This window comes from Gymnoscopelus braueri (genome assembly GCF_963280865.1).
Source record: "Gymnoscopelus braueri genome assembly, chromosome: 24".
NCBI lineage: Eukaryota > Metazoa > Chordata > Actinopteri > Myctophiformes > Myctophidae > Gymnoscopelus > Gymnoscopelus braueri.
Genome location: NC_137626.1, coordinates 27,316,728 through 27,460,906, shown reverse-complemented (window position 1 = coordinate 27,460,906; position 144,179 = coordinate 27,316,728). Strand labels below are relative to the sequence as shown.

Here is a 144,179-nt window from a genome sequence, read left to right as displayed (position 1 = left end):
TGAGCAAATACAAGTTCAGCCACTCAACCCTGGAACTGCCTCCAGTGCAGTTCCTTAACACTTGCATGACTAAGCCATCAATATGACCGATTTTGAGAATTTAAAGTGGATTATCTTCTCTCATGAAGCTCTGAGAAAGTTCCCCTTTCATGACTTTTCCTAAATATTTGTTTCAAATCATCTCATTTTTTTTTTCTTTTCTGAAACGTATTATAAATATGAAATATATACTATATATACCATCAAGTATAACGAGTAGGAGTACTTGTTTGTGGTTTGTAAACACACAATTAAAAGTTGCCCCCCGGCTAAATGACACCAACAGCATGCACCAACCTGCTTAAAACGCACATCGATGTACTGAACAAAGTAAGTAAATAATGAGAGAAGGATCTGCACATACACACACCTTCTCACTTCTAGTGGATCACAATACATTTTCTTTTGTATGAGTCACAGTTGTAAGACCCTGATGAACACTTAGATGGCTGTGCATCATTCATTTTCAATTAAAATCAAATAATGAGTGGGCCACATGTGTGTGACCTCTTAGGCCTGTGGGCGGTGGTGAACAACGCCGGCGTGGCCCTTCCCTCCGCCCCCTGCGATTGGCTAACCATCGACGACTACAAGTCCATGTTGGATGTCAACCTGAACGGGGTGATTGCCGTGACACTGAGCGTCCTGCCCCTGATCAAGAAGGCAAGAGGCAGGGTGGTCAACGTGGCCAGCGTCTTCGGAAGGATCAGCGTAGTCGGTGGCCCGTATACCATCTCCAAATATGGCGTGGAGGCCTTCAATGACAGCCTCAGGTGAGTCACAGTTTCCCTTGGACATCTGTTGAGCGCAGGGACTTTTACACAGACACCGTTTGTTTAAAGTCACACAAACCGACGATTGTTGCCTCAGATACACCACCCCTTTGTATTGGTAAATGTCACCCGTTTGTAAGTCAGATTAGACGCTGATCAGGTATTTCAGTACACAGCCGACTCTGTTCATGTGCAGTTTAGGGCTGCAACAGTTAATCAAACTAATCTATTTAATCGACTATAAAATAATAATACAAATGTTAATAAAAATAATCGATTTGGGGGGGAAATTAAATGTCCCTTTTCCCCAAGTTGTACGATTTTTGTGCGACACTGTTATACAACGAAGTATAAAATAGGTCTTAACTGGTTAATCATACTAATTGATTTAGTGATAATAGAATATTATATAAATTATTATTGCATCGATTCGTTGATATATAACAAATAAAATAAACGATATTAAAAAACTTGCTTCTCAATTATTCGATTCATCGAAAAAGTAATCGATAGAATAATTGCTAATTCCAATAATGGATTGTTACAGCCCTAGTCCAGTTGATCCCAAAAAAATAGCCTTTCATTTTGATTTGGCATAGCTTTGTCTTTTTTCTGGTAGGTTGAACATGACACCGTTCGGTGTCAAAGTCCTCTGCATTGAGCCAGGCTTCTTCAAGACCAACGTGACAGATCCGGCAATCCTGAGCAAAGATATCAAAAGGCTGTGGGACAAAATGCCCCAGGAGGTCAGAGATGCTTATGGGCCAGATTATTTGGATAAGGGTAAGTTTGTAATACAGTTTGTCCACAATTACTAAGATATGTTTTCTGAATCCCATTGCCATTTTTATCAAAACCACACAGACAAAACAATCATCCTCATTTGTACAACCAGCTAACTTTCTAAATCAGACTTTGCCCTCAGAGAACACACACAAGCTGTCAAAAACACAGACTGCATGACTAACTGGCAGTGTTGTAAAGTACATTTTATCCAAGTACTGTATTTAAGTGCACTTAAAAAATATTGAACTGTTTACGCCACTACAATTATTTGAAAACTTTTGTTACTAGTTACTTTGTAAATTTGTATTATTATTACAAAACATACATTAACCACTTCAGCCCTATGTATACTTAGGCTATTTGAATATAAGCTTGTAGAGTACTTTCAGTAATGTGAATACTTTTGTACTTTTACTCAAGTACATGTTTAATACCGGACTATTATTTGTAACAGAGTATTTCTTCATTGTGCTATTGGTACTTTTACTTAAGTAAAAATACCCTATATCCAAAAGCTTCACAGTATTTCCAAATGTAGCAAATGTACAGGTCACTCAGCATCAATATTACCATCACCTCGTCTCAGGTCTGGGTCATAGCTAGACAATGTCACACATTATGTTTGCTCTTGCCAGGCAGCATCGGAAAATGGCCTTATCCAACCCTGGATAGATTCCACAGACTTATCACCACAGGTGTCCACCATTGTCTCCAGGAGATTTTGCTATGCGTAGGGATTGAAACCCCCCACCAACAAGCTTAGAAGAATGCCAAAGAACACTGAACCTGTGGTAGTCATTGAGTCAGGCACGAAACAAGGCAGCCGGATGGAAAATCATGTTATCCCAAAGGACATGATAGAGTGTTGGGCTTGCTCTGGTTGCCCTGGCTCCCCTGTTGAAGGACTTGTGCCATGTTGTATGGACCCACTTTGACATGGCAGCTTTGGCATTGTTAGGATTCATTGTTGGTTCCAAAGCACAAGGACATGGCTATTTATGGACCCTGTAATTCTTAGTGGTGTGTAACAATTTCAAGGCTTAGTGAAGTTTGTGGTCTTTAGGTTGTGATGACTTGAGTTAATTAAATTAAAACCATGTTTTTGCTGAATTATCCAATTCAGCATTATATTTTATGCAAATAATGATTTAATTGACTACTTTTGTGTAGGGTGTTGAAGAAAAAGATTTGAATATTAAAAAGGTTAACAGTGTTTATGGTGACGGGAAATGTGTTTTTATGCTTAGGTAATCGAGAAAAACTTCAATGAATACTTACCGCTGTTGTGGTAAAGTGGTGCACATGCATTGGTCATGCCTAATGTCAGTGTTCCAACTGGAAGAGAATAAGCTTTGAGAACAGCTGCACTGGAACGTTATTAGCTCAGAGGGGGTATTTTTGCTGGATTTGTGCATTCACATCCTCATTGAAAAAAACACATTTCACAGCAGATACACACATCCTAAACAGAACCTACCCAATACAATCATCACGTTTGGACATTCTGCTCTTCAATTGTTTTATTCAACATTTGCATAAATACAGCTTCTTTTTTTTCCTTTTTCATAACAAACTTAAGTAAACAAAGTATAACTAAGTATTTTTTTACTAAATTTTTATTGGAAAAAAGGATCTAAAAAGACAAAGGATACAAAAAAAAAAAAAAAGATAAAAGTACAAGACAAAACAATATCAAGGCTGCATTCTACAATTGTTAGTTATTACTTTTTTTTGATACATTATCCATGGACTGAAAGACACTTTTCCCAATTTCTGTGTAACTTCTTATAGCCTGAGTATGAATGTTAGTTTTTCCATAGTGTAGATTTCCCCTATAATGTCCATCCAATTGTCTTTGGTTGGAGGATCCTGTTGGTACCAGCGAGTCGCGACGCGTGATCGCTTTCTTGCTTGCTGCTAGAAAGATCTTGATTAAGAACTAAGTCTTTTTTTAACGTAATTGTGTCACTGTATTAGCACTTAGTTTTCCCCATGTTTCATAAGCTAAGCACAATCTCATCCCTTTCCCTGCCAGTGGAAGTGGTGATGATGGAGAAAGTCGCCCAGATATCTGACGGGGACCTGATGAAGGTGGTCAGCTGCATGGAACACGCCGTGTCGGCGGTCCGCCCGCGCACACGCTACTCTCCCGGCTGGGATGCCAAGCTGTTCTGGTTGCCCCTGTCCTACATGCCCAGCTGTGTCTCAGACTACCTAATGCTGAAACAAGCCGTTCCCCTGGCTGTGTCTGACCAATAAAGACCTAATGTACTATAGTCTATACTATATTATTATAGTCAGTGATGAGCTGTGGATTTTTTAACTAGGGGGGCTATATTTTCTGACGTCACTGCTGCACGTGCACGCATGTGCACATTTTTAATGTAATTATATCTTATTATTTAGTTGCATTGTTAATTTTTTGTTTTTATTTTTGTTTCAATTAATTAATTATTTTATTTTCCTTTTAGTTTTATATAAAAGCCCTTTACATAGACTCACCCACACATAAGTACTTAAAATAATCAGACAACTTGTCTTTGTCTTGTCTCAGAGAACTGGGTCCTCTTCTAAGCGATCCCCTTCACACTCTGAAGTGCAGAGACTGTTGTCTGTCATTGTGATTGTGAGAGGAATGTAACACATTCAATTCAAGTCCATGGCTTTTCTCCAGTAGCCTAATGTTATGCAAAGCAGCCAGGTAGACGCTATTGAGAACGGCTCGCCGCTGACGGCGCGAACCTTGAGAGGCTATTGTTTAAACTTTAAGGTGTTAAAGACCGCAGCTGACGGTGCGTGCTCGCGCGTGCATGTGGAGCTCCCAGCCCCCCAGCCCCATAGCGCCAGAACTAAGGGGTCGCCGACCCCCCGTAGCACCCCCTACAGCTCATCCCTGATTATAGTATCAGCTACTTTATACCACTGGTAATTTTTTTGCCTCTGTTTTACGTTCTAAGGGCATGGTCACACCAAACTATGGCTTGAGGCTGATAAACTCAGGTTGTGCGCGGCCGACTGTTTTTTGCAGCCAACGCATTCTAACAACTAGTGACGCACCTGTCACTCACTTTCAGGAACCTCCCCGTAGCCCGTAGTTGCTCAATTGCAAGCACCATGTCGCTTCCTGAGTCTTGGGCCGGTCCGCCTTCGACTCACCCGATTGGACAGAGGAGGAAAAGCAGCATCTATCTTGAGCATTTTCTGCTGAAAATAGACATGGCCTATAGAACGCATAAACGCAAGGTGTGCGCGACACACGGAAAGATGCGTAAGACCATCAAACCACGCTATTCCCATTGAAAAGCATTGGCAGAATCTACCGCCATAGGTAGAATAAAAGTGTGGTGTGACCGTGCCCTAAGGGCACACCGAATTGGAATTTTACCTGAGGGCTGATTCTGCCAATGCTTTTCAATGGAAATGGAGTGGTTTGTTGCCATTTGAGGATTTCTGCCAAAAAACGCTCTGTTCCCATTGAAAAGCATTGGCAGAATCCCTCAAAGGCAGAATTAAAGTTCGGTGTGACCGCACCCTAAAGGCCTTGCAACTGATCGACATATTTTTGATACTTTCCTTCTTTCCTTACCAAAGCCAAATGCACTTTTATAGAGCCAGGCAGCCAGCATTTGCTGGGGTGCACAATAATGCATTAAAACTGAGTAATGTGACACATTGTCTGTGATTTGCTTCCATCAAGATTGAAACTCTTGAGTTTCAGTGTTACACATAGTATTGTGCAACTAGTTTTCTCTCTTTGAGCAAAACTAAAAGAGCAGTTGTCAAGGTTATCTTATGTGGGCTGGGTGTCTCAGCCTTGGGATGGTGATAGGATGGTGTGAAAGGTCAAGGATGATGCTTAACTAATGCACAATAAATAGCAAATCTACAATGCCATGCTACCAGTAGGGCAGTCACAATCATGACATTTTAGTTGACGATTAATTGTCATACAAATAAGTGCAATTAATTATTTCAACAGGTTCAATTGTTGGACAGGCAACAGCCAAGGTTTTGGGTCAAAAGTTAATTCCATGTGACCACACACTGCTTGCCATACCTAGGTGTAATAATGTGGTAGATACCTGTAGCCACACAGGTGTAATAATGTGGTAGATACCTGTAGCCACACAGACGAATAACAGACACTAGACCTGTCATGACAAGAGGCTCCGTCTCTCTGAATGGTTGTGGGGATGACATATTTATCCTGTTGTGCACTGATTAACTCTGTGCACTGGTTAATCCACAGGTGTGATTCCTGGACCACAGGATAGGTCAGGATGTTTATCCAGATGAATTTCAACTCAAGAACTGATTAACAAATACACAATTAGCATGATAAAGTTCCTGCATTACTTGTACTGAATATATATAGGAATGAAGAAAATTATGTACACATTATAGAACGTTAGAAGATAAATGTACATTATGCCACAAATAGCAACTTGATGCATTTTAAACATGAAGCCTTGTACAGGGTTTCCATGATATACTGCAATACCATCAAACTCACTACTCTGGCAGGAAGGGTCTGTCAGTGTATCGTTTTTAGATGGCTTCTGTTCCTGACCCTTCCCTTCCTGTCCGAGCCAATGTTAAGATTACAGCAAGTCAGCAACCCATCAGTCACTGAACTGTTGCTTTTGTACAGGATTGAAAAATTTGTTCTGGCTATAAACCGATAAGCAATGAGTGTTAACTTACATGTAACAATGTGCAGCATTTACAAAATAAAGCGGCAAGTCATGTCCAAAATAGTTCCACAACAGGATATTTTTGTCACGCACTTGTAACACTTGTCCTATTGACCTTTGCCCGGTTGATAGGGTTTGGCTGCTACCACAGATAAGTCAAAGACATGCAGCAAAATGTTAACAGCTACAAATATTTGCGACCACCAAGGTTTCAAAAGTGAACTGCAGTTTTTGCAAAGAAATATAACTAGGTCCTTTTTATGACCTTGTTGTGGGGTCATTTGATGGGTACAGTTTAAGTGAATCTTTCTTGTATGCTGAACATGGAGTCAGATATTGTGATCCTGTAGGAAACACTGGATAAGTAACTTACATATTACATTTAATACTCCTTTGTACCTTTACAAGAAATGACACATCGTACATCTTTAATTGCAGTTTTATTTCATCACTTCATTGTGACAATCAAGCTGCAACACAGTACAGGTAGTTGAACATACGCAAGCGCCATCTTGTGGTCAAAAGTGGATGAGCACATTAACAGCCATTTCACGAGAAAGCCCATTATGAACAAGGAACAAGACTTTTCTTCGCTACAATGGCTCTATAAAGCCTAGGAAATATACAGTTGAGTCGTTGTAGTAAAGAGACGTTATTCCATCTAGGAAACATTAAATATCTTTTTTCTTTAAGTTGACAATAAAATGTTCGGCATTGGGACATGTTTTAAACCAAGTGCTAACGGGACATTTCTGTTCCTTAACCTTTCCAAGAATTCCTCAACCCCCGAAAAATGATTTGGTGTGGCCATTTATGCGAGCTCCTCTGCCATCCTCACACTTTTCTCAACAACTTCCTCGATGGTGCCCACCATGTAGAAGGCCTGCTCGGGGAGGGCATCGTACTCGCCTGTAGGGAGGGAAAGGACGTCAAAATTCAAAATAATGCTTAAGAGTGCTACAGGTATTACTGCATGTTTATCCATTGACCAGAGTTCATTAGTCATGTTGCCATGACATTTAAACTTCATTCCACCCTCGCAAAGTTTAAAACCACTCAAAACCAACCTTTTTAGACTCTCATTCCTTCCAAAGTCTTTTAATTTTTAAGATTTGTGTTGCCTAGTTTATTAACACGCAGAAAAGGGCAATTCGCCTTTTAAACTGCTTTACCACGTAGCGATAATATAACTGACAAAAGAAACAAAGCCGACGTGATTTATATGGTCTTGGATTACCCATATCAAGCAAGTTGGTTTTCATACTGTACTGTGAAAGGTAGGAAAACAAACTGCAGCATGCTTTGAAAAATTATTTTTTTAAATACCATCGTTATCTCATGCCTTCTTTTAGATAAACGCATGACATGGTATTCAAAACAATGAAGCCATGCACTGCTCAGGGCAGAACGAGGACACAGTCTAAATACACACCATTGAGAATAGCCTTGAATCCACTGATGGTCTCCTTGAGTGGTACAAGCTTGCCAGCGTGGCCAGTGAAAACCTCGGCCACCTGGAAGGGCTGGGACAGGAAACGCTGGATCTTGCGGGCACGGGACACGGTCAGCTTGTCCTCCTCAGACAACTCATCCATACCCAGGATGGCAATGATATCCTGCAGAGACTTGTAGTCCTAGAAAAAAGGGTAGAGGTACATGTTTTTTTACACACATATATCGATAGCTTTAAGGAGACGCAGGCTGAGAGACCAAGTTCAATCCAGATGGTCTTGAGTCACATTTGTGCCACAACGCATTGGTTCTTTAAGTCCTGGAACTTGCAGGGGTCCTTGGGTGGGGGCAGATCTACAAGCTCACAGCACGTCACATCCTGCAAGCTTGTACATATGCATGGCATAATTTTGAATTTTGCAAAAATACTTTTCAGATGGGCATCCTTGGCAAAATGCATGTCAGTTTGGGGGTCCTTGAGATTAAAAAGTTTGGGAACCACTGCCATAACCAACCTGGAGGATCTTCTGTACACCACGGGCGACATCGTAGTGCTCGGCTCCGACAATGTTGGGGTCCATGATACGGGAGGTGGAATCCAGGGGATCCACAGCAGGGTAGATACCCAGCTCAGCGATGGCGCGGGACAACACAGTGGTGGCGTCCAAGTGAGCGAAGGTGGTGGCGGGGGCAGGGTCAGTCAGATCGTCAGCTGGCACATAGATGGCCTGTGAGGAAGCGATGAGAACATTTTAAATATAAAGCTACGACAGTGAATGCGATAGCTGTCTCAACTGCGCTACCGATTTCCATGGGATTGCATAAGTAAACTGGACTGCTATTGATTGCAATTTTAATTTCAACGATTGCCAATGTTACAGATTTTTTTAAATAATTATGTGTACTTGAAATGAAAATATAGAAAAAGTATCAGGGTAACTTAATTTTAAGAGCCATTTTGTGCAGACATGGATTTGAGTTTCTTAAGATCATTTTAGACAGTGAGAAAAATTAACTTAATACACATTTTCCATCCATTAATAAATGTATTGTGTAATTTCCTATAAAACCATTACACTTTATTCAAACAGGACAATGAACAATAATGAACATTCAATAAATGAACATTAAGTCTATCAGCTAAATTCATTATGAAAAGTATGTCATGTTTACCTGCACAGATGTGATGGACCCCTTCTTGGTGGTGGTAATCCTCTCCTGCATGGTACCCATGTCAGTGGCCAGTGTGGGCTGGTAACCCACAGCGGAGGGGATACGACCCAGCAAGGCAGACACCTGAGGGCAGGAGTTCAACGTCTCAGTACCAAGCATAGCATTTGGTTCCATTTCTTAAGGCATACTGCATGATTCTTTGGCTTCTACGTGCATTGAACACTCATTTCAGATTACAAGTTTGATATGACACATTGAGATCCATGGTGAGTGACACCAGCTAATATGCAAGTGTTACAATACTGGCAACATTATAGATAAGCTTCTTTCATGAGGCTTGTGATTCGCACAAGGCTCCACGTACCTCAGAGCCGGCCTGTGTGAAGCGGAAAATGTTGTCAATGAAGAGCAACACATCCTGACCCTCCTGATCACGGAAGTACTCTGCCACAGATAGTCCAGTCAGAGCCACTCTGGCACGGGCGCCAGGGGGCTCGTTCATTTGTCCGTACACCAGCGCCACCTAGTGAGAGAGAAAAGACAGGATTGAGTTAATCAAAAGCGCATTCAACATCCTTAATGTACAAACGAGAGATTTTCCAAAATGTTTTAACATTTTCAAATATCTTCAAGATCACTACACGTCATGCTACGATTAGCCAAATGACTAGGGCATAAGTGGTTCAAACTAACTGTGATTTGATAACAAATATTCTTAAGGAGACTTTTACCAATCCTAACCTTGGAGGTGTCGTCCTTCAGGTTGATGACTCCAGACTCAATCATCTCATGGTACAAGTCGTTTCCCTCACGGGTACGTTCTCCCACTCCGGCGAACACAGAGTAACCACCATGGGCCTTGGCCACGTTGTTGATCAGCTCCATGATCAATACGGTCTTACCCACACCAGCACCACCGAACAGACCTGTTGTGATAATAGTTTAGCGTTACACAGGGCAGCGTTTACACAAATGGAATGCTTTTTTACATCAGGGGGTACAATTCTTAACAGAGTAAATGGTAATTAATTACACCACATTACAACCTTGTTTTTGACTGCTGGATAAACAACTAATTTTAAGTCAAATAATCAGTCACTGCCCGATATACAAAAGTGCTGCAAGAGCCCAATGTAGTCTCACATACCGATCTTTCCTCCCTTGGCGTAGGGGGCCAGCAGATCTACAACCTTGATTCCAGTAACCAGAATCTCCTGCTCCACGCTCATGTCAGTGAATTCTGGGGCCTCAGCGTGGATGGGGGCAGTCCTATGACGGAGTAATTATGCAGTTATTTTGAAGGATTATGACAAATTACTAGTCAGTCAATTCAGCTATACATAGTTTGTGCCTCTCCCCCTGTTCATTACAGCCGTGTATTATTGGATGCATTATTAGGCAAGTATCCAATAGACTTACTGCTTGGTTAAGATGGGGCCTCTCTCATCAATGGGCTCACCAATGACATTCATAATTCTGCCCAGCGTCTCAGGTCCCACAGGGATTCTGATGGGGGCACCAGTGTCCACAACTGACTGTCCGCGGACCAGACCCTCAGTACCATCCATAGCGATGGTACGCACTGTGCTCTCTCCTGAAGACCCAAAATACATAACAAGTTTTAGGACGTTCTCAAAAGGCTTTGTAGCCCATGAAATGCACAAAGTAAAGTTATAATCCAAGAGCCTCACCGAGATGCTGAGCCACTTCCAGGACAAGTCTGGATTCCCTGCCACCTACTTCCAGGGCGTTGAGGATGGGAGGAAGGCCCTCGTCGAACTGGACGTCCACGACGGCACCGATGACAGCCACGATGCGCCCGGAGGGGAGTGGAGCAGCGGCAGGTGCGACATAGTCCCTACCTGTAAACCAGCACCCAGACAGACAGTTTAGATTGATAAAAATTAAACAGCACATTGTACAGTCAGACATTAAGGAGTAGTTCACCCAAAAAAAAACAAAAATACATCAATTACACCCCATGAAGCCTTGAATTGGAACATTGATATTTTTGTTTTGGTTGCATTTCTATGCCAATAATTTGATGACAGGAGACTCATGGAGACTCTGCCAGCCATCAAATGCTTGACTTAGAATGCAACAAAAACAAAATAGCCATGAATTCAAGGGGTGTGTAATTAATAGAAAATACGTTTTTGGGTGAACTACTCCTTTTAAGTCTAAAAGGATTACAAAAAGTCCTGGGGACTTGTTTTCATTTTCAGTGTATATCATTTAAAAAAATGACCCAATATCTTCCTACAATCTTGACCTTGCAGTCATTGGCGATTCCCTCTTTTCTCTTTAAAATCACAGTCAAGTGTAAAGGTTCGACCTTAATCCCAGACAACTGTCTGGCTGCCCGACGTGCAAAACACATGCATGTTATGGACATGCACTGTCGGTGCCCTTGACTGTCTAAGGCCCTAGCCTTCACTGGACCCCCGTCCTTGGGGTAGCACCCAGCGACTGCCCACTGCTCCTAAAAGTTATGATGGGTTAAATGCAGAATCATTTCCCTAAGGGGAGAAGGGGGGCCAACAAAATATAAACTCAATGTCAAGTGTTTATTCTGCAACGTCATGAATCTGCAGAGACACGAGGATGTTTAATATCCCGTGTTGATGTTAAAACAGCCCCTTCTCTTAAGTCAAGTATCAAGTAAGTATTAGGTAACTTAAACTCAAGGTGTGCGACAATGAATGGGATTTTAAGAACAGGCTAATGTCAGTTAGCCACCAAGCGGCACATCAATGACACAAGATGGGGGCGTGTGTAAGTCAAGGTTAGCAATTAGCATCCATGTCCACTGGGTTAAAACAAAATGCATCCAATGGCGATAGCAGCACAAGAAAAAGCAGACTTCTAGTTAATGCAACATTCATTCTGTCCCCTGAACTTGGTTGGCACTATAGCTGACACACTGATATTAGCCTTTTTAGCTTAGCCTGCTGTCGCAGCCAGGGCCTTATCCTCATGTCATTACTACACAGAGGTCATTACAGTGTAGCACACAACAACACACGGCAGTCACAGCATTCCAAATGACAAGGAGTAGATATGAGACAAATCAACATTTAAACCATAAGGGGATGCATTATCAACATAAACCCGGATTTATTTCACTCTGCGGCCTTGCAGGGCCAAACACTAGCACGTTAGCCCGGCATGTTGCTAACGCGAGTTAGCATCGGCTGCTGACAGCGGCCAACCCCCATTAAGCGAGCGACTCTTCGGTCAGGCATAAAAAATGCTCCATGCATGCGTGGGGGGAAACATCAACTTACGTGCGAGGACGGCTGGGGATCCAGCGAGGGCTTTGAGAGGCTGGACCCCAGGCTTGAGAGCCTGCAGAGCCCCGGTACAGCAGCGTCCTACAGCGCCTAACATGTTTATTAAGATGGCTGAAGGTGGAAAGAGACGTTTGATGGAAGAGGCTTTATAATGACTGGCCGGGGGAGGAGAGACTGAGCATGCGCCGGACACGTCACGGGTGGCGGTGTCGGTCGCGCGCGCAAAATAGCCGATCTACAAGCCCACAACCAGTCGCATCATCGACGCGCTGTGAGCTTGTAGATCGGCTATTTTGGCTACACATGCGTGCTCTTGCCTGCTTGCCCCCCAGCGTTGCCAGATTATGCGAGAGAAACAAGCAACCAGGTGAATGATTGATTGAATACTTTATTAACAGTTTTCAAAGACAAGCACCAGGGAAGTACAGTTCAATACAAGGTCTGTAAGGAGGATTTTAAACCCAAGAAAGCACTATGGCTTGTTTCCATTGGGGTCCTTTGTACTCAATTCATCAAAACATTTAATGACAGACAAATATATATACACTACTATACAAAAACATAAAATAAAAACCGAAAATAAAAATATATACAATAAACACATCGGGGGTTGGTTTTGACTTTTTACAGGGGCCAGTTCCAAATTGCATCCACCTGTAAGTGCTCGGTTTTGAAGGAGAGTAAGGATTCACATTTTTGTATTTCTGTTGGTAGGGCATTCCACATCTTTTTGGCATAGCAGTAGAACAAATGTAATCCCTTGTTAGAGCCAAATCTGGGTTGAACGTGATCAGTGGAGCTCCCTCTGGTGTTGTGATTGTGGACATTAGCATTAGCGTTTTTGAAGTAGTTTGACAGGTACATGAGTGACTTTGTGGTGTTGTGTATCTTAGACCAGGCCCATTGCAAGTTGTTGTACTCTGTCCTCTACCCTGAGCCATCCCACCCTAGCAAAATGAGCAGGGGTTAGCTGAGTTGTAGATGTAAGGCCAAGCAGTAGCCTGACCAGTTTGTTTTGGGATGTCTGGAGCCTTGTTTTTAAGGCCTTTGTGGTGCTATGGTACCATGAGGTGCATGCATAATCGAAGTGACCTTGGATGAGTGCTCCTGTTAGAGTCCTCAATGTATTGAAGTGACCAGAGAGGAGATCCTGTACAAAAATCTTGTTCTTTGGTTGACTTTTTTGATTACTTTTGTTGCCATTTTTTCCCTGGAAAGATTTGCCTCTAAAATGCAACCCAGGAAGGTAATTTCCTCTTTTCTTGTGATCACATTGTCACCCACTTTTACTGTGAAGCCGTTGGCCTTGCAGAGGTTTATTTTGGACGCAAAGAGAATGGATTCACTTTAACCCAGGTGTAATGGTAGTTTGTTATCAGCGAGCCAGGTGCAGATTCTACATAGTTCAGAGCTAAGGGCATTTTCATCCCGCAATCTCTATGAAAACAAGCCCAAAATAAGCAACTAGGGCAACTCAGTCAAACTTTATTGTCTAATGTTATTTTAGAGCAGTGGTTCCCAAACATTTTCATGTCAAGGACCCCAAAATGTATATGTTTCTTTGCCCACAGACCCCCATCTGAAAATATTTCATGCCAGTGACCCACATACAAGAGAAGACTTGTGTTTTTTAGAACGGCTTTTGAGCCTGAGCAACTCGCAACTTCCAATATGTATAACAATATTAATATTATAACAAGCAACTTTACAGAAAAACAAGCCCAATGTCGCTTATAATAAGCGGATATGGCAACACTGCTTGCCCTCCGCCCCCTGAGGTAAGGTTGTGTTGTGCGCATGCTCCGCGCAGCACAGCTGACATTCTGTCCTCTGGTGAATGATTTGTACTATTTTTGACAACAGATTTGTGTGTGTTTGTTGAACCACTGAAAATGTGTTGGTCGAACTGACACAAAGTTTACACGTTTCATCTGTGTAATTTTGTATCTATCAGGAAGGATATTGCTGTGTGAGTGAGTGGACAGTGGAGTGGCCCAAAAGTTGCCCAAAAGAAAGTGCACAATGAGAACACTGTGTTCCATTTGGTGGTGTGTGAGGCTCTCAATGGTCATTTAAGTCTGGCAGAATGTCATTTCTTAATTGGCTCAGCAAGCAAAGATGTACTGAGATTGAATCCCTTATCCCACACACCAGCTGCAGAACTACTAAATTGGTGCCTTTGCCTTAAGGTATGATGACACTAAGTATTCACCAACCATCATATGGACAACTGTCTCATAGGCCTATGTATTGTTGTTATAGCTCTATCATGCTGAAGATTTGAACTGCTATGAACCCCTTAAGCTTATAACTCAGTGTGCGTACACACATACACATACACACACACACACACACACACACACACACACACACACACAGACAGACAGACAGACAGACAGACAGACAGACAGACAGACAGACAGACAGACAGACAGACAGACAGACAGACAGACAGACAGACAGATAGATTAGATAGACACATTAGAGACAACTAGCCATTTTCATCTGGGTTTTAATACCCCCCCACCCGCAATCTGACTACTGTGGTGTTCAGACCTTGGCTGAACACACCCTGTATGTTCTATGTGTGCAGCTCAAAGGCTAAAGCAGGGCACTAAAACTGCTCAGGTTAGGGGTTCCATTCCTACCAGTTCTCGCCCGCCCCTCACGTTTTTATGCGAGAGCTTCTGGGGGACTTAGATTAGATTAGCTGTGTCGCGTAATATCAGGCCTGATCGAGGTAACTGGAAAATGTTTCCTTTTAATTCATAGACATTTACAGGGAACTGGCAATTGTCAAACTACCCCCCCCCCCACCCCTAAATTTAGAGTAGCCAAATAGTTTCTACCCCCTTTTTCTACCCAATTTAGTCGTTATGCCAAATGATTCCTCCCCACACACATTTCTGTGTTGTCACTGTTGTTGTATCCTTCTGACTCACCTGCCAGTGAGGAGCCCCCACCGGGAAGACGTAGTCGTAGGGCCTTGGTCCTACTCCTCCCGCCCAACACTCCCCCCTGACAGGTGCCACCCCAGCCCGTAGGAGTAATGACCAGTATCAACCTCATCAATTACACACCCCATGAAGCCTTGAATTCATGGAAATGTTTTTGTTTTTGTCGCATTCCTAAGCCAATAATTTGATTACCGTCTCCTACCGGTTAATGTATCCGGTATGAGACACAAAGGAGACTCTTTGTGTCTCCTACCGGAAATAGAATCAAATTACTGGCTTAGGAATGCGACAGAAACAAAAAAAAATCTCATGAATTTAAGGCTTCATGGGGTGGGGTGTGTAATTGATTGAAAATAAGTATTTTTTGGGGGTGAACTATTTCATTAAGCACAGCCCCTTAAAGACTGCTTTATTGCCTTATGGGCACCAAAGCGTATTAAAGTGCCTTTGTTTTTTCCTTCATTTTATTATTCAATGTTAATTTGTGCAGACTCATAATAAATAATAAACTGTAGTACATCTGTTAAAGATACAGTTGACGACTTGACAAACTCACTCCTGCAAGTTGAACAAATCTGAAATACTGCAAAACTAATATATTACCCCACCGTCATCAGTGTGCTTAATAAAAAAAAGAAGTCATCATCAGAGTTAGGGAAGTTACTTTCAAAATGTAATATGCTACATATTACATTTAAAAAAAAAGTTATTTTATTAAAATGTTATGTTTAATACAATATTACTTTCAGTCTCAACTAATGTTACTTTTGCATACTTTTGTGTTACTTTCACAAACACCCTCAAATAAAGTGCAAAAGGACTAGGCATAATATGGAAGAGGTTAGGCTACATGGAATAGAATAGAATAGAGTACCAAAATAATTATATTTTAGCAGGCTGAATTCTAAAGCAGCACTATGTAACTTTCCTCTTCTACCCCAGATTTGAACCCGTTTTCCTGCACAAGTGCTGACATTTTATTTTACCATTGAGCTAATAAAGCCTGCCTGCTTGCTCAGGGGATAAATTGAATCTTGACCATCAGGTCAAAATTAGTGTCAGATCCTGTGTCTAAGTGAGACATGACCTTTGACACAATCTAAATGTCTCAATAGAAGAGCAGGGAGGCCAAATACAACCACCCCAATTGTATAAGTTATATTGTATTAACATACTCTACCATACAGATTGGACAAAATAAAATAAAAAGTTACATTGTGCTGCTTTAATGTCATGATGAAACACAAACAGCTCAAAAGCAGCAGCAAGGTATTCATTTTGCCAGAAAGATTAAAATAAAATAAATTATAAACAGTCTCTGAAAGTAATAAGTTAGCCTACTTACTTGACAAATATTGCACAATTTATAAAAGTAATGTTTTATATTAATTCATTTTTCATTAAAGTAATATTACTACTTTAACTGGAGGGTGTGTGCACTAGATAATAGTGGCCTAATAATGGGCAGTGGGCTTACTTTCTCTGTCCACAACACACTAACACCCATACTTGTATTACCATGTCCTACAGACGTCGGTCCACCATGTTGCCACTAGAGTGCGCTGCTGCTACACTAAAAAGAGTGTTCCATTGGAAGATGCCGGGTAAGTTTATTTGCATAGCACATTTCATGATACTATACAAAGGCTAATCGCAAGTGCTTTTAATACATAAAGCATACAATTTAAGGACATAATTAGACATTTTAAAAGACGTGGAAAATAGAATACAGACATTACGTGCTATTATGGTTTTACTTATTCTCACACTGTCAGAATTAAACTCCTATCATCAGGCGTGTGTGTCATAGTGCGTAGGAGCACATACCTAACCTATGTCTGGTTTCAATAGGCGCCTCTATATAAAACCGTTTCTACTGTACAACACAATACTCTATCCTAGTGGTTCTCAACCTTTTCAGGCTGTGACCCCCAAAAGAATCCTATTTGAACTGGGGACCCCCCACCCTGACAAGCACTTGGAATTGTAGGAGTTGAGGCATGACATTTAGTTTGACTCATAAATATTGTGAAAATAGCAGATCTACAAGCTCACAACGCCTCGCGTTGCGGGCGTTGTGAGCTTGTAGATCGGTTATTTTCAAAATCTTTGCCTCTTTCTTATATTATTTGACAATTTGGCCAATGTTTGACCAGTTTTAATAGTATACTTTGTTGACCTTTGATGCAGTAATGGTATTTTTTTCAATTCAATAATTTTAAGGTATTAAAAAGGTCTTAAAGTTCCTTATATTGTCACTTTACTGTCATCTGGGGACCTCCCCAAAAAAAATCCTGTGGGGACCCCCCCTGGGGGTCTGACCCACAGGTTGAGAACCACTGCTCTATCTGAAAGTAGTAAAATCACCATTTTGCCTTAGAGGAAAAAGGGGCAACGGCAGAAGTGTATCAGAACAAAAAAGGATAAACAAACGTTTTGAACGTAGATTTAAAAGGAGTCTGAGTTGCCGCAAGTCTCGTATCCTCTGAAAGTTTGTTCCAACTGTGTGGCATAATAACTAAAAGCTGCCCCACCATGATTTGTTTTAGCTCTGGGAACAGTTAGTACTGTGAATGGTCCGGATGACCTGAGCTTTCTTGAGGGTTCATAAGGTAAAAGTAAGTCAGAGGTGTATTTTGGCCCTAAACCACTGAGTGATTTAAGGCCACCACCAATATTCTTTAATCAATTCTATGACTTACTGGTAGCCTGTACAAAGACCTGCGAATTTGTGTCATGTGTTCAGCTTTCTTAGTTCTAGATATAACTCTAGCAGCTGCGTTCTGAATGAGCTGTAGCTGTCTCTTGGATATTTGGGCAGACCTACTGTAGCTGATAGAGTCTTGTTTGGACATGAATCCTCCCATTGCTATATTTTAAAGATAGCAATCCGCTGACTTTGGTATTGACTTAATGTGGATATTAACTTTTTTATCTGAATCCATAATTACATCAATAATTCTGGTTTGGCCTTTAGCATTCCTAAACCTTGGAGTCAAGGTGAGCTCTCTAACTTATAGCCATTCTTCCCTGGCACCAATCACACTTACCTCAGTTTTGCCGTTGGACCATTGGACCATAGTCACTCGATGAGAGTTATGTAAATTAGAGTGTTGACCGTATAATTATGGTATTTTGGAATAATTTGCCCTAATGGTAGCATGTAAAAAGTATAGGCATATTAAGGAAATATATCTTATGTACTGAACGAGCAGCTGAAACATGCAGTACTACTGTCGATAGCAACATCTATGACAGATTTACTGATAGGAAGTTGTGAATTTGTGTTCGGTTCTTATGTCAGGAGGCACCCAAAAGAGTTCAGTGACTGGGCGAAATGAGACCATACAATTTGGGGTGCAACAATGGTAACTTATATCATCTTCTTGAGTATAGGGTAACAGTAGTAGTCATACACTGTCCTTAGCTTGTATGATTTTGCAACGTTAGGTTTATCGTTTGCTGATGTGACTCCGAGTCCTGAGTAGGCTAAGACTGCTGCATCAGCTGTCCCATTAGAGATGAATCATGTCAAAGTTAATAGGTGTTAGGTGGATGCTTGTTGAGCTAGTGTGTATACTAAAGTGTAGGTGAAGATACGGCCTGATCCGTGTTCAGAGCGCGTGCAGAGCATGGTTTTGAGCATTCAGGGCAGTATCACTGACCTAACATTAATTAAACAAAGCCTCTTCACTGGGAAGTGTCCACTTCATATCACTGATGAAAAATGTAATCTCACCATAGCCTCTACCTTCCTCTGACATTTTAATTAGATTTTCACATAGCGGCTCCTCCTAAATAGCACAAAGAGAGATTGATTCCACATCACTTTTATTTGTACGTGACCAAAAACAACAACAACACAAAACCTAATATGTGACTTGAATATGAAGTACAAATAAGTGACTATTTTCTGACAGAGGATGTATGTTCTTTACAGACATGTTTAGTTTTCTGGGTAGAATAGCCTATTGTCTAATTTACATTTTGGACCAAAATGAGTTCCATGCTTTGGATGCTCCAGGCTGCATGGTACTGTAGATTGCTTCCATATTAAAAATTCCAGGGATGGTTTTGTCTAGTAGTCGATAAAACGTATTCTCTGAAGTTTTGTTTTATTTAATCTCAGAGGCATAGCACTCTTGCACCTTACCTCAAAAGCTTCAGGCATTTTGCTCTCTCAGTAGAATAATTGCTTTTATCTCATTAATCAATACCAAAGTAAAATCACTGAATGTAAACTAAACCTTTATAAGCATAACAGTTAATAGGTACTTTTTTATAAGTGTATGCATTTTTGTATTGATGTTTTTGTGTGTCCATCCTTCTCAATTGAAAATCTGTCCTGTATTCTAAACAGCACAGCCTCTGTAGAGTTTGTTTCAAAACCGGCTGCTTATTTTGTTTGGAAGACACTGTATTTGATTTAACAAGCCGTGGCTTCTCTATTACCCGCAGATGGCAATCTGCATGCATGCATAGTACATCTTTGCTAGTCTGTATTTGTCTGGGAAAACATTGCACACATAGTTCAGCTGAGCATCATTAACATGTCAGAAATGTAGGGTCTTGACGAATGAGTCCCATGACACTGGTTAGTGCTGTTTGGTGCTTTGTGGTATCCATTGTTGTGTGTCGGTATAAGGGTGGTGAAGTTTTGGGCAAAGCACAAGATGATCAATGCAACAAGACAACACAGAATGAGTCCCAGATCTTGCTGCTTCTTTTAGCTCTTGTCTTGTCATGCTGATGCTTATGAGAGTTTTCGGATCACAGGAAAACTGTGCAATAGGGCTCTGGTCCTTGCATTCTACTCTTGTTTGCTCATTTTACAGTATATGGAATCTAAAACACGACCGATGGGACTAAAAAGCAAGGAGTTTTAAAAAAGAGCCGGTAAATGATGAAACGTAGAATAAGTTTGATCTTTCATTCATTTTAACGGCTGGTTCGAAGCAAAGGAAATATTTAACTCAGAACTCAGAATATTTTTTATTGTAGTAGAACATTGCAGGAATTGGTTATGATGCCAGATGAAACATGAGGAAATAACAATTTACAACACAACGGACATGACAGATTGCCACTACAAGACAAACTGCAATGTTTATTTGTTTATTTGTTAGGATCCCCATTAGCTGTGACCTAAAGCACCGCTAGTCTTCCTGGGGTCCACATATAAAACATTTAAAAACATACATTTAAGAAACAAAACATAAAGAAAAAAGAAAATGTGCAAATGATTAACATTGTGCAAATGACAATGTCAACCTTCAGTGTCAGTCATGGAAATCAGTATTTCTGTTCAAAATGTGTGCATAATCCATTTAAATCATTTAACTCACTTTGTTATTCCTTTTTGTATTCAGTTCTACTTTTGATTCATATGACTAGAACTTCGGCCGCGCTGCGCGCGGCCTCAGCTCTATCGCCCGCGCCCACATAGCACCTGCGCCCACACAGCGATCTGTGCGCCCGCCCTGCACCCCTCCTCCTCCCCCAATGTGCAGTATTGAGAGCCCTGACGTCACAACATTTGGAGTGATGGCCACTGCACTCTGGTTGATTGGAATACACCTAGGGCCCGGGTACTGCTGAGATGAGAGAGGAGATGTGTATGTTAGACACAATATGACTCTGAGCAGGCATCACAGTGTTTAAATTGCATCTGGTGAAGAAGAGACTTTATTTTCCTATGTAGGTAGTATTGTGTAAATACTGTATGTACAGTACAGTAGAGTACGTACTGTACTGTACCTGTACCTGTACCTGTACCTGTACCTGTACCTGTACCTGTACCTGTACCTGTACTGTACTGTACTGTACTGTACTTGTACTGTACTGTACTGTACTGTACTGTACTTGTACTGTACTGTACTGTACTGTACTGTACTGTACTGTACTGTACTGTACTGTACTGTACGTACTGTACGTACTGTACTTGTACTGTACCTGTACCTGTACCTGCACTGTACTGTACTGTACGTACTGCACTGTACTGTACGTACTGTACTGTACGTACTGTACTGTACGTACTGTACTGTACGTACTGTACTGTACCTGTACCTGTACTGTACGTACTGTACTGTACTGTACTGTACTGTACTGTACTGTACTGTACTGTACTGTACTGTACTTGTACTGTGCTGTACCTGTACTGTACGTACTGTACTTGTACTGTACTGTACTGTACCTGTACCTGCACTGTACTGTACTGTACTGTACTGTACTGTACGTACTGCACTGTACTGTACGTACTGTACTGTACTGTACTGTACGTACTGTACTGTACCTGTAATGTACGTACTGTACTGTACGTACTGCACTGTACTGTACGTACTGTACTGTACTGTACTGTACTGTACCTGTACTGCACTGTACTGTACTGTACGTACTGTACTGTACTGTACCTGTACTGCACTGTACTGTACTGTACTGTACTGTACTGTACTGTACTTGCACTGTACTGTACTGTACCTGTAATGTACGTACTGTACTGTACATGCACTGTACTCTACGTACTGTACCTGTACTGTACGTACTGTACTGTACTGTACTGTACTGTACTGTACTGTACTGTACTGTACTGTACTGTACTGTACTGTACTTTACCTGCACTGTACTGTACTGTACTGTACTGTACTGTACTGTACTGTACTGTACTGTACTGTACTGTACGTACTGTACTGTACTGTACCTGTACTGTACCTACTGTACTGTACGTACTGTTCTGTACTGTACCTGTACTGTACCTGCACGTACTGCACTGTACTGTACTGTACGTACTGTATCTGTACTGTACCTGTACTGTACCTGTACTGTACCTGTACTGTACTGTACTGTACTGTACTGTACTGTACGTACGTAATGTACTGTACTGTACTGTACCTGCACGTACTGCACTGTACTGTACCTGTACTGTACCTGTACTGTACTGTACTGTACTGTACTGTACTGTACTGTACTGTACTGTACTGTACTGTACGTACTGTACTTTACCTGTACTGTACTGTACTGTACTGTACTGTACTGTACTGTACTGTACTTTACTGTACAGTACGGTCTGTACTGTACTGGGGGGGAGGGGGGAGCTGTATAGACCAAGGCAGCGCTTGTTTCTGTGTGCTCTGCAGGGGAACGAAGGTGCTGAGGTTTTCTGACAGATGATGATGATTGGCTGTTAAAAGAACCCTCAGGAAGTAAATTGCAGCTGGCGAAGTGATTTGCATAAGTATTGGGGCATAATGCGTTTGTTATTGATTGTACATCCTGCAAGTACAGTAACGGTATGGGAAGCAGCTGTAAACACAGGCAGAATATTGAGGAATTTTGGGGGAAAATGTGGAGTTATTTGGGCCATGTGTCTGCTCGGCCATGAGCCTCATACACTCGTGTACACTCCATGAGTGTGGCCGCCAATTATGGTAGCAGGATATAGCCTATTATTAGTTACATGTGTTGTCTCATGTGTAGTTAGCCTATTGGTTCATGAGGAGCTGAAGTCTTATCTTCAATAACTTGATGTGGAGAAGAAGAGCTTTGATTAAATGCCAAAAAGTCAAGTCCCCTGTATGTCTCCATTTGCACCATAGGTCAGTGGTTCTCGTTCTCTACCTGTTTTTGGGGGGCCCCAGATGACAGTGAAGTGACAATTCAAGGACTTTTAAGACCTTTTTAATAACTAAAAAAAAATAAGAAAAAGAAAAAATACCATTATTGCGTCAAGAGTAATCAACAAACTATACTGTAAAAAAAACCAAAAAACTGTAAAAAAATATATATATAAGGAAGCGGCAAAAATGTTGAAAATAGCCGTTCTACAAGAGCGTGTAGATCTGCTATTTTCACAATATATATCTGTGGAACCGAGTCAAACTAAATGGAATGCCTCAACTTCAAATATGATTATTTTGGGGGGTCGCTGCCTAAAAATGTTGAGAACCACTGCCTTAGGTAATAGCATGGTTCAAAAGGTGTATCACTGCTTCAAGCACATGTTATAAAGTACATGTGTAGAAGCTGGTCTCTATTATTATGCCCAGTGAGTTAAGCTGGATCGGTTTCATACTTTGTTGTATGACAGTGTCGCTTGCCGAAAATTTTCGATCTACCAGCTCACAATGCAGTGCGTCACAACACGTTGTGAGCTTGTAGATTTACTATTTTCAGTGAGCGACGAAATTAAGCCTTCGAGAAAGAGGCATACGATAATATTGCTCAAGCAGTCAAATTAACTTTGCAGTCATCTCCACTAGGCCGAAGGCCAGGGGCAGACATTATGTTTTCACCCCTGTCAGTGTGTCTGTTTGTGTGTGTCTCGCGAATTACTAGACTGATCAGCACCAGATTCTTAGTGTAATGCTGTAATGAAATGCTGCCAGCAGGCCAAGGTCACTCGGACTTGTCGAGTCCCCATACACATACGCCTACGCCCTATGCCTATACAGTTTACGCAATGCTACACATCATCCCTGCGATGTCAAATTCGGACTCTTAGGGTGGATTCAGACTGGGTCCGATTGTTTCGAACCGTTCCCGAGTACGATTGGCCTCTCCCAGCTGGCCAGCATTCACATTGGCCAAAATGCTTCCGTACTCGAGTACACTTCATTCAACAGTAATGGTAAATATGTGCCTCATGGGGGCGCTGTTGACTATGGGGCTTTTTGAGATAGAGAATGTCATTCACAGAAGAAGAGTCACTTGTCAGAGTTTAAAGTGAATAATAAAGTTTGACTGTGTTCCTGACGTTGTCTTGAGTTATAATAATAACAGAACAACAATACACAAAGCAGTGTGTGCATTGGTCTTTGAAACCTCAAAATGTAACGTTGTCTCTCGCGTCTCTGTTATTATCAATATGATAGTCACGTCACTGATGCATCCTTGGTATTTTAGCAGTGACGTCCCGGACTAATCCTTGGTATATTTATCCTTATATACACGTTCGCTACACATGTGTTTTTTGTTTATTATTTTTCACGGCTCGCGCTACTCAAACACTAGCGGGATTATTATTTCTTGTCAACATTCAAGTAGAACTATGAGAAGGTATAACCCAGCTAAAATAATGCGTCATTATAAAAATATATAAATGATGATATGATTAGCAGTCCACTTCCTCCTGTCGGTACGGATGGATTCACATTGCAGCGTACCGTACCCGAGGACGCATCAATCGCACCCGAGACTACCTCGGGAGGCAGTCCCAGGTACGGTACGGTGATCCGCTTCGGGGAACGGTACGCTACATTCACACTATCACAACATCTGCCATGTGGTCCGGGGTGCGCACCCGGTACCATAGTCTGAATCCGAGATTTTTATGACTAAAACATTATTTGAACCAATCTGTTAATTCTGCCCAGAGCTCTTAAGCCCAATATCACCCCTGGACAATCAGAGATTCCCTCATACCTGAATGGTAGATATTTGATCATAGTCCAAGTTCGAATCCCGGGTGTTAAAATTGCATTTACCTCTCTCTGTCAGCAGAGGACATTAAACTAATGGATTGCAGCTTCAACAGGGTGCAACACAGTAGAAGTCACAAACAATTGCTATTTTCAAACATGCACATGTTTTCACCCTAAAAGCATCGGCTTAAAAGAAGTGTTATGTAGGAAGGCATTTCAACTCTCTAACCCACAACAAACACCCTGCCTCTATAATACGCTCACAAATGTTTTCCACTCCAAAGAAAATACCACATGTGCTTGTGCACCACTATGTTGCCTATTATTGTCCTAGATACATTATATTTCAGCAGCTTTTTCAGAATCTCCTGGGACAGCTTGTCAGCAGACAACCTTTAACCTTCCACAGACACTCCATTCAGGAAACACAGTTTTCCTCCAGCGAAACATGTTCTTGGCAAGCACTTCAAAGGTGAATATATATAGAACCTGTTAATTAGCGAGAGATTGCAAGTCTTGGCATGGGCTGTTAGTGAAGGCTCACAGCACAATACGGGAAAGACATTAAGTGGTACCAGGTCAAATACTGTAGTGGCCATGGAGTTGTAAATAATGTTGGTGTATATTATACAGTAGATGCCACTGGGCACAGCTCACTTCTGGCTTCATGGCTTTCAAAAGAAAAATGACAAGGCATTTCAGTTAGCAAATGAAAGAGTCCTTTGTTGCCAACTTAGCGTGCATGTTGTGGCACACACAGGTCATCATAAGGTTTTCAGGGTTTTCTTTGGCCTCACAGGGTGCCAGTTAGGCAAGGTTTGTTTGCCATGAAGGAGAATTTAATGAATGCCTGAAAGTTTAAAGATATTCACGGAAATGATTCGTCCAGAAGCTCTAAACCCCATCTGTTACACCCTGTACACAGCGTGCCGGTTAAACACTTCAAGATTATTTGCACATTTATTTGTTAATTTAAGTCTGAGTTACAAATGGATAAATGAACGCTGATAATTTGACTGTGTACTGCAACTGTCAGTTCTCCTTTAGATCAGACTGTTATGGAAACTTGTCGGGACACAGATAAGCTACAGCTTGCTAGGGGTAATCTTATGGAATTACAAGAGCATGATGGAAGAAGTGGATAATGGAGATGGTTAGTCATTCACCCCAGTCGCTCATGTCGCTCACGTCTGCAGAGCTGTAACTTCATATTCAAGGAACATGCATTATCTTGTGAAAACAGTGTTTAGGCTTAATTTCACAGGAAAGGTACCAGGAAGGGTGTGGGGGTCCAGGGTGGGAGGGGGGTATCAAATGGGTAAGTGATGGCTTCCACGATGCCATAAAATGAAGAGTATTTCCGTGGGATTTCTTTGTGTACTTTGTTTTATGACACCCATCTGTTGGCAAGACCACTATTAAAGAAATTACACCTCAGGGTGCAAACCATGCCCACATCAACAACATCGCTTGTTCTACGTCTCTCCATTCCTGAGAAATGACCAATCATGACCTTGACCTTGACCTTTGACACTTCTCACCCAAAGGTTACTCATCTCTTCAGGGCAGCACACTGATCATTCATACCAAGTTTCAGGAAAATCGGCAAATCCGTTCTTGAATTATTTTGTCACACACACACACACGCACGTGCATGCGCACACGCACACACACACACACACACACACACACACACACACACACACACACACACACACACACACACACACACACACACACACACACACACACACACACACACACACACACACACACACACACACACACACACACACACACACACACATACACACACACACACACACACACACACACACACACACACACACGCACACACACACACAGGAGTGATTACAATACCCTGCTATGCATTGCTGAGGGCAGGGTGAACAGTTTCCATATTCTAATAAAAATGCAATCAATATTTCCATATTTTACAAGAGGATGAACTAATTATGCTATTATGCTATTATGCTATTATACGATATTATCTCTTTGCAGGGTGCAGCCAATTTCTTTGTGCTGTGTAAAGTGAATGCACAGCACACACGCCGCCCTCAAGGTGTTGATTGTTATACTGCTGGAAGCTTCTGAACCTGTCTATCAAATGCCATGAACACGCCAAGAAATGGAGGAAGAACATCCAAGCCAAAGGCATTTTTTAGATTTGTCGGGATTGGGACATCTGGGTTTTTATAAGGTCCATTGCACATCGCATCATTTTAACTATCTTGACAATGAATTTATTGCGCCGCTCAGATTTCACACTATTGGTTTAAACATGATTGAGTCTTTCAGCTTACTGTGTGTCTTAAGAGCTAATGACTTGTAAATGTTCATCTAAATAACAAGCACCTTATTGTAATGCTCTTCTTTACGTTTGCCATGTGTCATGAATTACATGAACAGAGAAACTGTTTGATCTATTTGTGATAATAGCTCATCAAAGCAGGAGCTTTTACAACAGAGGGGGCCGAGTCAACTCCTCCAAATCCTCCGTGTAAAGTAGTTCTAAACTAATACTATATAAAAGTGACAGTGATAATTCCCACAGGATAAGTACTTGCTGTGTTCTATCCACTTCACTACAAGAAGGGGTGGGAACGCAGCCACATTTAAGGAGGTCCATCTTTCAGGGCAACATTCTTGGGTGACAGCCCGCCTGTGGTCGCGTTATGCCTCTGAGTGTGGAATACAGTCGACTATAAAAACATGCACATGTCATTCTTGCAACAGAGCTTTACAGTAGCAGACAGAGAGGGACCAATGGGCTTTTGAATTGCTCTGATCCAGAGCCAGGGTCCTAAAAAAAAGATTGATATGGTGGTTTAACCACTTACACCCTATATAAATTTGCATCAACAGTGAAAATTGCCAATGTACAAGCTCACAATGTGCCACAATGCAACACGCTGTGAGCTTGTAGATCTGCTATTTCCGCTAGATTTTTTTGCCAAATATTTGTCTATTTTCCCCAAATGTTTGTCTATGTTTGCCAATCATGATACTGTATGTCCATAATAGGGATGGTAGCGTTCACGTGGTTCGATAAGAATCAGAAACAGGTTTACTCACCACCTACCTGTACATTTACCGCAACTGCAGGTGTGATTCAATTCAGAAGAAGCAAAATTAGTAGTTAAAGAATTTAATTTAACTCCCATTGTGGTGCCACTACCCAACACCTGTTCTGACTGTGAATTCAAACATTGTTCCATTCAGCAGATGTGAGCAAGTCGTCCCAAAGACCAAAAAAAAAAAAAAAGTACTATTGTAAATCAAGGATGAAATTAATATATTTTTTTGTGTCAGATCTGTTGTAGTCTCTGGCTTCAGGGAATGTGTTTATTGTCATGAGACTGCGTTATATGATTCCCCAGGTGAAGGATGGGTACACTGCCTTCGCTAGGTGTTTGCCTTCAGGTATTCATTCCCTAGCCGCCCTCTCCCAAGGTTTCTGGACTTTTCTGAAGGAGAGACACCTGGAAAGCCATTTCCATGCACTGTAGCAAAAATATACTTCAGGTTACTGTAATGTGAAGGGAACTGGAGATATCCCAGGTTCTCTCTCTGCAAGGCTGGGACCGAAGCTGCCAGGGCATCAGGCAAGAACCAACAAAGCCATGTTATGTGATTTCAACTTGTTGTCATAGTTATAAGAATAATTACCGAGACAGCCTGGAGCTGCACTTTTATACATCTGTTTTTACAAAGCAGAGTTAACTAAATAAGAATGACATTCCTCTAAAAAGGAAGGGGAAAAAACACTGGTCGGTCTGTCATAAAGCTGTTCCACCCTCTCCTCTCTTTGGAATCAAGGAGTGTCTGTCTCTCTGGCCATCCCTCCCATCTACTCCTCCTTAAAATGGGAGTCGGAGAGTTTGAAAGAACGCTGGCCCGTCCCTCATTTACTTTACCTAAGGATGTCTTTCATTGAAGCTCGATCGAGGAGTCCAGTGTGAGTCAGTAGTTCAGAACACAGGCTCAGTGTGTTATGTCACATTGTTACTGCTGGACCTGATCAACACCTGGCTTATCAATACCCAATCAACACTCACCTTGGCCTGCAGACTCGTCACTGAGGGGGAGGTCACGCTTGATGCTCAGGATAGTGGATATATCTACTCTGAACGCATTTGCAAACGTTCACTTGACTGTGCTGAGCCGCTGGGGATAAGGACTGAGCCCTGAGTCAGCAGAGCTGCATGGTGAGTTACTGAGTGCATTCTCCAAGAACGAGACATGTTTCAATCTCACACGCGTGTTCTAGCTTGCCATTTGAATGTGTGTTTCTGTGTGTACATGTACAGTATAAAAATGTCATGACCTTTTCATACCTCTCTACTGCTCTCTTTCCCTCTCTTTCGCTCTCCCCCTCTCTCTCTCTCTCTCTGTCTCTCTCTGTCTCAGGGCAGTAGTGGAGGCCATGTCCCCCCCGCTGTGCTGGCTGTTGTTGCTGCTGCTGTGTGGCGTCCAGTGTCTTTGGGCCCAGGACTATGAAGAGGAGTATGAGGAAGAGGTTGTGGACACTAGGAGGAAGAAAAAGCCTTACACGACCAACACCATACCCAAAAATGGCAAATGTAAGTGGTAAAGTATGAAATAGTTGCTCTAGGAGTGTTCATGTAACCTATGCTGCAGGCATCAGAGAAATGGTTTACTGGTTTCTAATAGAATCCAGGGCAACCTTGAGGTGTGCATTAGTTGAGCCCCATGGCCCAAGTTGACCTACATGACCTTGAGCTTTGATCCCCAAATTGCACCATATGTCAGATACTGAGGTAGAGATCTAATATGCTATGAAGTTTCAAGGCCCTGTGTTGTGATTTGACGATGATACAATGTGTTGAGTCGTTTCTGGCAAATTGACATACAGACTAGTTTCAGAATCGCTTTGCAGGTCAACTAAAAATAAACCTTCACTTTTCTGATGTGAGGCTGAAGTGTTTAAGGCCTGAAAATGTAAGTCTCCTGTTTTGGAACAAATGTTCTGGTGCAGTTGGGGAAAAAATGCAACACTCAATGAAGAAGCTGCTGGAGGATGTAATTCATTTGGATTGATCACATCTCCTCCATTCATCAGCACCATCCGTCTTTTGTGGGATTGTTTCATGCTCTGCTACCTAAATGTTTTATTCCTTGAAAACTCTCTGCGTCCTCAGGCACATTCTCAATGTGACACATCACTGTGAAGATAAATGTGAATTACCCTCAGCCTATTACATCCGTGCCCCCTCTACCTTGAAGGTTGGCGCAGCACACAGGTTCAGTTACTTTTATTTCGGCGTACAGTCAAACGTCAGATTTGTGATCTTGGTGTCATGGGTTCACGGTTCACGCTGATCTGACCCCTGCCTACAGCCTGATCTGTAAATCACTTAAGACTCTTTTGAAGGCTCCAACCGTAACAGATCTTCACCTCCTCCCAGACTCTGAACCACACAGCAGCTTTGCTCCCACTGAGGCACCACGTTCGGTTGCGTGTCACGTTTTTATTGTTTAGCCGGACATTAAAATAATCTATATCTTTGAAAAGGCCTTGACCCTTTGGAACAACTTGCACCAAACCCTTTGATATACCTTACTGCTTTGGTTAATGCGGAATTGAACTTTGATCTGGTCTGGTTTTCCTTTGAACCACAAAGCAGCTACTTTCAAAGCTGCCATGATTAAAGCAGACACGTGTGATCTCTTTTTTTGGTTTGACCTCTTAACATTAATGACTTCAGCTGGAACTCTTTGCAAAGCCAAGGATGAGTAATATCATACAGAATCTAAAATTGTATGCAAGCTGTGACCTTTGACCTTTCAAACACTTAATCCTCCTATGAACACAATTGGCCGGGTTTGCGGGTGTGAACCTGGGCAGTTGATCTCTTGTCGCAGCACTGCAACTCCTACAGGTTGGTTAGGGTGTCTGTTCAGCGGGGAGCAGAACTAGAAGGGATAGTTCAAGTTCAAGTTCAAGTTCATTACTGTCAGGTGAAAAGACGCAGACTGGCAACATGACGTGTTACAAGGAGACACATGGTTGCCTACACGACCACCCGTAACAAGACCAACCTTAGGCGCCATCAATGATTACAGTATATGGGGGAATTGGGAATTGGCATAACGGCTAAATTGGGAGATATTATTTGCCTTTAGAGTAGTATAGTCAAATAGCAGAATTGAATAGCACAGTAGTAGTGACAGTAAATGCTAATGTGAATCTCCTCTTCCCACTCAGCACCCGGCGATGAAAACTGCAGTTTGGAGCTGTCCTTTCTGATTGACAGCTCGGAGAGCGCCAAGGACAACCACGCCCAGGAGAAGCGCTTCGTGACGGACATCGTGGACCGCCTGCAGGGCCTCCGTTTGCAGACGGGGCGCGGCCTCCTCTCGCGCTCGGCCCTGCTGCAGTACAGCAGCCATGTCATCGTCGAGCAGACCTTCAAACAGTGGCAGGGCGCGGACAACTTCAAGGCCCGCATTGCGCCCATCATCTACATCGGCCACGGCACCTACACCACCTACGCCATCACCAACCTCACCCGCCTCTACCTGGAGGAGTCGGGTCCCAGCAGCATCAAGGTGGCCGTCCTGCTGTTTGACGGCGTGTCCCACCCCAGAAACCCTGACATTTTCTCTGCCGTGGCCGACGCCAAGAATCAGGGCATCCGTTTCTTCACGATAGGCATCACGCCGGAGGCTAACGAGGCCTCCAACATGGCCCAACTGAGGCTGATTGCTAGTGCGCCAGCAACACGCTACCTTCATAACCTGCAGGACCGGGGCATCGTGGACAAAGTCATCAAAGAGATTGTGAGTTCAAACGAAAATGCTAAACTTTCTTTAATCTGTATGATAGTGCAGTGGATGAGATTTAGACGCTGACTCAGCTTTTCAGCTCTCTCCTGCACACTCAATCGTACAGTACATGTAACTGCTTGAGCAGATTTCAAATATGATCAGTCTCCTCCCCTCTCCTAGAAGCTCATGTAAATGAATCATAGAATTCTGTCAAAGGGGCAGTGCAATACAAATGTAACATTTAAAGTTACTGTTTGATTTGCAGAATTCTGGAATTTTATTAGAAACTGGAAACTTCAGACATGCAGCTGAACATCGAAAGGCATTTTGGTCAATTGGAAATGATGTATGCATTTTAGTGCAACCAACATGCTTAAGTGTTATAGTTCCCAGCTGTGAGATTGTGCTGTACTTGTACTTGAATACCGTGATCAAAATGCAAGATGCCTGATAATTGTTTACTGCTGGCGGCAGTGAATTCACATCAGAAGGCAGCTTTAGAAGTAAAAAAAAAAACAGGCAGAGCTGAGCCAAATGAATGAAATTAAAAACAACTCCCATGCAAATCAGGTCAGCACTTCCTCTCAGTGACGTGTGTCAAACCTCCTCACCGGGCTGACTGACTCTTCGGGTTACAGCAACTGCACCTGCCACCTGTTGCAATAAAAACTGTGGATCCGGTCGTCTTTGTCATCACATACGCATGATAATAATAACCGTGTTAAACAGAAACATTATCACTCTCTGTGCTCTGTAATCAGCACTTGGCTTATACAACTTTGATAAATGACTATTTTGGATTGGCCTTTGGACAGGGATCTTTGTGTGCCATTTGGATAGATTACCATTAAGCACTTTGCTTCTTGTACTCTAAATTGTTTTCCTTGACTTGGTTGATTGGGTTGATTGGGGTGATTGTCAGAAACGTCCGGTCTGTTTCCAGTCAGACACAATTAGAACATATGTTGCACAGCAACCTCCAGTTGCTATGGAGCTCCATCCACATTGACTGCTCACATCTGCTGTGCATTTGAGAAGCTTTTGTGGAAAAATCGCGGGCGCAGTCGGGAGAGAGAGAGAGCGAAGGAAGCCCGGCAAGATCATGCATGCACGTCGCATAGCTCAACGAGCTCCATGCACGCTACTCCGTCTGTTGACGCAGGTGGTAGACATCAAAAACACGATAAAGAAAACCATCCCTGTGGGATCCGGCACCTACGTGCCGCCGAGCGCCTCTCACATTGATTTGGCCGGGCAGTCTTACGAGCTTCAACCTTGTCTTGGGCTTGCATGCAAGCACCCAATGGCACCCGGTCCAGCGTTGAAACTTTCATCCCTCTCTCTCATGGCTCGCTCAGTATACACAGCATCTGAAAGTCATAAGCGCGTCTGTCCCGACTCGCAGCGCGTCTTTTATCTCTGGAATGCCTTTCTGTTTTTGGGGGTTTGACCGCGGTGCTCCAGTGGGGGATGAACAGACACTACAGACAGTGGCCTCACACACACGCAGACACAACCTCCGTCATCATCCCTGCGGACAAATATACTGCATGCTCTGAAAGGCTATCAGACTGACCAGTCCATGTGGTTTGTGTTTAGCCTCAGTGGAATTTTCCCCATTCCGTCTGTTGTATAGAGAGAATGCGGCTGGCTTTCATGTTGAGAACTTCAAGTGTATTGGGTGAAAAGCACGGCCTTGGCAAGATGGGAGTTTTTGCTGCAACTGGGAACTTCAGGTTCAGCATGTGCCTGTCAAAGCCTCAGTCACAGAATCACGTGCAGGAGTATACATGCTCCTGCACATACTCCTGAGTATACGTACATGTACAGTAACTGTATGGACATGAGAAACCTGGCCTAGAGCAAGAGAGTTTAATTGGATGTTTAAACAGCGGGATTGCTATGGGAGCCCTCATTTGTAATCGTGGGATGATTAGGGCACGCAGTTACCTCACCAAAGGATACCTCAGCTTTACAGAGTTGGAGCTGTTAGTTCTCATGGGGAAACGCTATAGTGAGATACTGCATCTGTCTGTCTGTCTGTCTGTCTGTCTGTCTGTTTGTCTGTCTGTCTGTCTGTCTGTCTGTCTGTCTGTCTGTCTGTCTGTCTGTCTGTCTGTCTGTCTGTCTGTCTGTCTGTCTGTCTGTCTGTCTGTCTGTCTGTCTGTCTGTCTGTCTGTCTGTCTGTCTGTCTGCCTGTCTGTCTGTCTCTCTCTCTCTCTCTATCTCTCTCTCTCTCTCTATTTCATTCTGTCTGTGTGCGTGTGTGTGCGTGTGCGCGTGAGTGTGTGTGTGCATTCGTAGATAAATAGTCGGCTTGTTGTGTTGGCAATGCCCATTGGACGCAATCCTAATGGAATATAAACTGCAGTATAGTCACAGCACCTAATTAAAACAAATGTAAATAGTGACAAGTTCCTGAATTTGAAAGATAATAACCCCTCCTCAGGGAAATGGCCAGGAACTTACAAAAGAAAAGGAAAAATGTATTTTCATACATACTGTAATGAATGCCTGCTATGCCTTAATTTATTCTGTTGAATTCCGTTTTATTCAGCAATATAAAACTGAAAAAAGGCAGACGTAGTCAACAGAGCCTTTGAACCTCCAACTGTGGGTTCCTCATCCCAGTTCCCCTTGAGTAACTATTATGTGAACAATCTGTGACATATGACATACACATTGTATTAATTATGAGAAACTTTGAGCTCTTTCTCTACTGCTATTAGCCTAACATCATATTTTAACCCGTTGGCCGAGGTAATGTGCCATAATGCTAAAAGAGAACAGAGTCAGCACACTGGATCCAGGTCCAACTGTATTTTTTATTTAGATTACCACCAAGGTGACGTTTCGAGCCTGGTAGCTCTTCCCGAAGAAGAGCTACCAGGTTGGAAACGTCACCTTGGTGGTAATCAAAATAAAAAATACAGTTGGAGCTGGATCCAGTGTGCTGACTCTGTTCTCTTTTAGCATTTGTCTCTACCCAGCACCTGGCCTTTTAACTTTGGATGTGTGTACTCTATTTAAGTGCCATAATGCTGACGTACCATAAATGACGCCATACATTTCAAGGCTGACATGTTACATTTCAAAATGAAAGTCTTGAGCGCAGCATTTTGACTAACATCTGACATCATCCTCATTTACTCATTTGTGTTTTTCATTTCCGCAGACTCTACTGGCTGATGAGGGGGTAAGTCTATGCTGTATGTATATTGTATAATGGTATAATCGGTGGCCTTTTCACACATATCTTGATTTATGATGTATCTGACTCACTCCCCCATCTTTCATCACACCTCTTCAGACCCCACCTCACCCCCCAGCACTCCTTATTTCTTTGTGTCTATACTTGTTGCTTATCTAGATAGATGCTAGTAATGTTAAGCCTGGTTTATACTTCATCGCACAACGAAAATAGCAGACCTTTTATATATAGAATGTACTGTGGTGCTGTATATTAGGTACTGTGGCAGGCAGCTACTGATAAATGCTGATGCTGTATGTAATATACCAAGCATATACGTACATTATACATACAGTATACTGTATACACTGATCTATTTATTATCCTATATAAAACTATTTTTTTGCTCTTGTTTTTCTCTCTTTCTCTAAATTTGTTTCCATTTTTTCTTTACTTTTATTATTATTACCTATGCTGCTACATTGTCCAAAGGAAGCCAAACAAAAATGAGTTTGACTCTTATGTGATTGTGCACAAGATGTAACAATAACCTTGCACCTTGAGCCTTGACCTGAAACCTCACAACGCGTTGCGGATGCAATGCTTTGTGAGCTAGACCTAGGTCTGCTATTTTCACTGCACAATATCGTGCAACATGTGTGGAAATGTTGTGTACTTGTTCATGTTCACATATGCTATCCACAGATCGAGTTTGTTATTCTCATTATTTAGACAGATGCTGTGTTAAGTATGTTTGATGTCTACTTGCTCGCCTGGTTACTTTGTTGCACTTACTTGTTTTCTTAGCACTCTATTTGCTTACAGTATGCTGTTGTTGGTTAACTAGGGTTTGTGCCATTTACTCTGATCTTGCTCTTGCACGATCTTGACTGCTGAATGTCTAAAATGTAATTGTAAATATCCACTTGTCTGTGTCTCTAAGTGGCCTGTCTGAGTCTGTGCTTTGTTCCCTTGTCTCTCAAGTGTCCCCTCGCTCAGAGTGCGTGTGCGTGTGACAAGGGCGAGAGGGGTCCTGCCGGCCCTGCCGTAAGTATTGCCTCACCCCAAGGTGCACCGCAGTACATTCTACAGTCCAGAAGATCACATCCCTTCTTGGAAAACCGATGATGCCCTGATGCCCCTTAATAGACAGATAGATAGCCTAGATTGTCTCCCTTGAAGAAGTGCATGGTACAGTGCAGCCGACAAAGGAGCCCTTGATGCAAACAGTGTAGATAATTACAGGGTTTTGGGGAGGGGGGCGTCCGGGGGGTTTCGCAAATTGTGCGGTTTGTGAGAAAGCAAATTTCCCTGGAGCAGTGAGAGTAGCGTGAATGCCGTGCATTCCTCTAACAGGGTTTACAGTGAACAGGCCTTAACACATAATGCACTCAGGAAATCAGCGGAGTCTACGACCCTCTTGAAAACATTAAGTTATACGGGGGGATTGTCTGCGGACGCTAACGTGTTTTGTGGCGCAGTATGGCACTAAATAAGATAAAAATGTTTAATCTTCGCAGAGCCCTGCTGCGATGGGAACTTATTTTATACTGAGAAGGTCACAGAGCAGAACAGGCCTGTGTGGTATTGCTTTGATGTACTTTCACAGAATGAGGTGGGGTAATTAACGCCATAAAGCTACGGCTAATGGGCTAAACAGAGACTGATGGTTACATCATGGGCAGCAGCTGCACGATGGTGGGAGCACTGCATGTGTGCAAATATGAGTAATGTACTGTACAGAAGTGGTTCTCAAAGTGGGGTCCGGGGACCCCCAGCGGTCCTTGAGGTGGTTCCAGGGGGTCCCCAGCGAAATCTGTTAATATAGCATCAAAATGAGTCAAAACCCCATTAAACCTATATACATTCTAACAACACAAATCTTGTGTGTGGGTCCCTGGCAAAAAATATTGTCATGTCATTGACATGAAAAAGTTCCACTGCTATACAGTACAGGCAGAGAGGGCGATACTGCAAAGAGCCACACACACACACACACACACACACACACACACACACACACACACACACACACACACACACACACACACACACACACACACACACACACACACACACGCGCGCGCGCGCACACACAGAGGTGTACTGCATAAAAAGTAAACACAGATCATCAATAGAAGATTATATAACACCATTTAAAGCATTGAAGCTGCTTTCAATTCATATCTACTCATACTGCTCTGTATTATGCTTTTCTTTTGCCCTCAATGTTATGTCCTTCAACTCTCTCTTACAGGGCAAGAAGGGTCGTCCGGGAGACGATGGAACCCCAGGTCTAAAAGGACATAAGGTACAGTACAGCCTCATCCTCCTGCCTTTTCAGTTTATTCTCATTTCTTTTCATACTCTTTTATTTGTTTACTTTATTCAGCCTTTATTTGACCAGGTACAAATGAGATTAAGAATATTATTTTTCAAGGGAGACTTGGCCAAGACAGGCAGCAGCATGAATAAAACGAAATAGTTCCAGGAAGACAAAAACACAAGGGACATAGATACAGTAAACAGTGAACATAATTACAATATAGAAATAGAGTAAAAAGTTAGTTAAAGCAATCACATCCAAAGGAGTTAGCCTCTGTTTCACTCATTCTACATTTAAAAGCATTTTGGAGCTAATTCAGAAAGTTGTAAGTCATTCTGCAACATATTCCATGCAGAACACAGACATAAACAGTCTTTTTCCAATCTCTGAATCTCAGAAAAAGGCATAGTGTTCTGTACTTTCCTGCAAGAAAGTAGGATGGACACAGTTAAAGGTAGTTGTGGACTGGTGGTCTGTTGCAGCTGAGCAAACCACTGTTAGTTGTACGTACTGCAGTATGCAACTCAGAACCCAAACCGCCACTATTTTTGTCTGTGTTTGTAAAGTTGTACGGTCACATTGGTAATCACAACTGCGGAGAGTTTCCTTTTGTGTGTCTATAACATGTTTTTATTAGCCAGAGTGATATAAACTCACCCAAAATGTTGTCACCTGTTCCTAACAGGGTGAAGGTGGGCTCAGTGGATTACCTGGTCGAGAAGGTGGGGAGGTAAGTGAAGTCGTCATGCTATTCACCTGGTACAGTAGCTGTGCAGGAACTGGTTTTGGTGAGCTAACATAACAGCACTCTGTGATAGCATAACAACATACTGTACTGACAATAGGACCTCACATTTGGAACATTGGGGAAGGAAATGTTATTCAGCGGCTGGACGTTCTGATTGGTCAGGGCAAGCCCTACCGAACAATCAGCTTTCAGGTGCTCTGAGCACACCCCAGCCGTTGACCAATGATATTATTATAGCTTAGAAAAGCTCTTGTTTGGCAGGTATGTTTACACATACTGTATGAGGAATGTGTCTATTATGTACACAGAAGGTAGCCTAATAGTATATACATTCCACATTGCACTTGTTTATATTATGCATACACACTGTAAAATCATATATGTGTTAATCTAACTTTGAGAGTGTAAAAATGGACCCTTATGGGTAGTAGCTAATGGTGGTTCCAGGGGTATTATTTGGAAGAATTGATGTATGGTCAGCAATTATCTTTCCTGCACGCTTCTCAGTCCCGGAACACTGGAGGTCCTGGAGACTGCAGGTTCTGGAGTGCTGCAGGTCCTTGAGACTGCAGGTCCTTGAGACTGCAGGTCCTGGGGTACTGCAGGTCATAGGGATGCAGAGAAGTTCTGGGTCTTTGCATCGACTGTAAACTGTAAAGTGAACCAGCCATCTGTCTAATATCTGTAAATGCTGGACAACGTCTTGGAGCACTACGAAAGCTGGCCAATAAGCTTGATGCTAATGCCAGAGCTAACATCTACACAACCCAGGCTAGAAGTATTATGGCATACTCCTGCATAACCTGGATGAATGCCTCACAGACCACTCTTTGGCAGATATTATCCATAAAAGGCATTAAAATCATTGGTGTGATTGAGGACTATGCCCTAAAGCAGTATGCCATCATCAGCAAGCTGAGTCATCGTAGAACAGTTGCAGCAACAACTATTCTTTACAAGATGCACACTCCTCAGCGATAGGCTCTCTGAAATGTCATTCATAAAGCCTGTGTCTGCCCAAGCTTAATAAAAAAAACAACAACAACAAAAGGCAAGTTACATCCCACGACTGTGTGGGCTGATCAAATGATCCGCTGCAGTCAACACCTGTCCTAGAGGCAGTGACCCATAATGGTTTAGAGTTCCATTGATTCTAGGTTAGCTTCCCAAGTTGAAAAAGTTATGTTTAGGCATAAGGGTACAGATGTTTAAGAGTAGTATTGCATTGAAATGGTTGTGTTTATCGTAGTTATTAAGATATTTAAGGTACAGTATATGGTTAGGTTTAGGTTTAGGCACGCATTGAGTGTGGTTAAGGTCATGGTGAATATCTGGGAGGGCATTCACCTATCAGACCACCCAACAGCTGAATTACGTTTGCTGCCTTTGTTTAGTGAGACAGTGCAGGACTGTACAATTATTTGTAATTAAAAAAAACTAAAACAATTAACACCACTCACTATTTACACATAAAGCTGGATGATGAATATGGTGTCAAGATAACGTGTTAAGTAGTTATAATGAGTTATTTTCTGTAAAGGTGAAACAAAGCCAGAGGGCCTGTTCTGTTCTGTTCCTGTTCTGTGTTCATTGTTGTCTCTGCCTTCCTGCCATAACCACACTTTATTGTGTACACACAGGGGAAGCATGGCTACAAAGGAGAGCAGGTAGAGTATGAATCCTACTATACATCTCATCACATTTTCTCTATGATTTTTTTTAAATGCACGGTTTCCACGGCCGCAGACGTCCTGGAAAACAAATAAACGTTTAGGATTTGAAAACTGGGCTTTTTAACATTTTTGAACAGATACGAACCATTATCGGCAGTGAAGATTTCAAGTAATGGCATTGGGTCATGGCTGCAACGTGTTGGAACCCTGACAGTGTTTTGAGCTGACAACATCAGACTGATAACGTTTTGTATCCCTTCCAGGGAGACAGAGGAGAATGTGGCACGCCTGGAGTTAAGGGAGACAGGGTACGTTGATTTATCATGTCACAACAGTTACACACCCTTGTCATTTTTGGTCTCTGTTCCAATACGATTAGCATCATTCATAATTGTTATAATTATACAGGAATGTAGTGGAGGAGAACACCACTGCTGCTCAGCTCACCTGCCAGTGCAGTTGTGAAATATAGATAATATTGTAAGGTTACATCACAACTTATCGTCTGCTATAGGCTTAAATACTTTGCTTTGGCGGCAATGGCTCAGGAGGTAGAGCGGCCACTTGGGAACTGGAAGGTTCCCAGTTTGATTCCTGAGCTCCCCCAGAGTTAGTGTTGAAGTGTCCTTGAGCAAGACACTGAACATACAGTAATTGCTCCCGATGAGCAGATTGGTTCCTTGCATGGTTTCCTCCGCCATTGGTGTGTGAATGGGGGAATGTAATGCACAATCATTGTAAAGCGCCTTGGATAAAGGGCTATATAAATGCACCATTTACCATTTACTCAATAATTTAAGAAAAATCAATCAGAGGCTAAACGTATCTTTGTCTCAGGCGGAGGAGCCCTTTGGATTCTTAAATTATTACAAGTACAAACATACAAGGAATTTGACTTGCTTTCTACTCACAAATTTGCACAATAAATAAATAAACACATACAGAATTAATAAATAAACATTTTTTGTCACATTCCTAAGCCAATAATTTGATGACCCGCAGCGGATCCAGTAGGAGACACAAAGAGTCTCCTTTGTGTCTCCTATCGGAACCGCTGCCTACCGGTCCGCTGGTCATCAAAGTATTGGACAAAAAAATATCCATGAATTCAAGTCTCCATTGTTTTGTGGTTATGGGCCCTTGACAACCCATGGCACTTTTAGACTCATCCTGACTTTGTTATTTAATGAAGTTCAATTCTCCTTGCGTCAATGTAACCCACAAGTATTACATAAGATTTACCCACATCTTAGCATTGTGTGGGAGTTCTGTTTTATGATGCCAATTAGGCTGGTGTTGACAGAATGAAAGTTTTATTGAGTATCATCCATTTTATTATTCACCACGCTGTGTTGAATGCAACCACAATGCTAAGTTTAGTTTATTTGCACAATGATAAAATGTCAAAGGAATGTGATAAAAGCACACAACAACCGTGTGGCTGTACTGTAGCTTAGGTGGTAGAGTGGATCTATCCCAGGCTCTTCCTGACTTTGTGTCAAAGGGTACTACAGACACTAACCCCTAACTGCTCCCAAAGATGGTGGTACTTTGCATGCATGCTTCCACTGTCATGTGAGTGGGTGTAACGCACATTGTTGGATAAAGGCACTTTATTATATTATTTAAGACCATTACCAATCATGGGTCAGAAAAGCTGAACTAAAATGCGCCACAAAAATGAAAATGAAGAGAAAAACTAGAAAAAGTGCTCCTCGGAGCACAGGTCTCCGCCAGGTCAGGTACGTTGCTAAATTAGACCTGCTGGTGGCGCTATAACAGGCCAATGTGAAAAAGGGTGGCATTTCTTCCTTGGCCTAGTGGGAATGTGTTTGTGAAATTTCACGGAAATCGCAAGCTGCGTTCATGATTTGAGGCATTTTGTTCAAAACGGACCAATCCAAAAAATTTTGGAAACGAACCTTAGCCAATCAGGATGGAATATGGGAAATCTGACAGATCCGTGTTGATCACATGACTATAGAGATGCTGTGTACTGATTTGCATGACGTTTGGATAAAATCTGTAGGAGTAATGTAAAAAAAATTGGGTTTGCACTAATCGGCCTCCAGGTGGCGCTATAACAGGCCCATGTGAAAGGTTCTGAATTGGCATCCAGGGAGTGTGTGTGCACAGTTTCGCAGCGACCGGCCCAACGGTGCCAGAGATTAGCTGGTAACACACGGACAGGACGCACACACAGACACACACACGGACGGAGGGTAAAACATACTCTCTCGCCATGCCTTCGGCCTGGCGGAGACAATAAACAAACCGACAACAGAACAACAGAAACATAGAAACGGAAGAAAAACACAATTGACCTGAATGATAACATGTAAATGATAACATGTGGGAAACATTAACTGTGATGCTGTCACATATGTTTCATATCGGAGACAAGGCACATAAAAGGACTTGTGAATAAAAGGAAATAAAAATAGCCCTGATAGCTTGCCCAACTCTTGTTTTTCCCTTTTATCTTTGAAACCTCCATTTTGGTAGTCGTCAGATTAAATACCACAAGAAAAACAGTAGTTACTTCACATCCTAAATAGAGTATGATAAGGGAAGGGAAGGTTAAGCCATCCACGGGTTAAGTAGGCTAGGCTAAGCTAAGCTTAGATAAGATAAGCTAAGGCTAAGCAAGTAAGCAACATATAGCGTAGGATAGCATTGCATAACATTAAATATAGGCATAAGGCATAGCATAACATAACAATAACATAAGATAACATAAGATAACTTAAAATAACAGAACAGAACAATAACTAACATAACATAACATAACAGCATAGGGTACCATAACATACAATAACAACGACATAATATAGCATTGAATTGAATGGCTTCACAACACAAGGCATTGAATGTTATGACTTGAATGTTCTCCCCAGGGTCCTGAAGGGCCAGTTGGCACCAGAGGAAACCGTGGACTTCAGGTGAGTTCTGTTTCTCTCACAAGGAATGCATCATTTTAATCATCAAGCATACAATTTTGCAATTGGTTGTTGTAGTAGCAGTAGTGGAAACCTTCAGCTTTCATGTGCATCGTGGTCAGCAGTCAGCAGATTGTCTGATGACTCTGATCGTTAATGAACAACAGAACATTTTAAAGTTTTTTGTCTCCCCCTCCAATTCAGGGTGTGCCTGGTCCACACGGCGATGTCGGAACTGAGGGACCCATGGGTAAAAAAGTATGTATTTCTCCATCTTTAAACTTTTCAAATAACTACACACACAGTTCTTTTAAAGCTGTGACCTTGGACAGTTGGCTGAGAAAAAAGAAAAAAGTTCAAAAGATGAATGAAATTAAATTTTCTGCTTTCGCTGTTACCTCCTTTATGTACGGTACGAGAGCCGTTCACTGAGGCTAGAGATTGACCTTTGCCCCTCGCCGGTCAAAATGCATGGATCAAAGGTGACGCTCAGCGTCGAATCCATGTGCTCAGCTGAAGGATACTGCGTTTTGCAGAGCTACTCAATAAGTCTTTGCCAGAACATGGGTTCTGGTTCAAATTAAGTCTCTTTCATAGTTGAAGAAAGGGGCAACCCTGTGGACAAAATTTACCAGCCAGCAGAGAGGAGTGTTACCTGAGGAGAGGCAGACATGACAAAAAATGAAATGTATTACTTTCAACGTTCAAAGGCGGGAAGAATGCATAGAATGTTTCTTAATGTTTTATCTGCCGTAGGGGTGAACTCTTAACCATCACAGATATGACATTTTGACGAGCGGTCATATTGAATTGATTCTTCACAGGCTTACAGTGTACCGTACAGTACAGTAAATGTCCAGGCGAGCGTACCTTACATTGTGTGTTCGTCTGCGGCGTTGAATAACCACAGCTTTTGTGTCTTTCTGAGTGGCGTCAGTCATCGGCAGTACGCTCGAAACGCCTGCAAGGTGCATCGCCTGTTATTACCCTGTCAGTGTGTTTGTCCACCCTGACAATCTGACGTGAGCCCACACTCCCTGTTCCAGTGTTACCCCCTCTGCTTAATTATTTTGGAGGAATGTTCATGTGGCTTGTCAGACTGTCATGTCATCCCGCATTGGGACTGAATGGCAGACTAATGTCTGACTTCACGTCTTGTCTAGACGTGCCTGAAAGGGCAGAAAAAGAGGAACAAAGTTTTAAAAAATTGAATATGAAGGAGAAGAAAAAAAAAAAGACAGCCGGTGTGCACTGTACCGCCACGCCCTCCTCACACCTTTGGGTCCTCCCACTCTATACAGCTGGAGGGAGAGGGGCGTGAGGGGGGGGGGGGGGTATGACTTGATTTACGGCTCGCCAGTAAAGTTTTCACTGAGGGGATTTTCTACAGAGCCCCCAAATACATGTCTGAACCCCTTTTTAAGATAGGAATAGTAGAGGGGTGAAGGGAGGACAAAGCTATACATTTGTCCTCCCTTCACATGTGTGTGTGTGTGCATGGCATGTGTGTGTGTGCATGGCGTGTGCATGGCGTGTGTGTGTGTGTGTGTGTGTGTGTGTGTGTGTGTGTGTGTGTGTGTGTGTGTGTGTGTGTGTGTGTGTGTGTGTGTGTGTGTGTGTGTGTGTGTGTGTGTGTGTGTGTGTGTGTGTGTGTGTGGTTTATTGATGAGATCAGGAAGGTTATCAGAGGAACTTCCGTCATGCTGTGTCCAGTAGAGAGTTCTGGTCAGGTGGTCGGTGAAAGAGGTCTCTCAGGCTCTGCTGAGGTCACACTTTTAAAATGCTGAGTGTTAATTTAACTCAGGGAATGTACACAGTTTTTACACTGTTAAAGTAACTAAGGATTTTACAGTGCATGTCCTGACAATCCAAATGAGTCTTTGTACCAACAGATTAAAATAAAGACGGATTTTATTAGAAATAACCTAAACAAAAGCAAACGTTTTGATGGATAAAAGATATATACATTATTCCTTCACAGCTCAGAGGATTATACGTTAAAGTGTTCAGCACTTCCTCAATGGAATGTCACTACATAATTGTCTAATTGTCGCCTTATGTATCTATACGTGTGTGTGTGTGTGTGTGTGTGTGTGTGTGCGTGCGTGCGTGCGTGCGTGTCTTTCATAGGGGGAAAGGGGACTTCTTGGACCACCTGGAATCCAGGGGGAGACGGGGACAGGCCTGCCAGGACCTAAGGTGAACTCTCATATCGTGTTGTTTTGGAAAGATAGGAGGAAAAAAAATACCATCATGCTAACATTTCTGTTCCCACCTGCGCTGTTCTTATTGTCTGTCTGTCTGTCTTTCTGTACGGCCCTCCTCTCACCAGGGAGACGTCGGTTTCCAGGGACGTTCCGGGCCCCCGGGGCCACAGGGACTCGGTGAGACAGGACCACCGGTGAGTATACGAGTTCAATTCCAAGATCTTTCTCCCGCTTGAACGGTTTGCAGCAAGGCAGAAAACACGTGGCAGGATAAAGCCTGATTTATACTTAAGGTCAATTCCTTCCGACGTCAGAAAAGATCCACTCCGGACGGGCTTTCCGAACTAGTTTGGAAAGTCAGGACATCTGGGGCGGCAGGAGCGTCTGAAAAAAATCTATCAGAAGTCCTGAAGGACATCATAATGTAGTTATCTCACCTCCCTTTCCGGTAATAAAAGTTTGGACGTCGGAAGGAGCATGTATTGCGCTTTAGTTGTGTGCCGGTGCACAACACCGGCGCACAACTAAGTATAAATCAAGCCTTAAGTTTGAGTCTACACAGGAACTGTCAAACTGCATACACAGATGTGATTCGCATGCACAGGTCTGATAAGATTTAAAGTGCGTGTTTATGGGTACGTTACCTTTGTACAATGCGTTTGATGGGACATATCTTGGGAGAGGCATACACCACTTACTTTCTGGGAAATATATGGCATTGATTAAAAAATAATAGTTTAATGCCCTCAACCCCTTTTCCCAAATTTCACAATCGTGTCTGGCAAAAACTATCAGCGAAAAAAAAAGAACATAAGATTTATGACTTGCACAATAAATTATACTGCTTGAAATAACACTTAAGCTTCTGGTCATATTAATAAAAAAAATGCAATAGATCACACAATCTTTGCCTGTACTTATTTCCAAAGACTTATGGTCTTACTGTAGGTCAAGACAAGTAGACACACAATAGACAAAACTGTCAAACACAAAATAGACATAGACCGTGTCGGTGCACTGTGAGCACATTGTTGGACTGTCCTGGGTTCCTGGGGTTGAATGTGGCACCAAACCTGTGTCTGATATATATACTGTGAGTATACATTGTGTGTGATCATGAATCACATCCAATCCACACATTATAAATTCAATCCCAAGGAACACACACACACACACACACACACACACACACACACACACACACACACACACACACACACACACACACACACACACACACACACACACACACACACACACACACACACACACACACACATACACACACACACACACTAAGGTTTTATGCGGTTAGAACGAATAGAATCACAATATACTTTTCTTTCGTTTTTTGTACAAACAACCAGCCATTGTTACAGAAAGCCATTTTTAATTATCTGTTTGTTTGTTTGCTTGTCTGCTTCCCCAGGGGCCTCAAGGGCCACAGGGGATCTCAGGAGAGAAAGGGCCAATCGGAGAGGGTTTCCCTGGACCGAAGGTAAGATTCGGCCCTGTCCTAACGTTAGAGGTGTATTATATATCTCAGGCTTTCGACGCCTGCAGCTCTTCCTGCCGGGATCATAACCTGAGGTCCCCGAGAGGTTTTGAACGCTCTTGAACCCCCATATTTCATGCGTACAGTTTCAAATCACCCACCTACCCCACTGACCTGCGACAGAGGCTCCGTCTGGTCTCCAGATTCCTGGCTGCGGAGACAGGAAATTGACAACCTGTACAGTTAAAAAGAGATGATAACACAACACAGAAGGCCTATGAATCCACGTGCAGCATTGCAGCACGGCTCTCATTACCCCACCGCATGATCCGGACCAGTTCATTGATCATCCTCTACAGAGAACATGGGAACATGAGAACATGCTGCCGCTGAGCTGGAGCTACAAAGCCCCATGTAAGAAAATTCACAGGGGGGAAGTACCCAGGGCCAGCAGCGAACTGTCAGACACAAAAAGACACTCAATGACATATGGCAAGGAAAGAATGATCCATCTCTTCATCTGCGTCTCATCCTCTGGGGTTATAGAGATACACATACCGGTATTTGCCCGCGCGCGCACACACACACACACACACACACACACACACACACACACACACACACACACACACACACACACACACACACACACACACACACACACACACACACACACACACACACTCTATGCACATAGAGACAGTACACATACATCCACACACACACACACACACACGGAATCCATCTGCCTAGTCCAGACTTGGTCCCTGCTACAATACATGCGCTCACCGTATCGCTATTATACGCTGTATCGTACAGCGTTAGCATTTCCGTCTTTTGCGTGACTCGCCTCTGCCCCGATTTTGGGTCCTGTTTGTAGTGGCTTGCAAGAGACGTGATGACATGCACACATTCCATTCAGGGACGTTGTTATGGGAGCGTTCCACACTGGTATCCCCGTACAACACATAGTTATACATGGGGCTGTGGGTTTCCATTGGCAGGTGTAGCTGAGCCCAAAACGCCTTTTTTGTTTTGATAAACCCAGATGGGCCCCCCGAGTTAGTGAAACGCGATTAAGTCTGGGGAATGCACTTAAGCAGTATAATGACAAAGGTAATCGTCTTCTCTTTGCCTGCGTTGCAACACCAAATACAGAGCAGCGGAGCCCTACACAAGAGTGCACGATGACCGTAATTCACTCGAGACTCCTTTATTTTCCACCTCACCGGATATTCATCCCATATTTCATCTGCTGCCATTCCCCGGAGAGAGCGACAGCTACTTTCCACCCCCGATCTGGAACAGGAGGTGTATCTCCTGACTATTTCAGATTGGCCTCAGGGGTTCTCGCTTTTTTCTTTTTTTTTTCCCGACGTGAGATTGACCCCCGGTCTCACAGATGGCGTCCCGGTTCCAAAAAGGCAAGTGCTCATAACCCGACGTGTCCTGACAAGTACCAGATTCACAAGAACTCAGCCACAATATCATCCCCTTCCACATAATTAGCACCCTGCCCTTGCCAAACTGGAGTGTTATGACAACAAATTTCCCTCTTTTATCATTAATCCTGGTGTGAAAATAAAGCATTGCTTTGCTAACTGATGGTGTTTCCACTGTCCTTGGGTAACCCCTCAGGCTGCAGAGACGGAGGAGGTTAAAATTTTTCTCCAGAAATATGACTTTTCTACAGAATCAGACAGCAAGGCACTGCAGTGCACATTCCCGATTGTACCCTGTGTCAACCAGGATTACCGGTCTAATCTCTCACTTGTCTCTTTTCTCTTCTCTCGTGCGTACTTTAATATTTCACCTCAAAGCCATGTGGTTACGAAGTAGACACTTCACAGGGACTTCACAGAGACATTCTGGTGTTTCCGTGCAGTTCAGCTCAGATTTATTGTTTCACTGCTGGTGCCAAACTGCACGCTCTGATTGATACTAAACATGTCCCCATGTCTGAACCCCTCTGGACAACACGGTCTTGAAAAGTTCTCATCCCCTCCCCTCTTTGGTCCTGACACAGAGCAGTGTGTAGCGTGTGAGACGCACAGATGTGGATCATGTGGCCACTGTAGAAACCCTACTTTTCACAACATAACTGTCACTCCATCCCCAAGAGGAAGTGTTTAGAAATGTCCTGCTCTCTTACTCTTTTCAGTTTACAAATAATGGTCTGGAATGAAGTTACTTGAGGGACATTTGATTTTGGTTTGTAGAGGCATTTAAAACCACTTAAACCCTACACTTGAGTCAACCGCCGTTCCCGAGGGGTCTATCTTTGGTCCGCTGGTTTTTCCCTTCTACACCAGATATCTTTATCGAAAATAGCCGATCTGTGTTTTGCATTACACTCCCTTCCTTATGTCTGTCTGCAGGCCATCTCTGTAAACAGTGCATTTCATTGTTGGCTCCAACCTTGACGTGTAGACAAAACAATTTAAACAGGAATTAAAATGGAATGTTTGCAAACATTGCACATTTAAATGCTCAGTCAGGAATCCCACATTTCCCTCACTATATTTGCCAGACCCAAGGGGTCGGGCTTACATGAGGCTTTGTACCTGTTTCGTCCATACATGGGCAGGGGCCATTTGTCCTCCGGCCCCAGCCAAAAAAAAGTTTGTGACGTCCCCTTTCGACACGAACTATTCATGACATTATGAACTTCAGTTATAAAGTGGTTTGTAGGTGTGTTACATACTAGGACTTCATTTTGGGTCTGGCAGAACCAGGTCCCCTGGTCTTGTTTGTTTACAATACCTGTACAAGTTGATGGTTGGTGGTCTGTGGTTTCGTAGGAAGTTGTTTCTATGTCAATTTTGATGTGACATTAATGAAAGCTGGCCATCAAAATCTCTCATCTTAACACTTAGCAGTGACTGTGAAAAGATTGTAAAAATTATGATTGATTGACTGAAGAAGACTGCAGCCTCATGTCTTCCATGTACGTACACAGCGCCCTGCATACAGCATCTTACACGCATCGATTTTCTATGCTGTTATTAGGCCTGTCACAATTATTAGATAATCGCCTAATTGCAATTATTTGAGATATTATTTTGCATAATCATTTCCATGTTGAAAAATGTTCATATATTTTCAAACATAAAAAAAAAGGGGAATAGACGATCTACATTTCTAATAGGGGTGGGACGATATATCGATATATCGATATATCGCGATACTTTCTCCCGCGATAAATAATCGATATGCTGCCGAAAAATATCTGTATTTCCTACTCTGTATTTGTGTAATGATGATTTTGAACTGTTTGGTGCTATTTTATGTGTTTATGAATTGAATACAAGGACTATCGTGATATATCGTTGGTGAATTTTCATGCAATATATCGTGATATCGCAATATATCGATATTTTCAGATATCGTGATATATCGTTGGTGAAATTTCTTGCAATATATATCAAATATCGTGATATCGCAATATATCGAACATCGTCGAATATCGTGATATATATTGTTATCGTGGGCCTAATATCGTGATATATATCGTATCGTGAGGTACCCATATCGTCCCACCCCTAATTTCTAAGTATAAAGTTATTAAATATGCCAGTAATGTGTTTGTTTGTAGTGCCCAGGATCACTTAGCAAATTGGCACCGGGTGAAAAAAGGGTTACAAAATCGAGGGATAAAATAAAAATAAATAAATAAAGTAATGTGTTTGTATAGTTAGGTTATTTTTCATACTTGCCCTGTGTAACTTCAATGCCTAAGAGCTAAACAGAAATGTAATTTTTATTCACTAGATTTTCAGGCCACTACGCAGCCTTCAAACCTAGTCCTATGTTGCGCCGATAAGAGCAATGGTCACCGAAGTATGGCCATTTGAAGTGTTAAACACTGCTATAGCACTGCTGCCGAGCAGCGATGCACTTAAAGCACCCAGGTCCACTGGCATACCTGTGTGACCTTGTGTTTCCGAGGTAGGGCTCTACGACCACTTCCTGGTAAAACCAGAAGTGAACAGATCCACTTCCGGGTTGCACCATTGAACTCTACACCCCTAAGGGAGTGTGTGGGTGAAGTTTCAAGGCAATCCGACAAACCAGAAGAAGGAAGGGAAAAACGGAAGTGTTCAATTTTGATGAAATTTGAAGTCTGTGGGACCACCCACCAAGTTTGGAGCCTGTAGCATGCTGGGAACTGGAGTTATGGCTGTTTAAACCCCAGCCAATAGGAAAGAAGAGGCGGGGCTTCAGCAATTACAGCCGGTCACTTTTGGTCGTCTAAGAGCACCTACCAAGTATAGGGCGTTAAGCATGCTCGGAACTGAAGTTATGGCTGTATAGCCTAGCCAATAGGAACACAGGGGTGGGGCGGAGCAATGGTGCGGCTGGTGTGGCTCGCAGGTCCGCATGTTACATTTGTGACGTCCACCCACCGTCGACCCATCGTCGGTTGACCCTCTAGCCACTTTTAATATAGGATATGCTCAGTGTTTATTACAATTATTTGTGTGACAATTAATCGTCCCGTAAAATTTCATAATTGTGATAGCCCTAGCTGTTATGTTAATTTGATGAGTACATTTTCAAAAGGCGTAATGTTCTCCATTTCTTTCTGTCTCTTTTCCTCTGTCTTTGTCTCCACAGGGCGAGCGGGGACTGGAGGGGCCACGGGGATCCAGAGGGCAGGGGGGCCTAGGAATCAAAGGCGACAAGGTAAGGGACAGTACAGTACAGAACTGGTTCTCAAAGTGGGGTTCGGGGACTCCCAGTGGTCCTTGAGGGGGTTCCAGGGGTCCCCAGCAAAATGGACAGTTTAAACACTTCAGCCTATTTTATTTTTTCGGCTATTCGAAAATAGCCAAACTACAAGCTCAGAATGCGTCTCGATGCGATGTGTTGTGAGCTTGTAGATCAGCTATTTTTGATAAATGTTGACAAATCTTCTCTTATGGGGATCCCAGACACAATCTTTTTTCAAATAGTAGTCCACAGCCAATTACATATAATTTGACATGAAAATGTTAAAATGTTCAGGACAGGACAGGACAAAGGAAAGGAAAGGAAAGGAAAAGACAAGACAGGAGAGTTCAGGACAGGACAGGACAGGAGAGTTCAGGACAGAAGAGTTCAGGACAGTTCAGGACAGCACAAAGACAGTACATTACAGTAGAAAGAGTAGGCTGTAAATTACACCCCCTCACACAAACATGCAGATGAACCCAGGCAGGCAGTCATTGTGAAGAATGGAAGGGCTCCAGTCAGACTAATACTATATATAATGAGCTTTCTCTGCACAGAGGAGATGAATGGCAAGGCTAGATTAGAGCTTGGCCAGAGAGAATGGGGCTGAAGCCTTGTTGGGGGGGCTTGCTCGTACTTTGGGCCGCTCACCTCCGTGTGCAGCATCCTCAGAAGACAGATGAAAGCAATGTGACCGCTGGTGTTGTTGCTACATTAAAGATCCATCTTGCCTTTTCATCCCTCTGTTCTCTGAAATCGGTGACTTAGAGGTACGTAGCCCCACTCCCGTAGAGTGTTTTTTTCTCCTCTGTTGAAAGACTGTCTGAAAGGTAGTATAGGGGCGAGCCAAGAGAAGGATCAGTTATAGGCGAGAAAGCCAAACGTGGTGGGTTAAAAGATTTAAAGGGCTAGCCGAACAATTTTCTTTTTACCTGAATGTTGTCTCGACACACAGAACGCAAGTGTTGTGTCAGGTTTTCCATGTCCTTAAAAATCAATGTGGTCCTTGAAACACTTGATCCCTGTACTATCGGCCTCTGCCCTCGGGAAAAATGTCAATTTTATGATGTCATTGGAATGGTCGACCTTTAGTTCTGGTTGTCAGTGAAGTCATCCTCAAGGACGTTCCATGTGTCTCTTTGAGCATTTTGCGTTAATTAGGTGTGGTTTCTTGGCGAGGATTGCCCTGGCAAGCTTACTGTACCTGTGTGGTGAAATTTATGACAATGATAATTACAGCGCTTTCATGAGCTAATGACACATCAGTCAGTAGTCAAGCCAACATTTGCATCTTGAAACATAATAAACTTTTTAATTTATTGTGTGTTGGACACACATGATTTATGACGTAAAGATGATGGATCAAATGCGCGAACAGACAAAGAGATGAAGATGTGTTAATTGAAAACAGTTGTTAAGTTTGCATTATTAAAACAATTACACATGTTAATATTTATTTTTACTCTGAGTTATCTAAGTTCCACTTGTGCTTGAACATCCGGTTGTTTCTCTGTCAACCACGTCCAACTCTGAATCATCAGTTAGAGTTCAAGCGATTCAGCATTGTTCCTTTATCTACGGACACCTGGAACACTTTATTATTTGCTGCAATAAACATTCTTTGTTCATTACCATATAAACCAGAACTGTGTTAAGTTATACTATCCTATTCGGAAGCTGTACTTATTCATAGTTGTAAATGTTTTTACGCGGGTACCTTGTAGAGTGACATTTTATTAAATGATATCGGCTCTTTCATGCCTTTGTATATACACTAATGAACATGCAATACATGCCCTGGAATGTCACAAACATAGCAATTTATTACTGGGTGCTTTCCATGTGCTATAAATCATATGGAACGTGCTATACATGTTCTTGACATTAAGTGCTATGTGTCGTAACAGTCTCACTGTGTTCCTCTACCTGCATTCTCGTTATAACCTATAGGGGGACTTTGGCCCTCCAGGGCTTCCTGGCCCTCTTGGTCTCTCTGGAGTGGGCATTCAAGGGGAAAAGGTAAGTCCTTCATTACTTAAACACTTAAAAATATATAAGCAGTTTTGTTCCAAAATTATATCCACCGCCAGAAGACGATGTGACATCTTAGAAAGTTATTGCAGGCCGAAAGCAAAGCATGTTTTGGGTGAAACGTTTATTTTATTCATATTTTGTTAAAATAGTATTTTCAAAGAAGGGATATATTATATAATAATGACAGAAACAAACAATTTCAATACGTTATTAATGATCATTTCATTCCAGAGTGGATGTAGAGTATCATTATTAATAAAGGTTATTGCTTTTGTTGTTATTCTGTGCATTATGCCACTGACTGTGTACTAAATAATCTCTGTGTCCATGGATTGTCCAGGGTGGAGAAGGGCCCAGGGGGCCACCAGGAAGTAGAGGCTCCCGGGGAGAGGGTTTCCCAGGTTCCAAGGTTTGTATGCTTTTATGCTTAAAGGGCAAAATAAATGTATCAATACATTACATCATGTGTTGTAATGTGTTTCTGGCACATTTAAAGCTGCAATCCAGAACTTAACTCTCTCAGTGCCAATGAAATAAAAATATATATTCATACTGTGCCAGCATTTTTTTTTAAAGTAAAACAAAATAATAATAATAAGTTAAACAAGAAGTGAATGGAGCAGCAAATCTTCGGATCACGATATCTTTGGATCAGAAAATTCTTTAAAAAAAAAAAAAAAAAAAAAAAGATATATATATTTTTTTCTCACTGAGAGTGTTAATGAATAAAACATTATTTTAACCCAAAACAATTTAGAAGACCTCAATGGGCATATGGGCGAAGGGAACAGAGGGGATGAGGAGGTGATGGTTAAGTATGGTGTTATGGGGAGAGAAACAAACAAAGGACAGATGGTGGTGGATTTTGTCAAAATGGAAATGGCTGTGGTGAGCACTAATTTCAAGAAAAGGGAAGAACACAGCATAAGAGCGGAGGTAGGGGCACCCAGGTGGACTATATTCTATATAGCCTGAAAGAGATTGCAAGGTGATAGCAGGGGAAAGTGTAGCAAGGTAGCACCGGCTGGTGCTCTGTAGGATAACCCTAGAGTGCAAGCAGAGGAAGACCGTGAAGTCAGAGAAAAAGATCAAATGGTGGAAGTTGAAGAAGGAAGAATGCCGCTTGAAGTTCAGGGAGGAGTTAAGATAGGCACTGAAGAGTTGCCGGGTGACTGGGCAACCACTGCAGAAGGAGACAGCTGAGAAAGTTCTTGGGGTGTCTTTGGGACAGAGGAAGGAAGACAAGGAGACCTGATACAGGAAAATATACAGAAGAAGAGGTTGGCAAAGAGGAAACGGGATGGCCAGATTTGTGACAGAAGGGTAATTTGCAAGAGTGAGAGGTCAGAAGTCAAAAGAGTAAACCAGAGAACCAGAATTATGGGCAGAGTTTCCTCTTTTGTCAACCCTCAGGCTGACAGCCCCTTTTTGACTATGCTTGCTCCCCTTGGTACTCCAACACCTCAGTGTCACTGAAGACTAAGCTTCAAACCTCCCAAAACAAACTGATTCGACTACTCCTCGGACTGGGGCCCATGACCCACCTCTCTCCCACTCATTTTGCCAGCCTAGGCTGGCTCAGGGTGGAAGACAGAGTTAAACAACTAAAATGGGACTGGTCTTCAAAATTGTAAATGCAGATTTGCCCGAATTGCCCCCTATACCCGCATATCTGTCTATATACCTCCAAAAAGTTAGTGACACCCACAGTCACAAAACTAGAGGCAGCGTAAACAACAATCTGGTACCACCCACCCATAAAACAAACATGGGCAAATTCTCCTTCTACAGCACAGCCACCAAGGTATGCAATAGTCTAACCCCATCCCTCAAAAAATGCAGTTCGCTGGGCTCATTTAAAACCGCCCTAAACACTCATCTTTCTGGAGGCCAAAAGAGGAGGTAGTACCAGTTTCCCGGTAGACAGTCGACCCCCCCCCCCCTTTTTTTTGCACATATTTTTTTTCCATATTTGTTTTTCATGCTTTTTTCTTTTTTCTTTTTTTGTACATAGTGTCATTCTTCTCTGTATTTTTATGTTGATATTTGAACTGTTTGGTTGTTACTATATATGTCTGAATGAATACCAAGGACCCCAACGGAAACAAGTCCGCAAGGACTTTTTTGGACGGACCTTATACTTCTTCCCTCAAAGAGGGAAGATGTATAAGACGGTAGTGAGACGGTAGTGAGCTATATAGGCTTCGATTATTTTGATTTATATTAGGACAAATTTGCGTGATTGTAAAGACGAAACGGAAGCGGGGAGGAGGCGTCACATCCGCTTTAACCTTAACCTTCCGCGCTCCAGACTGTATGACGGAAGCATTTGGAAATTGTGGGAGGCAACAGACTGGCTCGCGAGACTACATTACCTACGGGTTGACAATTACATTACTTCACTGCCTGAAGCTCATAAGCCCAATACTGTCCCTGGCCAATTCCCCTCCTTTCCCTCTTGCGTAAGTGGAAGATATTGGGTTTCCCACAAACCCACATGGGAGACCCATTTTCGAATCCTGGGTGGTACAGTTGGAAATACCTCCACTTGGAGAGGACATAAAACGTACGGATTGCAGCTTTAAGGTCTAGACAACCTACAGAGCACTTGGGTTGAGTTTAACTTGTTTTGTATTTCTTGACTGTAGTTACATAATGATATGAACACAAAGTTATGCCATATTTGTCCTCTGTGGTTCTCTCACACAGGGGGACCAAGGTTTGCCTGGGGAGGCTGGTATCACCGGAGAGAGAGGGGCTGGTGAACCAGGACCTAAGGTAAAACTCACCATAACTCATATCTGGATTCAACTGCACAAATACTATTACAGCTGTCAGTACCTTTACAACAAAGGCAACCTAGAGGTGTGCACAGTTGAGCTGAAAAGTGGCAAATTTCAATGTCACCGTACATCGTTATCTTACATTTCATCCTTCCATAATGCATACTTCAGAAGTTATGAAGAACAATGTATTAATTGATAACTTTACCACATTTTACCTTTGCCCACCAAACTGCACTGTATGTCAGATGTTGAGTTAAAGATGTAATATCTGAAGATTCATGGCCTTGTTGTGTGCACACACTCACACACTCTCGCACGCACGCACGTACGCACACGCACACACAAAAACAGCCTCACACAATAGTTTTGCAATCACTTTGTGACTTAAAGAGATATTTCACTTAAAAAAAGAATTGGTCATTTTATCATCTACTCAGGCTTTTGGGAGCACCCCGGACAGTTTTTAAGTTGCTTGATTCAGTATTTAGATATTTGATATTCATTTCATCAGACACACCCCCTTCCTATACAAACCCATTATAACTTCAAACAAAGCAAAGTGGGAACCATATACTAAAACACTTTTCTTTAATATGTGCACTAACGTATGATTGATGCTCTCTCTTCAGGGTGAGCCAGGATCACTAGGAATGGGTGGGTTGCCAGGTCTGCCAGGAGAGGACGGAGCACCTGGACAGAAAGTATGACTCACTTATCACTTATCCTCCGTACGTGACTGTTAACTCCATCCATGGTAAACCCTGTGGAATTCACTGTGTGTGTGTGTGTGTGTGTGTGTGTGTGTGTGTGTGTGTGTGTGTGTGTGTGTGTGTGTGCGCGTGTGTGTGTGTGTGTGTGTGTGTGTGTGTGTGTGTGTGTGTGTGTGCGTGTGCGTGTGTGTCCATAGGGCGAGCCAGGTCCCTCAGGTCTAAGGGGAATAGAAGGCGCTCCTGGAATTGGCACGCAGGGTGAGAAGGTACAAAATCAGTCTAATTCCTCCAATTTATCCAGGGAACTTCTTCTAACTGCCCTGCTCAAGGGCACGTCTACAGTAGTAGCTCATTCACATTCACATTCCCAACTCATAGCTTTTCCCCCTGACAGTCTGGGGATTCAGACTGGCGACGTTACAATCACAAAAAAAACATTTTTTTCATGAGCCCAGTCTCTGTCGCTGTGCTCAGATCAGTAACTTTAACCCCTGTTTGTCTCATAAGGGGGACCAAGGGCAGAGGGGAATACGAGGTTTGTCTGGTCCACCCGGCATTGCTGGGCCCTCAGGAGCCAAGGTGAGGATGCCTTTAACACACCTTTTGTTAGATAACCATTGATCACTAATCACACAGAGGCCATTTTGATCTTACTGTACATTGCACTTGGGGCTGGGGGGACTCCACCCCGAGAGGAGTTTCCCACTGTCATGTTATCATGGATGTATCGTGTTCCCATGATGGCCATTTTAATCTGAGAGCAAAGAGCAAAATGGCCACTGTGTGAATATGGTCATTTATATATCCCAATACGGCACCTTTTATTGTCGAGGCACTGCCTCTGTGGTCTCTGTTATTCATAGCGTCTGACTTCCTGTGCCTGATGATGTAAAGAGTGTTGTTGTGTAGTTGTTTTGTACAATATATATACAATATACAATAGTCTTTTTTTAATGAAATAGTAAAAATAATACAAAAAAGAGGAAAGATAATTAAGATTTTTTTTCCCCGGCATTAGGGAGAACCAGGGACGCCAGGTCGTTTGGGTTTACCAGGACTGCCAGGCCGTGGGATCATAGGAGGCAAGGTATCTGCTTTCTCTTCAGTTTTATAACCTTCAACAACAAACACATGACATCAAAATGAAGGAAAAGTCAGGGTTGCTAAATGAGCACAAAGAACATTCACCTACATTAAAACAACACAATTTAACAGGTAATAACAAATACAGGAAGGAACATTAGCCATAGTATTAGGAAGTAGTGTGTAGTTACTAGTTAGTAGTGGCTATATGAGTAGTTGTAGATGTAATAGTTGCAGAAGCAGCAATTGAATGTACTGTATATTCTGTACTGTACGTATTTCCAACTGCTCTCTACATCAATGATTGAATCATGTATGTTTCCCAGGGTGATCTTGGCCCAACTGGTCTTCCTGGTCCATTAGGGGAGACTGGCTATGGACTTCCTGGTCCAAAGGTAAGACATATATAACGCTTAACCACTTAGCCCCTATTAAAAATTGCCAATCCATGTATCAACTGATAGATAGTAGATCTGATATTGTTGCCAGACCCAGGGGGTCGGGCCTACATGAGGCTTTGTCGGTCCCCTTTTGCTATCGTTTTCGTCCATATATGGACGAAAACATTTTCTTACATGTCCCTCTTTTTGATTGGCCAAGCTTAGCGTGACGTAGTTTAGAAACCATTCAGATTTCCGGCCATTCAGATTTCAACCACTAGGGGTCTGGCAGTACCAGGTCCCCTGGTTCCCTTGTTTTTGCTAGAGGTTCTGACCCTCCCACCTACGTCGCACCACTGATCCGACCGATATGCCCATATATGGAGATCCCTGTATCTGTCAGTCCTTGTCCCTTTCATGCCCATACTGTATATGGAGATCCCCTGATGTCATCAGTTTATGCCCATATATAGCATGCCCCATTTTGTGCCCATATATGGCGCTGTTTGCGCCTGATGCCATGACTACACATTGAGGTTAGACAACACACTCCATATTTGGCCGTTGCTGCATTGAGAACTCCTCAGGCCGGTCCTCCCTTTAGCCAATTTTAATTTAAGATTCATGAAAACTTGAAAACAATTTGGAAAAGTTTCACTTACAGTATAATGATAATGCCTAATATAGGGATGCGACAAATGTATAGAACAGCTTGATGGGCATGTTTCGTAAGCTTACTGTATAGGCTACTGTTGGACAAAACTAATCAGTTCAAATGAGAGCTTTTTTGGGAGTGAAAAATATGAGTTTTGAATGTGTTTAGTGTGTCTGGGGAACGTCTAAGGATAAAAAACAACAAAGTTATCTCTTCTTTTGATTTAAATTTGAAAAAAAGTTCTACAGTATGCTTTCAAGTGGCCTCGTGCATGGATCCAAACCAAGGACTTCCGCCTGTGACCCTGACTTAACCCCTTCCTCTTAAGATAAATAATAAGTCATACCATGTTTGAGTCCCAATGCCACTGGTTTAGAAACAAAGGACTGTCTTGCATTGTGTGTACTGTGTTGTACCCTGTAAGGTGGTCCTGTTATCAAAAGGTTGCATCACCATCATCAATATGTGTGGAGTCTGACAATTACTTTTATTCATTATTTACATTTTCATCTTCGGCTTACAACGCGTTGCATCACGACAGGTTATGAGCTTGTAGATTGGTTCTTTTTGCTATTCTTTGTATGACAATGTTATTAAAAACATAGGGCCCTATCTTGCCTTACCTCCCTTATGCCTTAACTGTTTAGCCATTTTTTACTACTATTATTTTAAAATGGTTTTCAAAATAGTACAAAATGCCCCCCAAAAAAAGGCATAAGGGTTTAGGCAAGATAGGGCCCATTGTTCTCCATTATGCCTTGGGTGCCCCAACACCCACAAATGCCACTGAGCAGAGACAAATTAAACTATCTTCAATGTCAATAATAATCACATTCACACAATTTCAACATACTATTAGTAAAAAAGCAAAGAACATGGGAACTATAAAAGGAACCTGTTACAATTCAACTAATTGATGGTTATCCAGCTGATATTCAACCAGCTCTTTATAGAGGACTTGAAGTTGACAATGGAGCTAATCAACTTAAGGCTTGCAGGTAGCCCATTCCACGTAACTGCTGCAGACTATTATAACTTCACCTTTCCCATACAGCGTTTGAATCTGCTAGGTACACACTACACAGTCTCTGGAGCTCCCTATGGTGGAATAACTGTTACATCACTAACCTTAGAAAAGTAATTGAGTAGATCAGGGATGTCCAAACTTTTTTCAAAAGAGCCATGTATGAAAAGATGAAAATACCGTAGGACCGTCTGCATCTCCTGTTATACTGTACCTTTGGACCATAACAATGTCACATACAAATGCATTGCATTACAACAACTTTAATTAATTGCAGTGCAATAACAATAGTCTTTTGTTGGCTGCATGCCCAAATGTAGCTATGCCACTCATCTGTGCTGTGAACAAAACTAAAACAATTCAGCCTGCACTGCACTGCATTGCTATTGCAGTGCAATAAATTGTCTTTTATTCAAATGGCTGTGTAGCTAAACCAGGTGTGAAAAACGTACATATTTAAAACAAATATATTTGCCTTTCTTTCACATCTTGTGAATGAAACAACACAAGGAACAAGCAGTTATAGGAATCCTTACAAATCCTGCTAAGAAAAAGCCGATCAGCCCAGGGTAACAAAAATAAAAATAAAAAATCACATGACTGGTGGGCCATAAATAATACATTTTAGGAAGGAAGCAGTGGGCCATATAAAATCTGCCGTTGTGCCACAATTGCCCCCCGGGCCGGACTTTGGACATGTCTGGACTAGATATTTGGGTATCACCTTGTTTACAAAATTATATGTATTTGGCCACGGACCCCCATCTGAAAATGTTTTGTTCCAGGGACCACCAGAAGCAAAGATTTGAGTTAAAAATGTTTCCTTTAAAAAATGTATATTCAAAGATTTGGTATTTTTCAAAGTTTCAAAAATAGCAGATCTATAAGCTCATAGCGCACCACGAAGTGATGCTCTATGAGCTTGTATATCTGCTATTTTTTAATAGCCAAAGAAGTCTAAAATGACACAAATGCCCTCCCAGTTTTAATGGGTTAAGGATCAACCTACTGTAACTAATTTATTTATGATGGAGTTCATGTTGGATGATGTGCATATTATGTGTGCTTTTTGCAGGGTGTGCGCGGAGATTCAGGGCCCCACGGGCCACATGGTCCCAAAGGGGACGGATACCCCGGCCCCATGGTGAGGAATGAGATCCAATGCCGACGACCATATGTCCATCTGTTCATTGCATCTGTGCATTCATCTGCCAATTTGGTACATGTGTCTGCACATAGTTTTATAAACACTCATCTGTCCATCCTTCACTGGGCACTGATGGATGGGTCATGACCCATCCATCAGTTTTATGTTTAGTTAGTATAAAGAGTTTCAGTCAAAGGAACATGGCAGGGTTTATCCATAAACCATTTCCATGTCGTGTTGTTAATACTTTACATACCTGTACACGTTTTAGTTTGATGTAAGGAATACGAGAGCCCCTGCCCTCACTTATGTTTCTGATCATACAGAACGTCACAACACATAGTTGACTTTGTGCTGTGTTGTGCTGTGTTGTGTTGTGTTGTGTAGGGCCCTCCTGGTTTGCCGGGCCTTTTGGGAGAACCTGGCGTGGAAGGAATGGGCATCCCTGGACCAAAGGTACAAACGTAACATTATGTATCTGTATTCCATGCACATACATACAGATATACAGTATGTTTTATATATATTCTGACGTACAGTATAAGTACAAGTGAGCTAGCAAATAATTTAAAGTGATCTAAGGTGAGTCCAAAATTATTTGAATACATGTGAGCTGTGCAGTGCAAGTATACCCGTATCTCCCTCTTTTGGGGGATCAGTCTGATTTAGCCTGTGTGCATGCGTGCGTGCATGTACAAAAGTAACATTTGCGGCTACATCATTCATTCATACGATCAAGCTCACTCAGCTTGTTTGATTGTTAGGCTGTGTGCATGTACAGCAGCCTTCAGTTGGTCCAAACCCTGTGTTTTCATCTTGCCAGGGCGATATTGGATTCCGTGGGTTGCCGGGGTTACCGGGACCTCCAGGGGAAGGCCTTCAAGGACCACCGGTAAAAAAAAAAAAAACACCTCATAACTCACACACACTGTATTATGAAGAACACTTCTGGAATGTCCCCACCAGCACGAAGCGCACAGGAATACCACGGCCTTCATTAAAGTAAATTCCAAAAATACTTTTCATCAACCATTTGTCACCGTTCAAATAGTCGACACACAGCGAGCGGTGTGTAATCTTTATTCTGATTTACAGTGCGTCCCAGATGTTTGTGATTGATCCTCAAGAGGTATTATGTTGTACCTCTTGACAGACAGCTCCAGACGGTTTTGCTTCACCTTGTACGTGCGAACGCACTACCCCTACTACCGCCCAACCCAACCCCCACCACCACAGGGGCTTAGCGTTCACAGTGATATATGGTTCGGCCTCGCCAGCGTGCCTCTGAGCCTTGTGTGAATCTTTGCAGACATACAGTACAGTATCGCCTGAATTATGCTCACGTACCAAAAAACAGTAGATCTAAGCTGACAACGCGTCGCGGGCGCGACGCACTTGTCAGCTTGTAGATCGGCTATATTCAGTGCGCGACACCCTGGCTCAACTGAGCACAACTCAGGCTTACGTTGTCGGTTTTGATGTGCGAATGCCCAGCAGGCCTTAAACAGACTCCTGCCCAGAGAGGAAGTTCAGGGGGCCCCCCCTGGGGGCCATCAGAGGCCCTCAATTATCACATCCACATTTCCCTGCAGGAAGTCCTGTGCTTCAGATCAGGGTCGTTACCGGCCCAAGGGATCACACTGGCCGTGGATCATTAGATGTGATGTAATTTAAAATGAGCAGAGCGCCTCAAATGACTACTCGTGTTGAAGTTTATTTGCATATAGACAGGGAAACTCGCTGTGTCCATACTGATGAAATAACTCATAACATGCATAGCGGATGAGAGGCAACGGGCGGGCATGGTATGCAGACCCCTAATATGCCAGATGGTTTTATGAAAAAAGGCAGCTTGTCCATGTATTAATACGTAGACTGTAGTTGCTGTGGTTTGGGGGGTAAATATGCATTATCCCATACATTATAGGGATAATACATAATACTAGTATGTTCAATAATGATGTTTTGTACACACAAGTCTTAGGTGTACTATTTTACATAATGCCTCATTTCTTGTCATCTTCGAGACACCATGGCATGCCTATGGTGTACCTTGTTTTAGCATTTGTGTTGATATCTGTCTCTACCCTACTGTGCACTGTAGGGTAATGGCGGACGACCGGGCCCTCCAGGGCCATCAGGGCCTACGGGACAAGGCATTCAGGGGCCAAAGGTAGGTTGTGATAATATGCCACGCTCCACCTGTACAGACTGGAGTGTGGTCCTATCGTAGATTACTTACAGTAGCTTCCAAGGATAGGTGTTTCATTCTCACTGGGGGCCATCCACATTTAAAATACATGTACTCCTGATACCATAAGATGCTTTGGTTAACAGCGTCCACTAAACAGCAAATGTTATATTTTGTGTACAGGTTTGTAGGAGAAATAGTTGTGAATATTGTCACATTTTTAGATGTAGAACACTCTCTCTACCATCCCCCTATATGCACATGTAAGAAGTCAGACTGTATGGTACTGCATACATAATTAAGTCTAGGTCACGTACATGGAATCTGTACGGGCAGCAAATTGCAAGTGACAGGAGCAAAAGTAGAAAACCGGCCCTTCTCCACATCTCACATAGCAATCGCTTTGCCCTATGTTTTTTTTTCATTCAGGGTGAGCAGGGATCCCAGGGCGTGTACGGCCCAAGAGGAATCCCCGGGGAGGGCTTCCCTGGGGCTAAGGTGAGTCAACAAGTTTGTTTCTGCTGTGTGTGTGTGCGCGCACCTGCATACACACACATTATTCTGCTACATTACATCCAGTTGGCAGGTGCAGCACATGACATGTTGCACTGAAGCCTAGTCGTACGACTAGGCTTGTCCCACCCGAAAATAGCCGATCTATAAGCTCGGCTATTTTCGGGTTGGGATACCATCATACAACAGAGTATACATTAGGCATAATACACAGATTGCATATAACCAACATTCCACTGGATTATTGGTAAGGTGCAGTCAGGGAATTAAGCCTACTTTACAGACAAACTGGTAGTTCTGTGTAGAAATGTCTATGGATGTTTTCACTATATAAAATAAAGTGTCCAGAACATTTATCTAAGTCTAGTTTGGCAACCTGTGGCTAAAATACCTGTGACAAAATAATATATTTGTAATAGTCAATATAACAATATTATAAGTGTCCTGTTCTTCCAGAAATAAAGTAATACTGCTCCAATGGGACGCTGCGTTATCTACCCAGATATAAAGTTAATAATACTGCTCCAATGGGACGCTGCGTTATCTACCCAGAAATAAAGTTTTTGTTGTGGTCAGTGGTCAGTGGTGTAAAGTAACTAAGTACATTTACTCCAGTACTGTACTTAAGTACAATTTTGAGGTATTTTTACTTTACTGGAGTATTTCCAATTTTCTGTACTTTTACTTCTACTCCACTACTCAGAGGTAAATATTATACTTTTACTCCACTACAATTATTTGAAAACTTTATTTACTAGTTACTTTGTAAACATACAGTACAGTACATAACCCACTTCAGCCCTATATATTAATTCAGCCATTTGAAAATAGCCGATCTACAACCTCGCAATGCGTCCCATTGTGCTATTTTCAAAAGATTTTTATACTTTTGAAAACTACATACTGCATAATGAGTACTTTCTTGTTTTGGTACTTAAGGTACATTTTGATACCAATACCTTTGTACTTTTACTCAAGCAAATTTAGAATTCCGTACTTTTACTTGTAACAGAGTATTTCTACATTGCAGTATTGATAGTATACTTTTACTTAAGTAAAAATAATTGAGTACTTCTTCCACCACTGGTTGTGGTGATGTCATGATGATTCAGTCTATAGTCTTTTTTAGTCGTATGACTCAAAATCAGACCTGTTGGTGTGTGTGTGACAGGGGGACCGCGGCTCAGCCGGGGAGAGGGGATTGAAAGGCATTAAAGGAGAATTGGGGGACGGCGGAGTACCAGGACAAGCTGTGAGTCATGCCCTATGTTCCTTAATATATCTATACTAACATACAGTATGAACTATCTGTTTGACAGGCTCAACTCATGGACCATTTTGTTTCAGTCTCACTGATTGTGTTTGTTTTTGTTTGTTTGTTTAACCTTCATTTTAAAATGAAAGATGAAAGACCTATTTTTCCCAGGAGACCTGGTTAGGGAACATAAAAGATTCAGGACAATACACAGCAACTTTAAAATAGACACATATTATACTAACCCAGCGTTGCCTGGGTTATTGCATGGGTGAAATCGGCACAAAGTACTTGGAGGCCAGACTATGACGTCAGTCAATCAGTCATCTCTACATATTTAGGCAAAGATTCATCCGAGGCAGCCTCTCCATTGATTTCCAGAGTGCAATTAAACTTGTGTAAAGTTAAAAGTACAAAATGTTTCAAAAGGTTCTCAAATGCTCGTGACCTTCCCCAAGTCATAACACACCTCTATGGAAGGTTTCAGTCCAGTGCAAGACAGACAGACAGACAGACAGATTTAGATTTGAGCTAAAAAGCATTATTTTACACTTTGGCTATTCAGAAATAGCAGATATACAAGCTCATAGCTTGTAGATCTGCTATTCTTTTTTAATCGTGAACATTTGTGAAAATCTTTGAATATATATATTTGTAACAAATCTTTGCTTCTGGGGGGGTCCCTGGAACAACATATTACATACATATACATTTTGGGGTCCTTGACATGAAAAAGTTTGAGAACCACTGACATAGTAACATACGTTTTTTTTTTTAAACAGTTAGGATTTAGAAGACATTTTGTAGAATCGGCCTCAGGTCTTAATGGGTTAAAAAAGTTATATAAACACAACATCACAAATTCACACACTGGCATCTAAATGTGTTTTCTCACCTCAGGGCCGACCAGGGGACAAAGGTGAAGCGGGTCTCACTGTAAGTCCTCCTGCTTTCATTCATGTTTTCCTTTCATTTACAGTACTCTGTTATTTTCAGTAGTCTTTCAGTTGTACTCTTTAAGTTGCAATACTTTCATTTGATACCCTTAGCAGTAGTCTTTCATTTACAGTACTTTTTCATAATTCCATACTTGTTCTTGTGTTCTTGTTCTCACTATTTAATAATCTGTGTTTTCTTGATTGATTTCAGAGAGAGGACATCATTCGAATGATTAAGGAGATCTGTGGTATGGCACCTCGTTTTTTTTGTCCTCACAAGTTCATATTTCTTATCTGGTGGTTCAGATGTCGGAAAGATTTATACATGTGTTACGTGACGTTGCGTTACCTAAACTAATAAGCCCCCCGGGGGCTTATTAGTATTATCACTATAATGGAAATGGAGGTATCATTAGTATAGTGAAAATGGAGGAAACCTGATATGTTATGAGATTGGATACAAAAATAGAATGGAAAGATCCTGGATGCAAGGCACGGTCTCATATCCTCGTGCTGTGATCAAATTTAAATGCAAATGAGTTAATAGGTAGTGATGAAATGAAGAAAGAATAACTGCATGGGGCTCCTTAAAAACATCGCACATCTCGCCTGAATATACCGTCGGCTCACAACGTGATGTGATCACCTGTGATCCTGAGCATCTTCCAAAATGCTAAACCAAATCACGCATTTGTAGGAAAGCCTGATAATTTGGTTTTATTAAATTATTCTATATTTCTTTTATTATTGCTATTGTGAATCCCTCTGTAACTCTCATTTTGGACAGGGAGTTATGTCTCAAGACGGTGTCCCTTTTTCCCCCCCAAGGATGTGGCATCAAATGCAAGGAGAGACCCATGGAGCTGGTGTTCGTGATCGACAGCTCGGAGAGCGTCGGCCCCGAGAACTTTGAGATCATCAAGGACTTTGTGATGGCGTTGACGGACCGCGTCACGGTGGGACGGAACGCCACCAGAATCGGCCTGGTGCTGTACAGGTCTGTGAATGTGTCAAAAACCATTAGTACCATTGTTTGTGTGCAACCAACTGCAGGGGGGCCTTGAACTGTCAATAGCATGACAGATGAATATCATCGCTGTTGGGCAGAAACTCCATATTTCAACTTTTTATGTTTTTTCATGAATGAATGGCCTACTTTGTCACACTACAGTGTCACATAAAGGTAGTAAAGTTAGCCGATCTACATCAAGCTCACAATGCATTGTGAGCTTGATTATGGATCTTGAATGTCAAGTTGATGATGTCATTGTGACGTCATATTGACTTACAAATATGGAGTTATTTGCCGCGCCATTAACTTCCAGAATAACTTATAGAAAGTTAAATATTTTGTGGTCCCGGAGAGTTTAATATTTCATGGCTCCATGAGGTGTTTGATTGTCAAAGTGTATACAGTATGCCCACACAGCAATACACACAGCTTGGACCAATGGCATGCAAACGAGGAGCGCTCATTGTGCTAGAAGGAGTGGACAAGGCAGGGAAAACGACACAATGTAGCAAGTTAGTGCATGCTCTGCAACAAAGTGGACGAGCAGCTGAGATGATGAGATTTCCCAATAGAACTACTAAGATCGGGCGTATGATCAATGCCTACCTTGAAAACAAAAGCAACTTGGAGGACCACACAATACACCTGTTGTTTTCTGCAAATCGCTGGGAACTCGTGCCGTCGATGAAGGACAAGCTGGAACAAGGCACCACTCTGGTTGTAGATCGGTATGCCTTCTCTGGAGTTGCATTCACCAGTGCCAAGCCAGGGTTCTGTCTGGACTGGTGTAAGCAGCCTGATGTGGGACTGCCAAAGCCAGATCTGGTGATGTTCCTACAGCTCAATCCAAATGACGCCGCACTCAGGGGCCAGTTTGGAGCAGAGAGATATGAGAACAGCGTCTTCCAAAGAACAGTCCAGCAGAAGTTTGAGCAACTGACGAAGGACTCTTCAATCAACTGGCAGATAATTGATGCTTCCCAAAGCATTGAAGACGTTCATGCCAACATCAAGACCCACAGTTTAAACACCATCAACACAGCTGAGAATCAGCCGCTTGGGGAACTATGGAAATCAACCAAGAAATAAATAAATATATATTTTATGTATTTTCAGACCAAATAAGTCTTGATCATCATCATAACTGACCTTGTGAGGACACACACTTGCCTCACAGTTTCACGTTTACGTTTCATTTTCTTTTCAAATATTTGTAACAGAGTGGTTCACTACCTCAGCCTGATGGCCTCAAAGTCTAATATCTCCCCCGAGCAATAGGGAATAATTCCCTTTGGCTTAGCGGTTAAGATGTTGGCATTCCAGGTGGGAGACCAGGGTTCGAATCCCGTTACAAATGTTTGAAATTTTCTTTATTTGGTGTGTGCTTTCCAGTGCAAAATAAAGGAAAGGTATGATTTTAGGGAGCATGCTGTAGGCTATTTCCTGTTAGACTCTCTTTTATTTTAAATACTTCACTGAAGATTTTAGGAGTGAGATTACGCTGAGGTGCTACGCCACACAATACCGGCAGCCACATTACATATAGTGTATATGAGATGCAGTACTGGGAATAGTCTGCATCCAGGAATAGGATGCAGACAATGGACACTGAAATGTCACACAGTCATTTATTAGTTATGGGAATATGGGTCAACATAAAACGCAGCACTGCTCCAAATATGTCCAATGAGCAACAAAACCAGTTCAAAGCATTTTCCAACTAACTTTGTTTCAGAGACTTCTTGGTTTCAGTCCACCAAACTAAGTATTGAAAATGTTGAATTGTGTACAGGTAATAATAATGATCATCTTTATTTATATAGCACTTTTCACACCGACATGCAGCTCAAGGTGCTTTACAAAATAATATTCATAAAATAAAGGTGAAAGATACAAGATATAAGTTGAAAAGAAATTAACGTAAAATAAGTACTTTTGGCCAAGGCCACTTGCCATTCGATACTTCAGTTTATGTATGGCATATCATACATCTCGCAACTCTAAATATCACTGAATTAGCTTTGTTTGTTATCTTTTCCATTCTGTGTCCATATCTGTCTGTCTGTCTGTCTGTCTGTCTGTCTGTCTGCCTGCCTGCCTGTCTGTCTGTCTGTCTGTCTGTCTGTCTGTCTGTCTGTCTGTCTGTCTGTCTGTCTGTCTGTCTGTCTGTCTGTCTGTCTGTCTGTCTGTCTGTCTGTCTGTCTGTCTGTCTGTCTGTCTGTCTGTCTGTCTGTCTGTCTGTCTGTCCGTCCGTCCGTCCGTAGATTGATCTCTCAACCAACCTATCTGTCTCTCTGTCTGTCTCCAGCCTGGAGGTGAAGCTGGAGTTCAACCTGGTGCGCTACATGACCAAGCAGGATGTGAAGCAGGCCATCAGGAACATCCCCTACATGGGGGAGGGCACCCACACCGGCACGGCCATCCGCAAGGCCACCCAGGAGGCCTTCTACAGCTCCCGCACGGGCGTCAGCAAAGTGGCCATCGTCATCACGGACGGACAGACGGACAAGCGGGAGCCCGTGAAGCTGGACATAGCGGTGCGGGAGGCGCACGCCGCCAACATCGAGATGTTCGCGATTGGCATCGTCAACACCTCCGACCCGACGCAGGGCGAGTTCCTGAGGGAGTTGAACTTGATCGCTTCGGATCCGGACAGCGAACACATGTTCCTCATCGATGACTTCAACACCCTGCCAGGTGAGGCGGGGCAACCTGCAAAGTCCATGACTTGTGTTATCGGTTGTTGCTACTCTGCTCTACATGCCACATGAGTTTATTCGCAGGGGTCTTCAACAGGGGGTCCGTGATCCTTAGGGGGTCCTCGGAGATACTGCAGTGGGGCCGCCAAATCTTTGTGTGATAGGGACTTATTATTTTATTTTCACATTAGCACTTGAACCCTCGCATCCCTATTCTTGGGGGAACATTAGCCGAAAATTACAAGCTCACAACGCGTTGTGAGCTTGGCTATTTTCGCGGCTATTTTCAGTGAAGAGGTTTGGTGTACAGGGAAAAAAGAGCAGACCAAGTACCGAGCCAAAAGGTCACGTTTACAAAGTATTGAGGGTCGTTACATGTCTAAAAATACACATTTAACTTGAATCTAATATGTAGTGGGGGTCCCTGCATCATCTCTCTCTCAACTAAGGGGTCCTTCGCCTGAAAAACGTTGAAGACCCCTGGTTTATTGTACAGTATACATACTGTACATTGTATTCAAATGTAGTTGCAAGCAAAGCTGACACACGAATGGAAAACAATAGTGATCTCTCATTAGCGTTGTTACGTCTGTATCTCTGACTCGTCATGCCCACAGCTCTGGAGTCCAAGCTGGTGAGTCAGTTCTGTGAGGACGAGAACGGAGCCTTGATCAACCGGTTAACGAACGGCTACAACGGCAACAACGGCAACGGCAGGAACACCATCAATGGGAACGGGAACTACGCCATCGGCGGTCACACCTACCGGCCGGCCAGGGAACAGGATCGGCCGCTGAACGGTCGACATACCGGCAGCAACGTGGGCACCAGCACCCACAGTCAGGTTGGCAGACTAGTGGTCACCTAGTTAATAACGTGTCACAATAATTTTAACCCCTTTATCCATAATTTTATACTTTGGCTACTCAAAAATAGCAGATCTGCTATTTTTGAAAAATCGTGAAAATGTTTGCTAATATTTGAATATTTAAAGCGAACATTTGTAGCTCAATTTTTTGCTACTGGGGTCCCTGGAACAAAATATTTTGAGATGGGGGTCCGCGGCCAAATACATATCATTTTGGGGGTCCTTGACATGACGAACCTGACGTTGAGAACCAGTGCCTTAGAGGACATGTATTTAATAATATTCTGTGACATTGGACTTGGATTTGTTCAGCCATCCTTTTTGTTGATGCACGCTTATATATTATGTCATTTTCCTCTTTTGATCTAAGGGTGGCCACCAAGGAGGAGGGGGCCAGAACGTACACGTCGTCGGGACAGACTGGGGAACCGATCGCGGGGACACGTTTAACCGCGGGGACACGTTTAACCGCAACACCACATCGACCGGGCTCGTCCCTCCGGTCAGGGAGGGATCGTCCACCAGTACAGGAGGCTCCTCTTCATCATCATCATCAACAGTAGTAACGTCATCCTCAGGTGGATCTGTGAAGTATGTCCCTGCACCACAGCAGCCTCTCCCCAAAGGTACATAGAACAACCGTTTATATTTGAGACTTTCAGATGCTCTTATCTTTCTATATAAATCCAGGTATTTCTGTCTTTGTGTGTTTCTGTGCGTCTGTCTCTCCCTTGGCTTTACTTATTGGCTGAAACACTTGCCCGTACGCGTATTATGGAGAGGAAATCGCAGAACTCTCTTTAGTTGGTGCATCATAGATGAGTGACGTCATAGACTAGTTCTCAGATAATGGCTACTGACGTCACAGTATTGACTCGATACTTCAGTACTGATGAATACTCTTAGGGTGCGTTCGGAAATTGCGCACCGGAGCACACTCGCCTATTAGTTTGTATTGGCCAGTGCGCTCAGTGCTGTATTTCCGAACGCACCCATAGACTGGGCACTAACTATGACACAGGTATTGCACTAGTATACTGAATGTTACAATTGAGGTGTTTAGCAGACACTTATATAAGCGATTCTCTCTCCGTTCCATTATGTTCAGTTTATGTTCGTCTAGACAAGGCCAATTCATTCTAGGCTATTATGTTCTATTTTATTTTATCAATGGTATAATCATTACCATTACCATTACCATAATCTCTCTCTGTATCTGTCTACCCCCCCCCCCCCTCCAGAAGTCGTACCGTTGGACCCCCGCTGTGCACTGCCCCTGGACCAGGGCCCGTGTCGGGACTACAACATCCGCTGGTACTACGACAAGCAGGCCAACGCCTGCGCTCAGTTCTGGTACGGCGGCTGCGAGGGCAACGGGAACCGCTACGAGACGGAGGCCGAGTGCAAGAGGACGTGCGTGTCGGCCAGATCCGCAGGTACACGCACATGAGCCAACCAACGGACGCAAACGAACACAACCCTCGTTTCTGTGCCCCCCCCCCCGTTGATGATATGAACGGTCAAGGGCCCATCTCCACTTCTGTACACACACACCCCCCCCAAACCCCAACCTCACCTGTGTGCTACTGTACCTCCTCTATCTCCCTCTGAGCTTTCCTAATATCTTCCTCTATAAAGACATTTCATCTGGACTGCAGAGAGAGGACTGTTTAAAAAGCCTACATTTTGTATCTACTCTTACAAAATGTGGATACTGTACAGAAAAGACCCTTCCTTCCCTTTAGTTATTTTTGTATTACTTTTTTTTATATCTTTATGGGGTTCATTCTTTTTCACTTTCTCTATGTTGTTTTTCTCTGATGTGTTCTAAATGTGACTTGCTAGAGCCACCTGCTAAGTGTTTCTTGTGCTGTACGTGCAAACCTACTTGGCCATTCAGACTGATTGTGATCAACCATCCTATCTATCATCTGGCTAAGCCATCACGTCTCCGGCCGTAGCTGAGTGGCTAGAGAGGCCGCCTGGGAATTAATTCGAAGAAGGTCACCGTCCGACCCTCGGCTCGACCAGTCTACGTGTCCGCGAGCAAAACCCTTAACCCCTAACAGCTCCCCCCCGTGCACTCATCTGAGCCACCTGAGCAGCCATCTGCTGCTTGAAGCAGTAAAAGTAATTTCCTCTGGATTACTCCCTGTCCCTTTCCGTTTCTCTTTCTGTGCAAAGGTTCTCAGCGGATATTCAGCCAATTTAACAGAGAAATGACAGCCTTGTAACTGTTTTATTGGCTCCGAACGTGATTGACTGCTCACGTTCCAGGTGTGTTGTTTTTTTATATACTGTGGGAGGTTGAGAGGTGGCCTCTACACATCCGCTGGACAGCAGATCTTTATTTTTTTAATTGGGGGAGGGTAGAGGGGGCAGCTAATATTGGCCAATAGTCATAGGATTATATATATATATATATATATATATATATATATATATATATAAAAGCCTTATTAAAAAAAAAATCATGCTAATTATCTGTGATGTTCCAAGTCTCACTCTGGTTTCAAAGGAAGCCGTTTAATTAATTTGATCTGCACTTATCTGCAAATCTGCTAATGAGTCCTGTGAAAGCAACACGTACAAATCGAGTCACATTCTTTAGCACCTATTGAACAGTATAGTATAAATTATCTAATTCTACTTGGATTGAATCTAGCTTGGGATAGATACAGCAGACCAACAGGATGAAAATAGACCTTATTTTACTGACTAAATCTCACTGTCCTCTCAGGAATCTACTCAAGCACTTGGAAGAGTTTCATTCTACAATTTGATAATAACAGCTATGAGTTTAAGTTCATGACTTTTGGCTGCAGTATATGGAATAATACGCATTATACTGTACATATTCACAGACGATGAGAACATTTTGGGAAAGATATATAATGGGTTGTTATTCTTACGTCTTGTGACTTTGCTTGTGTTTCTAAGAAAACAGAGATACAGATATGTCTTGTTTTTGTGTGTTGTTGTTTTTTAATCAGCACTGATAATTTCCAGATGGCAAACTGTTTTCCAAAGATGATACAGAGAATCAAATAGTTGAATCTCAGAGCAGATAGACCACTATGCCGGTCTGTCACATTTAGCTGTGGTTTTGTTTAAGTGTTTAAGTGTGTTAATATGTCGTACGACAATCTGAAAATAGCTGCCCTCTACAAGCCCTCAACACGTCGCATCACAACGTGTTGTGAGCTTGTATATCTGCAATTTAAAAAGAAATCTTTTTGAAAACAATTACATATTTTTTTACTTAAAAAGAAAGAAAGATTTGAACTATTTTGAAAGTGTAGCCCAAAATAGTGATGCCAAGGTTAAAGTGGTTAAGTTGTGTGACATGGTGATTAGTGTCTATCTATTTCAGTCCTCTCATTGGTCTGTAAGCTCTACAGAGAACATAAAGTTTGTTTCAGTAACAAAACCTAACCATAATACCTCAGTGCAATCAATAGAGCTGATCGCCCCTTGTGGCATCGCCATCATTCATTTCACTTCACTGTGTTTTTTAATACTGGGAAATTAAAATATTGATCGTTTTAATCTGTTTAGCTCCTTGTTCACAACAGCCAATAACATGCAGTAAACCTTTTAGTCAAATCTGTTCAGTTATAGTAGCAAATTCGCAATCAATTTAGCTTCTTTCTTTGATACTAAGGAGAAATACTGTGTAACATGGAGGAATAGTCTTTGAATACACTTGAATGTGATTTGTATTGTCTTAATTTCTGCCAGTGAAAATGTGACGTTATGTTGGGTTTGCATTGTTTCAGTAATTTGTTTACCACTTATTCAATAAACGTAAAGAATTCCTCCCTATTTGCTCTAGCAATATTCTTGTTAGATTACAAAATAATTTATATGGACACAAGCATAATATGCTTCCATATACATATAAATTAAACACACACACACACACACACACACACACACACACACACACACACACACACACACACACACACACACACACACACACACACACACACACACACACACACACACACACACACACACATTTAATCATTTATTTATGTCCACATAAGAGATACAATACAAGGACACAAATATTACAAGGTGCTGTCAAAAATGTACAGTCAGCAAACCATGGACAAGTACTCCCACACCCCTCCCCCCCCCCCACACACACACACACACACACACACACACACACACACACACAGTGTAAGCAATATTCTTTTTACAGAATTGAACCACTTAATCCCTGAATACTTAGTTGACCGGAGTCCCCCAGGGACCCCCACTACACTAAATCTCTTATTTAAAATACAAGCTCATGAAGCTTGTAGATCGGCTATTTCCACTGAATGTTCGCCCCCAGAATAAGGATACAGGGATTCGTATGGTTAAGGGGCAGACTACATGTGTGCATGTGCATACATACTGTACACACAGTGTACTGCCCTCTGCTGGCTGAGAAATCCTCTTGTGATGCAGGTTGGTTCTGTAAGGCAGTGGTTCTCAACCTTTTCAGGCTGTGACCCCCCAAAATAATCATATTTGAACTGGGGACCACCCACCCTGATAAGCACTTGGAATGTAGGTGTTGAAGCATTACATTTAGTTTGACTCGGCTCCACACATAAATATTGTGAAAATAGCAGACAACGGGTGGGAAAATGAAAAATAAATACAATACAAAAATGAAATACAATTTATGAAAAAATAATCGAAAAAACATGGCCCCCTCACGTATTAGGAGGCCAGTATGAGTCACCAGAACCAAGGACGGGTGTTTTCGATGAATCTATCATGGTTAAAATGGAGTTTGAAGTTACAATGGGTTTGTATTGGAAGGGGGCGTGTCTGATCAAATTAATATCAAATATCTAAATACTGAATCAAGCAACTTCAAAACTGTCCGGGCTGCTCACAAAAGCCTGTTTGAACATGTTTTGAAAGTGAAATAAAGTGAAATATCCCTTTAATACTACAGATGCTACTCGGGCAATAACATATCAATGAATGCATACTGATGGTTAATCAGCAAAAGGCTTTATATATAACACTTTCATATGTAAAACATGATAAAGCATTACTTTATCATGCTCTGATAAGAATGCTTCATTTAACGGAATGAATAAACATGTGAGAAACATTTGTCTCGAAGCAGAAGAGTTTGGATAATTTTAAATGAGTTAATGAAAGCTCACATGGGCACTTAAAGGGACACTGTCACACTATTGATCTGCATTTCACTTAACTGTTGATCATAATCTATATAGAAACAATATATGATACAATCTATATTGACATAACATTTTGTCCTTGTACCTACTATACTGTACAGTACAGTATACCCATAATGCATTTTGTGGTAGTATCTGCCTGGCATGCCCATATAGTCTTCGGCCAATTTGATTAATATATTCTTAACCTCTCGAGCACTTAAGCCCTATAGACTTCGTTGTATGACAAATACTGAAAATAAGTTGTGTTGTGAGCTTATGGATTTGCTAAGGGGCGGCCATAGCTGAGTGGTTAGTGAGCCCGCCTAGGGAACCAGCTGGCCCTGGTTGCCCCAGGTTCGATTCCAGGCTATCCCAGCATATGTGCCGATGATATGAAATTTGTCCCTGAGCAAGACTCTTAACCCCAATTGCTCACAGGTTCTCATTGGCAACAAGACCGCAAGGACTTTCATGAACGACCTGTTAAAAGGAATTATCCTTATTGCCTATAATGACATCATGCCCAGAATAGGAACACCATGGTTAATGTGGTGACTATTTTGTTGTAATCACAGCAAGCAAGGACGATGTCACAGCTACCGAAGGCAGCGGCTCAAAATAATGAAATTGTAGTAATTGTACTTTTCACATTCACAGCCCCTGTGACATGACTGGGACGACCTTTTCGACACAATTTCGGTGAAATTTGAGACACATTTTGAGACTTCCTTGTATTACTGTACGGCTGCAAATGGAATGTAACGTTGGCCCAACAACAATTACTGGTATATAGAGATATTGTTGAAAAGCGTGGGTGTGTCTTTAATATTAAAGGCTGCACAGAATACATTGCTCTCTGTCCCTGTGCTTAAATTACATGTCAGGCCCACCGCACCTCGACAAGTGCCATAGTCTGATCTATCTTTAGTGCTCGCACACAGGAGACCCCTGTTATCTAACTCTATACACTCCTCAACACTTTTTTATCAGGCCATGGAAACGGGGCTGAAAAGATGTAGGTTTACATAGGGTCCTAGTCACATGCACATGCAAGTGTCCTTAAAATGTCATGCCAATGTTGTGCCAGGGCTCGGTAAGAGGGAACAGACCACAGCAGGCTTTCGCTCAAACTTTATTTTAACATACATTAACATAAATTAAGGTGGTTGTCGTAGCTTAATGGGTAGGGACTAGGGAGGCAGGCACTCTATAGTAAACAGAAGGTGACTGGTTCACCCGCCAGTTCACCCAGTATATGGGTCGAAGAGTCCCCGAGCAACACACTTAACTGCCCCCACCCTACCGAGCTCTCATCATGACCATCTGAGCAGCCATCAGCTGGGTGAATCTGAAACCTCCTCCACAAGATTAACCAAGGTCTACCTTTTAGCTGCATGACAGGCATTTGGCACAAACTCAAAGTAAAATAGTTTAACACGGAATGGCCAGCCGGAGGTGGCGAATGTCACACTCTCCGGTCTCAGGTTATTGAAGGGAGGAGCAAGAAGCTACAAAGCAGAGCAAATGGAACACACTGCCATGACAGTGTGTATGGGGATGGATGATTCATCCTGTGCACAGTGGTTTCCAAACGGTGTGTCGAGGCACACTGCTGTGCCGTAAGACACAAGTTCCTTGGGATTTTGTGACAACTACACATTATTATTCCAATATATAATGCAACTATAATTGTTTATATGAATTATTCTGTGTGTGCACTAATTTCCCAAATACAGAGGCAAATTCGATAAATAAAAAAATAAGCAGATCCACAAGCTCACAATGCGTCACCACGAGAAGCATTGTGAGCTTGTAGATCATTTTAGATATTTCAGAAAATGTATGAAAGTATAAGATAGGCTTAAGTGTTTAAACCTTTTATTTGGCATTAGTAAATCAAATCTAAACGTATGCGGAGCGATAACAGATGTTATAGAGGCTATTTTGCACGGATACAAATGCAGGTGTGCCTTGAGATTTTGACTTGCACATTGATGTGCCCTCAGGCATTAAACGTTTGAAAACCACTGCATTAGATCGATGCATTACAGGCGTGTCCTCACACCCAGCTCAGAGTTTCATTAGTTTAACTCAGGCCTGGTCACTGGCGTGACAGCTTAAATCAGCCATCACCCACAACCATCTTTTGAAAGGATTACAGGCCCTGAACACTCATCCAGGTGTTTTCAGTCACTCTTACTCTCTTGCTGATTACACCTCTAGTCAGGTCGAAGCTTAGTGGAGCTATGCTGCCAATTTTACAATGTCCCAAAAAACCTATGGGCCAATAAGAATGATAACAAGGTAAACCTGCCTGCCCTTATTTAAGAGGCGCAACAAAACTAACAGGAGTGTGAGGGAGCTGTCACTCAAACCTAGCTTTTGTGCACGCCCACAGAGCCCTGAGAAGAGGTGTAATCAGTAAGAGAGAGTAACTGAAAACACCTGTATGAGTGTTCAGGACCTTTCATTTTGATATATCTTAAAATGGAATAACTGCGGCCTGTCTTCTGTATTATTGAGGTTGTCTTTCAGTGCTGCAATACCACAGTTTTTACAGGGTTCATTGGGAGAGCAATAGACAGAACTAGCACCCCCCCCCCCTCCTCCTCAAACACATGCCCCACCCCCGGCAGCTGACCTTTTGCTTCCGTAACAATGAGCCCTGGCATGGGGGGGAAATTACGGACGAAGCCGATAGGTGGACGGAGCTGTCGATCAAGCCTGCCCATCACCTGTTGTTTCCCTACAGCAGCTGTGTGCAGACACGCCCTCAAACGTTTCTGATCCCAATTTAGCACAAAGCGTCACCACTACACTATACAGGCACGTTTCAATCCAACTTGTGTGAAAGCGTCTTGGTGTGCTCGCTGCAGCCATTTTGTGACAGAGTGGATCCTTCGAGAGTCTTTCCACATCAGCGCTCAATCGCAAGACACTGTCCAAAGACTGAATGAATGAATGAATGAATGAATGAATGAATGAATGAAGGACTGAATGAATGAATGAATGAATGGAGGAAATATTTTAAAATAGATAGATGAATGAATCAGTCAGTGTGCTAATGAATGGAATGCAGACGCTCCACCGAATCCTTTCAGAATATAAATATAACACTGATCCAGTGCAACATTAATACGGGTAATGAGCTCAGCTTGGGAGCATGCGCTGACAGGTCATTGTCCCTCTTTAGCCACTGTTAGAACCCCTGTGACACTTTGGGGGCTGAGTCATGGTGGCGTGTGTCCCCCCCCCCCCCCCCCCCAGAGTCACACACACTTTTCCAGTTGCTTCTTTCACTCTGGTGTGGGGGCAGCTGCACGGGGACGGGGCCTCTACTCGTGTTCGGCCCAACCAGACTCCATTGAGCTGCAGCAGGGAGGTGAGAAGGGGTTTGGGGAGGGGGGGTTTAGGGAGCTAAATTTAACACAGGATTAAATTGCAGACTCTCCAGGACGGGAACCCTTTCCTCTCCTCTGCCTTTTCCGTCCAGCGTCGACTGCCAGGAGGACCTGTGTGTTGGCAGCCGTCTCCTCTTCTCCGCAAAGCTTCTCCCCTCGTTCGGTTTCGTCCTCACCTTTTTGTCTTGTCTCGCTCCCCCTCCTTCCCTCCCTCCCTCCCTCTCTCTCGCTTTTTTTTTATTGAAACAAAAATGGACCCCAACGCCATCAAGGAGGAGCTGAGGCTCTTCCAGAGCACCTTGCTCCAGGACGGCCTCAAGGAGCTGCTGAACGAGAACAAGTTTGTGGACTGCACGCTGAAGGTGGGCGACCGCTGCTTCCCCTGCCACCGCCTGATCATGGCTGCCTGCAGCCCCTACTTCCGGGAGGTCTTCTTCACGGAGGAAGGCAAGGAGGTGGAGAACACCAAGGAGGTGGTGCTGGACGACGTCAACCCCGCCATCCTGGACATGGTCATCCAGTACCTGTACTCGGCCGAGATCGACCTCACCGACGACAACGTGCAGGACATCTTCGCCGTGGCCAACCGCTTCCAGATCCCGTCCGTGTTCACCGTGTGCGTCAACTACCTGCAGAAGAAGCTCTCGCCGGCCAACTGCCTGGCCGTCTTCCGCATGGGCCTGGTGCTCAACTGCCCCAGGCTGGCCGTGGCGGCGCGCAACTACGTGGCCGACCGCTTCGAGGAGCTGTGCGGGGACGAGGAGTTCCTCCAGCTGGCGCCACACGAGCTGTTCGCCATCATCGGCGGGGACTCGCTCAACGTGGAGCGGGAGGAGCTGGTGTTCGAGACGCTCATGAAGTGGGTGCGCCACGAGAAGGCCAGCCGCACCAAGATCCTGGGCGACGCTCTGGACTGCGTCCGCTTCCGGCTGATGCCCGAGAAGTACTTCAACGAGAAGGTGGAGACGGACGACATCATCAAGGCCGACCCCGAGCTGCAGAAGAAGATGGCGGCGGTCAGGGACGCCTACAAGGGAAAGCTTCCGGAGATGCCGGCGAAGAAAGAAGGGACCGGCGAGGAAGGGGCCGAGGAGGATGAGGAATCTGAAAGCCCGTTCCCCGGCTTCCTGAACGACGAACGCAGGCACGGCATGTACGCCCGCGACCTCATCGTGATGATCAACGACTCGGCGGCGGTGGCGTACGACGTCAACGAGAACGAGTGCTTCCTGGCGGCCATGTCTGAGCAGGTGCCCCGCAACCACGTCAGCATGTCGTCACAGAAGAACAAGCTGTACATCATGGGAGGCCTGTTTGTGGACGAAGACAACAAGGAAGTCCCCCTGCAGTGCTACTTCTACACGGTAAGATGCTACTCTTCTCCATGTACGTGTACAATCTGTTCATTTAACTCTTCATTTAAGGGTGGAAATGTATTTGCATTTGTACAGGACTTCAAGTGTGTGTGTGTGTGTGTGTGTGTGTGTGTGTGTGTGTGTGTGTGTGTGTGTGTGTGTGTGTGTGTGTGTGTGTGTGTGTGTGTGTGTGTGTGTGTGTGTGTGTGTGTGTGTGTGTGTGTGTGTGTGCGCGCGTGTGTGCGTGTGTGCGCGTGTGTGCGAGAGAGAGAGAAACACATAACATAATGTTCATTCATTCTACAGCGCTTTTTTCCAGTGTTGCCTCAATGCAGCTTTACAAAATAAAATAAAATAAAATAATAATAATAATAATAACACACAACACATCAAAACAACAAGTCAGCTGTGGTTAAAAAATATTATTAATAATAATAATACAATAATTAAATAATTAAAAGGCATACAATATCAGAAGGTAAAATCATGAATAAAATGATACTGTTGGAAATCTAGATCATATTGTAAAACATATTATTGATAGATAATTAATTTATTATTAATGAAAATTGTATATCCTCAGCTGTTAAAGATGCAGTTAATCCTCCATCATGTGGTTTAGGAAGTTAGTTCACTTATTCAAACTTTAATATTTGTATTCTATTTTATTCTACATGACTCCTTCCACAAACAGGGCAGAGAACGGTTGAGTAATAAAACAGCAGGGCTTTCTTGGAGATGATGTCAGTTAAACTTATAACCTCACAGACCTCACACTCTCAGTGTATCCATATGGTCTTTTTTATGATTTTCCTTCAGCATTCATTCACTCTTTATTACTGATAGTGACAGTGGGAGAGAGGGAGAGAGAGACAGGAAGGACAGGAGAGAGAGTGGGGATGACATGCAGCAAAGAGCCTCAGGTCAGATTTGAACCCGGGCAAGCAGCGATAGCCTTATTTATATGGTATGGGCACTTACCAGGTGAGCCACCGTAGCCCTGTGTTGGGGTGTTTTTTTCTTGTTTTAATAATCCTGTGATCAAGTAGAAGGGACCCTGCTATGAACTGAAAGACAACCCCTGTATAACCCTCTTATCATTTATTAAAAAAACATTGGACTTGGCGCAAACTTTCAGGAAGAGTTCTTTAAATGTTATGAATGCCAATAAGTGGTGATTTATTCTTGTCGTTGTGCATCATAAGAGGGCAAGCCAAGAAGGTGCTTTTTCCTGCAGAGTAAAATCCAGAGAGTTAATTCGTTTCTCAGTGTTTTAATGCATGTGTACTCATGGTTTGTCCCTGCAGTATGACCCCCTGGCATCGGACTGGGTTGCCCTGCCACCCATGCCCTCACCAAGATGTCTCTTCAACATGGGCGAGACTGGGAACCTGATCTTTGCTGTGGCTGGGAAAGACCTCCAGAGCAATGAGTCCTTAGACAGCGTCATGTGTTATGACTCAGAGTGAGTCCTCTTACCTTCTGTCTTCATTTAGTTCTCTCTATTCTGTTATTTGCTCTTTCTTTCTTTCTTTCTTTCTTTCTCTCTTTCTTTCTTTCTTTCTTTCTTTTTTTCTGTCTTTCTGTCTTTCTTTCTTTTTGAGATTAGCTCTCACTGCATTGTGCATTCTGTCTTGCTGTCTGCAAAGTGTTCAGGTAATACTTGACTTGAAAAACGTACTAATGAATAACTGCGTCAATTAAAAAAATATGTGACAATGATGAGCTGCACATCCATGTCACCTCACCCAAGCTGTTTGCACAGCCTTCACTCATTAGGAAATATTACACTCTAGGTGTCTGTGTTTCTAATTTTATGTAGGCCTACTGTATATGGATTAAATCTAGTAGCTGATCAGTGCACTACATCACGCAAAGCTTGGCCAATCAAATCCGGATGTTACATTTGTAACACGTCTGTGACGGAATTTGGCCAATGAAATCCACGTTTGTGATGCCCACATGGCAATTTTAATATCGGATTTCAGAGAGCCTGTCACTTTGTTAAGCATTTCCTCTATCTGTTAGCCAAAAACATAATGTGGCCTGCAAAGGGAAATATTTAGGCTATCATAGTGTTCATAGTCACTTTACTTCCAATGATAAAGTTCGGAGCCATAGAGAACATAATTATGTCTTTATGTCCCAGGGGCTTTACTGTACTGGGGCAAGACAGCAGACGTACAGTATTTACATACAGAACCGCAATTACCCCTTTTGATACTTGAGTAATTGACAAACTAAACTAAAAATACTACAAGAGAGAAAAACAGCAAGCGAGAGAGTGCGAGATATAGTGTGAGACAGAAGGGGAGAGGAGACAAAATTTGGCTGCTTGTACCTGTATGAGCAAGTGACAAATACGTAAATCACTTTTCTTGAGAGAGTGTGTGACTATTCCTGTTCGTCTTCTCACTTATCAGGAGGGGACAGAGGAGGGAGGGGGAGAGAGAGAGACAGACAGACAGACAGACAGACAGACAGACAGACAGACAGACAGACAGACAGACAGACAGACAGACAGACAGACAGACAGACAGACAGACAGACAGACAGACAGACATCTGAGCAGTTTGACATTGAAACAGTCTCTGCCTTTATGGTTCATGTCTGCTAAGTATTTGTTCAAGTGTGAAAATACAAATGAAGCAGAATGTACAGAAACAACAGAGAACAGTAACTGATGACCTATGACCCCTGTTCAGGAGGATGAAATGGAGCGAGAGCAAGAAACTTCCACTGAAGATCCACGGTCACGCTGTTGTCTCCCACAAAGGACTGGTCTACTGCATCGGAGGAAAGACAGACGACAAGTGAGTGTATTTCTGTGTGTGTGTGTGTGTGTGTGTGTGTGTGTGTGTGTGTGTGTGTGTGTGTGTGTGTGTGTGTGTGTGTGTGTGTGTGTGTGTGTGTGTGTGTGTGTGTGTGTGTGTGTGGTGGGTGGGTGGGTGGGTGGGTGGGTGTGTGTGTGTGTGTGTGTGTGTGTGTGTGTGTGTGTGTGTGTGTGTGTGTGTGTGTGTGTGTGTGTGTGTGTGTGTGTGTGTGTGTGTGTGTGTGTGTGTGTGTGTGTGTCAGACCATATGTTGTGAGTCACAGCTGTTTGTGTTCCATCATTCTGTTAAGCTCTTAAGAAAGTGGTAGCGTGCAACACAAGTTAGCAACAGTTTGCTGTTTGTTTTGTCCAAATCTAATCTAACGTCCTCCTAGAATGACAAAGGTTTCAGTACTTCATGTGACACGTTGGTTTTGGTTGCAATCTTATATGATTCCAAGCCTGGAAACATTTGTGGAAGTATATTTTAATTAAATTCAAGGTTAGAAAGGGCTGTTTGTCCTTTTATGTCTTAAATGCATTGTTCATTTCATGAAAATTGTGTTTAATTATTGTACACCCTGTGATCGGACATGTTTGTTAAGGGTAAGACGACCACAATAAGTCCTGGACTTTATAGTGCCTCATCCTCGGATGGTTATTACTTTTGTAAATATAAATGTACTAAACTAAACTAAACTAAACCTGTAAGATAACTGATACAAATGGTATCGATTCACTTGTCTCTGTCAGACTTACGTACCTCCACCTGTTACTTTTAATAGTTTTCTTGACAGCAACTTATCATCTTCCTCCCCCACGGCAAAGCCTTTAACACAAGAATTTGTGCATGATTTATGCCTTAGGGCTCCACTGTCCTGTATATAATTTGTTAAGTTCCTGTTTATACTGGAGACATAACTGAAGGAAAGGTTCTGGCACAACTTCACCCACTAGCAAGATGCCTGAAAACGTTCAGCAAAAATGGAGAAAAATAACACTTTCTGTACTGTAGAAGACAAACAACTTTATTTCTAGACGTTGAAAAGAAAACTTTGGTAACACTTCCTATGAATTGGTGTTGATTTTGACAGCAAATTTTTAATCCGTTTTAGTCATAGTCTTTTGAATCAAATTCCATTTAGTTTTAGTCATATTTTAGTCATCTGAAATGTTTTACTGTTAGTCTAGTTTTAGTTGACTAATTATCATAAGATTATAGTCGACTAAATCTACAGTTGATTTAGTCGACTACACCGTATTTTGGCTGGCCTTGATGGCGTCGTAATGGCTGATTTTACACTTCGTTGCAAGCTGAAAATAGCAGATCTACAAGCTCACAACGCGTCGCGCTTGTAGATCTGCTATTTTCAGAGCGCAACACCCGAGCCCACCAAGCATAGAATGACTTGCCTTTTAGTTCTACTGGATCTCTTCTGCACTAGTCCTGCCCTAACATTTTAGTCTAGTTTTTATTTATTTGACGAAATTGTCAGTATATTTAGTCTTAGTTTTAGTCATCGTTTTTATTTAGTTTTCGTCAGTGAAAAAAGGTTGTCGACCAACATTTTCCGTGTGCATGTGCTGTCACGGGGCGGAGTCACATTGAAATACAGCACGAAACCCCATTCCAGCACCTGCGTCGGTGGCGTGCCTCGCTAATCATTAGACTTTCAGCCTGCATTATACACTTAGGCTTCATAGGAAGTGTTACTTAAACTTGTTTTTCTACAGTAGGCCTATACTGCAAGGACAAATAAAACCGTATAGCTTTCCATCAACTAATGGAGAAGATAATGCGACTAATAGGCATTAAACTCCATAAACTCTAGTGTCGGGTGATGGAGCAGTTGCTGAGTTGCTTTTATTTGTGCAGTTGCTTATGCAGGTGCTTTTACACTATGACCCCTCTAGACATCTCAGGTCATCTGGGACTGATCTGCTAACTGTTCCCAGACTTAAAACAAAACATGGTGAGTCAGCGTTTAGTTATTACAGTATGCCACACTTTAGTTAGAACAAACTCCAGAGGATGAGGATCTGAGGCTTTCACCAACTCTGACTACTTTTAAATCCAACAGCTCCCTTATGTATGTCCTCCACTGCTGTTTGTTACATTTTCAGCCCAGTTAAAGGATAAGTTGTTGCTGTTTTAAGATAAAAAAGATCATTTATCAGCTTCAATTTTATGGTGTTCCAGCTCCAATTTTGTCTGCTTTTTGGTTTGTTTTGGGCTCGTTTCATCACTTCGTATTTGTTTATTCTGTATCCTGTATGAGTTCTCTCTTCTGATTGGATCAACTTAGTATCAGGACCTTAAAAATGTATTTTCAGCTTACTAAAGATCTGTAGAGACGGGGATACCCCTGTTACTGAACAAACAATTCATATTTTTTGTAATCTTTGATTTTTATTTCATACATTTTTGTGCCTTATACAAAGGATTTTGGAATTGCCTTTGTGTGTGAAACGTGCTTCACAACTGAATATCCCTTGCCTTGTTTTAGACCCTCCATTTCTTGACCTCTTGACAACGACTGAACCCCCAGATCCAGCATTTCCCCTGTGCCTGCCCACGCTGTCCATCTCAGCCTTCCAACCTTCTTTTGTTTTTTAATTCCTCCACAGCAAAGCCCTCAATAAGATGTTTTCCTACAACCACAAGCAGTCAGAGTGGAGAGAGCTGGCGGCCATGAAGACGGCCAGAGCCATGTTCGGCGCCATCATCCACAACGGCAAGATCGTGGTGTCCGGAGGCGTGAACGAGGAGGGCCTGACCGCGGCGTGTGAAGTCTACGACTTTGCAGCAAACAAGTATGAAACCTTAGATGATAACGTTAACCACTTAGACCCTACCGATATCGGGTCAGACTCTACTATTGAGTGTACTAGATGGAGACAGTGGTGTAAAGTTACTAAGTACATTTACTCAAGTACTGTACTTACAGTAGGTGGCCAGTGACTTTGATCAGTTTCACTTTCAAAACCTTTGCATCATGCGTGTCACACTAACAGAATGTGATGCGTTTTGTTGATATAACAAGTTTTTTCATATAGAGTCCTATCCACAAATCCACCATTTAACTTCCACAATCCACATTATCAAAACCATTGGTGTTGTGTGCCGCATTCTGTTTGTGTGACATGCATGATGCAAAGGTTTTGAAAGTGAAACTGGTCAAAGTCACTGGCCACCTACTGTAAGTACAATTCTTTTACTTCTACTCCACTACATCTCAGAGGCAAATAAATATTATACTTTTACTCGACTACAGTTATTTGAAAACTTAGTTACTAGTTATTTTGTAGATTTGGATCATTGTTACAAAACATACATTAACCATTTCAGCCCTATACATTTCGGCCATTTGAAAATAGCTGATCTACAAGCTCACATTGCGTATTGTGAGCTTGTAGATCTGCTATTTTTCAAAAGATATTTATACATTTTATACATTTGAAAACATGGGACATTCTGCATAATGAGTACTTTTACTATTGATACTTTACGTACATTTTGATACCAATGCTTTTGTACTGTTACTCAAGTAAATTTTGAATTCCGGACTTTTACTATTTTAGTACTTTTTCCACGATTTGGATGGAGAGTACTATGGCACAATATGCACTGTATGTTTAACACGGGGGCATCTCCTCAGGTGGGAGGAGTTCACAGAGTTCCCTCAGGAGAGGAGCTCCGTCAACCTGGTGAGCAGCGGGGGCTCCCTGTACGCCGTGGGAGGATTCGCCATCATGCCAAACGAGAACAAGGAGCTGGCCCCCACAGAGGTCACCGACGTCTGGCAGTAAGTCCCTCCCAGTGCAAACGTCCATAGCTGCTTCTCAAAGTTAGGGGTCCTCCTTGAGGGGGTTCCAGGGGGTTCCTAGGAAAAATGAGGAATAGTTTGTAACACTTCAAGCTTAAATTGTAATCTATCGCAACGCTTTGTGAGCTTGTAGATCGGCTATTTTCTAAATGACAAGTGTTGACAAATATTCTCCTATGGGGTCCCTGGCACAGAATCTTTTCAAGTGGGGGTCCACTGCCAAATACATATCAATTTGTGGGTCCTTGACATGAAAATGTTTGAGAACCATATATATACAGTATATATATCCTATTGTACATGGTGAGAGTGTTCTAACGGGCTCTGCCCTCTAACAGAGATCTATGGGTTTAGCCACACCTTTTTCTGTTGGAGGGCGAAGCCTGTAACCATAGAGCTAGTGTTATATATTAAGTCTAAGACATAATGTTGCGTAGAAAGGGAAATCGACATGGTTTCAGTATTTCATCATTTTCAGCATTACTTTTTCAATATTAGTACATTTACTGTGATCCAGATTTGTCAACATTATTCTTCATCAGAAGTTACCGGTTAGCAGTTGTTGTAGCCCTATTATATTTTGTATGTATGACAACTGAAAAATTATCTACAAGCTCACAACATGTTGCATCATGACGTGTTGTATGCATGTGGATTTTGAGTTTTGGGCTTCTGGCTTGTTGTGTTATTATCAAACATTATCAAACAACATATCACACGGTCTACATAGGAAATAAATGTATTTAATTCAGTCTGACCAAAAGCAGGGATAAAGCATAGCCCTATAAAACTGAATGACCAGAGGGGGATATCAAAAGCACAGGCAAGCGCAAGCCCTAACCCCCAATGCCCCCCTAGCAAATTCAACCCTGCTGTTATTATTGTCACCTTCTAACTTGCTTGCCACTTGCTAATGAGACAATCACATCACTGATGTGGCAATAATAGCAGTAAAGTCCATCCTCTCATGTCACATTGCTTATGGAAACACCAATGTTCAAGCTTATCTTAATTGGTCCTCACTAATGCTTATTATAATATGGTACTATGTCGGTCTGCTGGCTCTGTGTCTCAGAGGTGGGTTGCTGTGGATAGTGGGTATACATTTGCCTACCGGTGACATCATTTGTGGGGATTCCAAGCTAATGGAAACCACAGACTCTCTCTTCCTGGAAAGTTAGCATGCTGATGCCACAGGGGAAAAAAAGTTTTAAATCTTGTTTGAATTGAGCACAGATGATGTAATCGATAGGCACATTTTCTAGCCATCCTTTCCACCTCTGAGACACAGAGCATGTAGACAGAAATGCTACAGTACGTGCAGTAATGAGGACCTACACAGTATCTATGAAGACAATGTTGACTAAAGTTGAAATTTTCCGTTAACTTTTTGGAGAGGGTTGCACTAGCTCTGATACACTTTTTATTGTTTTATTTTTACGAAATATGGAAGTGCTTTTTTCTTTTTTTTTAAAACAGTGCAATTGATGATTGTTTTCATTCTTTGTTGTTGTTTTTTCTGCTCTCCACTCATCTAGGTACGAGGAAGATACCAAGCAGTGGGGCGGCATGCTGAGAGAGATGCGTTACGCTGCTGGATCCTCCTGTGTGTCCCTGCGTCTTAACATTGCCAGGATGCCCAAACTGTAGAGCGATGTCCTTCATGATGAGCCCCCAAGTGATGCCTCCCCCGCTCCCCTCCCCTCCCCTCCCCTCCTCCCCTCCTCCCCTCCTCCCCTCCTGTCCCCCTGTGGACTGGATAAAACACTTTGATGACACAATTTGATTTGTATTATTTTTATCTCTCCGCTCCGTCATCAACTGATACTGACTGGTTCTGTAAAAAGAAAGTTAAAATAAATGAGCAGTACAATAATTAGAAAGAAAGAAACAACACACATTTTGATCGATCAATGAAGTTAATGTTTCTGACTCTTCGTCTTCTTTTGTAAAATAAACATTTGTAAACGTCTTTAATTGGTGTTGTGTTGATCTAGACAGAATGAGTCAGTGTACTGGAAGGGCAACAACACAATGGCACTGAATAACAGTGAAATGTTAGGGACATTATAACCACTTTAATAAGTTGACCAGGGTCCACCAAGTGTCAATACTTGGTCCCCTCCTTTTCTCCCTTTACACCAAATCTCTTCACCAAAAATTGTCAATCTACAAGCTGAGAACGAGTCACAATGTGAGCTATTTTTGGTACATTTACCCCTGTTTTTCACAGAATATTCTCCTATTATGACATGTCCAGAATAGTGATGCTATAGGGTTCACATGGTTAAGGGCCCCAGTCTGACAGGGGGCTCTCAAAAGATGCCCTGGTTTGATATTTTATTGTTTGGTCAAATCAAATATCCGGTCTCATATGTTGTCTTGGGGGCCCCATATTCAATATGGCCCTCCCATGGGGGTAGTTTGGTCGGTGAGGAGAATGCAATGGTCTTATGTTTTTTAATTTTTTTGTAGTATCATCTGACAGTGAGAGAGGTGTGGGGTAAATAAGGAAGTGGGTGAATGGCTGTTATCAGGACCCAAACATAAACACCCACTCGCCATGGGTGCCTGTTCGTCGGGGAGCAGAAGCATAACTGGGAGGTATAAGGTGTTCCTCTGTACGTACTCCTTCCAGTGAAACTCCTCGCTGTCAGGTGGAAAGAAGTGGGTGAATGGCTGTTATCAGGATCCAAACACAAAGACCCATTCTAATTAACTAAATTCTCGGGTCATAAATACTAGCTTCCTCTCATGTCTGTAGTTTACTTTAGGGATACAACACGATAAGGGACGGTTGACAGAAGCCCAAAGGAATTGTAAAACCTGAATAATAACAACAGACAAATTCAACGGGCGTCCAGTTGGCGCAGGGTTAAATGACCTGCCCACCACCACCATGGAGACTGAAGTGGCTGGCAACTCTACAGTATGTGTATCGGAGGAGACATGTGGTTGTCTACACCCTCCGCAGACCAAGCGGTGAGGGAGGGTGTATGGGGAAATGGCATAATGGTATAGGCTCTATGCACAGCAGCCATATTGGAAAGACATTGGGCCTCTTCCTACTTCCTTCACAGATGTTACCCAATGATACTAATGAAGGCTCTGTTCCATTCTGGTCAAACAGAGTCAGGGTGCTGATATTGTGCATGTTGGCTCACTGGAAACAACACTCTCAGGGTTCCTTGAGGGGCTTCCAAATGGCCCCTTACGGGTGTGTAACTCTGAGAGTGTACAAATGGAATCAAATGGACCCCTGTACACTCTCAGAGTTATGGAGGTCCTTGAAATTCAGTTTTGAGAACCACCGTGCTACACTAAATGGAACTGGAGCCTTCATTAGTACCATTGGTAACACCTGTGAAGGAATTAAGGAAGGGGCCCAAAGTGTTTCCAATTGTGAAGAAACTGTGGATAAAAGACTGTCAAATTCACTCACAGACTTAGGTAATCATGTTTGTGCCTATTTCCACACATCACAGCTAGATATTGACCCAGGAAAAGCCAGGAAATTACAGACAATTTAAATGAGACGATAAGACGGTGGACCTTTATTAATCATGCAGGCTGCAGGGGGAATTCCGTTTCAGCTCAGTGGTCACAATGAGCACTCAGGGGAAGCACTTAGGGGTAAAGTTTCTTGCTCAGGGACACTTCAACATATATACTACTAGGTGGGCTAGCTAGAGCAGGGGCAAACGGGTGACCTTCTGATTAACAGAGACGACCTCTCTGTCTCACTAAGCAGCCATCCAGATGAAGGAATTATGTTAGTAATGTGTGAAATTGTGGGTAGACTCCATGTACTGTGGCTGGAAATGGTTTAAATCTGAGTTTAAAGTATGCCACTGATAAATGCAGAAGATGTGCAGGGGATAACAGGGATAACATTAAAGCTCTGTTAGTATACGCCTACTATAGGGCATTTCCTATCATAACAAGGAATGCCGTAATTCGAAAATCAAATATGAAATGTATTCATTCAAAAACGTTTCCATGGTCATAAAGGGGCTGCAAATATAAACAGAGGAGGAGAGAGAGAGGGAGAAAGGGAGGGAGCGAAGACTAGACAGACACAGGTGTTTGGTGGACACTGCTGAGCAAACTGTAAGTATACTGTCACTTCTTTAGCTTTTAAACATTTAACTATTAGGAGCAGTGGGCGCAATTAATACAGCGGATGGGGAGCAGTCAGGGGTTAAGTGTCTTGCTCAGGGGGCGAATCGGTGACCTTCCGATTCCCAGATGGAATACCTATTCCTATTCAGCTATGGCCACCATTTTATTTAAAGGTGCAGAAAGTGATATTGTTTTGTGTTAAATAGCTCTATACATTCTGATGGAAATCATTGTCATTGAGAGTGTTCGTTCAGTTATTTAGTAAACCGAAAATCTATTTTCACATCGGGATACCAATATAGGATACTAAACTAGAAAAAGTGCTCCTCGGAGCACAGGTCTCCGCCAGGTCAGGTACGTTATTGTGGCCTCCTGGTGGCGCTATAATAGGCCAATGTGAAAAGGGTGCCATTTATTCTTAGGTCTTTCACGGCAATCAGACACTGCATTCATGATTTGAGGCATTTTGTTCCAAAAATGTGTTTTGCTAAATTAGACCTGCTGGTGGCGCTATAACAGGCTAATGTGAAAAGGGTGGCATTTCTTCCTTGGCCTAGTGGGAATGTGCGTGTGAAAATTCACGGAAATCGCAAGCTGCGTGCATAGTTTGAGGCTTTTTGTTCAAAACGGACCAATCCTGCAAACTTTGGAAGCCAACCATAGGTAATGAGGATGGATTATGGGAAATCGGACAGATTTGTGTTGATCACATGACTATAGAGATACTGTGTACCAATTTGCATGACGTTTGGATAAAATCTGTAGGAGTAATGTAAAAAAAAAGGGTTTTGCACAAATCGGCCTCCTGGTGGCGCTATAACAGGCCCATGTGAAAATTGGGGCAGAGGTTCTGAATTGGCATCCAGGGAGTGTGTGTGCACAGTTTCGGAGCGACCGGGGCCAACGGTTCCAGAGATTAGCTGCTAACACACAGACAGGACGGACGGACGGGGGCGAAAACATACTCTCTCGCCATGCCTTTCGGCCTGGCGGAGACAATAAACAAGAGAAATGGAAATTATGACTCCAAAAAGTGAACATACAAAATTGGAACGGGACCACTTGTCACGATGTGAGACAAGTGTTTGGACCCAAGTGCAGAACCAGGCAGGCAGATCAAGTTCAATGATGATTTATTATCAAACTTTCAATATAAGTTGTCAATACAGCAGGACATACAAGGCAGGTCACAACATAACAACTATAATCTGACAAAGGCACACTGAACACAGGGAGGTTTAAATAGACACAGGACTAACAAGACACAGGTGAACTCAAAGACAATAAACACAGGGATTGGCTGGGAGACTAACAGGACACAAGTGGAGAAACGAGTAGTCACAGGGAGGAGAGACAAGACAGGTAGAAAACACTAGGGCAGACAGGAAACACTAGGAACAATACTACACAATAAAAGTACAAGCATAACAGGAAACTATACACAAGATATAAGGATCCTGACACCACTATAAAATGGAAGCTGGTGAATGGGTACTCTCTCCTGATTGGCTGAAATTGTCAAACCACTTGAACATTTATTTTCATTAGACAGCTGGAGAGTCAGGGAGACCTTTATTGGACAAACACACACACATAATAATAATAATAATAATGGATTTTATTTATAATGCACTTTACATTTACAAGAAATCTCAAAGTGCTTACAGAAGGCAAATGCATAAAAACAAACATCACACCAATCAATAAAAGAAAACAGCAACTAAGAAACTGAAACAAAACAATAAAAACTGGGGGCATAAAGCCTAGGAGGTAAAACCAGCTAAAAAAATGCTTTGCTAAAAAGGTAGGTCTTTAATCCTCTCTTAAAGCAGTCGACCGACTGTGGTGCTCTCAGGTGGACAGGGAGGGCGTTCCACAGTTCGGGGGCGACCGAGCAGAAAGCCCGGTCGCCCATGGTGCGTAGATTGGCCTTGCGGGTGTTGAGGAGGTTGGTGTTTGAAGAGCGGAGGTTGCGGGTCGAGGTTTGTAGGGAGACTAGGTCCTTGAGGTATGAGGGAGCGTTGCCGTGGATGCACTGATGTGTCAACAGGGATATTTTGTATTGGGTCCGGAAAGCAACGGGAAGCCAGTGGAGTGAACGGAGGATGGGTGTGATGTGCTCATGTTTGCGCACTCTCATCAGGACCCTAGCAGCGCTGTTTTGAATATACTGGAGCCTTTGGAGGCTCTTGCTAGGGATCCCGATGAAAAGTGCGTTGCAATAGTCCAACCTGGAGGAGACAAAGGCGTGGACGAGCTTTTCTGAATCTGCTAGCGTGAGTGTGGGACGGAGTTTTGAAATGTTTCTGAGGTGAAAGAAGGATGTTTTGCATAGGTATTTGACGTGGGCCTCGAAGTTAAGGTGAGGGTCTATTTTTACTCCCAGGTTTGTGACAACCGGTGAGAGGGGGAGGTCCTGTCCGGAGAAGGTGATGCTGGTTATGGGGGATGTTTTTATCTGGTGTGGGGTGCCTATAAGAATTAACATAGCAATGATCAGAATATTGAGCTAAGAAAATTATTATAATAATATTGACCTTTATAACAATACACTTAACACTTAACCCAAAAAATTCACTTACTCTACCTTTCATGCCATATATTTTGTACAGAACAACATCGCTCAACAAAGCGCTCTCCCGCCTTTGATCCTAGAGAAAATAATGTTAATGCGCCTCAAAAGCCCCCCTTTTCATGAATCCTAAAAGAGAGCTGAAGCACCCGCCGTTGGGTCCCAATCCTGTCATGCATCTATATTGAGGTAGAACGAGAGATGAGATGAGAGAGATGTTATTATAAAGTGACACCTCACAGCTCTTCATCACATTCATAATGAGAACAGATGGAAGCGACAGAGCTCCTGTCAACCATGCTCTGCCTTCAGCACTGTCATGCACTGTTGGGAGGCTTGTCTGAAACGCTATACTGTTGATGAGGGAGGAGAAACTTTATGTTTATTTACTTCACACTGAGTGTGTTTGTTTGTTTGTTATTACTTTACTTTTCACTTCTCTTTGAGTGTAATACAATGGTTTTACTACTTGGCACAGCGCTACTTCTGCACCCCCTTCTTTTCTAATACATAATTCTCACATATATAGACTTGTTAGCATTTCTCTCTCTCTCTCTCTCTCTCTCTCTCTCTCTCTCTCTCTCTCTCTCTCTCTCTCTCCCCCCCCCAAATAGGTCAGGTTTTGATATGTAATTATGTTCTGTCTTGGTTTTGGGACAAGATGGATGATGGGGTATGACTCATAACTAAACAGTCTTTATTGTTTCAGAAAGTAGTTGCATTTTCACAAAGGCAATATTTGTAACTCACACATTTAATTCTCACTCCTGAATGAATACTGTACAGACTATCAACATTGAATATGTACAATATGTACAGTCTATCATCAACAATGAATAGGAGAATGAATGTGTTCTGTCACCAATTATCCTTAACAGGTTTCTGTCAAAAGTATTTAATTTACATCCTAGTAATTCATGTGCAAGCGCATCAGATTCCATGCAGGAGACATTAGTAAGCTTGGATTCTTTTGTATTGTTCTTCTATTTTTGCACAATAACTTGTTTCTTTTGATATGTATTGATTCTATTTAATATACAATGTGCTAAATAACTAAACTAAAAAACGAAACTATCAAAAAGTCAGTAATAGACAGTGCAGGTCTTGAATTCTCATGGGGGTTAGGTTGTGGAGCCTGATTGCTATTGGCAGGAAAGGACTGGCCAAGCCACTTTGTGGTTTACAGAAGAGAGGGATGAGTCTGTAACGGAAACAAGTCCCCAGGACCTTTTTTGTGTTATCCTTTAAGCCTTAATGTCTTACTGTACCTCCGTGCTGTTTACATTTCTGAATAAAGTATTCAATCAATCAAAAATGTTTATACAAGTGATAGATTTTTCTGTCCTAGGGCAAAATGATAGTTAGGAACCGTAGTGTAGGGACTTGCATCAACCACCATCTTATGAAAAATTAAGATGGGGTGTCCAAATATTCTTGAGCAACAAAAAGGAAGCAAATTAACAGAAGAAGCACCTGTTTGCATCTCCAACGCAAGTACTATGGTATGGTGTGACGTCACGTCACTGTAGATAAAAGAATGGTGTATCTAAACTTATCTTCTTTCTCTCTTAGAAAATACATTTACTTTGGCAGACCTCACAGAGAAGAGGTATGGCCAGCAACATCTACCACGACAACGAGCACAACTGCACCGACGCAGACCGTCTGTTGCAACGCCATTTCCTGCCGGTCGCCTATGGTGTCATCTTCTCCGTGGGGCTGGTTGGCAACGTCGCGTCCCTCTTCATCTACGTGACCAAGCTGCGCCCATGGAAGAGCAGCCACGTGATCATGGTGAACCTGGCACTGACTGACCTCCTGCACGTCCTCAGCATGCCCTTCCTGGTGTACTACTATGCCCGCGGAGATTCCTGGACGCTGGGAGACTTCATGTGTCGCTTCGTGCGGTTCGGCTTCCACATCAGCCTGTACGCAAGCATCTTCTTCCTGACGTGCATGGCTGTGTTCCGCTACGTCGTGGTGCTGTACCCCCTGCGGGCCGTGCAGGTGCAGCGCAAGCAGTGGGGCATCGCAGCATGTGCGGTCATCTGGGTGGCTGCCATTGTGGAGACTGCGCCCTGGCTCAATGTGATCACCCTGGAGCGCATGGACAACAAGAGCTTCTGCCTGGACTTCGCCAGCACCGAACCATACGACAGGGTGTGGTGGTACGGTTGGCTGCTCACTACGCTGGGGTTCCTGCTTCCCCTGGCGGTTGTGGTGGCGTGTTACATCGGCATGGCGAAAGAGCTGGCAAACGGGCCGCTCACCACCAGCCCCTGTCGTGTCCGAGCTCGGCGGCTGATGGTGCTGATCCTGGTTGTGTTCGTGGTGTGCTTCCTGCCGTACAACCTCCTGCGCATGTTACGCATCTACACGCGGATGAACCCGGAGAACCCGTGCACGCTGGCATGCGGGGTCAATGCCGCATACATCATCTCCAGGCCACTGGCTACATTGAACACCTTTTTTAACCTGGGCCTGTACACGTTGGCAGGTGATAAGTTCCACCAGGCATTCCTCAGAATGTTTCACTTGGAAGGTTGGCTGTCCAAGGCAAAGTCAAATCAACTAGCCGTTGTGAGCTAGGCTTATGGTGGAGAGGTTTAAAAATGCTATCTGTCCATTTGTCACTCTCATTCTCACACACACATACACACTCCGTGACATCAAGGGGCATACAAAAGGATTGTGCAGCTTTTGTGCCTGCTAAAATGAACCGTGTTCTCAAAGCACCCGCAATGGGTGAAATGACCCCTAAGTGCACTGTCAATTTTGCACATTTACATGACGTAATACGCATACATTTACGCCAAATCGCAGCCCTTTCCATCCAAATGAGCCTCACTGCAAAACACCAGCACTAAAAGCCACACACAGTTAAAATGAATGTTATTAGCATCTTCAGAGAGCTGGTGGCAATTGAAGCACATTTAATGCATGGGTGTCATGCCCAGACTTCCCAGTGATCATGACAGCAGTGATTGTAGTAAGGCGTAGCCATTGTCATGCCAGGCATGCTCATGAGCGGATATTTCGACCCTCTAGTATGATGGTGTCAAACTCATTTTAGGTGGCAGGACGGATTTGTCAAATAGTGACACTGTGCGAGCAGAATTACTTTCCATCTGTCACAAGCTTAAAAAAAATTGGGGAAAAAGCGAATACTCAAAAAATGTACTTAAGTACAGTACTCAAGTAAATGTAGCCTTCTTAGTTACTGTCAGTGTCCACCAGTGGTCACACCACACAAAGCATTAGGGGTAACCTTCTTATGCTACTTATTTCAGGTCTAGGATTAAATAGTAAGGTTTAGAGTATTATGGTATGGTCTACCTTGCATTCTATGATAAAGTGAGTGTGCGTATGGCGCTGTTAATGGTTCAGAAGCCTGATGGTCTAACAAACTGATTTCTTTTTAATCTTTTCCATTTGAGTTTTGGCACTCAGTCGGTGCCATTATTTATTTTGCATAAAGAATAGTACAATTGTAGAAACCACTTCAGTTTAATAGTGTCTCGACGACTCACGATCCGTGTTGTGTTCTGTCACCCTGCTGTGTTTTCTTGTGTTCCTTGTTTCCTAGTTTTAGTTAGGGTTTTACCTTACACTTGTATACCTTTATTTTGTAGTGCTGTCCCAGTGTTTCCTGTCTTCTTCTTTTTTTAAAGTTACTGTTATCTGACTTGTCTCACCTTCCTGTGATTATTAGTTATCTCCACCTGTGTCCTGTTAGTCTCCAAGGCCTAGCCCAGGGGTCTTCAACGTTTTTCAGGCCAAGGATCATAGACATATAAAGGTAGACGCCTCCTTCGGCTCTGAAGCGTTCGTATCTCGGGCGCGCTTCCTTGTTCCGCAGGGCTAGCCTATCACTTCCTTCGTTCAGCAGGGCAAGCTGGAAACTTCCGTGTGCGTCACAGAAGGGGGCGTTCGGTAGGCCAATCAGAGGCAGGTGGGGCGGGTCTTTTCTTAAGAGGCAGCCGCGCAGCAACTAGTCAGTTAGATGCGCTGTGATTGGCCAGTAGTCAACGCGATGTGATTGGTCAGTAGTCAAACAGCCCTGCGGAAGAGCCTTGTATTGAGATACCAGTCGCTCCAATGAACTGCAGAGGCCAATGAGGTATCTAGGTTTCTATATCTATGCCAAGGATCCCTTAGGTAAGAGAGATGAAGCAGGAACATGCATATTATTGTATAAAATTGTGTTTTATAGATAGCTTCATAGACTTGTTTGACTTATCATCAGCGGTGATTATTATGTTTTTGTTTGTTTGTTTTCACATGTTAATGTGTATCTTCAGACAATTGATCACTTAAACCCTTAATACTTTGTAAAACTTGACTTTTGGCTCTGTACTTGGTATGTTCCTTTTCCCCTGTAGCGACAGCAAATCTCTTTGCAGTGTTGTGACAGATTTTTTTGCCAATGTTACCCTAATCCGATCTGAATAGGGATGAAAGGGTTCTAGTCCAGTTCTTATATTCTATTATAAGTTATAAAAGTTATGTTTTTTTATTTATTTACCTGAATAATTGCATAATTATGTATGTATGTAGATTATAATTTGCTTCACGGTTCTCCATGCATTCAAACTTTAGACAGAATATTTTCAAAACTGTAGATAGTTTTACTTCAATGCAATAAAAAAGGACATTATTATTTGATTGCTGCGTCTGTGTTGCCCACACACACACACACACACACACACACACACACACACACACACACACACACACACACACAGAGGGAGAGCTGTGAAAACCTACAGAACAACATCGACCTACCGTCCGCATCGGCTGGCGAAGAGGTCAACTCATTTCTCATTTTGAAAGCTTCCACGTTGCTGTACAGTACAGTACATCACTGTGGAGCATTAGAGACCCAAAGAAACTGAACCTGAGCTCTGCTGCGAGGGCGTCGACAGGCTCCCAGCACACAGCACCACATCCTTTGATGAAATTCTTCGCATTACAAAAGAAAAAAGGTGATAATTCTAGGGTGTGCGGCGGGGTGACTTACACAAGCTGTGGGTCAAACATGATGGAGATTAGAGTCTCATCTGACCTGGAACTCCTAGAATAAACTACTCCTGGTCAGCGGATACCCGTCCTCTGCAGTCTAATTAACTAGGAAGCAGTGGTGGAAAAAGTACTCAAATGTAAAAGTCCAGAATTTAAAATGTACTTGAGTAAAATTACAAAAGTATTGGTATCAAAAGGTACGTAAAGTACCAAAAGTAAAAGTACTAAAATGTTTGAAAATAGCAGATCTACAAGCTCACAACGCGTCGCCATACACAACGCGTTGTGAGCTTGTAGATCGGCTATGTTCAAATAGCCAAGGTATAAAATAGGGCTAAAGTGGTTAATGTATGTTTTATAATGTCGTCATTTATATCTTCAGTAATTAGTAACTAAAGTTTTCAAATAATTGTAGTGAAGTAAAAGTACAATATTACATACATATGTACATAACTAGAATAATGCTTGCAAGTGGAACACCAGTCTTTACACCTCAATGGACATGATCATCCAGGACACTATGTTTGTTTTATTTTCTTTTTTTTACACAGCCACGCTCATATTTCAAAGCAATTATTATGACACTCCGGAATAAGGTTTCCAAAGCATCACCTTTGTGCTTCAGTGGGCCATTTGGTGGACGCTTTTATCCAAAGTGCCTCGGCCTTCCATGAGCTAGTTTTAGCATGCATTGGCCCCCAGTGGACATCAGTCACCTTAACCCTGACAATGTTATTATGCCTTTCTCTTCACTGAACTGCACACGGACTGCAGACCACTGATAACCGCTTGTGTATTTCTGTTCCCCTTCCAGTTAAACAGGCCAAGGAACCCCTGATGGCTAATTTATACTTTGTTTGTGTTGCACCACCAATGCCGATGAATCTGAAATGGTCTAAAGACGGCATTGAGGCTATGTCTATGTCTGTTGCCTCAAAGGACCATACCAGTCTAATTTGGACTTCTAGTTTTTCAACAGTGATTGCCCCTTTTTTCAAAATATGTCGTGTATGGATTGTTGTGTATACATTTGAGTAGATCTGCGCCAACATTTTTAAATATCATTCAATGCCACTTGAGACTTTAAAGTGGCAAGGTACAGATAATTCACAGTTTTTAAAGTCACTATGCCATTTATCTTAATCTAGAATTACTATTACTCTATTAACAGCCATTCAAACATGCACATTGGTGTATCAACATGCCTGGAAAAACAGTTCCTTGCAAGCGCTGCATTTAAAACTCTAATTTTAGCTTGAAGAGGGTTAGTGATACATTGAGTTACAGCTAATTTACAGTTCTTCTGTTTGTACCCTTTTAGTAATGTTTATATATGCTCTTTTTGTAATGTTGCTTGTTTTCTGTATGGGGACTACGGATGGAAATTATCAGCCTTGCTAAATCAGGCGTATTTACATTGCATTGTACTGTATGTGTGGTGTTCATTAATATGTGCTGTCCCTCCCTAATAAACATATAATAAAATACCGGAATAAGGCCAAAATGTAAATTAACACAATATCTAAAAAGATTACGGGATTTTCTGGGAAATGGTCGAGGTTTATGTAAAGTCCTTTATAAGTTGCTGGTTCTCAACTTGGGGTTCGGGGACCCCCAGGGGGTAGCCTCCAGCCCCCAGCTAAATTATTGATAGTTTGTAAGAGTGATCTGGGATACGTGAAAGGTACCGTAAATTTCGGACTATAAGCCGCGACTTTTTTCCCATTTTTCGACCCTGCGGCTTATATAACGGTGCGGCTTATCTATGGATTTTTACAGCTAACGGCCACTAGGGGACCTCCTAAATCTATGGATTTTACACCCGCGGTTTATAGTCCAGTGCGGCTTATATATGTTCCAAACATTCAATTTAGCTGCTGCGGCTTATAGTGCGAAAATTACGGTACTCCAGTAACTAACACGGATGCTGAATATTACAAAGATTAAAACATTAAAAATACACAAATAAAGCTAATGTCATGCTGAATAAGAGCCTATTGCCCCAAACCTTTATGCAGTATAGCAAAAACCCTAACCCTACAAAAAATAAAAAACAACATAAAAACTAAAAGAACTGTGAAAAATATGGCTATTATGGCCAAAAATTGCCACACTTAACATACCGTACCGGTAGGCTGTTTCTGGTGGAGGAAATGACTCCAGCTGGGTCTACAGTAGAAGGGCTATTTCAGTCTGAGAACGATCATTCCCTCTTCCATCATCTAAATGCATCAATCCTCCTCCTGCACCCACGAATAAAGGTCAGGATGGAGAGCCCTGGAAGTGCATATTAGAGCCAGCCTTTTTTCCTGAGATAGGAAAATAGGATATTAATATTAAGCAATCATTTTGGCAACTCGCATTTCACTGGGATCACCTATACAGGAAGGTGCACTGAGCTCCGGGCACTGTATGTATGTATGTATATTGTCAAATGATGGCAGGGGGAAAAAAGCATTGCGCCAGGCCCCCTCCGGGCACCCTATGATTTCTGCTGTGCCACAGCCATGGTCAATTGAACTTCAAATGACCGATGTGAGAGGGGAAGTGCCCATAACCAGTGCCTAATGGTCGAAATACCAGCTTTTTCTCGCTGTTGATGTAAGAGTGCTGGAATTGTCCCTGACAGCCTGTCTTTCAGGCCCGCGGCACTACTGGCAGTCTTTAGCCAAGCCTCATCAGTGTGCGTGTGTGTGTGTGTGTGTGTGTGTGTGTGTGTGTGTGTGTGTGTGTGTGTGTGTGTGTGTGTGTGTGTGTGTGTGTGTGTGTGTGTGTGTGACACAGAGCTTGTGTGAGCTTGTCTGTGTGTGCGTGCTTGAATTAGTATACTAGGTTGTTTTATGGTTAAAAAATACGTTTAGGCTTACAATTAGGGGAAAATATCAGGTTAGAATGAGGTATTTAGGTTAGGTTTAGCGGTTGGGGTTTGAGTTACAGTATGTCTGATATATAGGAAGCTGCATGCAAAAATAAGACACAAATGGCATAAATTACCGTCATAAAATGTTTTATGTCCTCACAAGTATAGTAAAGTATAAGTTGACGTGTGTGTGTTAACATGCAGGTGCCTGTTTACGCGAAAGAAAGTAGGCAAAGTATCGCCGAATATGAAGGATTCTGGGACGCAAGCGTTTCTATTTATAGACATTCCGAGAGGAAGCAGAGTATGTGCACGTTGGACGTGCACGCTCGCACACACACACACACACACACACACACACACACACACACACACACACACACACACACACACACACGTATATGCAAACAAAGGAGACGGCTCATTATGGGAAACCACAGATCAATGGATGCTGGGTATCTTTATTGAGCACATTTCCTGCAAAGAAATTGCCTCCATTTTATGTACAAAGCAGCCTAATCAATCAGGTAGCACACTGTGGAATGTTGCCATGTCTGTCTTTTCATGTCTCACACACCACAGATAAATTAGAATATTTCACTGATCCACATAGCGATTAGATATAGATCACAAACACCACGCCCCAAAATGCCCTCTTCACCTATTTAGAACTCCCGCAGAAATGTATGGAAACTTTTTTCCCCCCGCTGCAAGAACGACCAACAATAAACGCATGAATTAAACCGTACAGGTTGTGTAATTGGGCTGTCCAAAACAATAATTGACCACAATACAAAAGAAAGAGAGAGGCGATGTGAACATAAAATATAAAACGCTGAAGTCTCTCGGACGAATACATCCATCGTTAAATATTAAGACACCGCTCGGCAGTCTGACTCTTTGACTCGGGAGTCAAAGGCATGGTTGGATTAGAAATAAAAGGATGGCAGGAGCATGACACAGAGAGAGACAGAGAGAGAGAGAGAGTCAGATGGAGGCGCAGAATGAAGCACCACCCGTCAGTCCACAGTCAAACCGCGCATCCGCACTTTTCACCCGCCAGGTTCTCTGAGACCCCCCTCCTCACCACCGCACCACTTGGCTACTGTAGTCCTCTGTGGTGACCACTTCCTTCAACCCTTCCTCTTTCTCTCCCTCGTTCCCCTCCTCCTCTCCTCCTCCTCCTCCCATTCTCCAGAGCTCGGCCAGGTAGGTCCGGTGGAGCCTGTTCCTCTGTTGCCTCTCCTCTCTCCTCCTCAGGCGGTCCTGACGGTGCTGCCGCTGCCGGCTGTGCTGGTAGCGCCGGAGGAACAGCTCCTTGGCGTACTCGTACAGCTCCACGTCCAGCGCGTTCAGGGCCTCGATGCGCCAGCGCACCTTCTCGCTGATGCCCACGCCGGCGGCCCGCGTGCTGTTGATCTGCGTGAAGGCCTGGATGAAGCGCAGGCCGAACGTCCGCTCGAACAGGTACTGCGTCTTGCGCTGGAACTCCGTCAGGCCGTAGAAGGCCATGTTGCGCAGGTTGGCCTTGGCGCTGGCCAGCAGCACGTGGCCGCGCTCCAGCTCGCTCATGGACGACATGTTGTAGCAGCCCACCAGGCTCAGGTCGGCCAGCATGCGCACCTGCCGGTTGTTGGCCAGGTTGGACGGGCAGTCCATGAAGTCGGACAGCGGCACGCCGGTCCAGTCCTCGCCGCTGTAGCAGGCGGGCAGCTCGTCCTGCGTCGGGAGGCGTCCGTCGCACATGTGCAGGGCGGTCTTCCAGGTGGCGCCGCGCTGCACGTGCTTCCACTCGCTGAGGTAGCGCGACACAGGGTCCCGCAGCATGGTGATGTAGTAGAAGTTCCTGCAGAGGGAGACAAAAGGCACAGAGACGACAGTGAGCTGACTTGGCGCAAAGTACTGCAGATGTCAACACTTTCAATAGGCTCTATGCACAGCAGCCATATTGGAAGGAAATTGGGCCTCTTCCTTACTTCCTTCACAGGTGTTACCAATGATACTTATGAAGGCTCTGTTTCATTTCGTGTAGCACTCAAACTTTTTAATTTCAAGGACCCCCATAACTCTCTAGTGTACAAATGGAAGCAAATGGACCCTTACGGGTCCATTTGGTTCCATTTGTACACTCTCAGAGTTACACACCTGTAAGGTCCATTTGGAACCCCCTCAAGGAACCATGAGGATCCCTGGTCCCTGTTTCCAGTGAGCCAACATGCACAATATCAGCAGCACTCTGTTTGACCAGAATGGAACAGAGCCTTCATTAGTATCATTGGTAACACCTGTGAAGGAAGTAAGAGGCCCAATTTCTTTCCAATATGGCTGCTGGGCATAGAGCCTATTTACACAGGGTGGGGATTTTCTTTCTCAGGCAAAGTTTGAACAAACTTTTCTCCAGCTAATCTGTTATGAACAAATCAAGTGATGATCAAGTCAGAACTATGCACAATTTCTATGGTTTGGCTCTGTAGGAGTCTTGTCGTCTATCTGCAGGTCTATGTCTGTGTGTCTGGAGCTAATCTCAACCCGCTGGACTGATCAGCGCCAACTTTCTTGTGCACACTGACGGTAGGCCACAGAAGTACCACCGCTAATCTCTTCTTTCTTTTTGTTGTTGTTGGTGCGGTGGGCAGGGTTTAATAGTTTTGTAAATGGAGCAATGAGCAAAAGTGCTGAAAACCTCAGCAGAAAAGTTAACAGTGACTGTGACAAACAGGGACACAATAACAAATCAATTAACAGGGAAGGCAAACTTGGTTTGTTCTAGTCAATACCCTGTGCGACTACATAGACAGTATTTGTTCTTTCAATTTTAATGCTTAGGTTACAAAAAAATGCATCTAGGAAATCTAATGTTGGGAGTGCTATGGTGAAACTGTACAAATATTGTATTTACTATTATTTGGAGTAAGAAGTTGTATTTATTCTAAAAGGTGTAGCTGGTGTAACTTTATAACTTTCCCTGTCAAAAATAACATGAAATAAGAACATTTAAATAAAAATGATAACTCTCACCCCATGAAAAATGGAGGCAAACCCTAAAAAGTCAATTTCTTAAACCATTCCTGACGACACAGCTGCCTCAAATTGCTCAGGTTAGTTAGATCATGTTTACTGATACACAATGGGTGTATAACACATCACAATCTCTTAAAATGCTGTGAACTGAAATAAAATGATCAAGTGCAATGAATTATAAAATCCCCACTCAAATGATAGAACATTCACCCCAAATCCATCCACCAAGGTCGACAGTAGTATCAGTCTTTCATTATCCATAGCAGTGGTTCTCAAACTGGGGTACGAGGATCCACAGGGTTCCAGGGGGTCCCCAGCTAAATTATTGGTAAATCTGAGCGGATACAAATGGCACCAAATGGACCCTTATGGTCTCCACTCCACTTATGGGGGGTCTGTGGTCTAATACAGTACATAGTAAACGGGTCCTTGAAATGAAAATGTTTGAGAATCACTGATTCATTCACAGCACCTCGGCGATCGCCTCCTTTGCTCTCTGACTAAGCTTTTGTGGAAATATCACCTCATAGTCCACCACCAGGTCACCACGGGGATTGGGGTATTTGCTCAAAGGGAGCCCTTCCCATTTGATTCTCCGCTTGATCCCTGGCCGCAAGACATCAGTGTTTGTCACAGGTATGGTCCTGCCATCTAATGAGGGCACATTGACTGTAGAACCACACAAGGCATCTCTGAGGGAGATCTTGGCATGGTAAACGATGTCAGAGCCGCTGCGTTGGAACACAGGATGCGGCTTGTCCTTTAAAACAAACACTACATCAGCAGGAATGTTGGTGGGGGTCTCATCACCTTCTCTGGGAAAGGTGATTTTGGTCCCCTCCTTCCATCCCCTCTTTATCTCCACCTCAAGGATCTTGACCTCTGTTCTTGTTGTTTGCCGGTCGGGATTCAGACGTTTGCGGGTGATCTTCATCTTCTTGGTGCAGCCCGAGAACACTTCCTCCAGGGTCACGTGCAGATCATGCACCACAGGAGGGTCCTGCTGGCGCAAATTGCTAACAGCATTTCCCACCATACGTCCCATTCCCCCAGAGCTGAATGAACGGAGTAAGCCCCCCATTCCGCCACCCATCCCTAATGGGTCCATGTTACTGCCGCCAAAGAGTTCAAAGGGGTTGCGGCCACCAAAGAACTCTGTAAAGATGGCATGAGGATCACCCTGGAAGGTGTAGTGTCTGGCAGGTCCACCGCGACCACCACCGCCTAGGTGGCCTCCACTCTTCAGACCTTCTTCACCGACGCGGTCATAAATGCCTTTCTTCTCTGGGTCGCTCAGAACATCGTAGGCCTCTGCGATCTCTTTGAAGCTCTCCTCAGCTCCTGGTGACGTGTTCTTGTCGGGATGGTACTGCATTGCCTGTTGGCGATACGCTTTCTTTATGTCTTCCTTCGAAGCCCCTTTCCTAATGCCCAAAATGCCATAGTAATCTTTGCCCATGTTGACAGTCGGGTCGTCTGGAATCGTCTGTAAATCAGTAGAATACTAGAGTACGAAATAATCTTGTTCGGTTATTAAAATATTTAATTAAAGCAGGTATGGTGGTCACCTCTTCAATAGGATGACCTTTTAGATTACTTTGTAATACAGATCTACGCTCAGATGTACACTCTGTCTCTGCCATCTCAGCGCCACCTTCTTAGCAGCATGTATCCACTAATTTCCTTTCACATAATGTTTTCTACTTTGTGAAATATTACCCTTTATAATGGGGCTCTGACCAGGCTGAAACCTTGCCCAAATTTGTCATATGTCATAGATATGTCATAGATGACTGATGATGCCATAGATGACAGACGTCACAGGCTGGCCAAATGAAGTCTGAGATTCGCATTGGAGCCATTCCGTTCCCTTGTGGATCCCGAGATCCACATGATTAGATTTTTCCCCCCCATCTACTACAATCCATGTTATGTCTCTATGTCTCCTCCTCCCAACGCCGCGGAGAGGTAAATCCAGTGGTGGAGGAAGTACTCACACATTTACTCAAGTAAAAGTATCAATACCACAATGCATAAATACTCTGTTACAAGTACAAGTCTGCTATTCATAATGTAAGAGTAAAAGTACAAAAGTACTAAAAGTCATATTTTCAAAACATAAAATCATTTGAATATTTAGATCTAGATTTTTTTCCTACTTGAAAATGTTCATGAATGGAAATGACAACCAGATGACAGCTTCCTGTCTCAACCTTTGCGTGTAGCATAAAAAAGGTAAGGTTAAAATAAAGTTTGATTCATTAACCAGTAACCACTTCAACCCAGCATCCGTATTCTGGGGGGAATATTTGCCAAAAATAGCCGATCTACAAGCTCACAAAACGTCACAACGCAACTCGTTGTGAGCTTATACATGGGCTATGTTTTGGAAAAGAGATTGGTGTACAAGGAAAAGGAGCAAGCCAACTATAGACAACTCGTGTCCAGTTTACTAAGCATAGAGGGTTTACTGTAAGTGGTTAACTATGCCCTCGTTCTGTCTTCTCAAGCCTTTGCAATCCTCCTCTCCCCTATTCTGCACATGTCATAATAGGCAAACATTCAGCAGAAATAGCCGATGTACAAGCTCACAACATATCACATCGCAACACAACACGTTGTGAGCTTGTAGATTGGCTATTTTCAGCAAAAAGATTTGCTGTAAAGGGGAAAAAAGTGGGCCAAAGATAGACCCCTGGGGAATTGTGGTCAAAGAAATCAAATGAAGAATCAAGAGGAATAAATCCCTCTTGTTCTTGATTCTTAAGTTGTTAATGAGATTATAACTGGATACAAATCAAGATAAAATGGCTATGCGTGTGTGTGTGTGTGTGTGTGTGTGTGTGTGTGTGTGTGTGTGTGTGTGTGTGTGTGTGTGTGTGTGTGTGTGTGTGTGTGTGTGTGTGTGTGTGTGTGTGTGTGTGTGTGTGTGTGTGTGTGTGTGTGTGTGTGTGTGTGTGTGTGTGTGAGGATTTAAATAAATCCGCGGAGAAGTCAACCTGCATAATTCTCAGAAGCTAATTTCCTCGCCCGTCAAGTGATGATGGTGGATGATATTCACACCTCTCACAAATTCTGTTGACATTATGACAGAACATTAGGGTGAATGATGCATCATACGATTGCCATGTGTCTCGAGGACGCGTGTTGAAAATATAGAAGATAATTTTACATGAATGACTTCACAGGAGACTTGTTTAGATTTTGTCCAAAGCAAGAGGCGAGATGATCGTGAATGGATGAGTGCCATGCTTGCTTTGATCAAATCACAGGCATACCCATATGGCTTACACAGGTGTACGACAAAAATAACAATAAAAGAGCAAAAGTATATTTAAAAAAAGAACTGATTTTTTTCTTTGCAGTAAAAGTACATCTCACCTCTCACAAGTACATCTCACCTCTCACTGATTAAATGCAAGAGGTGAGATTTAACACAATTAGTGAGGTGAGACTTGACATGATTATTCTCTCTCTCTCTCTCTCTCTCTCTCTCTCTCTCTCTCTCTCTTTCCTCTCTACTGTAACTCTATTATCCAAATAATTTCTTCATTGAACAGCCCTTCAAAAACGACTTTTACCAATTTATACATTTTATGTAATTCTCTCATTCAGAGCATTTTGCTGCATCTGAATAAGGTTCATGTCATTGTCAATGAGAGCATTTAGCATCTATTTCTTGGTGCTAACATGAGAATAGGACAAGAGTTACACAGAGATGAATACAACCAGAACCTTTTACACAGTAAAATCCACAGTAATAATGTAATCATTATTTGTAACTCACGAGTGTACAATTGTAACCAAATGGACCCATAAGGGTTGTTAAATTAACACTGTGGATTGCACAGTGTAAAGGCCATCTCCCCCATCACAGAGGAACAATAAAATCACTTTAGTCCACGTACCATTGGCAAGATAGGCTACTGTATATGGCACCGATCATAATCACCATGGCATTAAGAAAAAGATTTTCATCCTAAATTCATCATTATCAATAACCATGATTAATATAAGTGATAGTGAAAACAATATTAATCAAACATAATCAGGATGATCATTTTAGCCATTCTCATGCAGAAGGAGAGGGTAGAATTTTTTTTTTTTTAAAGAACCCATTCCCACCATTGTAAATGAAACTGAGTGATTGCCCTATAGTGACCTCACGTGTGACTTGTTAGAGATGTAAGGAGTCTAAAGGGAATGCTTTGAGAATGTCAGCCATTATGCATGACATTTCAAGTGAAAAGAGAGTGCCGATAAAGAGGGGATACAGGGGGAAAAAAATCATCCCAATGCTCAGAGATCGCAGTGAGTGACCTCACCTCTGCTAGAAAAATAACGACCCAAAGAAGGGAAGGAAGGAAGGAACTAAAGAAAGAAGAAATACAGTACGATGCGATGGATAGATAAAGAAGCAGAAAATGAGATTGTAGCATTTTATCACCGGAGCACTTTGATTTCATGCTGTGGCAATTTATTTCCTGAGCTTCATTCATTCAATATAATACTAAAGAAAGAACTCCCAGTCAAGGACATTTACCTAAAATGCTTCAATTTTCTTTTACAATTGTTCATACATGGCCTTCTTTCAGCATGCTGTGATCCCCAAAACTACATCTTTTAAATTACCTATAAATATTGCAGAACTCCTATTCAAGGACGTTTTTATCTGAATACTGAAGGAGGTTCTTATTTAAAAAGAAAAAAGCATTTCGTTTTTCTTTTAAATAAATGGTTGATTTTCAGAACACATTTCCAGTCAAAAGACCCAGTCATTTTCACCAGCCGATCTTTCTCTCTTTGTGTCTCTGTCTCCATGCTGCCCTTAACAGGCATTCACCACCTGAAACTCTCTTGCTGTGAGGAACTTGCTTTGAATTGAATTTGGCAAGAAGCAGCATGCAAGAAAAGGATGGAACCCCCAAAGTATCTTTCTTTCTCTCTGTGTGTGTGTGTGTGTGTGTGTGTGTGTGTGTGTGTGTGTGTGTGTGTGTGTGTGTGTGTGTGTGTGTGTGTGTGTGTGTGTGTGTGTGTGTGTGTGTGTGTGTGTGCTTGAGTATGTATGAGCATGCGTGTAGCCATAAATATCAAATTATGCCTATGAGTCACAGTACCTGCATGCGTGTGGGAAGGACACACACACACACACACGCACACGCACACGCACATGCACACACACACACACACACACACACACACACACACACACACACACACACACACACACACACACACACACACACACACACAAAGGCAACAGCAAACATTAATTTGGAATATAAAAATAAATAAATAACAACAACATCCAGTATGGGGGTCCCTGGCAACATCCAAGGCCAAATAACGAACATCTTTGATGGCTATTTAGAGAAACAGAGCAAAAGGTGTTGACCTTCTACTGCAATGATTGTAGAGTGAAGCCCAGCCCTGAAAGGTCAATCATCAAGTAGACAACAGTCCAGTCTAATGGAGATAATAGCGTCAGTGTCAGGTGAAAACCTTGACTGTCCAAAAGTGTTACTCTTTCTGGAAATGGAAACATAATTGATCCACTGTAGTTATTATTCCGTCACATTCTCTTGTTAATCATTTTCATTAAATATTTCTAAAACCTCACAGACAGACTTAGACACTTTCAACCTGGCATCACTATTTTGGGCACATCATTATAGGTGAAAGTTTTCAAACACATTAAAAGATTTCCAAGGTTTTCTAAAATAACAATTCTGTAAGCTCACAGCGTGTCGGGATGTGATGCATTGTGAGCTTTAGATCAGCTATTTTCGCTACTTTTCTGCGTCACTGTATGACAAAGTATAAAAGGACAAGATATAGTACGATATACAGTATACAGTATGTGTGGCACACAAATGATGATATATTGACTTGAACACACACAGACAGACACCCTCTAAAGATAATGGCTACCCAGAGTGGAAGCTAAGTGAATTACCCGTCCATTTCCACCTTACTGAGTGAGCAACACCAGATGGAAGCATCCACACACACACACACACACACACACACACACACACACACACACACACACACACACACACACACACACACACACACACACACACACACACACACACACACACACACACACACACACACACACACGCACACACGTACGGTACACTACACACACATAATCCCAGACCTGCTTTTGCTATACTTCCTGGAAATAAGCCCATCTACCCCCCTCCCCAATACCCCCCCTCTGTTTCCTGTCCTCTATCTACAGTATCCAGCTAACCACGAGACAGCCTGGATCAATACCTGTCCACACACACCAAGCCTCTCCTTCCATTGTGACCTATTGACTGAGAGCAGCTAATGTCAAAGTGCTCCGTTTACTCTGTGTGACGGACTGGGGGGACAGAGGTCAAAGCGATGCAAAGGTCACTACATTGGTTTAACTCCGCTCGAAGACGCATTGAGACAGAATGGTATATTCTGCCCTGGGTGTTCGATTGAACCAGGCTTTTACAATCCTTTTTGTTCAAGTTCAAGAATTTGCGGAGGGAAATGTTCTTACTCCTTACCTTCACTGAAATATTTTTTTAATTAAAAAGACATAACTAAATGACAAAGGGGCTAACAGTAACATATGCACATAGTCCACTATGTAAATCCAATAATCAATTTTTATTATAGTTCACTTCAGTGGCCAAGTAGAGGCTGGACAATTGTCACAATGTCACAATCAGTGACATGAGGTGGGACAATTTCCTGCAAATCTCAGGTGGATTGGTTGTTAAATGCTGTACCCTGCATGAAACTGAAAGATATTTGGAACATATGGGTATGGCCATTAACTTGGGTTACCAACTACACTTTTATGGCGTGGTTCCTGTGTATTTCAATGTGACAAGCCTCTTCTTTTTTTCCCCCCTAAAAAGATACCACTTTATTAAATGAACGTAAGTGATTTAAAACGCAGTTCTGGCCCAATCATGTGGTTATAGCTTACTTAGAGCTGGTTCCGTTAGGAAATGAGATTAGAAGCATCACGGTTTGTTGTGCCTGGGGGGGTAGTGGTGGTAAATGGTTGGAATATAGGGGTTTATGGTGTGACTCCTGCTACTGGAATACAGTTTTCGGCATGGGGTTTGTGCGTTTACATTTTTAGTTAAGATCAGACACTATAGTATGGTTAAGTTAACCATGGGATTAGTTCATGTCAGTTAAGGATAGGCACTGTTAGGTTTAGGCATGGGTTTAGTTCATTTGAGTTCATGTTGAGCAGGATTGGTATTACATTTAGGAATGGATAGTACATTTCAATTAACATTAGGCAGTATTAGTATGGTTACATTTAGGCATGGGATTGGTGTTGTGTTGTGTATGGATAGGGAAAGCATTCACCACGCATCTGGGGTGGAAATTGCATACACACATGTTCAGACATGTCTTCAGAGTAAATTGGGGACATGTTTTGTTTTACCAGTCTGTGGGTGTTTGATTCCTCGGGCGAAGCTTCCCCTTCCATCCTCACAGTGATGTGAAAGTGCATACAAAGTATTCGTTGTAATTACTGTGGCTTGCCTCCTCGGGCATAATGCAGTACTATAAAGAGCAGCTCATTGTCATCTGCGCTGCGTTTGTGTGAATATATGGCTTGAATGTGTGTCTGTGGCTAAAGGCAATTGCACATGCAAACAAATAAAGGAAACGCTTTGTGTGCGTGTGAAAATGTCTCCCACCTAAAATAAAGCCTCAGTCACTTTTAGCACCGCATTCATGCCCGGTCACCTTCCTCCACACAGCAAACCTGCAAACAACCCTATTGATCAACCCCCACTCTCTCTCTCTCTCTGTGTGTGTGTGTGTGTGTGTGTGTGTGTGTGTGTGTGTGTGTGTGTGTGTGTGTGTGTGTGTGTGTGTGTGTGTGTGTGTGTGTGTGTGTGTGTGGTGTGGTGTGGTGTGGTGTGGTGTGTGTGTGTGTGTGTGTGTGTGTGTGCGCGTGTGTGCGCGCGTGTGCGCGTGTGTGCGCGTGTGCGTGTGTGCGCGTGTGTGCGTGCGTGCGTGTGTGCTTGCTCTGTTCGCTTTCGAATAATATATATATATATATCGATGAATTGAGTACAAAGGAGCCAAGCCATAGTGCTTTCTTGGGTTTAAAATCCTATATATAAAATGTCATGTATTTCTTCTTTTTTCGTTGTGATACCGCTAAAAAGGAACTTAAAGTATACTACTTTAGATCCAAGTCGGAACACAATCGATCGATTGATCACGACATGCTCAGAAAATGCACGTGGCCCACCCATCCGGCCACTCAATATTGGCTGCCGTGTTAAGTTGTCAGATGTCAGAACACGTTTGAGGTTTTCGAGTGGGCCCTGCTCCACGAAAGGTTGAGAACCACTGTCATGATGGATGACAGCCTCATTTCGTCTGTGCAAGCGACTACCAATTTCCTACGGCAGTGTGCCACACGAATGCAACACCCTGGGTTCAAGACATGTCTCTGGGCTTGTGTAACAAGCATGTCTTTTTCCTGTCAAGAAAAAACACTTCAAAGAACGGCATAAAAAAATGATTGTGTTTCTTCAAGTGCACTCGAAAAGAATGTCCCAGCACTTCACCTCTAAACTGTTCAATTAATACACTGTAAATAATTACCACCGCTCGAATTATTTCCGTGCCTTCATCAAAAAGGCTGGTAGACCGTTAACGAACCCTAGCACCCTATTCTGGGGATGAACATTCAGCGAAAATAGCAGATCTACAAGCTCACAAGTTCAGAACACATCGCCATGCAGTGCGTTGTGAGCCAAGTAGATTGCATCTTTTCAGCGAGGATGTTTTGTGAAGAGGGACAAAAGGAGGGGGCTTACTGACTGTAGTATAGACGCCTAGGGGACTGCGGTCAATGAAGTATACAGGGTTTAAGTGGTTAACCTTTTTTTTTTTTTAATGACATGAAGACAGCATATCAATTTCACAGCCGAGTTGAGGTGTTGATAAGTGGAGCAAATCCATTGAAAGGTGTTTCTGTGCCCACCGGGGATCCTTACACTGGGGCCTTTTTGGGGAATTGCTTTCTGCCAAAAAAGAAAAGAATGCCAAAAAAAAACCGCTTCAGCCTCCTTGCCCTCACGTTGCGCGTTTTCTCATAAAAAGTCCCCCCCCCCACACACACAGACACACACACACACACACACACACACACACACACACAAAAGCTTTCGGTGATGAAGAGGCACGCTTTGTTTCACAACTAACGTCTAATGTAGGAAAATGGACTCCCAGTTCCTCTGAGGGACAAAGTAATTTAGGGACATTCATCAGCGCGGGCCCCCTGAGGAGAAGCCGGAATGTGTTTAAGCAGCCTGATTTGGGACGTGTGTTGCGCTCAGCGACGTCACATTTAAAGAGGGAGACAAATATTAGTCCAGTCATTGGAGCTTAGGCAACTTGGACTGGGAGACCACTGAGTTTTTTGTGTGTGTGTGTGTGTGTGTGTGTGTGTGTGTGTGTGTGTGTGTGTGTGTGTGTGTGTGTGTGTGTGTGTGTGCGTGCGTGCGTGCGTGCGTGCGTGCGTGCGTGCGTGCGTGCGTGCGTGCGTGCGTGCGTACATGTTCAAGGTTACTTAATTTTTTACATCTTGTGTACGAGTACAGAACAGTAATTATTTTGTTCTGTGTGCGTGCGCGTGTGTGTAAGACAGTTTTGGCGAACGTGAATGAGTGTACCAAAGGTGTTTATGGACCAAACATCGATTTTCAATATGTCTTCAGTGTGGGGGGTATGGAGGTAAAACACTCGCCCAATGCCTCTGGCCTAGCCGGGCGCCAATTGGCCGTGTTTACAGGTGGGAAGCCAACAGGGGAGAGTGTTCTCTGTCACTGCAATAGTGACCTTGTAGCTGCATTAGTTTCTATCTGGGGGACGGAGGCGTCCTGGTGAAACTCCTTGCTGACAGGTGAACAGAGGCTGCTAGTGGCTCCATGTGTATCACAGGACGCATGTGGTTATCTACAGCAGTTGTTCTCACATGTGTTATTATTCTTTGGCTATTCAGAAAGATGCTTGTAGATCTGGCATTTTTGTCAGGAATCCTTCCCTTTAGACCTGCCCCCTGTCAATCTGTGCATTCCTTCAATGTAATGTGTTCACTTCACTCCCACTTGCATGTAATCAGTCATTAGCCAATCCATTGCTAATTGTCTACTACTGCTTGTTGCTACTCACCTGTTGCTCTAATTAGTTGTGAAGGCTTATATATCAGTGAGTTTCAACAACATCATTTGGCAGTTTCTATCAAATATACTGTCTGTGTTTTTGTTTGACTGTGAAGTTTTGACTGCCTGATTAACCGATTGCCTTGCCCTTGCCCTTGCCTGCTTTGTTTGATGGCTGACCTCCTGGTATTGACCATGTTCTGCTTTTGGGAATTAAGTAAAGGCTGTGTTAACTACATCATGCCTTTTGCCTGCTGCTCTCTGCATTTGAGTCCTTTTGAATATTCTGATAATTTTTGCCACAGCCAAATACATGAAAATGTTTCAGAACCATCTAGAATACAACCTCCCCAACAACAGTGGACGTTGACAGCGACAGTAGGTATGAACAACTTTTAACAGATATTTTGATGGGTAAATGCAGCTGAGGGTAATAACATGCAATTGTGTGTTTTTTTAGGTGTTTCTGCGTGTCAGCATGAAGTTAACCGTACATGCTGGCACACATGAAACACACCCAGAATTATTACCATCACCCGTATTTACCCAAAATGGCTGCTGTGGAAAGGATCTATTGGCAATGACTAGATTGGGTGAAAAAAATGTTGTACAACGGTGTTGCGTGAAAATATCCGATCTACAAACTCACAACGCATTGCATTTGCTATGCGTTGTGAGCAAAAAAATATAATAAATGATGAAATAGGGTCACCACGTTGAAATTGGTTAACTGTTACATTTTCTCTCAAGTTCTAACACAACTCGGAGTGTGATGCATGTAGAAAAAAAGTCAAAAGAAAGATTGGAGACATGAGGGCCTAGAGGTTAAAGGTCATTGTGGCGAGATGATTGGGTGGAAGAGATGAGCGCAGAGGAAGTCTCACTGCATCCATCTCTAGAGATGTGAAACGGGATCCATTTTCACTTCATCTGTCTCTCGCTCTCTCTCTCTCTCTCTCTCTCTCTCTCTCTCTCTCTCTGCGGTATCTCTCCACAACTAGAGAAGCACAATTGCGAGACAATGATGGTCTACGATCTTATGTAAGTAATCCTCATCTCTGCAGATGCAGATTCACACACACACACACACACACACACACACACACACACACACACACACACACACACACACACACACACACACACACACACACTGCAATACGCACCGTACGCACACACTCACTGACTTAACACAATCCATTGTGTCAACCCTGACCACAAAATATTGAAAAAGCAACAACAGCCGACCGTAGTGCACTTTGCCCTCCATTACATGCACACGACCCCACCCTTGGGAGAACGGACGAGCAGGCGAGCCACGTTACATGATCCACCATATAGACACAGACGGACAGACAGACAGACAGACAGACAGACAGACAGACAGACAGACAGACAGACAGACAGACAGACAGACAGACAGACAGACAGACAGACAGACAGACAGACAGACAGACAGACAGACAGTGAGAGAAGGATTGGGTTGGAGATGGGAAATCCTCTGCTTTTGATATCCCCCTCTCTGATCATTCAGTTTATTGGCTAAATACATGCATTTCCTTTTTGGAAATGTAGCCTGTTTGATATGTTTGTTATTTATGTTGGATAATATCACAATTTAATAAAAAATGTATGTTAACTCTGGCTTCCGCGCTGCATTCTTAGCCTGTAGATTGTCTATTTTTGCTATTTGTCATACAGTGAAGTATATAGGGCTTAAGTGGTGAAGAAAATCTACCCCCCCATATTTTTTTCAAATCAAACCCTGAGAGAGAGAGCTGGGGGGCGTAAAGGGACCCGGAGAGAAACACAGAAAAGAGAGGAGGAGGAGGAGAACAGGGAGACAAGGGAAAACAGAAGAGAAAGACATGATGGGGAGTGGGCTACTTCTGTGATCTGCTCTGCTCTCAGATATACGGGATGCTATTCTGGGCATTCAAGGAAATGCTCCAGGGACACCGGTACGGAGTTGAGGGAAATGAGGAAATATTCCTAGGTAGACGGGGGGTGTCCAGGCTATCGGCGAGCCGCGGAGCAAGGGCGCATCTTTTCTTTTTTTTCCCACTTTTTTTTTGTTGCTGAGGCCAGTTTGTTGAAACTAATTAGGAAGGAGGAAAAAACGAGGCCTCCAGAAAATCACTGATGCGCGATGAGAGCACTTTGGGTTTGAAAACACTACAAACGTACCCGTAAATCACTCTCACACACACACACACACACACACACACACACACACACACACACACACACACACACACACACACACACACACACACACACACACACACATCATTCACTTACATACACCGACACCCACACACAACCTGGCGTTTGCGGCTTACCAGCTTTAGAGTCTTAGCCCTAACCTTTGCCTGACATGTTAATCTTTGCAGCCTAGTGAGGGCCACTCCTCAAGGTCCCGGCACTAACCGTGGGATGGCTCCTCCTGGAATATTTTTTTTGCTGTGCAAGTTACATCTTTTCATATCTATCTGCCTCTGAAGTGAAATCCTGTTTTTAATTATTAAAAATTATGAGAACACCAGGAATCTCAAGCTGTTTGTGTTTCCTGCCAGCATGCTGAGATGGCTCTGAAAAGCCTTTTAACCAGCTGAACCCTCGCATCCCTATTCTGGGGAGGAACGTTCGGCAAAAATAGATCTACAAGCTCACAATGCATCATGTTGCGATGCGTTGTGAGCTTGTAGATCGGTTATTTCCGGCAAAGACATTTGGTGTAGAGGGAAAAAAAGACTGGACCTAGTACAGAGCCTTCTCTGGTCGTATTAGTTTACTAAGCTAGTACTAAGCTAGATTGATGAGTGATTCAAAATTGTATTACAAAAAAGGAAAAGAAAAAAAGAACTGGCATGCTGAATTGTAAATGACTTAAAAGATAATGCGGTGGAGTTTTGTTTTTCTTGTTTTTTCCTGTCAACTTTTCCATGAAATGTCCAAGACCAAAAAACGGTATGGTACAGTTACAGTACTAGTCTGGTACTTGACAAAAACAAATATAGCTCATATCCAGGAGTGCATGTCCTGTTGTCGAAAAAGTATTAAAACAAATCCCATAGCTGTGCTGTGTGTGGATAACACAGTTACAAACTGGTTCCCCAAATAGCCTTAGTTTGGAATAGAACTGTTGAAATGCAGTTGACAGGTTTCAGCAAAAATCTGGAACTCCATTCTAATCCTCCACCAACCCCCGCACCCCCCCCCCCCCCCCGCCCTCCCCCTGATGATAAAACCTGTGTTCAACTGTCCCTAATCTTTCTTAAGGAGTGTGGAGATTACGCAAGATCCTTTGGATATCTCACAGGAATATAAAACATCTTTTCTCACTGTCCTGGAGTGAGGGCCTTGTGACGAGCGTGTGCGTGTGTGTGTGTCTGTGTGTGTGTGTGTGTGTGTGTGTGTGTGTGTGTGTGTGTGTGTGTGTGTGTGTGTGTGTGTGCGTGCGTGCGTGTGTGCATGCGACATAAAGGATATACCGTATGAGAAAAGGAAAAGTAACAATTGAAACGTTTTTAACTTTTTCCATGATTATATATTTCACCATGTTAATAGACTGGCGCATGGCTTTTACCTGATCTTGCAGTGTCAGAAGAACCTTGTATATTACCCTTTAACCCTTCACAATTGGATCGCTTGTAGAAATGAAAACTAATTGTATTAATTTGAATAGGAACATTAGCCTAATAAAATAAAAATGCAATAATCTTTTATTACTCTCAGATTTGAGCCAAGATTATGTTTTGCCTGTGAGGTTATATTTGATAATATACAGGGGGGAGCACTGTGAGCCTCTGAGTTATTGCATTGTGCACTTGTGTTGTGCATCCTCCTGTGTGAGTTCAGGTCTGCTACAGCGCTGTTATGTGAACCAGCAGTAGACTCGCTGGAAGCAGTCTTTTGAGACATATTTAATGGCTTTTGATCAGTGCAGCTTGCAAAAGCTAAACGTGATACTGTAAGTTACCATTTCGAATCCATTGATCGATTATAGGGAGTGCTTTAAGCAGCAAGCATGTAATGCTAATGGAATAATGCCTTGCTAATGTAATGCCTTTAATGGTAATGTAATGTTTACACTGACATGTCTGTTATCTGCTGCTAAATGATGTCTCACCTGCACGTGAGTGAGACTATAAGCACAAAGGACTACGTTTCTGTTGCTATTGTTTTTTTTTAAACCATGCACCATATGTATACTGTATGCCATTTCTTTTAACCACTTGATCCACAGCAACTCTATTCTGGGGGAACGTGCAGACCTAGTATAGAGACAATGATAGTCTAATGATGAGTTGATGCACAGAAGAAACAAACTGCTGGTGGCTCGGGCCTGTTTAATTTAAATCCACCTCTGATAATATGGCTGCATGATGTCATTGAGTTCAAGTCGCTCACCTTATGACAAGACTTTCACAGATAGCTATTTTTAACAGCAGGTTAGATGTTATCAACAGGTAGGTATGTTTGAAAGCAGGATATGGAGGTGTGCAGATGCTCAAATGGTGTCACTCAAAGAAGTGTGAAGGCACCGCTCGTACCTCCGAGCGAGAAAACTCGACATCTGCCTCTGAGCAAACCAACTTAATTGGCCCCACCTCCTCAATTATCAGTGGTGTGTGTCATGAGTAATGCAGCCGCCGTAGCAGAGGGGTGAGGTTGGGATTTGTCTTGCAAGTGTAAAGTTGCCAGTTTTTACTTTTTCTTTAATAGATTTTCACTTTAATAGATTGCTCTAGTCTAGAGCTTGATAGCATAACCAAGAAAATTACATAATTCGAAAATAAATGTTAGATGTCTCAAAGAAAACGTGAATCCTTTACTGGGCCTTCGAACAGTGTTAATTTCCTCGACTACAACTATGACGAAAAATGTTCTTCGACTACCTTTTTTCAGTGACAAAAACGAAATAAAAACTAAGCTATGATGACTAAAACTATGACTAAATATGTTGAGGATTTCGTCAACAAATAAAAACTAGACAATAGTGACTAGTGGAGAAGAGATCCAGTAGAACTAAGACAATAAGATTAAAAAAATAAAAAATAAATAGCAGATCTACAAGCTCACATGTCGCAGACACGTTGTGAGCTTGTAGATCGGCTATTTTCGGCACACAGCTAAGTATAAATCAGGCATTACGAGGCCATCGCGGCCTGCCAAGATTTTTATTCAAAAGACTATGACTAAAACTCCAAATTAACACTGCCTTAGTACCGTCCAAGTGCTCCTTACAACCTACTGTACATTTCTCTGGTAATAGTGCGGCATTGCCGAGTACAACGTGGGTTCCCTGTAGCGCGTAGACTGAAGCGCGGACTAATTAGTCTCAGGCTGATCGCCACTTTCTTGCCTCTGATCTGAAATAATGAGGTCACTAATAAGGTTACACTCCCTGACAGCCAAGAGAGAGAGAGAGAGAGAGAGAGAGAGAGAGAGAGAGAGAGAGAGAGAGAGAGAGAGAGAGAGAGAGAGAGAGAGAGAGAGAGAGAGAGAGAGAGAGAGAGACCAGAGTAATATGGGCAGCAGGTCGGACGGCCGTTTGCCCAGAGCAGTTTAAGGACCCACTGTGACACGAATGCTGTGGCACCACCCTGAGCCGGGCACCATGGGAGCCAGCTGACCGATAGCATGCCAATTAAATGTGGGTGTGTGTGTGTGTGTGTGTGTGTGTGTATGGCGTGCGGAGGGAGACATTGTTGGAGACAGGTTCGCTGGAGAGATGGATAGATCTAACACATGTCGCACGCGTATTATGTGAGCAAAGAAGGGATGAAAGGAGAGACTGATGGAAGAAGACAGGAGGGAAGGGCAGAAGTAATGTCTACTCTCTGCAGCTCAAAGACAAAACTCTAGAAAAGACAACTCAGACAATAGTTTATTTTATACATTATATGTTATCGGAATAAAAGTTAATTTGATGAATCTGTTGGCACGTGACAGAATTAATTGTGACTGGTTTACCAGAATCGTGCCAGGAATACTGTAGGTTCGGGGAAAGCTAAATGTACTTGGCTGCTATAGTGAGTATTGTGGTAAGCACATCTTCTGCATGCAAATCATATTAAAGAGTATAGTTTTCCAGCCCAAGGAAATCAGGCTAGTCTGCCATCTTTGTAATCAATTCTTATAATAATATTCCCGTAATAATACTCAATATAACAGTATGTTATACTGTTATTGCATAATGCTGGTCTGGTTTTGTTTTTATTTCCCTCCTTTATTTGTTTTTGCACCATGTTTTATTCATTTTGTTTGAAAGGTAGTCTACGAATAAAGCTAAATATTACTGATGGAGATAGCCCCATGGAGATAGGTCAGACCCACCATCTTACATCATCAATTCCAGCAACAGAGTTTTGCCAGAGAAAAGGTCAGGCAAGTCTCTGATTGGCTGGGCTGTAACGGAGGTCCGTGGTTAGTCTAAGGAGGTTCATGGTTGGTCAATTAATATGTCCGTCAGACCTTTTTTTTTGGTCTTAGGTCCTTGACAATTTTTCAATAGCTTTGCCCCAGACGTTATGTATCTATCTAATGGTCTGGCTACTGCGAAACTAATGGCAACCATCTGGCATAGGCATGGTACATGCTACATCATGCTTAGGGTGACTGTGCAATGACTTGGGGGTCAAAAGGAAACAGATGGAGGTTCTGAACACACCAGCAGGCTGTTGCTATTGCCATGGATACCATTTAGGATTTGTTCATATAGCATCTCTATTTGTTGCAGCACAAGTTCAGTTTCTTGCTTAAGAGCACTTCTGTACACAGTATGGACATGCTGGCTGCTATAGGGATCAGCATTATGAACCTCAGGTCTGTCTGGCTACCAGCTTGACACTATGCTAATTCACTGCTATGGACTGTGATGGAACTGTGCTCACAAGCTCACAATGCATCGCACCACAACTTATTTTGATGCTATATTTTATTTTGGTCCCTCAAGGATCCCTGGGGGTCCCCAGAGCCCACTTTGAGAACCATTGTTGTAGATGAACATATTAGATATAGGGATTTAGTACAAAAATAGATACTGTATATAGTGTTCCCCCTACAGTATACCAGCCTTGATTCTAGCTTTTAAATAAGTGTGGGAGTGATTTTTGATCCTTGCCTGAGCGCAGTCCCATAAGTCCATGCAGTCCATGCGATTTATATAACAAGTATAGAATCAGACCTCTTTATCTGCACGTCATTGTTAACGCTCATTGCTGTTGGCTTTTTGTGCACTTGCCAAGACTTGCAGAATTCTTCTTTTTGTTTTTAAAGTGCTTTAGAACTTTTCATGCCTTTAAGAAGGTCTCTGACCAAATTGAAAAGAGTAAGCAGTCGCGCTGACATTGTTTCCCTCTCATGTAGGGATCTCATAATTAATGTGTAACATCTCGACCTTCTGATACTTATAACCTTGCTGGGATTATTGTATTGCAGTAATATCTAACATACTGGTTCCTCTCTTTTATCATCCCTGCCAGACATAAAGGATAAGGATTTATTTTTTTAAAGATTAGGATCAGGACCCAAATACAAGTAAACGCACCAAAGTGTTTTTTATCTTGCCGAGTAAAAACGAATAAGATTAAATGTTGCATTATGCAGCCATAGCCCCTGAAATGAAAGCAACACACACACACACGCAATCATGCGCACACAGCACGCTCACACATAATCACTCGCTGACTCACGCATGCACATGCGTCCCTGCACTCAAGCACCATACTGCTATGAAATAGTGTAAGGGTTGAGTCCCCCTGTAGTGCATCATGGTGGGGTGGGATGGGGGGGGGTGCTACTAGGACAGTGTGACAGCAGAGAGACCGTTCAGGCCTTGCAGACACATACATGCATAAGGAATTGCTCACAGCGGCAGATCGCTGCATGCAAAGACCACTCCAAAGACCTCACTGTGCCTTTGATTGAACATGGCATCCGGGAACACTACACATGTCAAATGTCTTTCTGGCTCCGGGCCAATCAGGGTTGCCTATAGCTCCCAAGAATGTTCTACCACGCTTTAACCCATTAAGATCCGATTCTACAAGATGTCTTCTAAATCGTACGTTGTCTCAAACTTTTTCATCATTTGGCCGTAGACCCCCATCTCAAAATATTTTGTTCCAGGGACCCCCAAAAGCAAAGATTTGAGTTAAAAATGTACGTTTTTAAGAAAGATTTTTTTCAAAAATATCAGATCTACAAGCTCATAGGGCGGCACGAAGTGAAAAAATAGCCAATTTACAAGCTCACAACGCATGGTGAGCTTGTAGATTGGCTATTTTTTGTTATTTTTGAAAATATTTGCCCATGCCCAAAATAGGGACACCAGGTTGAATGAAAGTGGTTAAAAAACACTTGCTTCCATGGGTAGACAAGTATAGGTGCAGGTTACACACGCTATGTATGATGGAGTTACACAATAGTTTTTACTACTACAAGTAGCATTGTCGTAACCAGTGGCTGAAGCGGTTGTAGTGAAAGTGGTAGTATTCAATTAGTATGGTACAGTATGGTATGGTAAGGTATTAAGTAACAGAGGTGTTGCTGATGATGGTACAAGCACAGTTTCTCAGTATGTCAATATGTTACTGGAAATACATGACTAGGCTAAAAATATCCTCAATTTGCTTGTTGAAAGGCTCTAAAAGTTTACGAGTCCACTTTGTAAATCATTAGTGGTAGTTTAACTGCAAAGAGTGTACAAATGGAATCAAATTAACCTGTCACTCAGAAGAGAGTACAAATGGAACCAAATGGACCCATACCGGTGCATTTGGGTTTTTATTTATGCACTCTTCAGAGTTAAATTAATTTGACTGTGTAGCCTATAGTTCTCCTCCGAAGCCCTCTTTTAAGAAGCATATGGAGATTGGCTCCCTAAACATAAACCCTAAACTAAATTGCAAATTGGCTTCCGTGAGCCAACAGCACACCTCAGAAACCCCCCCAGCCTTCTTAAGCTCTTTACTCCATTAAGCTTAAGTGCATTGGGTCTGTAATTACAGGGAAGTGAAACAGGTCATGAGCTGAGAGAAGAGAAAAGAACATATTCTCTGTCTCCTCATTATGGTGGAGGTGGCTGCCGTGTGTCCAGCATGCTATTATCCAAAAAGCCTTGCAGTGCCTTACTATTAGTGTTTTATGTACAGTATTTATGTACATGTATACAGTACAAGACTTCTAGGTGGGGTGTGAGTGCCCCGAAAAAGGCTATTGTCTTTGACTTACTGGCTTATGCTGCCCATGGTGTGATAATGAGGAATATCATTGTCGGGGGCGGGGGTGGGGGGAGGGGGGGTGGGGGGGGCAGGTGTTCCTTCAGTTGTACCTAGGGCTGGGCAATGTGAAATGAGACCAGCTGTGTTGGTGCTGCCCAGGCTGTGGTCATTTGGAATAAAGTATCACTGAATTCAACCCAGTTGTGTTTGTTATTTTACTGGTACCCGCAAAATAAAATAGAATAGAATAAAATGAAATGAAATGAAATGAAATGAAATGAAATGAAATGAAATGAAATGAAATGAAATAAAAATAAAAAACACTCATCATCATCACTCACCTTTTAGGCTTAATCTTGGCGTTGTTCTTCTTGTCTCTCTTGTTCATCACCACGGGCACACAGTTGGTGAGCTCCGTCCAGTCGGCGTGCAGGCCGCAGCTCCAGCCGGTGGAGAAGCGGGAGAAGAGCCACGACTCGCCGGCCCTGCCGGTGCCGCCTCCGGGCCGGTGGCACGTGCACTTCCTCTGGCCGGGCAGGCAGTCGCACGGCTGCTCCAGGCGGATGTTCTTTACCAGGTGCCGCCCGAAGGTGGTCCCCCCAGTCTTCTGGATGTGCAGGAAGACGATGACGTCGTCCCCCCGCATGTTGAAGTCGACGTGCCTCTCCAGGTCGCGCTCCGTGAAGTTGAACTTTGACGTTATCTTGGAGGAGATGTCCTCGTCCGTCTCCTGGTCCGTGTAGTAAAAGTCATACCTGGGCAGTGGTGGAAAGTAACTACAGTAAGTACATTTACTCGAGTACTGTACTTAAGTATAATTTTTAGGTATTTTTAGTATTTCCAATTTTCAGTACTTTTTACTTCTACTCCACTACATCTCAGAGGCAAATATTGTACTTTTACTCCACTACAATTATTTGAAAACTTAAGATACTATAGTTGAACTTTGTAGATTTTGATTATTATCACAGAGGAAGAACCTCCTCCCCAAATCTTTCACTTCGGCCTGTTATAGCGCCACCATCAGGCCGCTGTGTGAACAGCTAATCTCAGGCACCACTTCTGCATCAAACTTTGCACGCACACTCCCAGGATGCCTAGGAAGAACCTCCACCACAAATATTCACATCCGCATGTTATAGCGCCACCATGACGCCAATTTTTCAAAATATATATATTTTATATTACTATAAAGATTTTGTCCAAACCTCACACCAATTCGTACACAATTATCTCTTTAGTCATTTGATCAAGACCCATATGTAAACATTTTCATGTTCCATTCTGTTTGGCTACGAATGGCTTCCAAATTTTGTGGAAGTGACCCGTTATGCACAAAATAGTACAAATCATGTCTGACTGCTGTGGAACTTTGAGCCTGTACTGGAGCCTATATACTGGCATAGAGATGAAGCCCGCATTTGGGAGCTTCGTTCCCAGCACACAATATGGCATTTACAGTGCATTTTTTCCCTTGGCATAGATGGAATATGCGTGCAAAGTTTCACGGCAATCAGACACTGCACTGCATACATTATTTGTAGCATGTTGTGAGAAAAGGGCCACTCCCGCTAAATTTGTAAGCCAATTGTAGCCAATTCATCATTGTGGAAAATGAAAAAAAAAATCATATAGGTTTTGATCAAATGACTATGGCATGAGGCATGAGGTTTGGAAAAAATCGGTATACTCGCAATCAATGGCAGAGAGGAGACACTGGGGTTCACTCTGGTCCTGAGGAAGTCAAGGCGAGTACACCCCATCATGATTACTCTTAGCCTGGTAAACACTTCCCTCCGGAAATCTCATTTGTATTTGATTTCAGCTGTGAGTCTGGCCTACAGGCCTGTCTGGGCGTTTCTCCACAGTTCATAACATGAACTGTCCTGTCAGCGTCCTCGCTCAATGTTCTGTGATTGACAGCGAAGGTTGGCCAATCAGGTGGCGAGTTCGAGTGAAACCGAATGGAACCGAGTGCAGCCGACAAAAATGGGACGCATGGCCATTGTTTCTGTCCGGTGTTTTTGGTTTCGGTTTAAAAAATTCAGAGAACCGGCAGGGGCGGGCAGTGACACGTATGTATCCGAATAAAGCAACCTATTTTCGGCATAGCCCCTTCAAAAGTCCCCTTGCGTCATATTGACTGGTGGTTTGGAAAATGAGCTGCTGATTGACTGAAGGGGAAAGAACTGCTGATTAGCTGAAGGGGTTGTCAGTCAACTGTACTAATCCAGCCCAGCTCCCAAATTGCCCATACAGGCCTGTAGACCAGACTCCTTTCTGAAATCAAATGCAAATGAGATTTCCGGAAGGAGGGGGGTTTACCAGGCTAGATTACTCTGACCTCGACTACATGACATTGCCCTAATCTCGGATACAGCAGAGAAAGGAAGGGAACTTCTACTGGCAGTAGAAATAGAGTGCAGGAAGATCGGCCTCAAGCTCAATGCCAATAAAACAATAGTACTGAACGTTAATACGGAGGACAAAACCATTGCCACTGCGGGCGGGACGGTGCTCGAGGCAGTCGAGGACTTCAAATATCTTGGGGCCTGGACTGCTTCAGCGGAACAGGACCCGAAGGTCCGGAGGGCACTTGCCTGGAACGCCTTGCATGGGATGAGGAGAGTGTGGACATCTGACCTCAAGAGGCGGCTGTTCGTAGCTACAGTGTCAGTAGTGCTATATGGGGCTGAGACATGGACCCTCACAGCACAACAGGAAAGGGCCCTGGATGGAGTCTACACAAGAATGCTATGAATGGCACTAGGTGTCACATGGATGGACATCTATGGGGACCTACCACGAGTCACAGACAAAGTCATGTAGAGAAGGATGAGGCTGGCAGCGCACTGCGTCAGGCACCTGGAACTAGAGGCAAGCAAACTGACACTATGGGAGCCAACCCAGGGCAAAGCCAGGAAAGACAAGAAGCGCACCACCTACGTAGATGCACTGCGGCCCGACAGCTTAGCTAACAACACTGTAGAGACCCTGATGTTAGATAGGAGAGTGTGGAGGGCAGCGATTCAGGAGTCCCCAGTTGGTGTTGGCTAGACCGCACTCTCGCATCGCATCACATACCAAAAATACGTTTTGCTAAAATCGGCCTCATGGTGGCGCTATAACAGGCCGATGTGAAACATTTGGGCCTCCCGGTAGTGTGCGTGCAAAGTTTCACGCCCATCGGTCCAGCAGTGCCTGAATTAGCTGTTCACATAGCGGCCTGATGGTGGCGCTATGAGAGGCTTATGTGAAGAATCTGGGGAGGTTCGTCCTTGGCCTTGCAGGAGTGTGCGTGTAAAGTTTCACGCTGACTGGTCCAGCGGTGCCTGAGATTATCTGTTCAGAGACAGACAGAAGGAGCAAAAACATAATCCCTTGCCTTCGGCCATCCCGGCCTGGCGGGATAATAAAGAATATTGATTGAATTGTTGGCGATGCAGTTAGTAATGATGAGCAAATCATGTACAAGAAAATATGTCAATATGTCTAATATTTTCACAGAAAGAAACAGTCTAAATATTAGCCTTTTGCCTCCACTTGGGCAAAGACCCTGAGTGTTATGTGTTGATACCGGGGTTGAAATTTACCATTTTCATATCACATGTTAGTACAGTAAATTAGCTTGCAGAAGAAGTTAAATAGAGAAAATATTTTAACATACTTTTCCTTGATGTTGAAAATTAAAAAAGACCTTAGTTTTTTTTTTTTTTTTATATATATATATATAAAAAAAGAAATGGTACTTTTTCCACCACTGTAGCCTACCTGGACGAGTAGCGCTGCTGGAAGATGCCCTTCATGTCGTCACTTTTGAAGTAGCAGGCGTTGCTGTCCGCCGGACAGACGTACTGGTAGCCGACCATGAGGAACAGGACCGCGGCGATGGGGATGATGACGAGTCGGCTGAACTTCTCCTCCATGGTGGAATAAATACAATTAGAATTGTCACTCCATGGGCACGAGAATAAACGACGGTAACATGATGATGTCCGGATCGCAGATCTGATTGTCCCCTCCTCGTCTCATATTCGTGCAGTTTGATAGTTTCTGTTCAGATTTAAGAAGCGGAGCTCCATTCAGATTTATGGAAGTCCATAGGTCCAAAAATTAAAACATAAATACCACAATGAAAAAAAAAAAAAAAAACGTTAAGATATAAATAAAAAACGCAATGATATAAATAAAAAATACAATTAAATAAATAAAAAATATAATATAATTTTGTTTTTGTATTGTATTATGTTTTCAGATTGCTCTGAGTGTCACAACTTATTGCTCTAAGCCCCTCTATCTATCTTCTCAGAGCAGATCTAATTCTCTCATAGCACCGCTACCTGTCTCGCCTCGGGCGGTATTACTTGTTATAATAAACTTGACAAACCGCGTGAGAAAAAAAAAGGCAGTCACTCCGCATGAGTCAATCTGTCTTTAAAGACCAGGAGCAGGTTAAATATACATCCAAGAAGACATGTGAACGTTGCACTCCGTAACAACGGCATGTTATTTCGTCCCATCCCGTGTTAAACTGCAGCCGGCCAGGGGGACGTGGGTTTCAGTCAGTTTCAGAGGAAACATCCCGACGCCGACAAGACTGATCGCTGATCAGCATCTGCGCCACTCATCTGTGATCCGTCCCGACTGAACTGCCAGGACGGTGACGTAGACTTCACACACACACACGCACACTCACACGCTCGCACGCACACGCACGCACGCACACATGCACACATGGCACAGTCGCACACACAGGCAGGCATGCATGCAAGTGTTTTGTGCATCTACTTTGTACAGCAGTGGTTCTCAACTTGTGGGTCTGGACCCTCGGGGGGGTCCCCACATGATTTTGGAGGGGTCCCAGTGAAGTGACAATTTAAGGACCTTTAAGACCTTTTTAATACCTTAAAATCTTTACAAATGAGACTATTTCTGCATCAAAAGTAATCAACAAACTATGCTATAAAAACTGGTAATAGCCTACTTTGGCCAAATTGTATAAAAGAAAGGCAAAAATTGTGAAAATAGCAGATCTACAATATCTGCTATTTTCACAATATTTGTCTGTGGAACTGAGTCAAACAAAACGTAATCTCTCAAGAACAGATTCTGCACTGCGTTGGAATCTGTCGGGGAGGTTCATCATAACAAGTGCGCATGGGCGTGCCTTCAGATCAGGAAGCGGGCCGCGCTTTACCCAATCAAATGTAGTGGGCGGGATTCACGTGTCCGTCCATCCTTCCCCCCTCGAAACAAACCGAAACTAATTTAACAATAGCGTCCGCGGAGCAGACAAAACCACGGAAAGATATTCACATTTTAACTTACTCTTTCATCATAGAAACAAGTGGGCTTATAACCAAAACGATCGATGTTCTCTGGGAGAAGTGGTGTTAGTGTTCCGTGTAGAAATATTGTTAGTGGGAATGAAAACATAGTCGCACCAACCGGAAGTGACGCGCTGAAGGCATACAAAACACCGGTTTCCTTTGCGCTCTGGCTCTACGTTTTCTTCCGCCCAGAGCCAACAGACATAGAACAAACAGCAGAGGGCGCTGTTTTTCATTTTCAGTTGGCGATGGGTTCCCAGATTGAACAAAACGTAATGCCTCAACACTTACAATTCCAAGTGCTTATCAGGGGTTCAAATATGATTATTTTGGGGGGTCCACAGTTCAAATATGATTATTTTGGGTGGTCCCCAGTTCAATGTGATTATTTTGGGGGGTCCCCAGTTCAAATCTGATTATTTTTGGTGGTCCCCAGTTCAAATATAATTATTTTGGGGGGTCCACAGTTCAAATATGATTATTTTGGGTGGTCCCCAGTTCAAATATGATTATTTTGGGGGGTCCCCAGCTCAAATATGATTATTTTGGGTGGTCCCCAGTTCAAATGTGATTATTTTGGGGGGTCCTCAGTTCAAATATGATTATTTTGGGTGATCCCCAGTTCAAATATGATTATGTTGGGGGGTTGCCAGTTCAAATATGATTATTTTGGGGGGTCCCCAGCTCAAATATGATTATTTTGGGGGGTCCCCAGCTCAAATATGATTATTTTGGGGGGTCACGGCCTGTAAAGGTTGAGAACCACTGCCCTACACCACCAGTGGTTCTCAAAATGAGGTCCGGGGACCACCAGGGGTCCTTGAGAGGGGGTTCCAGGGGGTCTGCAGCAAAATGAGTTAATAGCGTCAGACATCAGTTAAACCACTTTAACCCTATCATCTACATACAAGAAGACCTGCAAGCTCACAACGCACAACGTTGCAACATGGTGGGAGCTTAAAGGAGAATTTTGGACTAAGTTTTTCTTACCTTTTCTATATGTTATGATATCTTAGGATGAATGGTACAGTAGAACATTTTCATAACTCCACCCTGGGTCCACCACAGCTTAAAAGGTGTGGCGGACAGGCCTTGTGTTAGATCACATATTTTAATAGCTTTTTCTTTGTCTTTTTTTTTTATCTGACGTTCATAGTGACAGAACACTATGCAACCAAAAAAAAAAAATCTAACGCAAGGCCTGTATGTTTTTTTTTCAGTCTCGCTAGACGAGATTGAAATCTCGAGATTTTAATCTCGTCTAGCGAGACTTTTTTTTTTTTTTTTTTTGGACAGTGTTCTGTCACTATGAACGTCAGATCTAAAAATATATATATATATATTTTAGACTTTAAAAATAAAGATATTGTGTCCCTGGCACACAATATCTTTAGATGGGGGTCCACGGCCCAATTAATTTGGGGGTAATTGACATGAAAGGGTTTGAGAACCACTGATATATACACAACATCCCAAGTGTTAATTCAACAGAGTGTAAAGAAACACGCGTCAGTTAATGTTGTAACGCCAGGGGTTGTGAGCTTGTAGATCGGCTATTTTCAATTTGGCCAATGTTTCACCAGTTTTTATAAGCTAGTTTGTTGATTATTTTGGATGCAGTAATGGTCTTTTTTCTTTTCTTTTCTTTTCATCTTTTTATTGGTATATTAAAAAGGTCTTAAAAGTCCTTACGTCACTTTACTTTCATATGGGGACCCCCCAAAATCATGTGCACAGGTTGAGTGGTTATAGGTTATATAGCCTATAACCACCTCTCGACTCTCAGCAATTATTAGTGAGTTTTTGAACAAGCTGGGTCTCAGCTGAAGACTGCTGTACAGACTGCGGTTTTGTCATTAGAGAGTTCAGCCAAAGGGAACGTGTGTGTGTGTGTGTGTGTGTGTGTGTGTGTGTGTGTGTGTGTGTGTGTGTGTGTGTGTGTGTGTGTGTGTGTGTGTGTGTGTGTGTGTGTGTGTGTGTGTGTGTGTGTGTGTGTGTGTGTGTGTGTGTGTGTGTGTGTGTGCACACCCACACATGTGTGCGTGTGTGAGGCCACCATTTCAGGACCATGGACAGATCCCAGACTTCAAGTCAATAGACCTTTTCACACTTGACAACATAAACATTGTAAATGGCTCCAAGTTTATTTCCTGTTGCAGTGTTTGTGAATATCAGTAGCTGACAGGAAATAAAACTTGGACGCAAGCTGTTCCCTAGCAACGCAATTCTGCTGACAAGGTCTATAATTGGCACCGTTTGTGCGTGCGTGTGCATGTGTGTGTGTGCATGTGTGCGTGCGCGTGTGTGTGTGTGTGAGTGAGTGAGAGAGAGAGTTCGGCATAACCGGCTTTCTGTTAATGACACACGACATTACACATTATTATCATTATAATTTTTTTTAAAGAAAGTCGTGATTTTACAGAGGCCTGACTCAACCGTTTTGTCCAGCCAAAGCCCAAAGTATACAGACTTGAACATGTGATGTAATGTAGTGGTTTCCGAATTTTTTACAAGAACCCCAACATTAATATGTATTTCCTCCACGGACCCCCATCTGAAAATTATTTTGTGCCAGGGAACCCTATACAAGATTGATGTTGTTAAAATGTAAAAAAAAAAGTTATACAAAAAAAAAATCCAAGCCATTTTGAACATACTGTAGCAGATGTACAAGCTCACAACGTGTCGCATCGTGATGCATTGTGAGCTTGTAGATCTACTATTTTCAAATAGCCGATGTGATTTTGATCCTATGTTAACTCATTTTGCTGGTGACCCCCTGGAACCCCCCCAAGGACCCCTGGGGGTCCCCAAACCCCACTTTGAGAACCACCGATGTGATGTTATGGTATTACACCCATTGTGATCATGTGACAAAAATCAACATCATATGGCTTATACGAGAAACATGTGACAGCTTCATTATCGCATGCATTTTCTTTAAGCCTCTGCCAATCATAAGCTTTTGTTATTTGCATCAAATAGCCCTCCATCAAAGGATTTTTGCTAGGATGCACTTTATGTTCTACAATCCTCTTTTTATGGATGGTTTATTAGATGCTCTTTGCCCTCTGTTCCGACAATGGTCTGCAGCATTTCTATAGCGCCTTTATCCAAAGCGCTTTACAATGTGCATTACATTCACTCATTCTCACACACAGTCACACACCAACAGAGGAAGCACCCATGCAAGGTACCACCCTCATTGGTAGCAGTTAGGGCCAGTGTCTTGCTCAAGGACACTTCGACATGAGGCCAGGCATCTATCTGCACTGCCGCCCTGTTCTTTCCACTTATTCCTATACTTCATTTCATGGATAAATAGACAGACAGACAGACAGACAGACAGACAGACAGACAGACATACAGTGTTGCCATGGCCCACAGTGGAGTGCCAATTGAGTAGTTACTATATGCACCAGCTGAGGGTCATGATAATCAACAAATTAGAACAGGTGTGCTGCCTCAGAGGTAAACATCTTCATACTGACTTTCCAAGCAAAGAAGGAGGGAGTTGACTCTCCAGAAACAAACCTGTCCCTTTTGTGTGGGTCTAAGTGAGTGTTCAGTGTTATATATTTGTTTGTGTTAATATTGGTCAGCAGAGATGGGCTTTATGTTAAAGTTAAATCATAAGTCATGTTTGTGTTGTTTGGTAAAGAAACGCAGGCTGTGTTGCTACTACTAGTTGATGTGTTATTTATGTTTCCTTCCTGGTGTTTTATATTGCTGGTACTGTATACATTTTCTGTAGTTACTACATGAGAGTCATGCATGTTATAGGGTGCAGGGGGTGGCATTTATATCTAATGCTGTGTTTATGAATGCATTACTTCCTTTATAACTATGTTAGATTTTGTTATGATGTGATAAAATCTGTATAGTATATGCATTCATTTCGTTTTAGACCACACACACCTACACCACAAAATTGTCAAGTTGTCTGTGCGACACTGTGTTGCTGCATAATTTAGTAAAAGTTTAAACTTTAGTCTGCATCCGAGTGTTTTGTGTGGACACACCAAGGTGAACACTGCTTACCACGAACCAGTCATACTCATACAGTCCTTTCCTTTACTACCCCTATTTTACAGACAGACTGACAAACTGATAGATAAAGTGCTCTACACTTGTATAACCTATATCATAACATGATGCACTACATAATTTTCATAGGGAGCGCTTTCTAAACTGGCACGTTGATCAAACTTCGAACTCGGTGTCGATGTTGAAAATGTGCATCAACATCCAGTCTTGTTATGCTGGCTGTGCAGCCGCGATATTTACGAGGCCCCTGGCACTCACAGCACAGGCCTTATGAGAAATAACCCCACAAACTGCTGCATCAGCAGACCTCGCCGTTAGACAGGGCTCGGAATAATGGAATAGGAGCTTCCAGGAAATTATGATCGAATTGCTTTTGGAGGGAAAGGGGTGGGGTGGGGAACTTTTTTAGTCATACATTTTTCATCTGTTCCAGTTTTTTTTTGCCGGCAGGTTGTGATTTGGGCCTTGGAATCGATTCAGTTATTCTATTTTGCCCATGTTATTAAAATGGTCAAAACAACTCCTACAGTGGGATCACAGGCCATTAGTTTATGGGTATTGCTAAGCAGGTTGGCAGATTTGATTCTATTTGCGGGACAGGCACTGGGCTAAGGTTGGCCACCTGAGGTGACACCTCTGAAATTACTGTGATATCCTGGAATATATCATCATATAGCCTATCATATCATCTCATGGAAATAGATTTCGCAGTTGCTGTGTTTGACAGAAAAAATATTCTGTGCTCTAAATATCTGGAGGAGAGGAGTTAAACAAAAGGAAGGGGGTACAACACTCTCCAGTCCAAGTACAAATGCGGATTCTTTATACATTAATGACGATTCGGTCTCTCGACCTTCATTTGGTGGTGCAATTTCAGTGTTACAAGCCATGCTTAAATCAGCATCGCCCATCATCCTGTACTGAATGAGATTCAGCGCTCAGACAGAAATATAGGCCTATATTGTATGTGTGTGTGTGTGCATGTGCTCGCGCATCAACAACCATGGCTTGTGAAAAATGGTATACTCAAATTCACAGAAACCGGCATTGTGAGCTTACTAAGGGGCCTGGGACATGCATCTGACCCAGATCCCGAACACCCTTGCCAGAACGTCCAGCGGGGACCTCAGCTTGGACTGGTGGTCTTGCAACCAGGGTATGCCCTTGCCATGGGGGCATGATCCAGATCGTTGTCAACCAAAAAAAGGTCTTCTCACCTGGTTCCAGGACATGTAAGTGACCATCTATTCCGTGGCATCAGATCACCAGGCAGAGCCATTCTGTTCAGAATCAATTTATTGTCACTTCCATAATACACACTCTACATACATGGGAGCAAAATACCTTTCTCCGTAACTCATGGTGCTTGTCACATTAAAAGTAACTTTAGACGTTCACCAGTGGAACAGTGGACATAGCAAAAACCAGTGGTCTGTGATCCACAAACACTGTGAACAGTACAGCGTCCAACAGGAAGCGAGTGGCTGCCAGGCGCTGACAGCTAACTGCTTGTGGATGGCTCGTGATGCTTTGAGATGTCGAAGAGCAGATTGGAAAGTGAGCATGCCAGCATGGTCGTATTTGCCAGGGCCCGCTTGGTGTCTATGAAAGTCATGGCCATGTTGGATCACTTATTTATTGGCCTTGCCTTTGAGGGCCTCATACATGGTTTTGGTTGCACAGAGGAAGAACCGGTAGACATTCACCATCCCAACAATTTTCCCTACTCACATTAAAGTCTTTAATGGGCATCAGAGGGCTTAGAGTCAACAACAGTATGCAAATTACCTGTCTACCCGTTACAATATCTTAATTGGATTTTAAATGATTGCTGCTTTTTAAAACAATGCTCCATCAACTACAGGGAACAACACCAAAGCAGTTCCCTTGGAAAAAAGCAACAGCATTCCATTCCATTAATGAAGCATAGCGTTAGTTCATGCAGGGCACGGAAGTCGCATATGGCTCAGCTGTAATCAGCTGTCAGTCTGCTGATTGCTTTCAATCAGCCACGCTGTCCTATACACCAATCACACCTCATTCCCTTAACAAGGCGGTCCGTTTAAATACGTCTCCTTCCTACAGTACACTGGATCTCTGCTTTTCAATTGCTGCCACATGCGGCTGCTGCTTTTGGCAAAGCTTGCCTCCACCACCCCAGCCTCCACCTTATAGTTCAGAGTCTTGCATTACTCAAACGTTTAAACTGAATGTTGAACTGAAATTCATGTGTGCATGGCTCTAAAGTAAACTGGAATTCAATGTTTGTATGGCTCTGAACTGATTTCAATGTTCTATGGCTTTAATGTTAAATGCATTCAAGTTTGCATGACTCAAGCCCGCTCCTGTATACCCGTGGCGGATTTTGCATAGAATTCCCTGATTTTGCTTAGCATGCTGCTTAGAAAGATTTAGGGAACATCTTAAAGAGCAGAGCCATTAACGCCAAGTTTAACTGTATTCCATTTGTTGCAATAAATGGTTAAATCTAATTTGATGTGAGTGTTCCTGACTGAAACAAGAAACTATAGCGATGCATTTCACTCTGAAGTATTGTGCTACTGTGCTCAAAACATTTTTTACCAAAAGACGGTAATCGTAACCGAAAAACAGTAGTAAGAGTGTTTGGTTGCCAAAACTGACCAGAGAAACCAACTCGCATTTAAAAATCAAATGGTTCCAGTCAAGGCAATGCAAGATGATTCCGTGCGTACCTGTCCCCCGCATACTGTAGATCTGGGGTAAATGTACTGACCATTTAAAAACCAGTTTAATATGCCAATAGAATAAAACTATCAAAACTAATCAAATTGCACTTCTTCAGTACGTGACAGTGATGCCACCTCATGGGGTTTTTATCCATTATGTTCAGAGCTCCTCTGCACAAAGTTGCAATAGGCAGCAATATTTGCAATGATATTGCAATAGTGACTATCACTGAAGCATTAAATGCCCACAGCACAAGACTGCGGCTGTTGGACTGGATGGCAGTCCGAAAATAGCCTAATCTACAAGCTCACAACACATTACACAACAAAACACATTATTATAGCAGCATGATGTACTATGCGCTTATAGATCTGCTATTTTCTAAAATGTTGAAAATCTTTGAATTATTTTTTATTTCTTTTTTATGCAAAATAGGGATGCCATGGTTAAAGTGGTTAATTCAACATAAGACGATGACATGCAGTACTAGGCCAGTGTCTTAGCTGCATTTGGCTCAATCGATTTAGGATACGTGTGAACTCATCACCACAGGGATTAGCCAGTAAGCCTGTGTGCGCCAGACATGCCGCACTGTGGGTGCACTGTGGCTCCGTGCCACTCTGTCCCAGTCTTACTTTACACGAACTGTCACTGACAAAAAAAGGGACATTCTCCTCCACTTGGCACTGCATCAAAAGAAGCTCTCTGGAATCTATTGGTGGTGAGCTGGTGACATGGCACTGGCAAAGACTGTTTCATCTGTTATGGTGTGAGATAAATTAGGCTGGCCATCGTGGAGGAAGCAGACAATGAGATCTGCACATGCAGTCAGGTAAAACCATAGCTTTGGGGGATGCCACTAACACTTCTATGGCCATCATCGTGGCCTGAGTTGTCCACAAAGAATCTGTTTATCTATCCTTAAACCATGTCTACATGTGTAAGTGTATTCAAATTGATGTAATTCAACAATAGATGTATTCAAACAATGTTGGGGCACAACTACACAAATCTCAACCCCCCTCCCCCATATCCGCAGCGAGTGTATGAACAAAATATATATAATAACACCAAACAACCATGTAGCTGGCCAGAAACTGTGTCTCCTCCTGTTTATCTCACAGTTTGAGGGGAGGGCGGGGGGGTAGGTTTTCTAAATACATTAACATGCCCATTGTGTCTCATTTATCGTCTTCCCAGCGTGATTGTAAATGAATTTTATATGGGTGATGCTGCCCACTTCCACTGAATAAATGCCATACTGGCTGAGTCAGCAAGGTCAATCAACACCGAAGATGATCCCAAGGACAGCATAAATGCATTTCTTTCTAATTTAGTGTTGTTGATGCCTCTCGCTCTATTCACTATGACCTGCTATTCAACATGAGTTTCGTGCTGTGCACTGAGCCAGTGCACCGTATAGCTCTCTAGACAGCAGTACATGCACGTCCACAGTACTATTCAGGTGCAGGACAAACTGAATATATCAACATGAAGAAAACAATAAAGCCTGCACACCACCATCATCATCATCATCCTTCGACTGTCGTCGAGATCCTACACGCCACGTGTTTCCATCGGGTCCTGTCGGCCATTGCTGCTCCCAGTTCTTGGAATGCAAGTCATGTGTCCCTGGAGATTGTGTCAGGATATGTATGAGGCCTGGTTCCTCTGGACGATTGGGGGAGCCGCCATAGCAGGATATCCATAATATATTACTTGATCCTTGGAACGGTAACAGTCAGTGGTGGAAAAAGTACAATTTTTTTTTTTTCAAATAGCCTAGGTATAAAATAGGGCTGAAGTGGTTAATGTATGTTTCATAATATCATAATTTATATCTGAAAAGTAACTAGTAACTAAAGTTTTCAAATAATTGTAGTGGAGTAAAAGTACAATATTTGCCTCTCTGAGATGTAGTGGAGTAAAAGTAAAAGTACTGAAAATTGGAAATACTCCAGTAAAGTAAAAATCACACCCTGTGTGAAGTGGGCGGTGTCTTGCTAGCTAATCACAATACTGAATGGAGTCGATCAATCATGTACAAAAGATAAATACATTTATTGAAACACTCTTTATGATGGACAAAACCATAACTTGAAAAAAACAAATCTATAGTTTTTTTCAAGTTATGGTTGCTTATATAGGGCTATGCACATGTGTCATGTGACACTGGCCAATCACAGTCCTGAATAGATTGTGATTGGCCAATCACAGCGCAGGATAATTGTACAAATTTCCAAACCTCACTTTTAGGGGCGGTTTCACTGCCCAAGATATTTGTACTTTTTTCCAAATCTCACTTATAGGGGCGGTTTCACCGCCCAAAAAATCCTCCGAAGTGTACTTAAGTACAGTACTTGAGTACATGTACTTAGTTACTTTACACCACTGGAGTGACCAGCAAAGACTGCTCTACGACGTGCTACGGTTGTTGTTATTGGCGGCAGTTCACCATAGATCTGCTCTTTAGTTGGATGTGTTTTCCAGGAGATGTTTTTGACACACCGGAAAGCCTGCACACCGCCAGTACTAATACGCTCCCGCTGTTTATTGCAAGACTTGCAATGCTCATTAGAGTAACCTGGAACACCTCAGGGACCTGGCTGTGCTCAGGTATATAGGCTGCACTCTAATGCTCCCTCTCTGCTTGCCCTCAATCATCTTTTGTTTGCTCCTTGTTTATGATATGTTAGTTATTGTGTTACGCTTCATCACTCGCACTCACATCTCACACTACCGGCGATAACACTGACTTCCACCCTCCCGATAACACTGACTTCCACCCTCCATGTTTCTTTCTAGATGTGTTAATTCATTAATTATGGTTCCACTCTGTAAAAAACGTAATTTTTCCCGTTTACCAATCCTGCCACTGACGTTTTTTTTTTTTGTTTTTGTTTCAAATTTGACCCAAAGACCAAGGAGATATGATTGTTTAAAGATCTAGACTCCCATCCACTTCCTTGTTAACTTAAAACTTAAAAATTATGTATTTCGGCTCCTGAGTACTTTTTTTTTTCGATGAAAAATCTCTGGCAGTGGGCAAACGCGGCTAGCAATAATTGTGGCAGTGAATGAGTTAATTTCAGTTATTAAAAACATTAGTTGTTATGCCAAAACCTTGATGTCTCTTCCGTTTGTTGTAGCCAGGTCATAACAGAATGGGGGCTCGTCTGATATAATTTATTTACGTTTTACCCTAGCGTCCCCTATTTTGGTAGTAGTCGGTACAGAGTCAGCTCAGGTTTAAGTGGTAACAAAATGTTTGTCTAGTGAGTAGCATCTAGCCCGGAATCCAGACTGATTGCTACGTTCAGCGTTTTTTTTTCTCACTTCGCTTCACAGTCTGGTTAGCCCCCCTACCTAGCACAAACGGGAAAAACAGCCCGCGGCTTCTGATTTGGTCTGTGGGGGGGGGGGGGGCACCAGTGTTTTCCAATGTAAAACTCGAGTCACTTCCTGACTTGCCTACGAAATTGAAATGCAAGTCAAATAGGACCCTGGCCAGACTGAGTAGCGAAGTGAGAAAAAGAATCAATGTACACAACGTAGCGAATCAGTCTGTATTCCAGCATCAGGTGCATGGTGCTTGTGCATGCTGATTCGTTTGTTTAGTCCCGCTGTGTTCTGTTTTGCCTGTGCACTTCAATTACCAGATCAGTTCTGTTTTTTTTCGGGGAGATAGCCTACATGTGTGGTGAATTTGACGCATTGTGAGATATTTATACATTTTATATATTTGAAAACTTGTGAAATGGGACATTCTGCATAAGGAGTACTTTCTACTTTTGATACTTTAAGTACATTTTGATACCAATACTTTTGTTCTTTTACTCAAGTAAAATTTGAATTCCGGGCTTTTACTTTTACAGAGTATTTCTACATTGCAGAATTGATCATTTTACTCAAGTAAAACATTTTAGTACTTTTTCCACCACTGGAAATTGCCGTGTCTGAGGCTTCAGCATGCATTTGCTACAATGCTCCTGACACTACCCTAGCTAGCTTTGTCAAAGACTTCTATAAGAGGATGACCTATAGAGAGCAGACAGAAAGATTAATCAGACAGACACACACATTGGGAACCCTCGAGTGTTGAGAGGTGATAAGAAACGGAGATTGAGAAACTCTGCTTGTCTTGGGTATCCCCAACAGTATTGGTAATATCCTGCAGAGAGCCATTTTGCGGCAATGGATGGGGGGCGGTCCCGTGCTGGTGGTCGCAAAGAGGGTCGAGCTAATATAAGCCAAGGCGTGTCTGGGTACAGCATGCAGATAGAGCTCCAGAGTGCTACAGTGCGAGATAACCGCAGTGGCAGAGTTTGAAAACATATAGCCTGCCCAGTGATTACGAGAACATCAAGTAGCACTCAGCCTTTGTGTATGGGTTACTGGGATCCCATTGGGGTGAGAAGTAGTGGTGTAAAGTAACTAAGTACATTTACTCAAGTACTATACTTAAGTATAATTTTGAGGTACTTTTACTTTACTGGAGTATTTCCAATTTTCTGTACTTTTACTTCTACTCCACTACATCTCAGAGGCAAATATTATACTTTTACTCCACTACAATTATTTGAAAACTTTAGTTACTTTGCAGATATTAATTATTACGTTATAAAGCATACATTAACCACTTTAGCTCTATTTTATACCTAGGTTATTTGAAAATAGCAGATCTACAAGCTCACAACGCGTCGCGATGCGACGCGTTGTGAGCTTGTAGATCTGCTATTTTCAAACATTAGTACTTTTACTTTTGGTACTTTAGTACATTTTGATACCAATACTTTTACTCAAGTACATTTTGAATTCCAGATTTTACTTGTAACAAAGTACTTCTACATTGCAGTATTGATACTTTTTCTTAAGTAAAACATTTGAGTACTTTTTCCACCACTGAGAAGACGTGAGCACTGGGTTCGGCGTGCTAAACCACTAAGGAGAGCTGCTCCCCCTCTACAGTGCCCTTTCCCCATGTGTCCCTTTTTAAAATTGTTGTGTATTTTTTTTTTTAGGTTTAAATCCAGCATCCTGTATTTAGGGTTATCAATTATTATTGATTAACTTTGTTGCCGGCCTGGTTGTTTGGTTTGACAGTGCTACTCCTTCTCTGGATCTACAACGAACAAAGTGAGGCTGCTTCTTTTAGGGTCTGCTTTTAATTAGCTAAATTATAGCAGGTGGTCTTTTTAAAAGACTCTGTGCACCACACCGACCATTGCTTACAGTTACACTATCACCATTGACCCATATGTGACTTTCACGTTAAGTCTTATACTTGTTTCAGTGGGCACCGCACTGGCATTGGTTCACCGGAGCTGGGGCACAGCCTATAATTAGTGATGGCACTTACCTTTTCACCTGTGGGGCATTTGGACAGAGAAAGGGGGTGAGCGTGGAAGCATCATTTTCTGTTGACCATAAAGCAACACAAACATTTCACTTTTGCACGTTAGTTTATGATGGTTTGCTGTGGAACTGTAATTTTATGTGGTATAAAGTGACAAAACCAGAATAGAGCCGAGTGATCAGTGGAGTAGGAGTAATTTTTTGAAACAAAACAAACATCACTACACAGAAAGGAAATGTTTTTTGGTTTTATCCCAAATACAATGGTGCTATATTAGGCTTGTCCATCTGTCTTCGACAACTTTCAGGATCTGTTCTGTCAGAATGTTTGAGATTGTGTCGTGCTCGCCAAGTAAAAACATTCCCTTTCTGTATTAAATGCTGATGTGGAAGCTGATTGCTGAACTAGAAGGCTATTCTGTCCGAAGCAGGCTTCAGAGACAGCTGGGCGTTTGTTGGTGGGGTCAGTACATTATTAGAGCAGGTTCAGATACTCTTCCTCTAACATTACTCCCCCATGGAATATGCTCTGTATGAAATATTCAACGTGTAATGCTTGCTGACGCTAGTCTTTTGATCTGACCATTGATCTGAGCGATCAAGGACATGTGAGAAAAGAAGACTGTGTGTGAAATGTTCACATGGGGTCATCAAGTAAATTAAAATGTATTGAAAAAGTCCATTTATCATGTCTGGTAGGCCTGACGTATTTAGCACCGTGTACAGTAGGCTATGTAGCCTACGACACACACACACACACACACACACACACACACACACACACACACACACACACACACACACACACACACACACACACACACACACACACACACACACACACACACACACACACACACACACACACACACACACACCTTCAGTTACACCATCTTTATGAGACATTACTGTTTCTCTGGATTGTGACAATAGGCCAAGCAGTTTTTGCAACAATGCAGCAGATGCTAGCCAGCTATCATAATTAATGAGAGTAAGAGATTTGTAATATTGCATAGAAATGAAAGCATTTAGAGGTTTGGGCTAATGGCTGTGTGCGTGCGTGCGTGTGTGTGTGTGTGTGTGTGTGTGCGTGCACATTGTGCCAGGTTAAACAAGCCTTTGAGCTGAGTCAGGGAGTCTCCGGGAAACAAGCCCAATAACTTTGGCAACCGTGTGCCATTCTGCAGCCAATTTACAGTGACATTGCTTGACTGCGCAGGACAGAAATTCAGTCCATGCATGCATTCACTAGCGTCCAACTGCCTTTAGTCTTGTTTGTTCCCATTCTTCCCTCGATATGGTGCGAATGCCAGTTCCACGGCAACTGGGTTTCTTATCATATCAGTTACAGAGAGGGAATAATTAACGTTTGGCCAAATCGAGGCTTTTCAGCTATACACTAATGATGACCTACAGTATAAGCATTAGCATAATGTTGGGCTGGGAAATCATCTATGCTAACTCCTTTGAGTGATGATGGATTCATTAGTATTTGTAGGTACTCCAGACATGAACAATAAAGAGAAAATATAATGATATAAAAAATGTAAAAGAAAAATGTGTGCAGCAACTCTGCAGGGGAAGACTGAATCGCAATAAGTCATTATCTGTAGAAAACACCTTCCCGAGGGGACAAGCAGGGGGCTTCAAAGGGGTAGGCTACTTTTATTATTGGAATGCAGACACGTTTCGGAAAATAGGAGGACGGTGCACAGGGACAATCTCTGGGAGGCCTGCTATTGCAAGCCGATTACGTAGGTAACCGTTTAAGACAACCACACATCAAAGCCTTAATATTCAGAGAACAAAGAGAGACGGTGAGAAATTTTACAAGTGTATTATTCCTCATTGGGTAAACACAGAATAATCTAAGCAAGCAATAGGGGGGGTCTGCAGTTTGAGAGCGGTGCTCGCAATATTACGAGAGTTTGAGATGATGGCAGGAAATGAGAGAAAAGGTGATGCGGTCGAACATTTGAGCTCCGAGCAGGAGGATAGGTACTGTCTGTCTGGTGAACAAACCAAAATCAAACATCCACAGGGCTTTTCTTTTCTTATAAATAATTTGACATTAATAGGAGAAACAAGTCCAACATGGTGCACAGCACAGGGCAGAGACAGCGGATAAAGCCAAGACCAATGGCAACCTAGAGGTGTGCATAGTTGAGCCAGGTGACTTTTTTGATATATTATTTATGCTCTCGAATGGATACTGTTCATATGAATGGTCAGCATCTCCTAAATAGATGTGCTTGAATACATTGTTTCAGGAAGGAATGCCAATCTACTGTAAACTCAATGAAGTGTTCATGGGTTAATCAATGATGTCCTTCTTGATCTTGACTTTTGATGGCCAAATTGTCACCTAATATCAGATATTGAGTTACTGTAGATGTCTATAATATATAGTTTCATGGCCTTGTGTTGAGATTTGATTATGATGCAGTGTAATGAGTCACACAAACAAACAGAGCCTCATTTACTAATAGTTTTCCTATGACTTTGGTGTCACTAAGAGATCCTGCACAATGTTTTGGAGATTAGAGGAAAACTTCATGTAATTGTGAAACTGAAAGGCTGGTCAAACGAGGCTAGGGTAAAACGTGCATGCCAGTAAAACTGCCATAACACTGGATCTAAGATGGCAGATTAATTGCCAGGATAAATTATGTTGAATAACTTACTAAGGGAGCCTTGTTTTCCTTGCACCGGCTCTGTACAGCAGCTTAATCTGTATGCAGATCTTTCTTCATACATGTCTGATTTACTGGAGGGCATGAGTTACAAGACCTCTTATTTAGGAATTTTATATAAAATATTGTAATGTTCAGTTCGAAAATTGTGTGTGTGTGTGTGTGTGTGTGTGTGTGTGTGTGTGTGTGTGTGTGTGTGTGCGCGCGTGCGTGCGTGCGTGCGTGCGTGCGTGCGTGCGTGCGTGCGTGCGTGCGTGCGTGCGTGCGTGCGTGCGTGCGTGCGTGCGTGCGTGCGTGCGTGCGTGCGTGCGTGCGCCGGTCGATATGACTGTTGAATTTCACTGAGAGAGACTCATGCATATGGAAATTTGTGGATAAAAGCCTACATCGACTGAGATTGTTTAGAGTCTCTCTGTCTATGAATGTGTACAGTATCTGTGTGACACG

General features: G+C 42.8%; 8 protein-coding genes across 11 annotated transcripts in view; 5 read left to right on the top strand and 3 right to left on the bottom strand.

Moving 5' to 3' along the window:
* The window catches only part of LOC308080900 (retinol dehydrogenase 7-like), an 8,431-nt gene extending 3,179 nt beyond the window's left edge, over positions 1-5,252 (top strand). Inside the window, exons 3-6 of one of the 2 annotated variants that reach the window (XM_080422990.1) lie at positions 554-812; positions 1,432-1,595; positions 3,634-3,896; positions 4,503-5,252. In XM_080422990.1, the coding sequence (XP_080279116.1) occupies positions 554-812; positions 1,432-1,595; positions 3,634-3,857 (647 nt within the window). In that variant the 3' untranslated portion in view covers positions 3,858-3,896; positions 4,503-5,252. Of the gene's footprint in view, positions 1-553; positions 813-1,431; positions 1,596-3,633 lie in introns of both variants that reach the window. The other variant, XM_080422989.1, reaches the window with a different exon arrangement.
* A 1,463-nt stretch (positions 5,253-6,715) lies between these two features.
* Positions 6,716-12,362, bottom strand: LOC308080894 (ATP synthase subunit beta, mitochondrial). Its single transcript, XM_080422983.1, has 10 exons — positions 12,205-12,362; positions 10,609-10,779; positions 10,337-10,511; positions 10,065-10,186; positions 9,659-9,843; positions 9,282-9,440; positions 8,918-9,040; positions 8,260-8,472; positions 7,725-7,926; positions 6,716-7,201 (listed from the first exon to the last, which is right to left on the bottom strand). The coding sequence occupies exons 1-10, from the start codon at positions 12,305-12,307 to the stop codon at positions 7,104-7,106; spliced, it is 1,551 nt and encodes a 516-aa protein (XP_080279109.1). The 5' UTR covers positions 12,308-12,362; the 3' UTR covers positions 6,716-7,103.
* A 16,150-nt stretch (positions 12,363-28,512) lies between these two features.
* LOC308080889 (uncharacterized protein) lies at positions 28,513-73,803 on the top strand. 3 transcript variants are annotated; one of them, XM_080422974.1, is made up of 36 exons: positions 28,513-28,812; positions 29,020-29,187; positions 30,834-31,408; positions 34,572-34,592; positions 35,571-35,633; positions 36,844-36,897; positions 37,598-37,642; positions 39,301-39,327; positions 39,597-39,641; positions 42,231-42,275; positions 42,477-42,530; positions 44,403-44,471; positions 44,605-44,673; positions 45,909-45,977; positions 50,592-50,660; positions 52,638-52,706; positions 53,062-53,130; positions 55,431-55,499; positions 56,137-56,208; positions 56,415-56,483; positions 56,725-56,796; positions 57,236-57,304; positions 57,627-57,695; positions 60,435-60,503; positions 60,894-60,962; positions 61,330-61,398; positions 62,611-62,679; positions 63,127-63,195; positions 64,382-64,462; positions 65,366-65,401; positions 65,615-65,651; positions 66,232-66,400; positions 68,724-69,112; positions 69,732-69,958; positions 70,353-70,608; positions 71,224-73,803. In XM_080422974.1, exons 2-36 carry the CDS (start codon positions 29,031-29,033, stop codon positions 71,430-71,432), a joined length of 3,669 nt encoding a protein of 1,222 aa, XP_080279100.1. In that variant the 5' UTR covers positions 28,513-28,812; positions 29,020-29,030; the 3' UTR covers positions 71,433-73,803. The 3 variants fall into 3 exon arrangements, with proteins under 3 accessions (XP_080279100.1, XP_080279101.1, XP_080279099.1); XM_080422975.1 differs by having other exon boundaries at positions 29,015-29,187; positions 69,732-69,934; XM_080422973.1 differs by having other exon boundaries at positions 29,015-29,187.
* Positions 66,624-67,504, top strand: LOC308080196 (thymidylate kinase-like; the record flags this gene model as incomplete). The annotated part of the gene is made up of 1 exon (XM_080421972.1): positions 66,624-67,504. The coding sequence occupies exon 1, from the start codon at positions 66,821-66,823 to the stop codon at positions 67,502-67,504; it is 684 nt and encodes a 227-aa protein (XP_080278098.1). The 5' UTR covers positions 66,624-66,820.
* A 4,773-nt stretch (positions 73,804-78,576) lies between the features above and the next one.
* LOC308080893 (kelch-like protein 41b) lies at positions 78,577-88,547 on the top strand. Its single transcript, XM_080422982.1, has 6 exons — positions 78,577-79,945; positions 81,244-81,401; positions 82,642-82,749; positions 85,377-85,562; positions 86,408-86,554; positions 88,114-88,547. The coding sequence occupies exons 1-6, from the start codon at positions 78,833-78,835 to the stop codon at positions 88,223-88,225; spliced, it is 1,824 nt and encodes a 607-aa protein (XP_080279108.1). The 5' UTR covers positions 78,577-78,832; the 3' UTR covers positions 88,226-88,547.
* A 6,333-nt stretch (positions 88,548-94,880) lies between these two features.
* LOC308080552 (2-oxoglutarate receptor 1-like) lies at positions 94,881-95,858 on the top strand (the record flags this gene model as incomplete). The annotated part of the gene is made up of 1 exon (XM_080422447.1): positions 94,881-95,858. The coding sequence occupies one exon, from the start codon at positions 94,881-94,883 to the stop codon at positions 95,856-95,858; it is 978 nt and encodes a 325-aa protein (XP_080278573.1).
* A 5,803-nt stretch (positions 95,859-101,661) lies between these two features.
* LOC308080895 (heparan-sulfate 6-O-sulfotransferase 3-B-like) lies at positions 101,662-128,171 on the bottom strand. The gene is made up of 3 exons (XM_080422984.1): positions 127,370-128,171; positions 123,940-124,353; positions 101,662-102,997 (listed from the first exon to the last, which is right to left on the bottom strand). The coding sequence occupies exons 1-3, from the start codon at positions 127,522-127,524 to the stop codon at positions 102,235-102,237; spliced, it is 1,332 nt and encodes a 443-aa protein (XP_080279110.1). The 5' UTR covers positions 127,525-128,171; the 3' UTR covers positions 101,662-102,234.
* On the bottom strand, positions 104,636-105,631 carry LOC308080899 (dnaJ homolog subfamily B member 1-like; the record flags this gene model as incomplete). Its single annotated transcript, XM_080422988.1, has 1 exon — positions 104,636-105,631. One exon carries the CDS (start codon positions 105,629-105,631, stop codon positions 104,636-104,638), a length of 996 nt encoding a protein of 331 aa, XP_080279114.1.
* Positions 128,172-144,179: the final 16,008 nt, after the last annotated feature.

Coding starts and splice junctions, on each gene's coding strand:
- LOC308080893 (XM_080422982.1), top strand. CDS start 78,833: ATGGACCCCAACGCCATCAAGGAGGAGCTGAGGCTCTTCCAGAGCACC. Junction 79,946..81,243: donor TGCAGTGCTACTTCTACACG/GTAAGATGCTAC, acceptor TTGTCCCTGCAG/TATGACCCCCTGGCATCGGA. Junction 81,402..82,641: donor GTCATGTGTTATGACTCAGA/GTGAGTCCTCTT, acceptor ACCCCTGTTCAG/GAGGATGAAATGGAGCGAGA.
- LOC308080895 (XM_080422984.1), bottom strand. CDS start 127,524: ATGGAGGAGAAGTTCAGCCGACTCGTCATCATCCCCATCGCCGCGGTC. Junction 124,354..127,369: donor CAGCAGCGCTACTCGTCCAG/GTAGGCTACAGT, acceptor ACCACTGCCCAG/GTATGACTTTTACTACACGG. Junction 102,998..123,939: donor GCCAAGATTAAGCCTAAAAG/GTGAGTGATGAT, acceptor CTCCCTCTGCAG/GAACTTCTACTACATCACCA.
- LOC308080894 (XM_080422983.1), bottom strand. CDS start 12,307: ATGTTAGGCGCTGTAGGACGCTGCTGTACCGGGGCTCTGCAGGCTCTC. Junction 10,780..12,204: donor ATCCCCAGCCGTCCTCGCAC/GTAAGTTGATGT, acceptor GCTGGTTTACAG/GTAGGGACTATGTCGCACCT. Junction 9,441..9,658: donor TGAAGGACGACACCTCCAAG/GTTAGGATTGGT, acceptor CTCTCTCACTAG/GTGGCGCTGGTGTACGGACA.
- LOC308080889 (XM_080422974.1), top strand. CDS start 29,031: ATGTCCCCCCCGCTGTGCTGGCTGTTGTTGCTGCTGCTGTGTGGCGTC. Junction 57,696..60,434: donor ATGGACTTCCTGGTCCAAAG/GTAAGACATATA, acceptor TGCTTTTTGCAG/GGTGTGCGCGGAGATTCAGG. Junction 61,399..62,610: donor AAGGCCTTCAAGGACCACCG/GTAAAAAAAAAA, acceptor TGTGCACTGTAG/GGTAATGGCGGACGACCGGG.